Genomic DNA, 144,179 nt, shown 5'->3' with positions numbered 1-144,179 from the left:
AGAATGAGTGTATGCAATGAGACTGTATACTCATAAGATTGAGTATGCAATGGCAGAAAAAGCTATTGCTTTTTGTTGTTGTTTTCACAGAATTCCTATCCTCATATGAATAATCTGAATCTCAGAGAGACCAAGTGGCTTGTCTAAAAACACCTATTCAAGAAGCTGGGATTAGAACTCAGGGCTTTGGAATCGTAGTTCAGTGCTTTTCTCATTCTGCCGTTTACTTCCCACATGTATTTTTGTTTTGTTTTGTTTTTTGGCATGGTCAGATTCCGGGAATCGAACCCAGATCTCCAGCATGGCAGGCAAGAATTCTGCCACTGAGCCACTGTTGCATCACCTGTACTTTTGATAATAGTTACAAAATTGAACCAATTTGGCACTAATATCCTTATTTTACAGGTGAAGAAATGGAGACTTACAAAGTCAAGTGACTTTCCCAGGGTGAAAACTAGTAGATGGATTGGCCAGGATTCAAACCCAGCTGTGTTTCACCTGAAGTCCCCAGGATCTAGTTCCCAAATGTTGTTATGTCCTATAGCACATTTGGTTCGGCACCAGCCATATGCCAGGCTCTGGACTAGGCTCCGAGATACACAGGGACTGATAAGGTATCGCCCCTGTTAGAAAGCCACTAAGCGTCACTGGCTATGATTCAGGACAGGGTAAAATTAACAAACACCTTGAGAAATGACAACAAAGGTGCATTGGGATTGAGACAGTGAAGAGATCAAGCAAAATGTTTTTGTTTGCTTGTTTGTTTTTAAGAGGGAGAAATTGAAAATATTAGTGGATAGTAGACTTTCAAAAATGTTTGCTGATTAGAATGGAATGGTATCTATTCAGAAGGTATATTGCCATAGGCATAGAATGTAAGAAGAACAACACTGTCCTGGAATTTGGGGAGATTGGCTTCTATGTTTGGGAAGCCTCTTGTTTAATCAGAGATAGATAGATAGATAGACAGACAGACAGACAGATAGATGCATAGCTACATAGATACATAGATAGATAGGAAGAATCCCTTACCTCCTCAAACAGAGGATCTTTGACAGTAAAAAACTTTTCTGGTAACCCATCCAATCTAATGTGTCCTATTTGAGGAACTTAATTTATCCATCTAGGATTGTATCCCTTACCTGTAGATGACTATTGGAATCATTAGTTGGTTTTATATTCCCAAAGAGGAAGGGTCAACGTTTCCAAGGCATGCCCCTACATTCTTCCTTTTTGGCATTAGCCAAAAGAAAACAAAACTTGCACAATATTCTCATCATTATTTCTCCTAATAAAGATGGTTGTTACAGTTATATTGCAATAATTGTATTACTCTCTGGTGTACATTTAATGTCATTCATTCACTCATTCCTAAACTATTACTGAACATCTACTATGGAACTTGATTAGGCATTATGGGATATACAGAGCTACATGAGACTCCTTTCCTAAAGAGGCTCAACATATGCAATTGAGATCAAATATGATCTCCCAACTATGAATCAAGGGAGTATGTAGACAGCCTGCAAGTTGGATGATGTGGGTTTGGATCCCAGCTCTGACACTGACTTAGCTGTGCACGCTACTTACCTTCCTCAAGCGCCTTCATTAGACAACAGGGATAATCACTACTTCCTACAGTATTATGAGGATTAAAGGAGATAGGAAACATGTATTAAGCATGCAGTATAGTACCTGGAACATAGTAAGGGTGGAATAAACAATAATCAGAGCTAAAGAATCTACTATTTTATTTCCATGTATTTACCTTTCAAAACTGTCAGTTTCTTTGCTTGTATACTCTGGTCACTCTTGGCTGGGATCCTTTGAGATGTGTAGAGGAGACACCAGGCACAAGGGGATAGTATTCTTAGAGTAGGTGCTTCTTCCAGGCTCCCTGGGGTCTCTTGAGCTGTGAATGCTGAGAACAGTTGAAGCTTTTGTGGGGAGGGATGCTGGAGCTGAGTGTTTGAGTGACAGCAGTGTCTCATATAGTGTATGAGACAACTATATGGGTTCCACACATGGTACTTGAGCCAGTCCTGACCTGGAGAAGCCTCCAGGCACAAGGGCGAATGGGGATCAAATGAGCAAAGACAAGCAGAGGTGCACTAGTCCAGGAAAGATGGCTGCTGACCACAGTCATCCCTCCCTAGAGCCATCGCCTACCTGATCATGATGTCTCTCTTGCTGTACAGAGTGTGAATGCACATCCCCAGCTTTCATTTATTGCAGAGCAGAAGTGAGGACTGCCCAAAATCTAGGCTACTGAAACCCTCACAAGCCCTTAGGTCTCAACCCTTCTTGACAAACCTTAACCCAGAGCAAATGTCAAAGAGCTCTTCTAGAGTTCCATATTCTCTTATACTCCTTCTCCTCTCTTGTTTAGTATTTGAAAAGGTGACTAAGGGAAGAAGAGAAACCTAGAACTCTGGTTACACATAGATTCACCTCTGGTTAGCTGAAGGCTGTCAAACGTGATGTGTTGTGTGTTTGAAGAATTCTTGAGGCATGTTGCCATGGGTGATATATATTAACCCAGGTGCCAGAGCACTCACACAAAGCAGACTGAAATGTATTATTGGTTTGCAGGAGTAGATGAGGCCAGGCAGAAAGATCCTGTCAGGAAATTTCCAGCATGGCAAAGCATTTTGGCTTTACTTTCGTGGCTGTAATCTTTAGTTCACTTTTTCTCTAGACTTCATTTGGTATCCCTTAAACCAAGAGAGACTTTGGGTTTGCTTTTCTCCTTAGCTATTGGCTTACAGTATGTTTCCATCTGAACTGCTTGTTCACATGTGTGTCACTTGTAATTGTACTTGTAGCTGCTTTTGGGTGCTGAGTGGTTGGCTGAGGGCAGAGAAAGTGCTTTATTGAGAGAGTTTCTGACTGTAGGGAGGGGTTTTAGAGAAAAGATAAAAAACTGTGGTAGTAAGGTGCTGTCAGCGCCTGGGATCTGAGCTGCCTGGGTTCTGCTGATTTGCATATGGCTGTATAAATTTGCATATTGAGGTAATGAGGCTCTTCCCTATGGATCCACATCCCACTGTGCAACCCACTGTGATCCCATTCATGCTGCATCTTGGAGCTGACATGACGGGCATTACAGATCTTTAATCCAACCAGTGGGAAACAATTATCATTGATTAGATGAATTACATTTTAGGAGGTAGAGAAACTGACAGAAAGACAGAGTTATATGCTGTTAACTTTCTTCTCACTTGCCCCGTTTTTCTTCCTTTCCTTCTGATTCCAGTCTCTAGAGGAAGAAACAATAAAAACAGGAGCGTTGCTTTACATAAAATCCTTGCTTTATAAAACAAGAAATGCCCCAGTTCCCCCAATGTCGCGCTTTTAAGCTAAGATTTACCTATAGTAGGAAATGCCAAGACCTTCTTTCTTCGTCTGAATAAGTGATAACAGCTAACATATTTTGAGTTTCTACTTTGTGTCTATGCTTAATTTATATTATTTTCACGCAACTCTAATGGGTGGTTACTATTATCAGTCCCATTTCATAGAAGAAAAAACTGAGGCTCAGAGAGCTTCAGTGTCCCAAAGCCACATAGTTAATAAGGTTCAAATTCAGATTTGCTTGTGCTCATAGGTACTATGATGTATTTATCATTCATTCATTCACCTACTCTTTCATTCAACAAATATTTATTGAGCACTTACAGTGTACCAGGCACTGTTCTGGGTGCTGGGGATATAGCAGTGAACAACATAGATGCACCTCTTTGCCTTAACTGTAGGGGCACGGCAGGAACAGAAAATAATAAAATAATTAAGTTAAATGTTTTACATAGTAAGTGCAATGAAGAGAAAGGAAGCAGGGAAGGGAGAAGAAATATTGGGGGCAGAGGTATTGTCATTTTAAATAGAAGGTCAAGTAACCCCTCACCCAGAAGGACATTAGGGAACAGGCCTTGTGGATAGGCAAGGGAAGAGATTCCAGTGAAAAGAAACAGTAAGAAAAATTATAAAAATCATCATTTTCAAATGTTGAAATTCAAAACAGGAAACTTCATTGTGAAAATGGAGAGTAGGAATGGATGCAATTGTATGGTGTTGACAGGAATCCCTCTTACAAAAATCCCAGTATTCCCCCCACCCCCACTGACTTTTCTGGGCCAGAGTTGCTTTGGCACATTGTGCTGTGTTCAACCTTCACCTACACACAGTCTGGACTCAAGTGCAAGGAGCAAAGTTTCCATTACCAAGGAGAGCTGGAGGCTGTGCTTCTGCTGTACTCGGATGGAAAAACAAGCCCTACTTTTTTAAAGAAGGAAAATGTCCACCAAAACAGGAATTATTTTAAGATTTTTTCCCTTGCACTTCTCCAAGGAGGAGAACTGTATCTGAGCTCAGAGCTTCTGAAGTTATCAGTAACTGATCCGTAATCACACCACTGAAAAGTACAACAGAGAGATGAATTTCCAGGTGAGGCTTAAGGAAACAGGGCCAACAATTTCACGGGACAGCTAATGTTTTCTCACAGCATCATCCATTGAATTTGAGTGAAAAGCTCTTTAAGTGAGTTTATCCTCATTTCTTTTCCTATATAAAATGTCCAGGAATGATGAAAGTGAATGCCTTTCACTTCAGGTGGCTTGTGATACAGTCAGAAGATGTAGGTGGGTCATTTAGTAAGTACTGGAAGAATATATGTAGAATATTGTTGAAGGTGATTAAAAAATGGTAATTTAACTTAGTGAATATCTGTATATATGCATAATTAATTGTAGACTTAGTAAGTTTATTGTCTAGGAACATATTTTATATGATCCTTATATGAAAGTGTGCATATTTGCCCGACTCCAATATCATTGTTCTTTCTTTTCTAGAAGATACATATGAACGAACCTTGATTGTTGATGGAGAAAGTGCAACAATTATACTCCTGGACATATGGGAAAATAAGGTATGCAGAGCCCATAGTTCTCTGTGTATTGTTTCAGGCTCGCCTTCCAATAGTTTTTTGATGGACAGGTGACCTTGCCATATAAAGCTGTAGTTCCAGATGAAGTTGGTACATTTTCTTGATTAAAAGCATTTATTTCTGCAAAATGAGGTTGTTTGAAGGAACAGATCATTTACAAATGAGTTCTGAATAACAAGCAATTTGCAGTGATTTGTCCTTAGTTCTCTTTAAACATACAAAAAAGTGTATTTGTTTTAGGAAAAGTGTAAACAAGTACAGGCCATTATTTTAAACTATATAAAACCATCTTATATGAAGTTGAGATTCTCAATCGTAGTCTTCAGCATTTGCTGTTTAAAGATTTGGGGCTTTTGAGCATACGTGCTAGACTTTCTATTTATTGAGAACCCTCCTGGTCTCACAAAAGGATTCTTGGTTTCATCACTCAGGAAGGGCAAAAGAAGGTTTGGGGGAAGTCAGAATAGGCTCATTTTTATCTGTTAAGATAGATAGGGATTTGGAAATATTATTTGGCAGAATAGTTGTGTTATTTATCACCTGAAGCTGTAGGTGAAATTAGCAAGTTAAGTTTTTTTTTGCAGACATACTATACTAGCTACCAGGCTTTATAGCCATCAGAACATCTAGTAAGCATGAAAGATGGATGCATTTGGGGGAGTTTCTTCCTTCTTCCTTTCTCTTACCAGTAAGGGTACTTTAGGGTAAACCTGTTGTTTCTTTTCAAAAGCATGCCTCATCTACCAGGCCAACCTGCGATTTTGAAAAATCTTCTCATTTCTCTAGGGAGAGAATGAATGGCTTCAAGACCACTGCATGCAAGTTGGGGATGCGTATCTAATTGTCTACTCCATCACTGACCGAGCGAGCTTTGAAAAGGCGTCTGAGCTGCGAATCCAGTTGCGCAGAGCCCGCCAGACAGAGGACATTCCTATTATCTTGGTTGGCAACAAAAGTGACTTGGTGCGGTGTCGAGAAGTGTCTGTGTCAGGTAAGAGTGATGCCAATGCCATAGAAACAGTCTCTGGGTCACTTTTCCTTCCCAAAGGTGCTAACCCCTACTCTTTCATGAGGCTGGAACCAGGACTTATTAAAATGCTGCATGGACTGCCACCTTCTCAGTGGGTCATTGCCATGTTGGTTGCAGCTCGGTTGTCCATCTGGTCTACCTACAAGATCTAGTTCCCCCAAATCCAAAGGGTTTCTGGAATTCCATTAGGGGAGAGATCATGCTTCAAGCTCCAGCACCCCCCTCCCCACTGCCCAACCTCTTCTCCTTGTCCTTCTTATTCTCCAGGGAGATCTCAAAAGTTTAGGGTAGTGCAAGTAGCATCTTCATGCAAGAAAGATGAAGATTTCTGATTTAATGGATCTATGAGAAAGTTTCATTGAGAATGAGAATTATACTCTGGCTGCCTTTGGTCTGTGTGGAACTGAGAAAAACTCCACCCCTTTCCTAAAGTCCAGTTAGGACATCAGTCTGAATGGTGCCACATATACTTTTTCATAATTATTTTATGGATAATTTGTGATTTGCTGAATAAACACCCAAATGCTTTTATGGTCCTTGAGATTTTATTGGCCTAGTACAGATTTGGTCCTTGGTAGAATCATAAAAAATAGAGTATTGCATTTCTTGAAACTGCTTAGGAGATAAAAAAAAACCAATAAAGATCTAAATATACACAACTAGTTTGGTAATGCCTTCTTTTTAGGAAATGACTGTGTACAGTAATCATTTTTCCCAAACAAAAACTTGACCACATGGTCTTTCAACAAGATGAAATATTTGGAACTGAGACTGTTGCAGAAAAGCCTATTTGTACAGTTTGCTATAATTCTATCATATATTGGTATAGTCCTCAAATTTTTTCAAAATATCTCATCACACCATCTTATTTTTTAAGAGGGAATATCCAAGTAGTAGAATTCTAATTTAAGTTAAGGAAATTGAGTCAGAAAGTAGAGTTAAGACTACAGGCTTGAAAGTAAAACCTGCCTGGATTCAAATCTGCCCCTTGCAAGCTATGTGAACTTTCTCAAGTTTAAAAGACTTCCCTCAGTCTCTTCCTATATGTTATAGGGATAATAATGTTTTCTCAAGATTGTTTTCAGCATTAAAAAATGTTTTTAAGGTACTTAGCCCAGTTCAAACGAAACTGGTTTTTTTTATTTGTACATAGTAAGTCTGTCATAATTAAGCCTTTGTTTTTCACTATTATAATCCATATCAATATATTTGATATGATTGGATTTCCACAGATCCCTTGGAGAAACTCTTTGCTTCTATTTATGCCCTGGGGGGACATGTGGCCTCCAATATCCATTGCAGATACACAAATCTCTGACTGATTTGACTGTATGACTGACTCAAGACCTGGAGGACGATTTTAAACCAGGAATCATCCAGCTTGGCTGTGTGCTCTGAGGGATCATACTTTGCAGCCCCTCTGACCTTCTTCTCCCCTCCTTTCCTCACCAGAAGGGAGAGCATGTGCTGTGGTGTTCGACTGCAAGTTCATTGAGACCTCCGCGGCTGTGCAGCACAACGTGAAGGAGCTGTTTGAGGGCATCGTGCGGCAGGTGCGCCTTCGGCGGGACAGCAAGGAGAAGAACGAGCGGCGGCAGGCCTACCAGAAAAGGAGGGAGAGCATCCCCAGGAAAGCCAGGCGCTTCTGGGGCAAGATTGTGGCCAAAAACAACAAGAACATGGCCTTCAAGCTCAAGTCCAAATCCTGCCACGACCTTTCTGTGCTCTAGGCGCCCACAGTCACCCAGATGTCCCCCTGGACGTCGCTAAAGGCCATTTGGACCAATAATCTATATTAGATTGGATTTTTAGGTGTTGTTAGTCGTGGCTTCCCCCATTGCAGCTGGGAATTAACGAGTTAGCCTCATTGGCAACATAATGCATGGGAAATGAGCAATGTTTGTAGATCTGTATTTATTCACAGGAAAAGCCTTGCCCTTGCTACTAGAGCAGCCCGGCTCAGTAGAGAACGTCTTGGTGTTCACATGTATTTTACTCTCTCCTTTGGATAGTAGAAAATTGAAGCCTACAAAAGAATGCCTAGAATAAGTTTTCATTATTAAAATTTTGCCCAGTGGTCTGATGTGATTTTGAGGCCAGAGGGTCATAATCAAATACAGGAAAACCATGGAAAGGTTTATTCAAAGGAGAGAGGACTTTCTGTGTTCCTTATGTTCCCTGAAGCTAGAATCATAGAACTGGGCTCATCATGATCATAACTAACATTGGTCCACAAAGCTGTGAAAAGAAATGATGGACCTTGCTGGAAACTAAAACTTAGCCGACAATTTTTGTTTAATACCCATGTTAGGAATCCAGAGGTTAATAGAATTGGGAGCTGATATATTTACAACTTATGGGTTAAAAAATTATCTCACTTATGTGTATTACATTTTTTTTTGTATTTAGGGGAAAGTTATTTTAATCAAATTCTTAGTCAAAGCACTTTTTAATGTTTATTTTTGAAATCATGGAGCCATCACAACCATATTTTAAAAATCTGAATAATGCCAATTTTTAAAATAGAATCAATAGCTTGAATTTTTATAAACTGTGTAACATACTTTCAGTACTTTGGGTTGACCCTTTACATCACAGCTCTGCTCTATTTATTATTATTTTGCAAAATAATAACCATTTTAACATTTGATAAAATATATTTATGAACATATTTCTTAACAGAAGAAGTCCATTTTATTACTATTTTCTATCTTTTTCAGGATATGGAGTTTTTATCTGTATGTCTTATAATAAAAGAAATAAAACATTTTTTTAAAGGCATTCTTAAATGTTATTCCTTCCCCAAAAATATGATTATGATTATTTTTATATAGCTTTTGAGAAAGCACGTTCCAAAGACATGTACCTATTATTTTCTTCTTTTTGTTACCAATAGCCTAGTCATTATCTGTTTTAAAGACTATCCCCTACATCTGATCCTGATACTGTGAGTCACAGTACTGCAAAGCTATTTTTGGCTGATGTATTTGGGAAGTATTAGGGGTCATCTAAATGAATTATAGGAAAAGCCAGATTGATCTCTTATATTGGTCTGGCCAATTCCTAACGGGACTGATGGGCCCAGCTTTGCTCCCTAAAATCTCGTGGTCTTCAGTTTGATGAAAGCATTAGAGGAAATTAGAAAGGATGCAAACTGGTGATCTGCAGCCTGAGAGTGAGCCAGGCACGGCTTTAACCAAATTCTCCTTTCTGACATTAATGCAGTTTGACGTTAATCATGTGGCATCTATCCAACTGCATATGCAACCCTTTTGCTGAGCTTCCCTTCCACATCCTCTCTGCCACTACTCGCCCTGTATTTCACTCTTTTCCTGCAGACACACACTAACAGAGACCATCATGGCAACTTCCATGTTGCCATACAGTTTTTGAAAGTTTTTGCCTCCTCTGTTTTGTTGGCTCCTACCCCGAAGTTGAGATCCAAAGTTCCCATTGTTATGCATTTTGCATTTTCCAGTTCCTCAAGCTGTACAAGGAAGTGTTAGAAGGAAAGATCCAGGTTACATGGACCTGGAACTGCACCTTGGGCTGTGCCATTGAACTTGAATGTGTCCTTGTGTTAAAGTGAACCCTTCGTCATCTTTGTTTTTTCAATCTGTAAAGTGGAATTGATTATAATACCTATCTTATTAAATGGTTGTGAGATTAAAGTCTTATAATCTGCCACACATTAAGAACTCAATAGATGTTATTCTTGTTGCACAACCTCCATTCTGCATAAATTAGCATTAGTTTCATACGCTTGTCTCCCTTTTCAGATGGACACTCCTTCAGAGGAGGGACCACTACTTGTTTTCCTTTTTATTCCTCTACACTTCAGTCCAGTTCCTTGCAGATATTGGGGCTTTCAAATCTGTTTTTCTTGAATTTATAGATCTTCCCAATGGTCACATGAAGTTGACAGGTCATTTTATAACAAACGTCAGAGGGAGAAGTGACTAGTCCAAGTTTGCTCAGAAGCCAAGTGTCTGGGATACGGCTGGAGTCAGAGGTCACTTCTAGTCATCTATATTTTCTAGTATTCAGTACTGTTTCCTATGAACACCTGGCCCCTTTCATCCCTTGTGACACACATACACAGCTCATATACATGTATGGCCCTTCTCAGCACATACACACCCCCGTTCCACACATCCACACACCACACATACCACACCACACACTCCCATGCAGCTCCCCTACATCCTCACCATCCCACACTCCCACACACACACACACACACCCATCACAGCCACTATACACATACCACACCCACCTGGCAAACACCATCCCCCACAGAGCACACATATACCCCACCTCCCCAACCCCACCTCAACCACCCCCTCACACCACATACACACGCGCAAACACTGCACACACCTCTTATCCCCCTCCCACCTTCACCCACACTCCCCACCACACCACTGATAACAACCCCACCCCACACGCCACACACACACACACACATTCTTTGTTCACACTATTCTCCCTTCTTAAGGATTCAACCTTCCTCGTGACTTATTTCAGACATTCACAGGCAAACAGCCCACGGATCCCGAGCAAACCAGGTTGAGAGCATGTGCACCTGTTTACCAGGGTTCCCTCGGTGTCCCCCAGGGCAGGACAGTGAGGTCACATTGCATCCCAAGAAGCTTTTTAATTAAGAGTTACACTCTCAAGTCAGACAGACCTGGGCTTGAATTTGGTTTCATCAGTTAAGTTCCTTAGCCTCTTGCAGCCTCAGTTTTCCCATCTGTAACATGGAGATAATAATACATCTACCACACCGGGGTTGTGGTGAGGGTGATGTGAGACCTACAAAAGTGTAGGTACTATCCCAGGGAGAACTGTGACTACTACTCTATTGCAGCTTTCACACCTTCATTTACTCACGCATTCTTCAAACGTTATTGGGCATCGACACACTGCTGGGTGCTGGGACTATAATGATGACAAAGAAGGTGGCATTGGAGATAGGAAGAAAATGAGGAAATTGTTGGAGGATTATACCTGGGGGAAACATTATCTAATGTTGCCATTAGATAAAATTCAAATGAAGGAAAAAGTGTTATCAAATGATTGGATTAGATATTTGAAAATTGGATTATTTTTTAAATTCCATTTTGGGACGTGGGGGCATTGCAGAGAGGCTGTTTTTTAAACATCCTACATTTTTGCTTAGGAATAAACAAACTATTCAACACAGGGAAAGAGGGAGATGAATTCATTTGGCCAAATTTATGGCACTGCTGTTTGTGTGAGGTGCTGTGGAGAATACGCGGGAGAAGGCAGTTTTACTTAAAGGAATTTAAATGTGGCAGGAAGTGGACAAGGGTGCAAAAAACCTAGAATATGATGTGAGGTAATAAGGGACATCGGAGATGTGGAAAGCATGGCAACTGGAGCTTGGGTGGGCCAAAGACTTCTTGCTTGGCTGGCGCTATCATGGATGTCTTCTTGGAGGAAGTGGCTCTGAGCTTGATCTTGGAGACTACTTGTGGTTTCCGGTTTCCACGGGAGCATTGGTTGCAAGGAAGAAAAGGAAAGGTTGGTCCGTGTAAAGAAGACATGAGCATCTAAGACAGCAAAGAGAGGTAGGGAATTAGAAAAATGGGATGAGCCCAATTTGGGTAGGGAGGGGGCACTCTGGGAGCCAGTTTAGTGAAGTGGTTAAATGCAAGAGACCTCATTTCAAAATGCTTACTTGTTGGTTTATTTAGGATGTTAACCTACCCAAGCCTCTATTTCTTCATCTGAAAAACAAGAACACTAATTTCCATCTCATAGGTCTAACCTGAGGGCTAAAGGTGAGGCGCTTAATCACAGTCGGTCCCAGAGGTGGAAGATAGGTTGGGGGGCAGTCGTAGAGTCCGCTGAGTCCGGGACAAGAAGTTTGGACTTGGTTTAGAAGGCAGTGGGAGCGCCGGGATCTTTTCCAATTGGGGTGGTGACAAAGCCAAAGTGGTGCTTCTTCAGGAAGTTGCCCAGGAGAGCCGGAGCCCGGCAGGAGCCGGAGGCAGGTAGACAGCGGCCCGGGGTAGGAATGGCGAGCGCTCGGGGCACTTACGGACTTCTGCGGTGCCGACCCCTGGCAGGATTAAAGCCTCTGTACTGGGAGCTCTTAAGCAGTGAAACCCGGATTCCCACGGGCGCCACACAGCAGTCCAAAGTCATAGAGGAGTGAAGGAAAGGAAGCAGGGTAGGGGAGACGCTGAGTTAGCCAAGGGCCTGCTTCCACCGTTATACAGGCGGCAAAGATGCGATTTCCGATTTTGTGACTGCGTCGAAACAACCATGAAAAACGTTAACAGACCCTAAACCCGCAATAACTATAGTCGTAACTCGCTGGAAAATGAGATGATAAATATGATACACCTGCTTTTCTTGTATTGGGGCCACGAAAAAAGGTAAATAAACAAAGGCCCTGAGGTGTTTAGCAAAGGAATGCCATTGTCTTCGCAGGTGGCTCTGCCTGTGCTGACGTGTGCACCTGTGTGTTGGGGGAGGGGTGTGTGTGCACCTGTTGTGGAGGTGGCCAGGGAGGGCTCACAGTTAAAGGAAAAGTGGCAGTACTGGCAATTTTAATAACTTCAAATGCAACCAGACCCTCATCTTGTTCTACTTTTCAGTATGTATTTTCCAGAGGTGGGGATGGTGTTGGCAGGTGCTAGGTATTTCAGTGTCTGCCAAGGTCACTGAGCATTCACCAGGTGCACACTTTTTTGGAAACTCAAGACGTGGTAACTTCCCTTTGCCGGGATGGGGGTTGTGACGGTTAGGTTCGGGTGTCAACGTGGCCAGGTGATGGTGCTGGCTTAGCGGCCTGCCCAACGGATGTTGGATTCCTGCATCTCCATGGTTGTATGAGACCCTTTTATAAGTCTCCTATTTATAGATATCACCTGTTGTTTCTGTTTCTCCAGAGAGCCCTAATGCAGTGGTCAAATAAGTCAAAACAAAAGTGTGCCACATCTTCTGTTTTATTGAAGTTTTTAACCACTGGATTTGAAGCAGAGAAACTATATTCTTACTGTCAGGCCTTTAGAAAAATGGAAATATAGCAGGACAGGGTGTGGGGTGGGGGATGGAGGGAGGGGATACTCTTGCTGGCATCACCCAGATGCTCCAAGCCAGTCCTTTGTATTGGAGAAATCTGGCCGCTTTGTGGGAAATTTGAAAGTTTTGGAGGGCACATGGTTGAAGAAATTTGGAGTTTTGGAGGGCACGTGGTTGAAGAGATTTTGAGGTATTTACAAATTTATATACGTATGCATACAAATGTACCTATATATACACATGTATGTTTGTGTACATATGTATATATATTTAAGTCATATTAATGTAATGATAGGGAATAATTCTGTTCAGATGGCAGATATTTTAAGATAAATAGCTGATGGGAGAATTATGGCCCAGCATGTGAATATTGAAGGGAGAGGACCTTATCAGACACAATGGAAGAGTGAGTGTGTGAATATCAGAAAATGGGCAAGGAGCAGTTACAAGGAGTACCACTGAAACAGTTGATCAGCTATTATTTGACTAGAGAATGAAATCAGACACTTGAAAGGAGTAATTTTGGGGGTGGGTGGGTTGGGGGAGTAACATCAGGCTGCAAAAGGCAATGATGTAGGAGTCGAAATCCCATTAAAAATCCAAAGGAAATTGTCCGGTAATACATCAATTTAATTATAAGATGGAGCTGGTGGCCTGCCATGTGTTTTGGCAGTAGCAGTGTGAGGAACTTGGATTATTTGAGACACTGGACAAAAGTAGTTCTGAGCTGTGGTGGAATTAAAAAAAGTGAAACCAGAGTCTTCATGTATCTTTCTGATGGAAATGCTAGGCGCTGAAAGGCAACTCAAGGAGTCAGGCAGGCAGCTGGAATAGTCATCCTATGTATACCCTCATTTAGCTTGAACTGACATGTGTGAATTATCTGAGCCACAGCCAAGAAGATGATATTGATGAGGACGATAGTAGCTAATGATTATTGAACTCCCAAGGCCATATGGCAGTGCATGCAGACCTGTCGCCTATAAAAGATGACTTGAATCCAGAGCTTGAAAAGACCTTTGGCATCAGAACTCCCCTTTGTGTCTTTTATACCCTGTCAAGCCGTGATTTGCTCCATGTGACTTAGAAGCCAAGTTTGACAGACCCCAGGGCTGCCGATGCCCAGTTCGAGGCTTCTCCCACAAGAATACGATGCCATGCACGTGGGGCCACCACCTCTTTCTGCTGCAGAGAGGAGCTCTTTAGCACCTCGCTAAGCCCTTCCTTTTTGGGCCTTCTGCCATACCCCAAACTTTGCTCTTCTAACTTCTCCCATCAAAACATACCTGTTCCCTGCTCAGGCTTCTGCCAGGTGACAGCATTGTGTGAAAGGTTGTTCTTGCTAAGCTTACACCCAGGGGGCACTTGGCTTGGAGTTACAAGCCTCGGGTAGTAGTCTGGGCTTTGCCAACTACTAGCTGAGCTTTAAAATCCTCATGTATAAAATAAGGCAGATGACACCAACCTCACAGAACTTGTAAGATGACAGGAGTAAAAGTGCTTTGTAATTTCTAAAGGATTATTTAAATCTCTAAAAGTTGGCTGGAGTGCTATGCGCAAACATGTATTAGTACATGTTTGCACCCCAGTTGGCTTTAACAATGTTTGTGGGAGAGCATCAGGCATATGCTACTGGCATGTGGAAAAGTGCTTTTGGAGTAATTGGGCCTCTCATTGCCTCCCCCCCACCCCCAGTTCTCCTTCTGGATGGACAGCATATAGACATTCGTCTTCTTTGCTGTCATATTGGACCGGCCTTGATCATTGTCCTTTTGAATGTCTAAAACCAGTTAAAAACGTTAGCGGTCAGGAAAACACCAATACAATCTATTCTTGCAGCAAAGGAAGGGGACTCAATTTGATTTCCTTTGTTCTGTCTTTGAGAGTCTCTATACAAATTGGGCAACGAGAAATGCTGTTTTAGGTGCCAAAGATAAAAATGTTTGACTCATGAAAAAATCAGTTTGATAGCGACCTAGTCCATTCTCCTGCTTTTATGCAGAACGGTGTTCCATCCAACACATAAATAGAACTCTAGGATTTCACAGATGCTTCTGGGTATAATTGCAATATGGTAAAGAAGACTGAAGTGGACACCAAGAATCTACCTCCTTTGTGACTGAGAAAGAGGGTATGGACTGTGCAGCTGCAGCAGAGGGGGGCTGAAAAGATGGGATGCAATGGTGATAAAGAAGGGGGGTTCTGGAGTTGAGTTGCCTGAGTTCGAATCTGGCTCCACTTGTTCCCAGCTGAAAGCAACTTAATTTTTCTAATGCTGCTTTTCATCTGAATGGAGAAACTGAGTAAATGAAAAATTTAAAAGGATCTGCTTCACAGAGTTGTTACAGAGAATAAAAGGGAACATGCACAAAGTGTTTGATGCAGTCTCTAGCACTTAGAAACTTTTACTATGCTTTTAAAATTTTCTCTATTAGAACAAAACCCCGAGAGTCTTTGAAGGTTAGTCCTAGGAGAAATTCTACAAGTAGGGAGGTGCTGTCTAACAAGAGAACAATCTACTCTGTTATTCTTTCCTATCTTCCCCTTGGACAGTCTAAGTTCCATTCTGGTACTGGGAGTGTGTGTGTGTCCAGTAATCCAGTATTTTTTTTTATATAAGTAAGTGGGGAAAGTTTATTGAAGAGAAAGTGAATACATGCTCAAAGGGTGAATGTGGGCATGCTCAAGGGAGAGAGGCCCAGTCATCTACCCTTAATGCACTGGCTGGAGAGTGAACCAACTCCCTTCCCAAAAGAGTTCCCTTTTGTAGCTGACAGAAGTCTGAATTCTTCCAAAAGCTTTTATTACTTTCTGAAGTTGCTAAGTGTTCTAGTTTGCTAGCTGCCTGAATGCAATATACCAGAAACAGAATGGCTTTTAAAAAGGGGAATTTAATAAGTTGCTAGTTTACAGTTATAAGGCCGAGAAAATGTCCCAATTAAAGCAAGTCTATAGAAATGTCCAATCAAAGGCATCCAGGGAAAGATACCTTGGTTCAAGAAGACCGATGAAGCTCAGGGTTTCTCTCTCAAGTGAGAAGGCACATGGTGAACACAGTCAGGGCTTCTCTCTCATCAGGAAGGGCACATGCCGAACACGGCGTCATCTGCTAGCTTTCTCTCCTGGCTTCTGTTTCACGAAGCTCCCCCGGAGGCATTTTCCGTCTTCATCTCCAAAGGTCACTGGCTGGTGGACTCTGCTTCTCGTAGCTATGTTGTTCGGCTCTGCTCTTTCTGAATCTCTTTCTCCAAATGTTTCCTCTTTTATAGGACTCCAGTAAACCAATCAAGACCCACCCAAATGGGTGGAGACACGCCGTCACCTAATCCAGTTTAACAACCACTCGTGACTAAATCACATCATCCAGGGAGACAATCCAATCACAGTTTCAAACATGCAGTATTGAACAGGAATTATTCTACTTTTATGAAATGGGATTTTGATTAAAACATGGCTTTTCTAGGGGGTATACATCCTTTCAAACCAGCACAAAATCCAGCTAAGCAACCTGGATTCTGTATGGAAGCAGAATTAATGTTAGTATCTGTATACAGATATTAATATCTGTGTAGAAACAGATTAGTTTATAATGTCAGAGGTATTTAGTGCCAGCCCCTTGGGGGCCTATTAAGGGACAGAGCTTCTCAAGCCTCTTGCCAGGGCTTCTTGTTTCAAAGCCTCTAATTTTGCCTCCAATAGAGGGTTCCCCTTAATGATCCCCACTCAGAAACTGCCTCCTAGGTATCCTGATATCATGACCCAGAGGAGCAGATGCCTTCTCTGCTCTCTGCAGCTCTAGTGACCCAGGCCTCTTCCTCCCCTAGATGCCTCCCCTAGATGACTGGCCCAATAGGTTTCTTCCGAGCTTTAGGTGAGAGCCTCACCTTCACTACGGGATTTTTATCCTTGAAGATCCAATCACAAGGCCAACATTTCCGAAAGGGTGTTCTTTAGGACACTTGCTCTCTCTGTGGGATTACTGTGAGTTCTGGTGGAAAGGGGGCATCCCATAGTCAAATACATTCAAGGGAAAATGAAGTTAAAGTAAGTGAAATAAGTTTGTTGCATCAACTAGAATTTATTAATTGCAAACAACAGAAACTGATTTGGGCTAAGACAGAAGAGAAAAGGAAATGAGAATGATTCCAGATAATTCATGGAATTAAGGGAAAAGCTGAATAGCTAAACCTCTGGAAGTACAGGATCTGAAAAAGATTCAGGAATTTCAGTAACAGAAACTTATAGACTGTTTCTAGGGGTTCTTTAAAGAAGACACAGTTCCAATAATCTTTTGTGTGTGCATAATTCTGCTCTGGATTCCGCACTTGGCTGGGGTGCCTGGCTGTGAGTGTAGGTGTGTGTTGGTGAATGTGTGTTGGCAGGTGTGTGTGTATGTGTGGGGTGGGGAGGAGTAGTTCTCCAAAAGAAAACTTGAATATTGTTACCAAAGGAAGGGAGAAGGGATGCTGGGCAGACCAAAACAATAGATGTCCACTGCTTGTATTCACTGGAGACATTCTCAGAGTTTTTGATATTACTTTGTTGTCTTGGAAAACAAAGTACACATCATTTCCCATACCTATTCATCCGAAGAACCCTTAGTAGCATCTCACAGGATTAACATTTCACAGAAACATATTTTGGGAAATGCTGCATATGCTGATAAGAACAATACCATAGCATTCATTGGACAAGAATAATGTACTTTCACAATAGCAAGTTCAATTCCAGTTGACTCCTTTCCTCAGCGTGTCCCCAAATCCCTTGCGTTTCCATATTGGTATACACAAAGGGCAAGTATACGCAGCTCATACGTCCAGAGATTGAGTGAAAGTGAATCTGGACTTGCTGTGTAGGGCGCAGTGCCACACGGCCTGTCACTGTTCCCTGGGACCCACAGATCCATCCTGTGCTCAGCGTCGGGGTGTCAGCCTGGCAGGATAAAACACAAACCCCTCGTACATCGGGAGACTGCTGGTACATTTCTTCTCCTATTGTCCTGAGCACAGGTATACAAACATGCACTGGGGGCAGTCTACCTCTGGTGGGCATGCTTGAGGACGTCCGGCTCAAACCCTGGCAGTACCTCTGCCCCTGGCGGGGAGGGGCTAGATTCCTTCCCCGAGGCAGCACGTGAACGCGAGAGAGGGGCGCTGGGCTGAGAACAGATTTTAAAAATGCCTATTATTGAGGCAATGGGTACAAAATTCTCCGCAACATTGTGATACAAGAAACAATACATTTTATTACTGTTGTAAATAAAATTAAGTCTAGCCCAGCTTTGCTCTCATCATGGTTGGTCTTTTTGGTAGACCTCCGCTCCTTTGGATCACTCATGATACCGTGGAACTTACTTAAGGCCTCCAAAGCTGGTCTTTAGTATTTAGGGAATGGTTGCCTCCATCACTGTTCTTTCTGACTCATGTGCCCCAGGTTGGCTGCCCCACGCCCCCGTGTGTTGGGACCGAGATGCTTCTCATCGTGCTCTTCTCACTGACCTCACGATCAGCGTGGGGCTTTCAGTGGGGTTCCCAAAAATCTCTCGGTGTCCTGCCTGCAGGCTTCCCTGCAGCCAACCCCAAGCTGAGTTTCTCTTGCCTCTTAGTGCTGTGGTGGAATCGTGAAACAGACCTCCCGGGCACCGGCTTCCCCAGGCTCTGGGGCTCCAACCCCATTGTAACTGAGTTATTTCTGTTTCTTACCTTCAAGTGTCGAAGCTTCCTTCCCCTCCTCTTCTGGGACTTAGAGATCCAGTTTAGTTCCCTTTGAAGGGCTAAAATGAGGGGTAGTGGATCCCAGGCTAGTGTCTCAAATTTCATAAGACTCCCCTGAAGGTGTTTAGAAGGTCCCAAGTCCTGTCCCTGAGGTTCTGACTCACTAAGTCTTAAGTGAGGCCCACAATGTGGACCCAATGCAGCGGGTCCTCTGGCCACACATTTTTTTAAAATGTTTTTTATTGTAAAATATAACATATATACAAAGCAAAGAAAGAAAAAGCAATAGTTTTTAATCTTTTATTTTTATTGACAAATATTTATTTTTATTGACAAACCAAAACGACAAACAAACCAGAACATTCTTAACATACAAACGTTCCACATATGGTGAACAATAAATGGCTCACAATATCATCACATAGTAGTGGATTCATCACCATGATCATTTTTTAGAACATTTGCGTCACTCCAGAAAAAGAAATAAAAAGAAAAAAGAAAAAACTCATACATACCATATTCCTTACCCCTCCCTCTCAATGACCACTAGTATTTCCATCTACCCAATTTATTTTAACCTTTGTTCCCCCTCTTATTTATTTCTTATCCATATTTTTTCACTCATCTGTTCGTACTATATATAAAAGGAGCATCAGACACAAGGTTTTCACAATCACATAGTCACATTGCGAAAGCTATATCACTATATAATCATCCTCAGGAAACATGGCTACTGGAACACAGCTCTACAATTTCAGACACTTCCCTCTAGCCTCTCTAATACACCATAAACTAAAAAGAGGATAGCTATGTAATGCATAAGAATAACCTCCAGGATAACCTCTCGACTCTGTTTGAACTCTCTTAGCCATTGACACTTTATTTTGTCTCATTTCTCTTTTACCCCTTTCAGTTGAGAAGGTTTTCTCAATCCCTTGATGCTGAGTCCAGGCACATTCTAAGATTTCTGTCCCATGTTGTGAGGGAGGTTTATACCCCTGGGAGTCATGCCCCATGTAGAGAGAGGGAAGGCAGTGAGTTTGCTTGCCATACTGGCTGAGGGAAAGATGCCAAATCTGAGCAACAAAGGAGGTTCTCTGGGGTTGACTCTTAGGCCTAATTTTAAGTAGGCTTAGCCTATCTTTTGCGGGGATAAGTTTCATATGAACAAACCCCAAGATTGAGGGTGTGGCCTTGTGAAAATATCAGAAATTCTCCAAGTGGGGAAATTGAATTTCCCCTTTTCTCGCCACTCTCCCAGGGGGACTTTGCAAATACTTCTTTATACCCTGTTCAAATCACTCTGGGACTTATTGGGGCATCACACTGGACAAACCTACAAAATCTCATGCCCTACTCAAGGTTCCATTTACTTATGGTGTGCCATTAGCCATAAGTTATATTAGGAAATGCACTAGTCAAAATATAAATTTTGTACCAAATAAGGATTTTTTGCTTTAGTCTCACACATAAATTAAAGTTTTAAAATATGAATGACCATCTATTTTCAACACCCTGTAATATTGACATTCCTTTGTTCTTTTTCATGCAAAGCATTTTTAATTTGTACATTTAGTCATTATCATTGTACACTCTAGGCACTCCTAGATTATACCATCTCTATCTTTATCATCTATCTTTCCTTCTGGTTTCATATGTGCCCCCAGGCCTCCTCTCTCTATCATTCTCACATTCAGCTTCATTCAGTGTACTTACATTATTGTGCTACAATCAGGTAGTATTGTGTTATTCATTTCCGAGCTTTTACAATCGGTCCTGTTGCACAATCTGTATCCCTTCCGCTCCACTTACCCCATATCTACTGTATTTCTACCTCCTAATGACCTCTGTTCTTAACTGAAATTCTACAAGTTCATTCATCAATGTTAGTTCATATCAGTGAGACCATACAGTATTTGTCCTTTTGTTTCTCAGCATAATGTCCTCAAGGTCCATCAATGTTGTTACATACTTCATGACTTTATTCTGTCTTGCAGCTGCATAATATTCCATCATATGTATATACCACAGCTTGTTTAGCCACTTGTCTGTTGATGGACATTTGGACTGTTTCCACCTCTTTGCAATTGTACATAATACTGCTATAAATGTTGGTGTGCAAATGTCTGTTTGTGTCCTTGCCCTCATGTCCTCTGACTAGATACCTAGCAATGTATTGCTGGATCATATGGCAATTCTATTCTTAGCTTCCTGAGGAACTGTCAAACTGCCTTCCACAGCAGTTGTACTATTTGACATTACCACCAATGGTAGATAAGTGTACCTTTTTATCCACCCTCTCTGGCACTTGTTGTTTTCTGTTTTATTGATAATGGCCATTCTGGTAGGTGTGAGATAATATCTCACTGTGGTTTTGATTTGCATTTTCTTAATAGCCAGGGAAGTTGAACCTCTTTTCATGTGTGTTTTAGCCATTTGTATGTACTCTTCTGAAAAGTGTCTGTTCATGTCTTCCCATTTAAAAATTGGGTTGTTTGTCTTTTTGTTGTTGAGTTGAACAATCTTTTTATATATTCTGGATACTAGACTCTTATCTGATATGTAATTTTCAAATATTATCTTCCATTGTGTAGGCTGTCTTTTTACTTTCCTGACAAAGTTCTTTAATGCACAAAAGTGTTTAATTTTGAGGGGTTCACATTTTCTTTCTTCAATGCTTGTGCTTTGGGTGTAAGATCTAGGAAACCGCCTCCTATTACAAGTTTTATAAGATATTTTTGTACATTTTTTTTCTGAGAGTTTTATGGTCTTAGCTCTAATGTTTAGGTCTTTGATCCATTTTAGTTAATTTTTGTATAAGATGTGAGGTATGGATCCTCTTTCATTCTTTTGGATATCCAGTTCTCCAAGCATCATTTATTGAAGGGACTGTTCTGTCCCAGGTGAGTTGGTTTGACTGCCTTATCAAAGATCAATCGTCCATAGATGAGAGGGTCTATATCTGAACACTCTATTCGATTCCATTGGTCAATATATCTATCTTTATGCCAGTATCATGCTGTTTTGGCCACTGTAGCTTCGTAATACACCTTAAAGTCAGGTAGTATGAGACCTCCAACTTCATTTTTCTTTCTCAAGATATTTTCAGCTATTTGTGACACCCTGCCCTTCCATATAAATTTGGTTATTGGGAAGCAATAATTTTTTAAAGCACACTTCAACAAGTAGTTACAGAACAGATCCCAGTGTTTGTCATGGGCTACCATTACATCATCTCAGATTTTTCTTTCTAGCTGCTCCAAAACCCTAGAGGCTAGAAGGAATATTAATATAGTGATTCAGCAGTGATTAACTCATTTGTTAAACCCTGTTTTCTTTGTTATACTTCCTCCTTTTCCTTTGATCCTTCTCCCAATCTATGGGGATCTTTAAGCAATGTCTGTATTTACTTTTTCATGTTAAGAAGGGGTGTTGACACTAAAGGATGGGGGGATGTAATTAACTGCTAATCTTGGAGAGGCTGTTTCCTCTGGTTTCAGGATTTATCTGACCTAGGAATTCTCCAGGAGTTATACCTTCCAAGAAAGCAAACTTAGTGTATGAAACTTTATAGAGTCTTAGTTTGAGCCCTAAGTGTTCTTAAGACTTAACAGGAGTGATGTTGGTTGGGGTTTGACAAACCATGGTAATCAGCACTCTGTAACTGAAGCTTGCATAATAGTAGCCTCCAGAATACCTCTTCACTCTATTTCTGGCCACATTTTGATGAGCACTGGTCTAGATCCTGGGACAAACCACCTGGTAACCCTCCTGAGGTAGGAAGAGCTCAGTCTTTGAAAATGCCATAGCTGGCCTCCAAGCTTCCGAAAATGGACAGCATACTTCTAAAGCAGCAACAGCATACAAATAACACGGTTCCATTTTCATACCCTGATTTATTAAATTTGCTATTCCCCCTCCCCTTAGAGCTGTGAAATGCAAACCCAGAGGAGAGAGTCTGGCTATTGTGCCCTGGCAGGTATTGGCACCACCTTGGCTGGAGGCCTGGTCTGCTAACTCTTGAGTGTCTGGCAGGCTGCAGGCTCAGATCATTGGGCATGGAAAGATATGGGGACAGAGCAGGATCTTGTGAACAAGGGAAAGGTTCCTTGTTCCATCACTGATTTGGAAATCTTTTGTGAGTTTAAGAATTTGAATTTGTGCCTTTTTATTTTTTGTGTTGCCAGTACCATTCCTTCCTGCTTCCCCAAATTTCAGGCAGACATCAGTATTTCTACTATTTCATAAATCGTGGTGCAGGAGATATGAATGGATGCTCGCCAGGACTTCAGCTGCTTTCAGCACCCCCTCTAGCTCCAGATAAGGTGGGAACAACTGAGGGGATCTCCCGCTCTTCTCATTCCAAAACTTTGTGCATATTGATAAGGTGATTTGGGGCCCTCTGAAGACAAGTCTTTGGATGGCACAACTGAGGTTTTGCAGGCTTGAAAGCAGCCTTCTAATCCCCTAACCTCAGATGTGCGCCTTACTCTCCAGAGGTCAGGTGTGGGAATTAATGACCTCCACGCCCAGTGCAAGAAGCTGGGGCCGATGGGAGTGGGCAGTAGGCATGCTCCTGGTACACTGGTGATATTTTTAAGGATGTGACCCAGGAGGAAGGACCCTAGAGACTGGGTCCTTCATGAATGTCTGGTCACTTCTCTGCTTAGGGTTTTTTTCCCCTCTGCAAACCAAAGAGAGTTGGACTAAATCAACCATTTCAAAAATAAACATTTACTGATCTTTGATTATGCACCAGACTCTGCTAAAGGGATGTGACATTAAATAAGACATAGTATGTGTGCTTGAGAAGATGAATTCTGAGGTCTTTGACTGCTTCACCATCCTGAGTTTATAAAACAATGCCTAACTAATGGTAGCCCTTGAACAGGCATTGTGTAGTTTCACATGTATTACCAGGGTCAGCTTAGAACTGCGCGGTGAGATGTGTTGTTCTGAGTGCGGTCAAGTGACTTCTCTGATGGCTATTAAACAGCAGAACTGAATTTGAATCCAGCTCTTCTAATTCTCATGTCTGTGCTCTATGCACTAGACCTTGCTGTCTATGACTCTGCCCTTCTCTGCCCACATTTTCCCTCCCAATGAAATAATAACTATCATTTACCAAGTGCTTACTTTGAGTCCCACATCAGGCATTATCACATGGAGCCCTCACAGCAGCCTCACTGGGCACTATTACTATTGTCATTTTGCAGATGAGGAAACTGAAACTCAGAGAGGTTGGGTAGCTTGTCCAGAATTGCACAGCTTGTCAGCAGCATTCAATCCCAGATCTTTCTGGGGCTGCTATGCTAAACTCCTCCCAGAACCATGGAAAGAGGCGACTGGAAGGACAAGGGGTGCTATTTTCTCCTGGAGAGTTGAAAGTTGTGCCTTTGGTAGGGTCCTCCCTGAGGCTCTGCTAGGGGAAGGAGGGAGCCAGGAGACTCCTGGGAGCTCATTGTGAAGAGACCTCAGTCAGGGTTGAAGACCTTCCTTCACAAGGAAACATGATATACTTTTAAAAGTCCCAGGTCCCATCGGCTCAGGGACTCCTAGACAAATGCCAAGCCTGGACCTGAGATGGCCGAGAGGAGGGAGTACCTGACACGCTCCAGAGAGGGTGATGGGAACTGGTCAGGAAGCAGCTTCTAGGTGTTGAGCGCCCCACCCCCCACCCCCGTGCCTGCTATCCTGGGCTCTCCCCTCCTACCCTCAGGCTCCTGAAAAGTCTTTCCTCTTCCTAAAACCTGCTGGGAATGTCCCCTTTACTCACTCGGAGGCTCTGCAAACTAATAGCTGTGACCAGGCTGTGTTCTTGCTCAGAGCTCTGTTTAACCTCGTGCTATTGTGGGGAGGCTAAAAGTAGTGGAGCACACCCCAATACACAGATGGGGAGTGTAGGTTTAAGAGGAATAGAAATATTTGATCTTACCAACTACAGATAGAAGTAGTTGGACCTGCAGCCCCAGCCATAGTTCCTGAGGGACATGGTGTGTGGGAGAGCAGTAGTTCCCACCTGTAGTGTGTTTGCAGACCTCGATTTCATTTACAACAACACCGTGAGGCCAGTCTCTATCCACACATGAGAAGCCTAAAGCTTGGAGAGATTAAATAATTTGTCCAAAGTCACTCAGCTGGAGGGTGACAGAGGCAGGATTTCAACTCAACTCCTTCTGAGACTTGAACCCTCCCAAACCAGGGTTCTTTCAACTATATGTCGCACTGCCCCCTCTCCCAAGTCCCCCCACCCCATACACACACACATTTTGTGACTTTCCAAACTTAAAGTGTTCAAAGTGAGGTTGACAGCTCACTGGATGTGAGTGAAGCCTAGTGGTTCCTTATCCTGGGTAGCTGGTAAGTGGGGTAATTGCCCCCCACCACTTTGGCCCTCCAGGCCCTGGCTTTACGTGATCTTGCAAGCAGCCATGATAAGCTCAGACTCCTTTGCTAGCAAAGAATGTACTTGGGCTGTGTAGAGCTCCGAAGGGACCTTTTAAGGCAGCCGGCAGCCTGGGGGCAGTTACGGGTGGGATCAGCAGGGCAGCACGGAGATGAATCCACAGGCTGTGAGGGGAAAGATCCAAGCCCTGCAGCCCCAGGACCGGTGGCTTTGATGACTGGTGGAATCACCCTCTGGGTGACAGAAGCTGCCAGACGAAGGTCACTGTCTCCAGACAGGATGGGCATGAAGCCTGCGTCTGTGAGTCACCCTTACAGACACTCACAGTCATGCCCCTGAAGCCCAGGGGCCCTGTCAGAGCTGCCTCTGAAGCTGCCGTCCCCTAAAACACATGATTAATCATCATAAACGCTCTCCCCAAATGTGGGCACCAAACTGGGTTTGCAATCAGCACGAGGATAAGGCACTTCACATTCGATTAATTTTTATCTGACCTGTCTAATGTCCTCAGAGGAGGTCCCTGCCCCTGCTGTAAGGATTAAATTCTCTGCCAGAGCTGGAGGGAATCCCAGCTCGGCATCCTTCTAGTCTCCCAAGGACTGAAGTTGTATCTGTGCAAAATGTAGATGACAAAAAATGAGCAGATGGGAGAATAATGAGCTTAATTGTCTCTTTCTTGCCACCTGGAGACCTGGGAAAGTAAAATCAAGTTTGTTCTCTTGGAATTTGAATGAGAAATCTGTTGGTATAGGCTTTCTGCACCCCCCCCCCCCGCCACCTCAAAAAAGCGTACATTTTTAAAGGGGGGACATCCAGCTTACACAGAGGATTTTGAACCTGCATTGGCACAGGGTGGAGGCAGGAATGGGAGCTGTGGGTCGGGCCCCTCTGGGTTTCTGATGATCCTGGTGCCCCTGGCCTTGAACCCGCCCATGGCTTGGCTTTCCCCTCCGGCAAAATGGAGGGTCACTGAAACATGCTGGTGCATACAAGTCTTGCTTTGAGCTTCGGGAGCCAACAAAAGCTCTGGGGAGGAGCGTCACATCCCCGTGGTTCAATTCCATTCCTGCAAGGAGCAAGGAGCTTTAATGGGATCCCAGGCTGGTTGTCAGCTTCTGATTAGAGGGTTGGGTCCCCCCAGGTGAGGGAAGGGCAGGAGGAGTTCTCAGGAACTCGAAAGTGTGGGTTCCTGAGGGAAATACTGTGAAGGGACTGGGGGAAGCCCATGGGATTGCACATTGCAGTGAAAGTCCCAGTGGCTGGTTAGCATGGCAGGATTTGGATTCTTGGGTTTTGGGTTACTTTATTCAGGCTTTAAATAAGGCCAGGGGGCAAGGGAGTATGTACATCCTGAGTGGCCTGGGAGCTGGAGTTCCACCAATAAGTGAAACTGGGTATGCTCAGAGAGCTCAAGCTGGACAGACCTGGTTTCACCACTTACCTCTTGAGTCAACTTGGGAAAACTATCTAACCTCTCTAATCCTTGGGGTTCTCATTTATGAAAGGAGGGTGATAAATCTCTTCCTGTTAGGGTTGATGTGAGGATCAGATGGAATAACAGCACATAGTCAAGGCTCTGCTTCAGGTGTGTTCCTGAGTCCTCCAGCCTGTGACACTGACCTTTCCCGTTCATGTCCTAACAGACCTATCTGAGACAACTACATGTACTGTGTCCAGATCTCCCTACTTCGTGGCTCTCAGAATTCTTGGACGATTTTGTTTTCCTCTAATGACCTGATTTCTTTCCTCTGCCATCCTCTGCATCTTTCCTGCTATGGCTACCCTTGTTTTACTCACTGAACCCCAAAGATAGTTCCCCTTTTCATTTACTGCAAAAGCATCATTAACCAAAGCTTTTGTGTTTACTGAAGAGTTGGGTCTAATGGTGAGTGGTTTAAGGGGAGTTTATAGCGCAGACCAGGCAACGATGTAAACTGAACATTAGATATTACTTTTCTAATGAATCTCAGCTATTCCACTGGCCATGTCACTAGCCATCTCTATCAGTATCTATTACTGTTACCTATTGCTATATAACAAATCACCCCAAACCTTCCTGGTCACAATTCTGTGCACTAACAATTTAGTATCAGCAGAATGATTCTTCTGGTTTCAGCTGGACTCCCATATATGTCTTTAATTAGCTGTGGGTCAGAGCTGCTGAACTTGGCTGAATTTTCTCGCATGTCTGGGATCTTGGCTGGGACACTTAGACGCTGGTCCATGTCGTCTTTCAATTTACAACAGGTCAAGCTGGGCCTGTTCACCTGACAAGTAAATGGAAGTGTGCAAGGTCTCTGGGACTTGGAACTGATGCTCTATCACTTTCACTGCATTCTGTTGGTCAGAGACAGTGACAGGGTTAGCCCAGATTCAAGGGGAGACGAAATAGACTCCATCTTTCTATTTGATGGGAGGGGACTGCAAAGTCACATTGCAAAGGATGTGGATACAGGGAGTTCAGCATTGTTTCCATGTTTTTCAACACCATCTTTTCCCTCAGGATATCACCCAGTGTTCTATTGTTGGTTCTTCATAGTTCCTGTCTAGATATTTTCCCAAATATTCTCTTATTCCTGTTCTAGGGGCACCAGCTTTTCTACCTATTTGAAGAAGATTCTAAATTCTTGTTGCCTTATCATGCAGAACAAATTCTCTCCTTTCCAATTCTGTTCACAGGCCAAGATGGCCCTCAACATGTCCTAAAGGCATTTTCTCACCCTGGCTGGGTATCAGAGCCACTTTCAAAGCTTTTAAAAATTACTGATGCCTGAGCCCCATTCCCAGGTCTGGGGGAAGGTTTTGGATATTGTTTTTGCTTGTTTGTTTGTTTGTTTTTAAAGTTCCCCAGATGGTTCTAATAGTCAGGGTTGAAAACCAAGGGAGTAAACAAAAGCCCCATGTACCTTGGAGAAGAATTTTTCTCCTTCCCTAAAATACAGACATCTAGAAGTCACTTTTTTTTCAATGAGCAGTTTCCATCTTCCTATCACTAAATGCAAGTTATTGTTATTATTGCTAATGTTAGCATTGGCAGGATAGTATTATAAGGTAAGGAAGTGAACTCTGAATTCATACCACACCTCTCTCTGCTCAGTTCCCCATCTGGAAAATGAGGGTAATTAAACTTCCTATTTTATATAGGTTTGCTGTGAAGATTAAATGTCCAAATGATTGTAAAGTACTTAGACACGTAGTAAGTGTTCAACGAATGATGGCTAGTATGTAATTATTGTTTTATTCATTCACCATCCCATAATTTGTGAACTTTACCCTCAGTTCTCATTCGGTTTGCTCCAGCTTCCAAAGCATCTGTGATGGCAATAGATGAAGAGAGCCACTAATGCAATTATACTAGCTGAAGCATACTAAAGTTTGGAAGAATACAGAAGAGAGAAACTTCCTTTGCTTGGGGGAACCCTCACCTCTGCCAATTCCAGATTATAAAGAGCATTAAGAAAATTCTCTGGCAAACTTGGATGTCCCCTTTCTTTTCCAAGTTGTTTTCTTCAGCCCAAACATTCATTTTAATAGAGGCGGCCTCAAACTTGAGCAATTACTTGAGTTGTGCATAATCAGCATACTTAGCTTGGTTGTGATGTTCTGGAGATAATAGATGTGAGTGAGGATGCAAAAATCTGCTGGCAGGAGCCTGGGCCAGGTCTGAGTGCAGCCCAGGGGCAATCAGCATCACAGTGAGACACTGGGGACAAGGATCCCAGGGAATCACAGGGAGCCAGCATCAGTAGGACCCTTTGACATCTAGAATGAAGCACATCCAAAGTCACTTGTGTTGGCAGAGCTCAGACTAGGGGGAGTCAAGTGAATTATGACTGTGGTTGGGTCCCTACTTGTGCCAAGTTTCATCTTAGGACTTTATCTTTGCTAACTTAGTTATATCATGCAACAACTCTAAGAAGTAAGTATTATTGACTGTATTTTGTAGTTGAGGAAATTGAAGTTTATAATATAACAGCAAGGAAGTGAGGAGCCAAGCCACAGCACTAACATTCTTTTAGTCTCCAGTACAGAGCAGCTAGAAGTAAAAACCTAAAATTGTAGAATTATAACCCATTCCAAACTTGAAATCTGTTCTACAACTAATTGCTGTGCTGTGCTTTGAAATTTATTGCTTTCTTGTATATGTGCTATTTTTCATGAAAAAGAAAAAAAGTCGACGGTGATGATAAAAAAAATATTTATTTCTTCTAGCCTCCTATGTTCTGGAGCAACTAGAAGGAAAAATCTGAGATGATGGTATGGTAGCCCATGACACAGTCTGGGATCTGTCCTGTAACTACTTGTTGCAGAGTGTTTTGAAAACTATTGCTTTTTTCTTTCTTTACTTTGTATATATGTTATATTATACAATAAAAAAAGTTAAAAAAAAAAAAACACAAGGACTGCGTAAGTCATTGAAATGACATTTTTTGCAAACTATTTAAAATTTCTATTTGCCTTGGAACAGACTGGTTACCTACCTGCAGATGCTGAGTGAGATTATCTTCATGGCATGATTTTAGAAAGACCTTGAATAAAAACAAATAAATTCCTCCTAAAAACCAAAAAAACAGAAAACCCAAATCTCACATCAGTTTCCTCTCATCTTACATTCATTGATATGTGAAATTAAATTAGGGTCTAGGTTTTAATTTCTGATCAAACAAACAGTTCTACAGGAAGCAAAAGTTAATGTGACCTAAAGGAAGCAGTAGAGTGTAGGGGAGAGAACACTGGATTATAAATCCAGTATGAGATTTAATACTTTAAATAACCTCCTTGGATTAATTGGGCTTGGCCAGCCCAATTAAAACCAAATATTGCGAAAATTGTGGAGGAAAGGCATGGAGACAATCTTATTAAGTGAGAAGGAAATCCTAAACTATAAGATATTTAGGAAGCATAATTTTATTATGGCCTTGATTCTAAGCCAATGTATGGTGATACTATTTTGTGAAATAATTGAGGGAAAATCATAAATCTCAAAAGATGTAATAATGTCTCCTAAGCATAAAAAATTATGCAATTATGATGTTGTGTAGCGGAGTGATTAAGTGTTCAGAGTTGGGAGTCAGATTTCCTGGGTTCACAACCTGGCTGTACTGCTTTACTAGTTATGTTACTTTGTACATGTGTACCTAAATCATCTGGGCTTCCATTTCCTTATCCAGAAAAGAGTGACGATGACAGGACCTACCTCATTGATAGTCTGAATGAATTCATATATTATTATCTCCTTTCCAGTGCAACATCCTCTTTACAGGAATTATCCTAGGGTTATCATCTTATTGCTAGGAATATGTTTTTGAATTAAGGCAACCGCTTTTCTGTGTTTTGATCATTATCTTTGTACTGAACTGTCCAGTTTATAATTTAGTATTTGCACGGAGCTGTTTTGGCTTAGCCTAACTGATCTTGTGTTGCTTTCCAGATCAGTTGTGATTTTCAAGCTTTGGCAAATGTGCAGGAGTAGACTGTTTGCAGCCAGAGGCACTAAGCAGAGGAAGGTGGGTCCTCCTGTGTCACTCTCACCAGTACAGGTAGAAGACAGCTTTTCAGAACCAGCCTGCCCTGAACATCCCAGGGGAGCCACACCCCATAGATAGTGGTGTGATTTTCAATCAGGTCTGCATTCCAGATACTCGTGGCTGTGCCGGGTAGTCAGCCTCTCAGCCACTCCCCACACCCCTGGACCTGCTGTAGCACCGGCCCAGAGCAGGGATAAGAAAGAGGCTGGGAGGCATAGGGAGAAAAAGGTGACAGAACTCTTTCCCAACCCAAATCCTAGCACATACTTTAAAAGCAAACATCACATGTTCTTCTGTTCCAATCACTTTCTTGTGCGTCTCCAATTCACCATTCTGACCCTCTGATTATTCAGCCATAAATAAGGGTGGTCTGAGTGTGGGCCAAGAACATGCTTTTCCAAGGGGAGTCCTGGAGTGAGTCACCCAGCTAGAAATCAAAGAGCAGTCCTGTCATCACTACCTGCCTATCAGCGGCTCTTTGAACTAGCTCTGCCACACACTACAAGCAACCGTTTGTCCAGTCTTGGGGTTGGCAGAGGGAAGAGGTAAGGCAGATGGCCTGTGCAAGAGCTTTTCCAGGGTCTAAGAATCTGTGACAAACGACAACTGTCGAGGGGGTGTGGAGGGGTGGGAAATGTGGGCATGTCTTGTTGACAGAAGCACCCTAAGGTCTCCTTAGAAGGTGGGGGTTCTCTCTCTCAGCCAACGCGACAAGCAAACTCACTGCCCTCTCCCCTCTACGTGGGACATGACTCCCAGGGGTGTGGACCTTCTTGGCAACATGGGACAGAAATCCTAGAATGAGCTAGGACTCAGCATCAAGGGATTGAGGAAACCTCTCAACCAAAAGGGGATGAGAGAAATAAGACAAAATAGAGTGTCAATGGCTGAGAGATTCCAAACAGACTCGAGAGGTTATCCTGGAGGTTATTCTTACGCATTAAATAAATATCACCTTTTTACTTAAGGCGTAACAGAGAGGCTGGAGGGATGTGCCTGAAAATGTAGAGCTGTGTTCCAGTAGCCATGTTTCTTGAGGATGATTGAATAATGATACAGCTGTCACAATGTGACTGTGTGATTGTGAAAACCTTGTGTCTGATGCTCCTTTTATCTACCTTATGGGTAGATGATTAAAACATCTGGATTAAAAATAAATAAATAATAGGGGGCACAAATGTTAAAATAAATTTACTAGACTAAAATGCTAGTGATCAATGAAAGGGAGGGGTAGGGGTATGATATGTATGAATATTTTTTCTATTTTCTTTTTCTGAATTGATGTAAATGTTCTAAGAAATGATCATGATGATGAATATACAACTATCTGATGAAAAAATAGAATGTTCATATTGTATGTGATTGGTTTTATTAATAAAAATTTTTTAAAAAAGAAGATGGGGGTTATGGAAATATGTCCTGCAATCTGCAGGCTTGGATGTGTGTCTATGTGAGTAGCCCTCCCTGCAGCTCCCCAGCCAGGGATGAATTCATGGAACACCATGCGATATTAGCTGCTCGCCGTCAGTTTCTTCTGCTAGAGAAGCTTTCCGACCCTATAAATTTCCTTTAGCACTGGGACAGCAGGAATAGAATTCATAAGGGGTATGGAATTTGAGGACCTGTGTTGAGACTTAGATTCTTCCATCTATCCCCGGGCGGATGCTGGGGTAAGTCACTTAGCTGCAAGGTTTCTTCATCTGTGAAATGCGAAAGTTGCAATATCTTCCTCAGACCTTTAAAACATAGTGTCTTGGATAAATAACATCCACTTTCTGAGCCAATGAATTATTTTCGCATTAATTAAGAAGGAATGAAATCGTAATTTGGAATCCATGCATCATGCTCTCAGAGCTGCTCTCATCTGGCAAGTGGCCCCTTTGGAGGAACCCACAACAGCCTGGTACTTGGATCACCTCCTAGAAGCTTCCTTGCTCACTTTTTTTGAATGAAATTTGCTCAAGTGTGTGTGTGCGTGTGTGTGAGAGAGAGAGAGAGAGAGAGGGAGAGAGGGAGAAACAACCAGAGCTTGGCATTCTCTGCTGCGTCATATAGGCTGAGGAACCTTGCTTAACAGCGTCACACACAGCGCTTTTTCCACACCATCATTACATTTTAAAAATATCCTTTTAGCCTTGTGCCTCTTTTTCATTTGTTTGTTTGTTTGGGATAAATTGAGGGAATAAAGTGGGATACATGCAGTAATTATCAGACTGCACTGTGTTTAAGTGAATCTAATTTAAACCAAGACCAAAGACACAGACTCATTCATCTTTTAAAGACAGAATAAAGGACAATGCAAGACAGTTTCCACTAGTCTCGTTCTATGATAAGTACCTGCTGGGCAAGGATTATGATATAAATAAATATAAGAGAGCAATAGTGACGATAACCGCTGCTAAGGAGCCCTTCTAAAGGGCATGCACAAGGCCCTTTACACATCGTGTTTCCTTAAATATACTCCTTACAAGCACTTTCTGAATTGGGTATTATCCTCATTCTGCAGATGAAGCAAATGATGTTCAAACAAGACAGTGCTTTGCCCAGGTCGACATCACAGGTAGGTGGTGGATCTGGTCAGAATCCAGGTTGATTTTGCTTCAGTGCCCAAGCCCTTTCCTTTTCTTCTCTCCTTCTTATTAAATTTTTTTTTTTTAAGATAATGGCATTATATTAAAGTGAAACCATTTTCTTAAAAAAGAAAAGATGAAGGTGCAAGAGTTAGTTTGAACAGTGATTTGATGAATTCTTGGTAGGGCTCAGACCACTGACCCAATCGGCACCCTGCTTCCATGTCCCAAGCAGCCCCCAGGGAGATTCCTGAAGCCTCCAGGTGGCAGGAGGGAGGAGACAGGAGGCAACATTCCACCATTCAGGAGCAGCCAGGGGCTCTCAGGAAGTAGCTTAGGGGGGCAATGGGTTACGAAGGTGTGTGTTGAAGCTTCCACTTGAGCTGGGATGGGAATTCATACCTAAGGTTAGCTGAACCATGGTGGCACCTGGCACAATGGTCTTATACAGTGATCCTTATGGGAGAGTGGGAAAGAGAAGGGGGCAGGAAGGGAATGAGAATGCAGAAGGTGTGAGTCCATGACCTGCCCCTCTAGCCAGTGCTGGGTTAATTTAGGTTTAAGACAGTGCTCATGCTAAGAATGGAAGTCCCAGGGGTGGGGCCAGCATCATGGGCAAAGAACCTGTGTGGTTATGCTGGGCCCTGTGCTCAGAAGGGCCCTGCATTTGGTATAATGTTCTGCTATCATTGCCTTGAAATTCTGAACTTTTGAACAAGGGGCTCTGCATTTTCATTTTGCACTGGGCCCTGCAAATTGTATAGATGACCCTTCCAACATGAGAATGTGTTGGGGAGAAGGAGGAGGGGACCAGGTAGTTACAACATAGTTGCTGACGACTACTGATGCTTCCTTAGATCACTCAACACTCATGGCTCTGCAAACTGTGATTCACCTAAATTGCAAATCTGATCGCAATACTCTTCAGCTTAAAACTCTTCAAAGTCTTCCTGTCATCCTGACCAAGGTCCACATGTCAGAACACTCCCCGTTGTCCCCGAGCCTGCTTCTTCCCATCTCAGGACCACCAAGTTTGTCTTCCCTTTGTATTGCCTCCTTTCACCACCTGCATCCACACCCACACCCACACCCATCCCTCTCTTCCTTTGCCCAGCTAACTCCCACCCATACTTTAGGTCTCCATTTAAACCATTCTATTTCCAGGAGATTTTCCCAATCCAATATGGGCAGTTTCATCTGCCTGGTACTACAGACACAAGCCTATCCAAAGCCCTTTCCCAAATGGTTCAAACCTGGAAAAAAAAAGTTGGTTTCAGAATTTAAAAAGGAAGTTGAAACATCAAAATTAATATAAGTTTAATTAAATTTCAGTACAATAACATTATTCATGTTCGCCAATTGTTATTTTAGCATTAAATTCATAAAAAATTTTATTACATTGAAAACTAATTTATAGGTTAGATTTTTTGCACGTCTCAAGAATTCTTGAGTTTGTACAATGATTGATGAGAAATTACAGCCCATTGCAAATTAATAAGTTACTTGTAGCCAAAACATTTATAAAACAAAATTTAAAAAAATGTTTCCAATATTTTTGTAGCAATAGCAGGTTTTATAGGTTGTGCAGACCTGAATATAGGAGAGCTCCCTCTACCCCACACTCCTCTACTCAATTATACTTCAGAAAGAGTGAAATTGCCTTACATTTGAGTTTTTGTGAAGAGTTTCATTATTTTTACTGGTTTATGGCCGACAATTCTAATTGCTAGACAGTGTAATGAATATGCCTTATACCGATCACTTTAAAAGAGTAATGCAATGAGTGGAAGTCATGATATCAGTCTACAGGACAAATGAGAAACCAACTGAACTAACATTGTGCAAATGAGTACTTGTATCCAGGGGTAAAATTTCTGGTGACATCATGTACAGCTTCAAAAGTTGCTGCATCTCAAAAGTGACTCTAGAGATGAAGATGCTGATAAGTTTAAGATGCTTGTAAATACTGGGCAAAAATTATTTCATGAAATGTGATATTGGGCAAAAACAATGTCTATATTAATATTTTATATCATAATCTAATTGTAAAACAGACGTTTGACTATTTTATTAAAATCAGCCCCAGAAAACTTTAAAAAACACCTCTTCTCATGAAGGCAGTGGAGGAATGGTCTTACATTGGAGGTAGTCTTATCTTTAGAGAAAGGCCATAAATGACAAAGAGAGTTAAACAACAGGCATTCAGAACACATTCAGTTTAGGACTGCTGAGAGTGTTTGCAGTATTGGTTGAGACCATGGGGGGTCTGAGAATGTTCGTTGTACTGGCTGAGAGTGTTTACAGTATTCATTGAAACCACACTTTGGCTAATGGTCAGCAACCTAGTTGGCCATGTTGACCTCATTGACTGAGGACCTACAATAGCATTCAGAACAGGAGAAAAACATATGTATATTAATAGTATATTGTGATGTACCTACAGTTTTGAATACGAAGATGATAATGAATCAGCAATCAGTAGGCTAGCATTCAAAAATAGAATACTAAATACATATGATGGACGTTTATGCAAGCCAAGAAATGACCTTAGACCCGTGGTCTCCAAGTGGGTTGTGCTGGAAGAAAATATTAATTAGAACTTTTACTCATATTTATTTTTATCTTATCCTTTTTTACTTTTTATACGTATGTATGTCTTATAATGGACAGAATGTATTTATAGAGTAGTATGTATACATATAATCTATAAACAAATTAAAATGCATTTATCCGGAGGCTTGCTTGAAAGAGTATGCAGGGACCACTGTCTTGGACAATTATTGATAAGAAGGATTCCTCTGCAGAAAACACTGATTCCCTCTGGACACTCCAGCCAGCAGTCACAAAACCTCCTATGGGCTCAGGGCAACGTGAGGATACACCATGGAGGCCTCACCAAAGGCACCGAGGAATTCCTGCAGGCCCCAAATTATAAGTACTTAATTTCTCCCTGGAAATGTTATTTGAAAGGGCTTTTTCCAGATCATTTCTACCAGATTCTTTCCAGTTCAGTTTTAAGTTGATCATCTGCAAAGTCTTCAATTGGCGGAGTAAATATGTACGACCGAGGTCACATTTATCTAATTCCAGTAGCTGAATAGGCCAGAGTGGTTGGAGAATGTGTTATTCTGGGAAATCAAGTATCATGGTTGTATAGAGTTCCCATAACCATATGTGGCTGAACAATTTGTCAGATAAATTGAATTCAGTAAGATACATGTATGCCCTGCTCCTTTGGAATTTAATTGGATCTTCGATGAATCACAAACTTCTTTAGGATATATTGGTGCCTCTGGGTCATGTTTACAGTCATCAATTCTCCTCATGATCTATTTAAAAGAGATAGAAGGGGGGCAGTGAGACAGTGGCTCAGTGGCAGAATTCTTGCCTGCCATGCCGGAGACCTAGGTTCGATTCCTAGTGCCTGCCCATGCAAAAAAGAAAAGAAAAGCGATAGAAGGGGATGGGGAAAAGGAGCTGTGTAGTACACTCCCTCCTTACTCATTGCCCACCAGCACCTGCCAGGCTCTCTCTGGACGTTTTTGTCCTAGACTAGTTCTCTAGGTAAACAACTAAGAAATGGATTGTCTTCTGAACTCGCTTGCCTTCTATAACAAGAGCCTGCCCATGAAAAAAAGAAAACCCAGAACCCCCCATCCCATATCTCGGAAGCTGCAGGAAGCTGGGGTCATGGCCTCTGGTTCTCTTATATCTAGATGCACTAGGCTGGAGCCTCTACAATCTTGGGGCTCTTGATGTGCCTATAAGCTTCAATCTTTTAAGACTTCCAACAGAAAACCTCCTCTGCTTGTACCTCTCCAAATGCCAAGGGGAACTCAAGGATGGCCTCTGAACTCCCCCCACCCCCGCGCCCACTCCACTAACCCAGGGATGGGAGATGTGTATGGAATATTGCTCCTCCACTACCCCCAGAGCAGGGTGCAGGTTTTGAGATGTCTAAATATTATACACTTTGGGGGCCCTTCTTAAAAAAATAATACAAAATGAATTATGAAATATTTATTTAAATACTATATATAACTATTTATTTACAATGAAAGAAGAAATCACAGCAAATTATAAATTTGAAAAACGAATACCACAAATATCACAACATCCAGAAAAATAACAGTGTCTTTATTGTCTGACACATTTCTAAATACCTTTTCTTACCTGCAGTTTTGAGCTTCATCCTCTTTGATCACCTCTTTATTTGGCAATGATTTTCTAATATTTTATAGAGAGGATGAAAAGATTATTCAGCTTTCCTCTAGCTTTCTTGCCACATGGGTGGCAGTTTCTCATGTCATTTTATTTGAAACTGCCAAAATTTATCAGCACAACGAGATACCCAATGCATGGACATTCATGTAATGACTTAGCGTAGTAGGAGTATTCCTGGAAGCCATTTCAACTCGTAGTGGAATGACCAGCAGAAACTCAACTATAAAACAGAATTAACTGCAAAGCACATAAATATGTCCCACCAAACTCAGGCTAATTGTGTCTTACTCCTGACTTCCTCCTAGCCAGGTCCCCAAAATGCCCTTGGCCACTACTCAACGAGGTAAAGCCATTGGTAGCCCCACTGCTCTTGGAAAGAGCATAGCATTTTCCAAGCATCATTCAAGTGATCTTGTCATTTCTGGATAGCAGAACCTCTAGAGGCCAGCTTTTCTGTCTAGACAACCTTGTGCTTCAGAGGTTTTGGAAATCTAAGTGTGAGGCTCCACTGTGGTATCAGACTCCTTCCAGGTTCAGAAACAACGCTGAACCCTCACATTCAGCCAGCACACCCATGGAGCATTGGGCTTGGTCCTGCTTGGTCCTTCCCTGTCAGCACAGCCGAGACCATGGAGGGGTAGGGGATTCCTTCCACCATTGAGGTGAATTAACCATCACATCTAAATCAAGGTAGGCACTAAACTTCCAGGTGCTCTGCCAAGCACCAGGGGACCACAGAGAAAATTCCTGACAGCTTTGCCTGCAATCTAGAATGCTTAGTAGCATGAGTAACCTGGTAGTATGGTCAGAATGAAGCAGTGATGCTAGCTAACATTTGCAGAATGCTTCCTTCCACAGGCCAGGCACTATACTATGTGCCTTATATGGATTTTAACATTTCAATCCTGACAACAATCTTGCAAAAGACATACTACTATTAGCCCCATTTTATAGATGAGAGAATCAAGGCACACAGTGCTCCAGTCACTTGTTCAAGGTCACAGAGGTAGAGCGTAGAGGAGCTAGGGTTGAAACGTGAGAAGTGTCTGTACCCCACAAGTTTAACACTGCACTCTGCTGCCTGACCTCTAGGGATCCCTTTCATACAAGGAAAAGAAGCTATAAACTCATACATATGTGGAAAACAAGATAATTATCACATAAGTGGGACAAAGATGAGACTTTAATTTTATTTACTTATAAACCAAGAGACTTCACCTATTTCCAAAAGGGATTTGAAGTGGCTTACAAACAAGTCGTTTACAGACAATAGCGTCTCCTCAAATAGGACAGTCTTTATGGCTCCCTGCCATTGAAGATGTGAGGCCATCTTGAAAAGCTCACTCTCTCTCTCTTCCATCTGGCAAGTTCCTTTTCAGCCTCCAAGGCACAGCTGGGGGCCTCGCACAGGATCCCGTGGGGATGCTTCCTCAGTCTCTTCCCTGCCGGGCGGCCTGTGAAAACAGCAGCCATGCCAGCCGGGTCACCACTGTGGCCACCTCCGGGACAGGGGAGATATTTTAGGCAACTCCCCCAGCCCATAGCACAGGGGGCCTGTCTGACGTAAGCTCACAATATGTATTGGCTGCATGATTGAACTGTTTAAAGCTTTCTGAGAGGAATTTATCACATCTATGCGGGGAATACTGAACAATGTAAGATGCAGTCTCTGCAGTAATTGAAGAGAAGATGCAGAAACTTTCTCTGTAGGCCTTTTTTTTTGTATGTCCATGCTTGCTAAAAGCAAAGGATATAACATTATAAGGTAACGAAGGAAAGACTTTGGCATGGGGATATAAGTGAATGAGGTCCTTCCAGAATGCAGTGTTTTGGCAATTATTTTACTTAAAGGATAGATGTAGAAGGCCCAAGAGTATCTCTAGTCAGATACTAAATGGCTGCAGCAGGCTCTGTGTGAGAGTGTGTGCGTGATGTGAGATTTTTGAGTTTAATTTTCTTTATAGAAAATTTCAAACATAAACAATAGTAGAGAGAAAAATTTAATAATGAACCTCTATGTAACATCGCCCAGATTCAACAATTTTCAGCTCATGCCTATTCTAATTTCCTCTATGTTCCCCCTGTGCCATGCTACCCATCCCTCACAACATCCAGATGGGTTATTTTGAGGCAAATCCCAGATACGAAGCCATATTATTTTCATACATATCTCTAAATGATGAGGACTTTTTATAAAGACTATAACCACATAACCATCACCACACCTAAAGGTTGAAAACACTTACATTTCATCAACCCCAGGGAGAGGTGGCCAAGATGGAGGCTTAGCAAGGTGCACGATTTAGTTTGTCCTCCAGACGAACTGGTTATTATTACTGAATAACCAGGAACAGTACAGAACTGCTCCTGGGGCCATGTCAGTGACCGGACACAGGCATACCCCAGTCTGAACCAGCTGGACTGGCTGCGGGCACCCCCAGAACCATGAGTTCCCCAACCCATGGCGGCCAGTGCCCCTCCCCACAGGCTGCTTCCCAGAGAGGAAAGGAAAGAGACTTTACCAGCAGCAGGGGCTGAGCCCAACCAAATGCCAATTGTGGAACTAATTCACAAATTCTGACTATTAAAAACAGGCCCCAAGCTCAGGTGAACCTCGGCAAAGCCGAGGTTGCTCATTTTTCCCTGGTGCCAAGGGGGCAGGGCTGATGGAAAAAGAAAAAAAAGGAAACAGAGGTTTTTGTGGCTGTGTTTCTACAAAGGCTTGACTGCCCTTGGGTACAGCGACAAGACTTCTCAGGCTCAAACTGCCCCAGGCATAGGCAGGAACAAGCTTGTTTGAGGGCTTATCTGGAGAATGAGCCTTCCCCAGGGGAGGGGTGAAGCCCAACTCAGGTGGAATCCTTCCCTCAAGGAATTCAGACACCAGGGCTAGGGAATTTAAAGCCATTAAAGCCAGCCTACAACCTCTCCTCTGTCTCCACCACGCGACCAGCAGGGAGAGTCTACCAAAGTTAAAGGTACCGCATCACCTTATGCTGGTGGGACCTGCAGGCAGACGAGTGCCACATACTGGGAAGGATAAGAAAAACAGAGCCCAGAGACTTCACAGGAAAGTCTTTCAACCTGCTAGGTCTCGCCCTCAGGGAAAACCAACGCAGTAACTCTTTCCTTCTCATAGGAGGCCAGTTTGGTCTGGGAAAATCCGGCTGGGGTCTATAATACCTAAATAGACCCTCTTAAGGGTGGGGGGGGGGGGGGAAGGCACCATACAGGCAGGGCAAGAAACAAGAAAACAAGAACTGAAAAATTCTCCTTTGTTAAACAAAACCTAAGCTAGAGGTCCAGAAAAAGCTGAGCTGAATGTGAAAGAACAGACAGACAACAGATTCATCCAGCAAGAAAACCCTAGGTAAAAGAAGTGAAAACAATCTCCAGGATAAACTAATTAAGGTAATTTAATGCCTAGATGCCAGCAAAAAATAATGAATCACACTAGGAAAATTGAAGATATGGCCCAGTCAAAAGAACAAACCAACAATTCAAATGAGATACAAGAGTTGAAGCAATTAATTCAGAATGTTCTAAAGACATGGAAAACCACATCAAAAATCAAATCAATGAATTGAGAGAGGATATAAAGAAGGCAAGGAATGAGCAAAAAGAAGAAATTGAAATCTGAAAAAAAAATCACAGAACTTATGGGAATGAAAGGCACAGTAGAAGAGATAAAAAAAAAAACTATGGAAACCTACAATGTTAGATTTCGAGGACAGAAGATAGGATTAGTGAACTGGAGAATGGAACATCTGAAATCCAAAAGGAAAAGAAAATATAGGGAAAAAAATGGAAACATATGAACAGGGACTCAGGGAATTGAAAAACAATATTGAAGCACATGAATATACATGTTGTGGGTGTCCCAGAAGGAGAAGATAAGGGAAAAGGAGGAGAAAAACTAATGAAGGAAATTATCACCGAAAATTTCCCAACTCTTATGAAAGACTTAAAATTACAGATCCAAGAAGTGCAGTGTACCCCAAAGAGAACAGATCAAATAGATGTACTCCAAGACACTTACTAATCAGAATGTCAGAGGTCAAAAAGAAAGAGAGAATCTTGAAAGCAGCAAGAGAAAAACAATCCATCACATACAAGGGAAGCCTAATAAGACTATGCATAGATTTCTCAGCAGAAACCATGAAGGTGAGAAGACAGTGGGATGATATATTTAAATTAATAAAAGAAAAAAACTGCCAACCAAGAATTCTATATCCAGCAAAATTGTCCTTCAAAAATGAGGGGGAAATTAAAGCATTTTCAGACAAAAAAATCACCGAGAGGATTTGTGACAAAGAGATTGGCTCTGCAAGAAATACTAAAGGGAGCAATAGAGACAAATACAAAAAGACAGAAGAGAGAGGTGTGGAGAAGAGTGCAGAAATGAAGACTTTGAGTAAAGGTAAAAGAATGAAAATTAGATATGACATAAAAAATCCAAAAGGCAAAATGGTAGAAGAAAGTACTACCTATATAGTAATAACACTAAATGTTAATAGATTAAACTCCCCAATCAAAAGACATAGACTGGAAGAATGGATTAAAAAACAGGACCCATCTATATGCCGTCTACAGGAAACACATCTTAGACCCAAGGATAAACATAGGTTGAAAGTGAAAGGTTGGGAAAAGATATTTCATGCAAATAACAATCAGAAAAGAGCCTGAGTAGCTATACTAATATCCAACAAATTAGACTTCAAATGTAAAACAGTTAAAAGAGACAAAGAAGGACACTAAGTATTAATAAAAGGAACAATTCAGCAAGAAGACATAACAATCATAAATATTTATGCACTGAGCCAGAATGCTCCAAAATACAGGTGGCAAACACTGAAAATACTGAAAAGAGAAATAGACACATCTACCATAGTAGTTAGAGACTTCAATTCCCTACTCTCATCAATGGACATGACATCTAGACAGAGGATCAATAAAGAAACAGAGAATTTGAATAATACAATAAATGAGCCAGACTTAACAGACATTTATAGAACATTACACCCCACAACAGCAGGATATACCTTTTTCTCAAGTGCTCATGGATCATTCTCAAGGATGGACCATATGCTGGGTCACAAAACAAGTCTCAATAAATTATAAAAGATTGAAATCATACAAAACACTTTCCCAGATCATAAAGGAATGAAGTTGGAAATCAATAATAGGCAGAGTGCCAGAAAATTCACAAATATATGGAGGCTCAACAACACACTCTTAAACAACCAGTAGGTCAAGGAAGAAATTACAAGAGAAATCAGTAAATATCTCAAGGCAAATGAAAATGAAAAACACAACATATCAAAACTTATGGGATGCAGCAAAGGCAGTGCTAAGAGGGAAATTTATTGCCCTAAATGCCCATATCAAAAAAGAAGAAAGGGCAAAAATCAAAGAATTAACTTTCCACTTGGAAGAAGGAGAGAAAGAACAGCAAACTAACCCCAAAGCAAGCAAAAGGAAATAAATAATGAAGATTAGAGCAGAAATAAATGAAATTGAGAACATGAAAACAATTGAGAAAATCAACAAAACCAGAAGCTGGTTCTATGAGAAAATCAATAAGATTGAGGACCCTTAGCAAGATTGACAAAAAGAAGAAGAGAAAGGATGCAAATAAATAAGATCAGAAATGGAAGAGGAGAAATAACCACTGACCCCACAATGATAAAGGAGGTAATGACAGGATACTATGAACAACTTTATGCTAATAAATACAACAATGTAGATGAAATGGACAACTTTCTAGAAAGGCATGAACAACCAACTTTGACTTGAGAAGAAATAGGCGACCTCAACAAACCAATCACAAGTAAAGAAATTGAATTAATCATTAAGAAGCTCCCCCAAAAGAAAAGTCCAGGACCAGATGGCTTCACATGTGAATTCTACCAAACATTCCAGAAAGAATTAGTACCAATCCTGCTCAAACTCTTCAAAAAAATTGAAGAGGAGGGAAAGCTACCTAATTCATTCTCTGAAGCCAACATCACCCTCATATCAAAACCAGACAAAGATATTACAAAAAAAGAAAACTACAGACCAATCTCTCTAATAGATGCAAAAATCCTCAACAAAATTCTAGCAAATCGAATCCAGCAACCCATTAAAAGAATTATACATCATGACCAAGTAGGATTCATCCGAGGTATGCAAGGATGGTTCAACATAAGAAAATCAATTAATGTAATACACCATATCAACAAATCAAAGCAGAAAAACCACATGATCATCTCGATTGATGCAGAAAAGGCATTTGACAAAATTCAACATCCTTTCCTGTTGAAAACACTTCAAAGGATAGGAATAGAAGGAAACTTCCTCAAAATGATAAAGGGAATATATGAAAAACCCACAGCTAATATCGTCCTCAATGGCGAAAAACTGAAACCTTTCCCCTATGATCAGGAACAAGACAAGGATGTCCACTATCACCACTGTTATTCAACATTGTGTTGAAAGTTCTAGCCAGAGCAATTAGACAAGAAAAAGAAATACAAGGCATCAAAATTGGAAAGGAAGAAGTAAAACTCTCACTGTTTGCAGATGATATGATACTAGATGTCAAAAACCCTGAAAAATCCACAGCAAAACTACTAGAGCTAATAAATGAGTACAGCAAAGTGGCAGGTTACAAGATGAACACTCAAAAATCTGTAGTGTTTCTATACACTAGTAATGAACAATCTGAGGGGGAAATCAAGAAAAGAATTCCATTTACAATTGCAGCCCCAAAATAAAATATTTAGGAATAAATTTAACTAAAGAGACAAAAGACCTATACAAAGAAAAGTACAAGAAATTGTTAAAAGAAATCACAGAAGGGCCTGCGCTCTCGGGGAGGGGGGGGACGGGGGGCGGTGTCTCCGCTTCTGCAAGCGGCCGCTGGTGTTCACGAAAGGTCGCGGGATGACTCCGGGGTGCCAGATTGGCTGATGTCAGAAATCAGATGATATTTGCTGTTCGTCAAGAATATGTGGAGCTTGGAGATCAACTCCTCCTGCTTCAGTCAGGAGACGAAGTTGCCATTATCCCACCTATTAGTGGAGGATAGTGCTTTTGAGCCACTTGGGAAAGATACGAATGAAATTGAAGAGAAATCTAAAGATATAATAATGTTCACTGCTGAGAAACTCTCAGTAGATGAAGTCTCACAATTGGTGATTTCTCCACTCTGTGGTGCAGTGTCCCTATTTGTAGGAACTACAAGAAATAATTGTGAAGGGAAAAAAGTCATTAGCTTAGAATATGAAGCATATCTACCAATGGCAGAAAATGAAGTCAGAAAAATTTGTAACGACATCAGGCAGAAATGGCCGGTCAGTCACATAGCACTATTCCATAGACTTGGCTTGGTTCCAGTGACAGAAGCAAGCATAATTATTGTTGTGTCCTCAGCCCACAGGGCTGCATCCCTGGAAGCTGTGAGTTTTGCCATCGACACTTTGAAAGCAAAGGTGCCTATATGGAAAAAGGAAATGTATGAAGAGTCACCATCGTTTTGGAAAAGAAACAAAGAGTGCTTTTGGGCAACCAACAGTTAAATCACTTATTATTTTAGAGTACTGAATTTTAAATTTGGTTAACTTTTATCTGTATTTACATTTCGATTTTTCCTCTTAACAACATAGTAATTTTTACTGAAGGATAAGAAGAAGAGAGAAAAAATGAAAGTAAATAGAAATATAGGACAGGGGCTTACTTATATCGAAACTACTGAGAGGAAGGACTTGAGGGAAGAACTGGGATAGTTTAAATCTCTCCCATGGTAGAGATACCATTGCATGACTGAATTCTAATGGTAACTCCACTCACACTGAGGCCCTGTTCACTGATTTTAACTCCTCAGAGAGCCTTCCTTCTCCTCACACCCACCCAATACATAGCATTATCAGGGATGTATGACAGGAATGTTGGCAAAGCTGGAAGGGATGAAAAATTGTTGTCAGTCTTGACATTATGTATTTTTATAATTTATATACCTTAAAAAATGAACTGAAACTAAATAAACACATGATTTTAAAGTTTAAAAACAATGCTTCCTTTCATGCGGGAGACCCGGGTTCGATTCCTGGACCATGCCCCCCCCAAAAAAACAAAAACAAAAACAATGCTTTCTATTTTTTTTTAATTCAGTCATGATACTTAAAATATAATCTGGGAATTTCTAGCATTTCAGAATATATACTCTTAAATAATATATTTAATTAGTTATTAATTTATATCAGTATAAAATTGTAAAACTAGACTAACAAGGTGGTTTGTGTTTTAATGGTGGATGATGTTTACATTTTTTCTTTTTAGCAGCTTATGAAACATTAGTGAAGTCATTAATAAACAGTTAAGTTTTCAAAAAAAAAAAAAATAGAAATCACAGAAGACCTAAATAGATAGAAGGGCATACCATGTTCATGGATTGGAAAACTAAATATAGTTAAGATGTCAATTCTACCTAAATTGATTTACAGATTCAATGTAACACCAATTAAAATTCCCAAAACTTACTTTTCAGAAATAGAAAAACCAATAACCAAATTTATCTGGAAGGGCAGTGTAACCCGAATAGCTAAAAGTATCCTGAGGAAAAAAAAATGAAGTCAGAAGTCTCATGCTACCTGACTTTAAGGCTTATTATGAAGCTACAGTGATCAAAACAGCATGGTACTGGCATAAAGATAGTTATATTGACCAATGGGATCGAATAGAGTGTTCAGATATAGACCCTCTCATCTATGGATAATTGATCTTTGATAAGGCAGTCAAACCAACTCACCTGGGACAGAACAGTCTCTTCAATAAATGGTGCCTAGAGAACTGGATATCCATATGCAAAAGAATGAAAGAGGACCCATATCTCACATCCTATATAGAAGTTAATTCAAAATATATCAAAGACCTAAATATTAGATCTAAGACCATAACAGTGTTAGAAGGAAATGTAGGGAAATATCTTATAAATCTTATACTTGGAGGTGGTTTTCTAGACCTTACACCCAAAGCACAAACATTGAAGAAAGAAAGAAAGAAATGGGAATGCCTCAAAATTAAACACTTTTGTGCATCAAAGAACTTCATCAAGAAAAAAAAGAAGACAGCCTACACAACAGAAGACAATATTTGGAAACGACATATCGGATAAAGGTCTAGTATCCAGAATTTATAGAGATTGTTCAACTTAACAACAAAAAGACAGCCAACCCAGTTACAAAATGGGCAAAAGACATGAGCAGACACTTCTCAGAAGAGGAAATACAAATTGCCAAAAGGCACATGAAGAGATGCTTTACCTCCCTGGCTATTAGAGAAATGCAAATCAAAACCACAATGAGATATCATCTCACAACTACCAGAATGACCATTATCAATAAAACAGAAAATGACAAGTGCTGGAGAGGATGTGGAGAAAGAGGCACACTTATCTACTGTTGTTGCGAATGTCAAATGGTACAACTGCTGTGGAAGTCAGTTTGGTGGTTCCTCAAAAAGCTAAATATAGAGTTGCCATATGACCTGGCAATACCATTGCTAGGTATCTACTGAGAGGACATGAGGGCAAGGATACAAACAGACATTTGCACAACAATGTTTATAACAGCATTATTTACAATTGCGAAGAGATGGAAACAGCCAAAATGTCCATCAACAGATGAGTGGCTAAACAAACTGTGGAATATACATACAATGGAATATTATGCAGCTGTAAGACGGAAGAAAGTTATGAAGTATGTAACGACAGGGAAGGACCTTAAGGACATTATGCTGAGTGAGATGAGCCAGAAACAAAAGAACAAATACTGTATGGTCTCACTGATATGAACTGACATTTGTGAATAAACTTGGAGAATTTCGTTGGTAACAGAGACCACCTGGAGATAGAAATAGGGTAAGATATTGGGTAATTGGAGCTGAAGGGATACAGATTGTGCAACAGGACTGAATGTAACAACTCAGAAATGGACAGTACAATACTACCTAACTGTAATACAATTATGTTAAAACACTGAATGAAGCTGAATGTGAGAATGATAGAGGGAGGAGGGCTGGGGGCACAAATGAAACCAGAAGGAAAGATAGATGATAAAGATTGAGATGGTATAATCTAGGAATGCCTAGAGTGTATAATGATAGGATTGAATGTACAAATTTTAAAAATGTTTTTCATGAGGAAGAATAAAGGAATGTCATTACTGCAGGGTGCTGAAAATAGATGGCTATTAATATTTTAAAATTTCAACTTATGCATGAGACTAAAGTAAAAAATGTTTATTTGGTACAAAATTTATATTTTGACTAGTGTGTTTCCTAATGTAACTTATGTAGACAGCTTAATTGAACACCATAAGTACATGGAACCTGGAGAAGGACATGAGATTTTGTGGGTTTGTCCAGAGTGATCCCCTGATAAATCTCAGAGTGATTTGAATAGTGAATAAAAAAGTATTTGCAAAGTCCCCTTTGGGGAATGGTGAGAATGGGGGAAAATTCAGCTTTCCCAAATTGAATTCTTGATATTCTCACAAGCAATGTGGACAACCAAAGCTATAGGCTAAGCCCCCAGTCTTGGGGTTTGTTCATATGAAACTTAACCCCACAAAGGATAGGTCAAGCCTACTTAAAATTAGGCCTAAGAGTCACCCCCAAGAGAGCCTTTTTTGTTGCTCACATATGGCCTCTCTCTTCAGCCAACACCACAAGCATACTCACTATCCTCCCCCTGTCTATGTGGGACATGACTCCCAGCGGTGTGGACCTTTCTGGCAATGTGGGACAGAAATCCTAGAATGAGCTGAGACTCAGCATCAAGGGATTGAGAAAACCTTCTCGACCAAAAGGGGGAAAAGCGAAATGAGACAAAGTGTCAATGGCTGAGAGATTCCAAACAGAGTCAAGCTGCTGTCCTGGAGGTTATTCTTATGTATTAAGTAGATATCACCTTGTTATTCAAGATGTAATGGAGAGGCTGGAGGGAACTGCCTGAAAATGTAGAGCTGTGTTCCAGTAGCCATGTTACTTGAAGATGATTGTATAATGATATAGCTTTCATAATGTGACTGTGTGATTGTGAAAACCTTGTGTCTGATGCTCCTTTTATCTACCTTGTCAACAGATGAGTAGAACATATGGAATAAAAATAAATAATAGGGGGAACAAATGTTAAAATAAATTTGAAATGCTAGTGATCAATGAAAGGGAGGGGTAAGGGTTATGGTATGTATAATTTTTTTTCTTTTTTTGCTTTATTTCTTTTTCTGAACAGATGCAAATGTTCCAAGAAATGATTATGATGATGAACATGCAACTATGTGATGATATTGTGAATTACTGATTATATATGTAGAATGGAATGATCAAAATAGAAAAAAATATATTTACATTTTTTTAAAAAAAATTTTAACAGTTGATTTGTTTGAATCAGAGTCCAAATAATGTCCAAACATTGCTCTTCATTGTCCCTGAAGGTTTATTTTAATCTTTAGGTTTTCCTCTTTTTTTTTCCTTTTCAGTTTATATAGAGAAGAAACGGAGTTGTTTGTCCTGTAGAGGTTCTCACATTTGTTTCCTGTAAACTAGTTGTTAGATCCAGGCCCTAGAACTGGAGGCTTGATATGGCTCAGGTCCAGTTTTTTTCAGCAAGAATCCTTCATTGGCAGCACTGCATACGTCTATTGAGAGGTGTGTGGTGACCAGTCATGTCTCTTTTGGTGGTGTAACAACCATTGAAGATCTTTGCCTTGACCCATTTTTTCAGTAGGGGGTTGCAAAATGGCAGCATTATACTTCTTTTTCATTCTTTCTTGATTTGTTGGGTGGAAAACTTCTATAAAGAGAAACTTTGCCCTAAAAACTATTTGGTGATTCTAAGGTATAATTCATACAGGAAGGGCAGTGTAAATCCTTGATTCTTCATTACAAAATAATGTTGGTTCCATCACATCCTCCAAAGGTGATCAGTGAGTTTTGTCACTGAATATAATTTTGATCTTATGGACTTAAACATATTTGATGTGGCCTAATTCATTGCAGTCATTCATCTTATTGGTTCTCAATTTCTCCTTCTCTTTCCAGTGATAGCCTCTTCTTGTTGGCTTCTGAATCCTTTGACATAACCCAAGTAACCTTTGATAACTTCCTTGCTGTCTGGTATGACAAATGTTCTAGGCACATCCTGTACATTTCCTGCCTCAGATCTAGAATCTAGCAATTTATTGAAGGAGGTGTGGTTTCTTTTGTGGACAATGATATTTAAAGATCACAAGCTAGGTTTTAGAACTGCCCATTTTTGCTGAAGAATTGGTCATTGTTTTTAGGCTTTTTCAGTAGACAAAACTAGGAAAAACATTTAAGAGAAAAATATATCATGAATTCAATATAATATTTAAAATTCTGCACTTGAATTTAGTATTTTAGCGTTTTTTATTTATTTTATTTTATTTTATATTTGTATATGTTCTCTGTTCTGCTTAAAATCTTGGTTCCAAGCAATATTAATATAATTACTTATTTGCTTTACTATCTACATAGTAATATTTCAGAATGCCAATACCAATATCATAGCTAAGAAAATGATTTCTGAAAACAGTAATAAGATTTTTTTTATGCTATATGGTGGGGTCACATTTCATTATTTTTACACGAGTATCCTGTTAGTGCAGCATCGTTTGTTGAATTTTGTTTGTTTGTTTTTTGGGGAAGTGCATAGTAAAAGATTTTTTAAAGTTCTTTTGTCCTTACTGCCCCACTAGGGATTTTCAGTCAAATTACTGCCTCGAGGTTACTTGGATTAATTGTTCTCCTTGATTTTACTGTAAACTCAATACACAGTTAGGTTGACTTGTTTCATTTTGCTTTCAGTTTTTAGAAATTGCTTTCCTTTCATTTTGGTTTAAAGTTTTATAGTTATGTATAGTATTTTCCTAGTATTGTTATAAAACTTATTTTCAGAGAAGCTCTAGCTTCTGTTATTGTGATCTCCGCTTTTTTCCCTTCCCCTCTCTTATAGGAATTATTTAAACCTGCTCTATCCTCTATTTTTTAAAGTATACGCAAATATACACATATAGACATTATATATGTGCATATTTTATATCACACAAGTAAAGATATTTGTATCTTCCCCTTCTTAGGTACTTAGATCCTTAGATAAATGGTAGCCCACTGTATCAGAGTTCTCCAGACAAACTGAACCAATGGGATATATGTAATATCCATGCATTTATATAAAGAAATTATGTATATATTTATTTTAAGGAATTGGCACATGTGTTTATGGGGCTGGCAAATCTGAAATCAGTAGGACAGGCTGGTAGGCTGGAAACTCAGGATTTGATGTTTCAGTCTTGAGGCAGAATTTCTTCATCTCTGTGAAACCTTAGTTTTTGCTCCTAAGACCTTCAAGTGATTGATTGAGACATGTCCACGTTGTTTAAAGTCAACTGATTATAAATCTTAACTATATATACAGAATATCTTCATAGTAACACCTAGATTAATGTTTGATTAAATGACTGGACATGATAGTCTGGTCATGTTGACATATATGACCAACAATCACATACACTCCATATACTTTTTTCCTACCTTGCTTCTTTTCACTTAATGGCATATCCTGGAGATTGTTTCATAGCAGTGTATAGAAATCATTCTCATTCCTTTTAACAGCTACAGTCTATTCATTCAGTGGATATACCGTATTATATTCAATTAGAACCCTAGTGATGGACATTTGGTTGTTTCCATGTTTTTTTGTAACATAAATAGTAGCAATGAATAACTTTGTGCATATATCTTTTGAAAACCTCTATACTGCATCTTTGGGATATATTATAGAAAATTTCTAAAACAAAGGATAAATGTAGTCTTGTTAATATTGCTAAATTCCCTTCCATGGGGTTGTGTCATTTTTTGTTCCGACTAGCAATGTATGTGAGTAACTCATACATTTCACCATAGCCTCTTTAATAGCATTTATAGTTTGGATTTTTGTTAAACTGATACAGGAAATATGTATAGTTTTAATTTGTATTTTTCTTATTATTAATGAGATACAGTGTTTTTTTCATAGGTTTAAGGACCATTTTATTTCTTTCCTATGAACTGCTGTTCATATCCTTTGTTCATTTGTGTTTTTGTATTGTCTTTTTTTAATATCATTTTTAGTTGACATTATATTATATATTCACATACAATGTAATCATCTACAGTATACAATCAATGGTTCACAATATCATCATATAGCTGGGCATTTATTATCACAACGGATGTTTTTTCTTTTTTTGTGAAAAATAACATATATACAAAAAAGCAAGAAATTTCAGAGCATATCGCAACAATTAGTTGTAGAACAGATTTCAGAGTTTGGTATGGGTTGCAATTCCACAACTTTAGGTTTTTACTTCTAGCTAGCTGCTCTAAGATACTGGAGACTAAAAGAAATATTAATATAATGATTCAGCCAGCATACTCATTTGTTAAACCCTACCTTCTCTGCATAACTCCACCATCACCTTTGATCTTTCTCCCACTCTTTAGAGGTATTTGGGCTACGCCCGTTCTAACTTTTTCATATTGGAAGGGGCTGACAATAATACAGGATGGGGGATGGAACTAGTTGATGTTCTGGAGAGACTGGCCCCTCTGCATTTCAGAATTTATCTGGTCCAGGGATGTATTAGGTCTTTTTGTTCCTATTTTTAGAAGCTCTTTTTTTTTTTTTTTTTTTTTTTTTTTTTTAAAGGAAAGACAGAGAGAAGGAAGGAAGGAAGGAAGAAAGGGAAACATTTTTAAACATTTTCTTGTTTTATTGTATTCTGTTTCTCCGTTTTTGTTACATGGGCTGGGGCCGGGAATCGAACCGAGGTCCTCCGGCATAGCAGGCAAGCACTTTGCCCGCTGAGCCACCGCGGCCCGCCCTTTAGAAGCTCTTTTATATAAAGATTTTAACCTTTTTTGTTATATGTTGATATGTTTTTATCCAGTTTATAATTTCTTTTTACTTTGCTCTTGATATTCATTTCCATGCACATTTAAAAACAAATGTAATGTTATTAAAGTCTTTTCATTGTTGTGTCTAGAATTTGAGTTACAGTTAGGAAAGTAAATTTTCCCATTCCTAGTAATAGAGGAATTCACCTATGCTTTCTTCTAGTACATGTATGACTGCTTTTCCTTAAATAAGACTTAAATCTGAATTATTTGAAATTTATTCTTGTGTGTGTTGTGAGGAATGGATCTTTTTTCGTATCCATTAATGTTCTTGACCCATACTGTGTATCAGCAGCCTGGCAAAGACTCAGCTACTTGGTTAGAGACAAAGACTCAGAGACTAGAAGACAATTGCACTGAGTTGCTGATGGAATTGAGTAGCCATAGATAAAATCTTCTCAACCCATGAACTTCTGTGGTTAAGAGAACAAAAGTTCCCCAAAATAGTCTACTACAAGAATGCCAAAACTAAAGTCATTGCTTTGTTCAAGGTCTCCAATGTTCAAGTAAACAATGTTAAACCAGTCTTATTTACTCAGAGCCTACTATTCCCTCAGAGTCATCTTTATACAAATCCATCTAGACTTCTCTGCATCTCAGAAGCTTCCTGGAGTCACTAAGATTCTCCTGAGGTAGGGGAAGGCCACTGGTGATAGCTTCCCTTAACATTTTCCAGGCTTAAATCATGTCAATCATGCTCTATGGAGAGGAACTCTAGGATCACAAGAAAAAGTTTCTCTTCTAGAAGTCTAGCTAATAAGTGAAGAGGGAATGATAGCAAAGGTTGAAATAAGACTTGAAAGATATGAGCTGTTATTGCTGAAGCTGGGTGATGGTGCAGGGAGTTTTTTAGATTATTCTCTCTATTTTTGTTTATATTTGAAAGTTTCTATTAAAAAAAGTTAACATGAGAAAATTCAAACTACCCGTACATTCTGGCTGAGGCATTTGGAATCTGATCAAAGATATTCCTCTGGGCCTTTTATGTCTATCCTTGAATCAAATTAATCACAAGAAAGCTATATGCTGGATGGACCTCATTAACTTACATCCCTGTGGAACAGTCTTTACTAAGTTACCTTACAATGTTATATCCTTTGCTTTTATCAAAGGTAGACATAAAAAAAATAGCCTTATAGAGAATGTTCCTGCCACTTTTACATAATTACTTATATTATTAGGTCTACACTCTAGAATAAGAGGCTTGATCTGACTGAGGTACAAGTTTTTCAGCGAGAACCCTTCCTAAGTAGTATTGCATGTTTCTATTAGAAGGCATGCAGTGCTCGGTTCTTCCTCTTTTTTGTGATGTAGCAGCCTTTGATGATCTTTGCGTAAATCCATTATTTCATTGTAAAATGCTAATATTTTAGTTATATCATTCCCTCTTCACTTATTAGCTAGACTTCTAGAAGAGAAACTTTTTCTTGTGATCCTAGAGTTCCTCTCCATAGAGCATGATTGACATGATTTAAGCCTGGAAAATGTTAAGGGAAGCTATCACCAGTGGCCTTCCCCTACCTCAGGAGAATCTTAGTGACTCCAGGAAGCTTCTGAGATGCAGAGAAGTCTAGATGGATTTGTATGAAGATGACTCTGAGGGAATAGTAGGCTCTGAGTAAATAAGACTGGTTTAACATTGTTTACTTGAACATTGGAGACCTTGAACAAAGCAATGACTTTAGTTTTGGCATAAAGTTTCAAGAGTATTTTTTAGGGTATTGTAAAAGAATTGGTGGTAAACCAAAGCCACCTTTGCTTGGTGGCAATAAAGCATGGCAAGTCCAAGAGATGAGAGTTAAGGGTAGGGCCATGGTGCCCAGGATAGAAGCTGTGTCCCTGTAGATGAGGAGCCACTGTTGCATAATGGAAGCGGTCTTGAGTTAGCACATCTGAGTTCAAATCCTGCCTCCACCACCTACCATCTATATACCTTGAGCAGGATATTTGACTTCTCTGAGCCTCAGTTCCTTCAACTGTAAAATGGTTTTAGAGATTGTGACCTACCTTTCAGAGTGGTGTACATTAGGGATAACGATTTAAGCCAAGTGCTTTGCCCAGTGTCTGGAATAGAACAGGCATGAACTAAATAGAAGTCATCGGATAACTCTTTAACTTCCAGAGTAAATATTTAAGCAAGAATTGGAACTCATCTTTAAATCTAGCACATGAGCACTTCTGGTGACAAAATACCTCCTGGGCCCTTTCCTATCTTCTGGAGCAATCAGATAGTCTACATTTGAAAAGTGTGCAAGGTTTCTGCTGTAAAGAGTTCTAGTGTATTAGTTTGCAAGCTGCCAGAACACCATGTACCAGAACTGGAACAGCTTTTATGAAAGGGGAATTTAATAAGTTACAAGTTTACAGTTCTGAGGAAGTAAAAGTATCCAAATTAAGGTACCAATAAGAGGTTACCTTCACTCAAGAAAGGCCGGTGGGTCTAGAACACCTCTATCAGCTGGGAAGTCACGTGGCTGGCATCTGCTGATTCCTCATTCCTGGGCTCCGCTGCTTTCAGCCTCTGTTCCTGTGGGGGTTCCTCACTTTGTTTCTCTGGGACTGGCTTTCATCTCTTGGCTTCCTTTGGCTCTCTCTAGGTTCTGGCTTGCTTAACAACTCACGGTGATGTCTGCTGGGCTACAAGCATCTCCAAACATCCATGTCTCTGTTCTCCACATGTCCGCATCTCTGGCAGCTCTGCTGTGAAGTTTCTGTCAGCTCTGAGGCTTCTGTCATTTCTATAGGTTCTGCTCTCAAATTCCTATTGGCTCTGTCATTTCTGTCACAAATGTTTCACAAAATGTTTCCCTTTTTAAAGAATCTAGTAATCAAATAAAGACCTACCTGGAATGGGTGGAGTCGCATCTCCATCTAATCAAAAATTAATACCCACAGCTGGGCATGGCACATCTCCATAGAGATAATCTAATTTAAAAATTCCAACCTACATTATTTAATCAGGATTAAAAGAAATGACTGTCTCCACAAGATTGGATCAGGATTAAAACATGGCTTTTCTGGGGTACATAATGTTTTCAAACTGGCACAGGTAGGCTTTATGAAATATGAAGTAGCTGTAGAGCTCTAAAGCCAGGGGAGCTACCTGGTCAGCTACCAAAGAAATTGGACTTCCTGCCATGCTTCCAGAAACCATTCAGTAAGAAATGATATGCCCAAATCATATTCCTTATGATGTCCATAGCTCATCTCAAGGTCTCTCACTGATGTTTACTGTTTTTAGTTTTTAATTAGAAAGTTGTACAAATTTGAACTCAACTTTCCATGACTCCCCTTGTATTAGGTTTGATGAATTGACAACAACAGGTGTTTTTTTATGACACCAGGTTTTAATTTTAGATTTCAGCTTTTGTAATACCAAAAGATAGGGCAATCAGCCTCTGCTGAATAGGCTCGAGACGGATAAGCCTAGCTGCTGTGGGTTCCTGATCTGAGTATGGTGGGCTGAGGATGGGGAAATACTCTTAAGATTGGTGGAGTACAGCTGAAAAGCTCTTTAGAAAATAATTTACAAAAAAATGTTGGAATCTCCTTGTCTTACCTTTAATATATACTTAAATAACTTGGTACCATTTTAAGACAAATATGGATCACACTCCTTAACAAAGACTCCAAATCCATCTTAGTTATTTTACCCCCTTGATTGGCCATTGCAGTTATGACCACTGCAAATGGAATAGGGGGTGTGATATTGAGAATTTAGTCTAAGTTTTCTATATCGACATTGGTTTTGAATACATAGGTCAAATATAGTAAGTGGTAGAGTTGGGTATAAATATCAATATGCCAGGCTCCAAAGTCAGTGTTCTTAAACACTATAGGCAAAAAAAAAATACCAGATTAATATCAGGGAGCTAGATAAAGATGGCGAGAAGTAAGTTTTCATTGTCTGTGTCAGGGTTAGGAAATGTGCCATTTACACTGAAACCTGTGGGATTGGCTTCCTGGTAATTCTCCCTACATTCCTTTGTTTCATGACCAAAAAAAGCAAAGGATCAAAGAGCCTGTATTCCATATATATATATATATATAAGAACATTCATTTTCCAAAGTCTATCATCCTCATCGATCAATGTTAAATTCCAGAACAAGGTCAGCAAGTCAGAATCATTGTATTGGGAGCCATAGCCTACCCTAGTCCCATAGAAGGTTTTCAATCACTGAGGGGAGGGTACACTTTGGAACGCCCACTAAGTCAGGGATAATTCAGTTATTGCTGTGGGTGGGGTGCTCCTGGAGTAATATATAACTCTTTAAACAATATCGGTTGGGTAGGCCTGGCTTGTCTGGGCTGAACTACAGCTAATCACTTCCTTATTGGCTGTGGTAGAGTGTGAACGGAGTGTGAACTAGCTGAAAGAGCAGACTGGATATCAATCAGATGATGCCATTGCTCTGTGACAAAGGGGATTAGGAAGAAATTCAAGATGATACCAGCTAGAGAAGTGATTTAGCTAGAAAACTGTCTATGGGATGAAGTGGCTGGTGTTCCCAGTTAATGGCAAGGCTACCTGGGTGGGGAGGATTCCCAGTGCCCTACCTCTCAAAAAAGATTGAATGGGAGGCATAGCTGGTGAGAACGTTTTAGGGTGTATTGATTGATAGTTTGTATTGATTACATTTGTATTGACTGATATTTTTGTATTGATATTTTGGCTGTAGACCTGTGAGTTTTATCTTCTTTGTTCCTCAGTGTCCTTATTTCTAAACTACTTATAACAATTACTTCACAGGGTTGATGTGAAGATTAAATGAGATAATACATGTAGACCAATTAGATAAGCAACAAGCAAAGATTATATATTAAATCAGTGGTTCTCAATCTAGGCTTCACATTGGAACCAGGGAACCTTTATAAAACCTCTGCTGTCCAATTCCACTGAAGACCAATCAGATAAAAATCCCTATGATTCTATGCTGCCAGGATTGAGAAACCACCATACTAAAATTTTATTACCTAGAAAATTATTTTAGGGCATAGAGAAGTCAATATGCTTAGAATACTCTTGATGGATTTTGGTTAACTTTTAGTCAGATCCAGTGTGGTTAAGTACTCTAGGCTTTCTTTTGTTTAAAATGGTAATTTAGAAAAGGCATGGCCATCTCTGTAAATCCTGTTGGGCATAATCCCCTTTGCTTCTCATTTTAGGGAGCAGAATTGGGGAGATTAGGGACTAAGAAAATCCCTCTGAAATCCTGTCTTGTTGGAAAGCTGCTCAATTTAATCAGGTTTAAACCGAGGGCAGGTGAGGTGAGTGGGATTCAAGCAATTTAATTAGAAGCCTCTGATGGGTCTTCTAAACAATCGTATTAGAGTGGAGATCTAGAGGTGCCCGATCATTCATTGGGGAACCATAGGAACTCCTTCTGGGCAGAGCCTCCACTCCTTCCCTTCTCTCTCTGCACTGCCAGCAGCTCCCGTGTGCTGGCAGAGGGTGGGGAATTAAGTGGGTTGCAGGCGGGAGATTTCAGTTCCTGCATTTCCTGATATAGCAACTGGAAAATTCCAGTTTTAAGATAACAGGGATTTCCCAGCAATTCTCTTGGGTTCTTACTGGCACTAGACTTAATGTTATCCTGAGAAGGGAAGACCAAAGCAGGGAAAGTTTGGCCTCCTAGCCTCCTGAGTTATTTAGATTTAGTCATGTAGGAAGAAAATACTCTTCCCGTTTGCACAGGCAGTGAGGTCGATGGGTTTACCCGGGGTTTAAACTGGATGAGCCGACATGCTGTGAGAGAGACTGAAGGGCCATTGTGGTCCTGCTGTCATTTTGTTCCTTCTTTGCTTGGGGCACAGAATTGTCATGTACCGAAAGGTTCTTATTTGCATGTTAAGAAATAGAACATAAAGGAGATTAAAAAAAAAAGTGAAAGAAGTAAAAATAATAAATTTCAAGGGAAATAAAGTGATTTAAAATGCTTCCAAACATATATGATAATAAGACACATTATCTGACTTGAACTGACTGGAATGAAATGACTGAAAATGATTAGCCCATGTCTTATTTATAATAGGGCGAGATTGGTTGCAGGGACTATTTCTTTTATCTATTTTTGGTAACAGCTTTATTGAGATATAATTCACATACCATGCAATTTGCCCACTTAAAGTGCACAATCGGTGGTTTTTAATATATTCTCAGACTTGTGCAATCATCACCACAGTCAGTTTTAGAAATTTTTCATCATCCCCAAAAGGAAACCTGTACCTTCTAGCTATCTCCCTGGATGCCCCCCCGACCTCACCCCACCCCAGCAACTCCAATGCCTGGAAATCATGAAACTACTTCGTGTCTGCATGATTTGCCTATCTGGGACATTCTATATAAAGGGGAATCATATAGCATTTGACGCTTCGTATCTGACTTCTTTCACTTAGCACAATGTTTTCATCCATATTGTGGCATGCCCAGTATTTCATTCCTTTTTATGGCTAAATAATATTCCTCTGGATGCATATACCATAGTTTGCTGATCCATTCATCAGCTGATGGACACTTGGGTTGTTCTCACCTTTTGACTATGACGAACGATGGTGCCTTGAACGTTCATGTCCAAATTCTGGCATGGGCATGTGTTTTCATCTCGCTCAGATGTATACCTGGGAATGAATTTGTTGGCACAAGTGAAAACTATATGTTTAATTTTTGAGGAACTGCCAGACTATTTTCCAAAGTGGTTGCATCATTTTACATTCTCAACAGCAACGTATGAAGGTTTTGGTTTCTCTACATGCTCGACAACACCTGTGATGATCTGTCCTTTCAATTACAGCCATCCTCGCGGGTGTGACGTAGTAGTATCTCATTGCGGTTTTTGATTTGCAGTTCTGTGATGACCAGTGACTAATTATGTTGCGATAGTTCTCAGAAAACCAACAAGATTACTGTAATTTCCTGGAATTTCCCCAGGTCAGATAAAAAGTTCAACTGATGCAAGAAAACGTCTGAGGGAAGATGAACACGTGTGTCGGCTAAATCCAGCCTGCATGTACAAAATCAAGCCAACTACTTCTCGTTATCTGGGACATTACTGCAGAAATGATTTCTGTATTTAATGGAGATCATCTTTTTTCCCACTGCATAGTATTCATTTCTGCAGTAATGAAAACTATGCAGTGGGAAAAAAAGATGATCTCCATTAAATACAGAAAGGCCTTGCTAAAGAACAGTTACTGGCAGAGGAAGCGTAAGGTTCCCTAGGCTGGTGTTTTACACAGAAACCTGATCACCTGCATCAGAAGCCCAGGGTGCTTGAAAAGCGTTAATACCTGGGACACACCTGAGACCCACTGAACCAGCATCTTAAGGTGTAAGCCCCAGTTTTAATAACTCTCTAGGTTTAGAAAGCTCTAGAGGGCATTTGTCCAATGTACAGCTGGCAATATAGACACTCAGAAAAACATTCCATTTGCAGGAGTCTCCAGCTGTTTCACGACATGGGTAATCAGAACAGATCAAGGGGCTCATCTGCTGGGCAGTTGCCTGGAGCAGCCATCTGTAGACGGAGTTAAAATATTCCTGGAATAAACAACTGCAAACTGTGTCTACTTCTGTCAAAGGAGATAGCTGGAATTTTTTAAAAATTTGTTTTAATAAGTTTCAAATTTTCTTTGTTGGATATTTTTAGGAAAAGCACATGGCAGCCATTAAGATTTTGAAGCAGCATTATGTATGGTTTAAAGTTTCTTACTTGGAACTAGTGATTTATTTTGTTATCTAATTTTTAAACTCTTCAATGATTTCCCAAAGTGTTCTGGTTTGGAAAATTGCCACATACACACGCACACACAAACTAAAAAAAAAAACGGAAAGAACCCAGAGACAGATGTAAGAGCTATGTAGAAGTGGAGCTGTTTGGCTTAAATTCATCAGAAAATGGACACTTCTGGTAGTGGGTAGGAGAGATTCTAATTCAGTCTAAATTATTTACCTCCTTTCACTAAATAAATGTGGAACACAAATGTAAAATATTGGTTTGTGGAGGTGCAAAATCATTCACTTATCTGTGTTCCCATCAGTCTGGGTTGAGCCTGCAGGTAATCCTCGCTATTTGGAATTATTGAATGAAATAATTGAACGGAGTTCAATTCTAAAAAGTATTTACTGAGCGCCTGTGAAAGAATACATTTTTGCCTTCATTAAGTTAACAGTAGGATAGATATTAAATAAGTAATTATAGACATTCGTATGTACTTTTGTTAGGTGAGCATTACATGTCATGGTAAAATGTTCCTAAAATACATGACATGTAATATATAAATAATATACATAAAAATGTAAGTACATGAAAAATGGAAAAGTTAATATTTATAGATTCCAAGTGCTTTGAGTTTTAAAGAATAAAATATTTGAAATAAAATATATATGTATAATTTTTGCATAGGCAGTCACCAGGAATCGGGCCCAGTCTCCTCCGGCATGACAGGTGAGAATTCTGCCTGCTGAGCCACCGTGGCCCACCAAGAATATAATATATTTTGAATTTAAGAAAATGCCAACTTTTCATAAAGTTTTTATCTGGAAGGCTAACCCAGACTTTATTTCCTGTTGGCTATCATATATTAATAATTACTTATATATTTTCTAAGGTTAATATTGGAGATATGGTTAAGAAATTTTTATAGATACATGTGCTGAAATGTTTTCAATATCATGAGGCTGTTAGTCAGAAGCATTTACCCAAACCCTTTTAAATATTTACTTGTTTCCATCATTTATAGCTACTTTTCTCTGAAAAAGGAATCCAGTAATAAATACCAATATTATTATCTTTACTGTCCCTATTATTCTTTCAGGTTCAGTATTAAACTATTGAATTAGAAATGTCACATTTTTGCATGAAAATGGATTCCTAAATGCAGTCTCGTTCAGCTTGAAACACATGGCAGAACATCATGCATACTCTTAGTATTTGCATTTAATCTGGAAGAGGACATAAATGATAAAACACACAACTCAGAACCAGATTAGCCTGTTATCTTGGAAAATGCAGGAAAAGCCTCTATAATTCAGAAAGTGATCATCTATTAATTTATCTGGTGTTGGTTTTGGCTTTTGTAAAGTTTAATTAGCCTGCATCTCCAACTTGGAAGCGAGAGGCTAGAAATGGCATAAAATGTACAAGGGGTAGGGCTTTATCTGGGACTCGACAAAAGTTTCACACACTAAGAGTACTTTCCAGAAATCCTATGACTTCCAGATGGATTCCTAGGCCAGATAAGTTCTGAAACTTGAAGGGCCAGCCTCTCCAACAGCATCAACTAGTTCCACCCCTCCATCCCATATTATTGACAGCCCTTTCCAACAACAAAAAAAAACTGTTAGAATGGGCAGAGCCCAAATACCCTGAAAGAGTGGGAGGAGGGTCAAAGGAAAAGGAAGCGATATAACAGAGAAGATAGGGTTTAACAAATGAGTATGATTGCTGAATCGTTATATTGATACTTATTTCAGTCTCCAGTGTTCTGGAGCAGCTAGAAGGAAAAACCTAAAGCTGTGGAACTGTAGCCCATACCAAGCTCTGTAACTGCATGTTACAATGTACTTTGAAATTTATTGCTTTTTTTGTATATATGTTATAGCCACCAATAAAAAAAATGTTAAGAAAAATGTACAGGGAACCCCAATTTAGGATCTTGGCTCTTTCTCACCATCTCCCAAGAAGAATGGGCTCACATACAGGGATTTCATCCTATGGAATTTTTATTACTTACATGTAGCTGACAGGTAAATATCTGGGTATTTCCTGCATTGGGGTGAACAGGTTGATTTGAAGTCAGACCGAAGTCCTAATTCCGTAGTTCCAGCCTGTGTAGCTTGGGCAAGAGGTTAAACCGGCTATGCCTCCATTTTCTTAGCTATAAACTGGAATCAATCCTATAAACATATTTTAAAGATGAAATGAGAAAACATTTTTAATTGATATGCCAACGTGCTGTGGACATAGTTATATAAAGTTACTGAAAAACAACGACTAGAAATAATACATATATGCATTTCCTTTTTGACCTTACAGGTTTTTTGTTTTTTGTTTTTTTTGGTGTGGGCAGGCTCCAGGAATTGAACCTGGGTTTCTAGCATGGCAGGCAAGAATTCTGCCACTGAGCCACCATTGCACTGTCTGACTTTATATTTTCATTATATATGTAACAAAAGCATTTGTTACATATTTAATGAAAAAGTTTTCAAAGAAAAAGCAAATTCCTTTCAAAGCAATGCTGCGAAATACTTGCCATTGATTCCAGCAAGTGAAACAGTGAGGAAGCTATTTGATTTTGTATGGAAACGTCATTTTATTCAGCTAATGGAAGGGCAGGTGTGTAAGAATTTGAGGAGGACTGGGCCTTACTGATCTCAGTTGGCTGTGAGACAAACGAAAAGGGATCCTTCCCGGACCTGCTGGTCTACTGAGAATGCATACCACTGGCTTGTGATTAGACGGTTTCACTTCCAGGGTTCCCATTGGTTTAGAGCATTCAAGACAGCTTCCCACAGGACGTGGGATGGAGGGGCCTCACCCACAGAGGGCTGCACTTTCATGCTTCTGCTGTGCTAGATGTGCAGCCAGAGGTCAGATGGAAAATAGCCCAGCTCCTCAGAAGCCCAGATGTGAACATTGGAAGGTTGACAGAACAGAGCAAAGCATGACACGTTTGATAAAAAATTGACACTGGTTCTCATCTTCAATGTGGCTTGCCAAAGTGTCTGAAATGTGGGAATCAGGCTCCAGTGTCTCAAAATTAAGAAATCTGAGGATATTAGGTTTTATTTTTTAATCAGAAACTTCATTTTGAATGAAAGACGAACAAATACACTTGGTTTTCAGCCAAATTCAATCTTGGAATTATTTGGTTTGCCTTTTGGGGAGAGGTTACTATTGGTCGTTTCATGCAAATTTTGAAGGAGGCCCTTGAACTTCAGAAGTAGGTGCAGCCAGGTTGTGCCTCTGAGTCATTTTACAATGTCTCTCCTCGTTATCAATGCACTGCGTCATTGCTCAGACTTGGTGCTCTGTGCCCTGTCTTTTGTATTTGAAATGGAATCTACACAAATATTTGTCAATTGTGTCTTCTGTGCAGATACTATGTGAAATGTTGGGGCTGCAAAATATGAATAGAGCTCTATCTTTGATGTCATAGAACTCACAGTGTAGAGATCTTTGAATACACAGAAATTTTTCCGATTTAACTTTCCCTTGTCCTCTAGTTTACTTCCCTACATCAAAAAATTAAAAAAGAAACGTGTTTTGCGATGTATTAGATATGAATTAATTTCTTTTGATAGAGACGCATTTCTTCCTTGGGAGTGAATGTAATGATACCTTTTATGGCTTCTGATGGTTACTGAAAATCAATAAAAATGCCCTTGGTTAATGTTTGACAGAAGGTGGAGGGAGAGGCCCGGGAAGCAGAGCAGGGCAGTGAGACTGAGCCCTACAAGACACCCAGCAAAAGGCTCAGCAACCGAATGAAAAAAAATAACTTTGAACAACTATTTTATTTACTTACAGGAAGGTAAGACTTGACATGTCTTAATTGTGTCGATAATACTTTTCTTCAACAATGGGAAAATATATGGTGGAATGGGGGGTTGCTTAAGAAGTTGCCGGAGAAGTTTTTCTTTGAAGAGTACTATGTTAAATTGCTGGGAAGGGCAGTTTATTCCTGGTGTGGTAAGTTGTGCACACAGGGCGCAATTTATTTCTTGCAGTTTGACTTCATTAGTCCGTATTTGATGAGTGGCTTCAGTTGAATGAAGTGTGGTAATAGGTTTAAAGGAAAGATTGATTTCTCTGATGTTTAAACAAATATTAGATCCATTCTTTGCAATTAATATTTTAAAGTGCCTAGCCTTAAGATGCTCTGAGGTTCCAGCTAGTTGAGATCTAATTTTCAGAAAGTATGTCATCTCCCAAATGTGGTCTTCAAAAACTGGGAATTCTATCTACTTCTCAGAAAACAAGAATCAATTTAGGATTCTTGGGACTTAAAAAGTGCTGTCTGAGATACAAACAAGAAAGGGGAAGTGCATAGGAGGAAAGAACCCTTTTTAAAAAATACTAGAATAAGAATTGAAAGCAGAGTCAGACCTCCATTCACTTTGCCTTCCTTTCTAAGGAAAAGAAGAGGCTTGATGTGTGTGTTGGTTGCACCAGGTACTTCTTTTGTCCTTGGTAGATGTTCCATTTGCTAATGCGTGGTCATCTTTAGATAAGTCATGGACAGCTTCATTGGTGTCTTTAAAGATCTGGTCTCTTTAAACTAGATCTTTGCCCCCATCTTGGTTTTTTCTTTATTACTGGTGACTTTCTGGGGAAAATTGCCTTCTGTGATGGGGGATACAGGACAGGAGATTGGAAGGGCAGTGCAGTCTCTGATATTTTCCTTTCTTTATTTCTTCTAAAAAAATTATATAGCAAGTGAGGTATAGTTTGAAAGAAGAAGAAAGCACATATTTAGATGACAGGAAAATGATGACAGTCAGCTCTCACCAGGAAACATGAGTCCTTTACTGAGGGAGGGTGTGTACTGGAGAGAAGCTTTGGGTTGGGCAGATGGAGTAGGTCAGTTTCATCATTTACCACTGGGTGGACACTAAGCAGATTGCTTAAACTCTTCACTTCTTAATTTTCTCATCTATTAGACAATGATACTTGTCTAACAAGGTAGTTGTAAGAAGTAAGTTAGATAAGCACATAAAGAAGGTAGTACATTGCTTGGTGCAGTGCAGACACTCAACGTTAGATCTCTTTCTCCATGAGAAAATTCAGGAGGTTGACTCAGGTCAAACTAGGAAGTTTTGTTTCATTCTCTAGAAAATGACAACAACATAGTAATGTCATAATAATTACATCTATTGTGCAGAAAACCAACTAATTTTATGGTAAGAAAGTAGAATTCAGCACTGTAAAATGAGAATGATAAAACTATTGGGCTTTGTCTTTCATATAAGAAGCATTGGAAATCCTCTCTAATGTTTCACAGTCAAGTTTTCGTGTTGGGTGTGAGCATGGCATCCTTTGAAACTCTAAAGTAACCACTGAGAGAAGTCATCGTTATTCAAGGGAAAGGTTGTATTTCTGGTACTTCCTCCCTTCTCTTACAAAAGTTGAATTATATGCTGGCACCAGCAGACTCTTGTTCTGTTGCCAAAAACACTTTTGGAAAAAGAGAATACATCCTCACTTTTCTTCTGTGCTGAGAAAAGACTCTGAAAAGGAAAAGCAGGGATGGCCATGCTTCTTTCTCCAAAAGTTCACAAATAAATGCTTGTACCAGTGCAGTTTTACAGGGGCAGAAATTTATAGATTTATTCATCTGCATTAGTTCAGACATCACTGGTGTTGGATTTGGAATGGGGTTGGTTGTTCTTTATCCTGCTCACTGATTATTTTAACAAGGAAAGAAATACTGAATTTTACTAGGAAATATCTTTCTACCTATTTGTTACTTATGAGAACAAACAGGAATACTTACTTAAGTAGAAGAAATATTATTTTGACAAAAACAGATATTCATCCAGCAGTTGAGATATTAATTATATTTAAGTTGATTGTTCAATAAAGTAACAAATTTAGCTATATTTGGTTGTTGTGTATGTGGCTCAAAGAAAACTTGAGGGTGGGCCACGGTGGCTCAGTAGGTAAGAGTGCTTGCCTGCCATGCCCAAGGACCCGGGTTCGATTCCCGGTGTCTGCCCATGTATAAAAAAAAAAAAAAAGAAAGAAAACTTGATTTCTCTTACAATATTCTGTAAGTCTGACATATTGGGGTGTCTCATCCACGAAATTGTGAATCAATAATCTCTTACCATATTTTAATTTTTAAAAATCATTAGGACTTGTACTTCTCAAGTAAGGGACAATAAGAAATTAAAATAATAGATTTGTCCTCTTTGAGAATGTTTAAAATAACGATGAAGACATCTTCCTTATTGGAGGTCATCCAGCCTAGAGGTCCCGCTTTCTGCACTTAGACCAATGCCATTCCTTGGCCTCTCTAGTTGAGTTCGCTGCCCCAGAGGATGAGAACAGGACTCGCTTTATGGGATTGTTATGATGGTTCCATGAAATAGCATGTCCATGGTGCTTTACCTAGTCAGCATTCAGCAGATGTTAGCTATTTTTCTAAAAAGTTTCAATTATTAGAAACTAGCTCATGAGTCAGATTTTTTAGTGGCACAGTACCTTCAATCAAGACTAAATTAAATCCATTGTCCCCTTACACTCCTACCCATCCCAGTTGTCGGTTAGGATTTAGTTACAGGGTTCAGAAGGGTGACCTGCCATACTTGAGCATGATGGCAAAATTTCTAAGGATTCTTAGAATCCTTGCCTGAGGGTCATTTTATAAGTAAAGTAGTATTGCAGCATTTTTTTTTTCTTTTAATCCTTAAGTGTCTAAATCCTATGCTATGTGATCTGAGTTAGACTTACCTCATTCTGGTTTTCTAGGGCTGGAATACATTATTTCATTATCTTGGCAGACTACACATCCATGCATGGCAAAAGAATGAAGAATTATTGTATGATACGTGAAGAAACTTGTTGCAAAAATATTTAAGCCACTTTTAAGAGAATTCGTGATTCCCATGTTCCTCTTTAGGACTGGGAAGACTTTTGTAATATTGTTCTGCTAGATATGGAAGAAGAAATGTCTTTTCCCAGCTTCCCTCCTGGGATTCCCATACTGTAAACCTGCACACCTCAGGGAATTCAGGGCTGAAGTCCTCACTGCTTATCTGCTTAAGACATCAGGGAAGCACTGAAACAGGGTAACTGCCTGTTGTCCCCATGCTGATAGCTTCCCTTGACCCCTTGGTGCTACTTGTCCGTTCAGGGCTGACAGGTCCTACAGAAGTGGAGGGGGCACTTCTCCCCAGCTAACCCTTTCTTTGCTCACTCTGGGGGTGTGCTGGGTGGAACAAAAGCCAACAAGAAATGACTATAAGCAAATTTCTCAAAATATTCTTTAGAACTTATTTTTTCCCATAAGAATAAGTATGCTAATAATTTGTATTTAAATCAATATACACAGTTGAAACATTGCAAGTACCCCAAAGGAGCCATCTTTCTACCATGAGCCCATCCATTCTACCATGAGCCTATTAATAAAAGAAATAATCACCCCCAATTTTGCATATGTGTAAATCCATATTTTCATTTGCTGGGTTTAGTGAGCGAAAACAGAAGTGTTTACAGTGTGTGTGTGTGTGCACCTTTGGCCCCCACCCCCCCATCCACTTTTCCCTGCCTTGTTCCCTTCCTCTCAAAACTAAAATCAAAATTTCCAATCTTGCCTATTCCTCTCCTCAATGGAGTAAACAGTTTGAAGTGTGAGGCAGCAGCCTTAATTTTATGCCTGCCTATTTGTTTTAGCTTATTAATGGCCACTTTTATTGGGTCCCTAATTTGTCAAGAGTGCAAATTAATTAGATTCTCTTGTGATTTTCTAAACCTTAAGTGATATCATTGGTGCCAGCGATTTTTGAGCTAGACAAAAAAGACGACGTGGTTTATCTGAACCTTACTAAAGGAACAGTAGTGTGAATCAGCTTTTAATCTGATCCTTGTTTGTATCAGGCCTTCTTTACAATTATGGTAGAGTTAGCAATGTACAATGCATACGAAAATATACAGTATCCAAGATATTAGGTGCAATTTGGGTGTGCTGGTTTTATGATTTCTAGTCATATCCTTTCCTGCCCAAAGCACCTATGTTATTATTTTTTTAATGCAATTTTCTTTGGGGTTTGGGGTACATGGGCCAAGAATCAAACCCGGGTCTCCTGCATGGCAGGCAAGCATTCTACTACTGAACCACTGTGCACTCCCTTTTAATGCAGTTTTATTGAGATATATTCACATACCATATAATATCCAGAGTGTACAATCAGTGGTTCACAGTACCATCATATAGTTGTGCATTCATCACCACAATCAATTTTTGAACATTTTCATTACTCAAACAAACATAACAATAAGAATAAAAATAAAAAAGAATACCTAGAACATCCCGTATCGCTTATCCTGCCCTCTGTTATTTATTTATTGTTTTTATTTTCTTACTCATCTGTCCATATACTAGATAAAGGGAGTGTCTGTCACAAGATGTTCACAATCACACAGTCCCACTGTAGAAGCTCTATTGTTACACAATCATCTTTAAGAATCAAGGCTTGTGGATTACAGTTCAACAGTTTCAGGTATTTTCCTCTAGCTATTCTAATACACTAAAACTAAATAGGGATATCTATATAGTTCTTAAGAATAACCTTCAGAATGACTTATTGACTTTATTTGAAATCTTTCAGGCACTGAAACGTTATTTTGCTTAATTTCTCTTCCCCTTTTGGTCAAGAAGGCTTTCTCAAAACCATGATGCCAGGTCCAGACTCATCCTTGGGAGTCATGTCCCACATTTTCTAGGGAGTTTTACATCCCTGGGAGTCCTGACCCACGTGGGTAAGAGGGCAATGAGTTTCCCTGAAGAGTTGGCTTAGAGAGAGAGGCCATATATGAGCAATAAAAGAGATTCTCTTGGAGTGCCTCTTACGTTTAATTATAAGTAGGCTTAGCTTCTCCTTTGTAGGAGTAAGGCAAGCCCCGAGATTGAGGACTTGGCCTAGTAAATTGGTAGTTCCTAATGCTTGTGTAACATCAGGAATTCTCCAGGTGGGAAAGTTTAATATATCCACATTTCCCCCTTGTCTCTCAGGGGACTTTGCAATTTTTTTTTTTTTTTTTTTTAATTTTCTGACCAGGTTACTTTGGGATGTATCAGGACATCACATTAACCTGTATAAACCAATAAGATCTCACTCCCTATTCAAGATTTCATGTAATTATGGTAAGAGAACAACACCTATGTTATTATTATTTTTTGAATTATCTATGGTGGGGGTCACATTTTATTCTATTTCCGTGAGCCTATTCCATTATTTGTGGCACCATTTGTTGATTGAATTTTTTTTTTTTTTTTTTGGTGAGGGGAAGTCCTTGGGCCAGGGAATCGAACCTGGATCTCCCACATGGCAGCTGAGAATTCTACCGCTGAACTACCCTGGCACCCCCAATGTCTATGTTATTTTAAAACTGATTTTGTAGTTTGCTTCTGGGCCTACTTGGTTGTTTGGAGATGAAGTTTTCATCTTAGCACTGAGTGAATTATTTTGTACTTAATTCAAAGACCTAAATGCATTTTTTTTCCCAAAAAGGATAAGAAATGATGGACTTAAGATTTGCCCATCCTTCATTTTAAAAGGGGGGGAAATAAAGGTTTGTATGTCGAGTTACTTGCAGGTTTGGAGACATGGGACCCAGGGATTCCTGTCCTTATTCAGACAAATGGAGAAATGACAAGAATGTCTAAAAATCTCTTAAAGAATCTTGGAGACATGGGAGCCCAGCAGGAGAATCAATCAACCTTTGAGGTGGCCCATGGGGTGCCTTGGGTATTGCCTGTAAAATTACAGAATAAAGTTCCATCCGGGCCCACCTCTGTTGTGGGTTGGCAGCTCTTTACACAGTCAAAATCAGATTTCACTGGCTTGATTAAAAGATGGGAAGCTGAAGGTCAGAGGGGAAATGAAAGGGACAGAAGAGATAAGACAGAAATATATGCACTGAAGGCATTAAACCTAGGCTGACACATCCTTTTCCTCTGGGAAATGAGGGTCATTTTAGCCTCTGGAGAAAGAACAGATACAGAATGAAAACACTTTTTTTAAATTTTTGCAAGGTTGTAAAATTGATTAAGTGATACTTGTGTTTTACTAGCTCATGTTATGGGTTAAGAGAAACTTTTAAGAAATTAGCCAAGCATTGTGACCTTGGGGAAGTCTCTTCACCTTTTTTTTTTTAATCTTTAGGATATAGGTTATAATAATAGTATCTATTTCCTAGGTTCTTACAAGAAATCAATTAGGTAATTCATATAAAGGTCTCAGCACCATGAATGGCAAAATTATGTTTTCAGTATGTGTTAGCTGCCTTTGTGTGGTTGTCCTGGCTGGACACAGGTTCAGAGATGGCGGGATCTCAGTGTTTTCTGGGCTGCGGTGAATGAAACGAGGGCGTCCCATCTAGACAGCAAGGACTTTGCAGCCTGGTCTCCATGGTCAAGGGGAGTGGCACTGGTGATGTCCACTGGGTGAGGTTCAACCCCCGTTTTTGGGACTGAGGTTTCCTTTCAAGTCACCCTCCCCCGCCTTTTTTTTTTCATAACCTTTGACCTGTGATCTAAGGATATATTTGGCTTCTCAGATGGTCACCATGGACACTGTTTGAATTTAGTCCTTGCACCTGAGGGAAATCCTGATAAATAGCAGAAATACCAAGCAGATGGCTGGCTCTACTATTGAGGTTGTTCAGATAAAACATCCCCGGATTGTCTGGAAATCTATGCTAATTCTTTTCCAAATATTTGTGAGGAACTGGATGATATGATTTCCTCGGGTTTCATTATGATCAGACATGATGCTTGTTAATGGAATTGTGTTCATATAAAGGGGAAATATGACCAAGACCAAAAGCCTGCTGGCGGGCCGGGCGTGGTATGGTTTGCCTTGACTCATTCAGATGAAGGCTTTTCCTTGCTGCTTCATGTGGCTGTGGGAGATGTGTCTTTGGAGGCAGTTCATTGAATGTTCTTATTAACAGGGCTGCAGAAAGCTGGGGATTGTGAAAGGAAATGTCCCAAAGGTTTGTGTTTAAAGTTCATATAAGAAAACTTGAGCAATGTGAATTTTTTATTTGACAAAGATTTTTTCGAAATGTTAACTCATTGAATGCCATAACTCTCATGGGTAGATACCATTATCCCTGCTTTACAGATGAGCAAAGTGCAGTCCTGGTCTCACAGCGAATAAAAGTAGCAGGCAGGATTCAAACCGCACAGTCTAATTTCACGGTCACTCCTAAGAACAGCATAGCATGTGAAATTTGTTCTCAAATAAACTGTGGAATTCTAGGCATAGGAGTGGAAGGAATCATTTCTGTTTCTGCAAGGGGTAAGACTAAAGATAAATGACAAAATAAAGGATAAGTGTATTTCTGTTTCTACTTTTTAGATTCCATTAAAACACCCCAGACGGTGACCTGCATCTGACTAAAAATAAATAAGGTATTTATTCTTTGCTTTTCTTTCATTCAGTTTATCTTTTTCTGGGAGATTAAAAATGCTAAAAAGAAACCAGTTCAAGAAGAGATGATATATTTCACCAGTTCTTAACTTACTTACAGAGCAGACCTGTGGGACACCCAGGTTCAATCATGCTGGAGATTCGGGGTTGATTCCCAGATTATGCATCAAAATAAAAAAAAAATTAAATTAAAAAAAAACCCAGCACTATTTACAGAGCAGAAATCTGTTAGAGAAGCAACCCTTTTGGTCAATAATGAAAATTCATTTCTTTGCATCAAAGTAAATCTTTAACTTCAAATTAATTTTCTTTAACATTCCATATTTATTCTGAAAGCTCTTATAGATGAGACCAAGTAATATTATGTCAATGTCAGACAATCGCAAATGTTTTAGAATTTAACAAATATCTAAGAAGGCTTCATATATGCAAAGCATAGTATGAAGAGATATGACAATAAAAAATAAGAACTTAAAAATAAGGTCTATGCCCTGGAGGATTTTATTTTCTAGTGGAAGGAGAGTCACAGCTAGGCAAATAGATGTTAAAAAGATAAAATGTGGGGCAGGAACATGTCATTCAAATGTACCTAGAGAGGTACAGCGGGCTTTGAGAGGAAGATATTTCTGGCTGGAAGTCAGGAAAGACTTTATGGAGGAGTGGGATTTATATCCTAGCCCCATGAGGGCAGAGCCCTTGCCCCTGATTTTGGTATCTCAGTGCTTAGCACTGTGTCTGGCATACCTCAGAAACTTAATTCAATGCTTTTAAAGAAATGAATAAGTCTGAGCTAGAAGATAGGATATGAATAGTAAAAGTGGAGGGGAGGAGGGACAATCTCAGTCCAACTAAATTAAGCAAATATTGATTGTCCATTTACTCGGGCTAGGCCTTGTGCCAGGTGGGGAGACCATAAACCTGTAGTAGGAAAGCTCAAAGTCTGTCTGGGCACAGCAGCATTATGGGGTGTGGGAAGGGAACGGGAGATAAGGTGGAAGAGTAGGTTGGGAACAGGATTTGAAAGATCTTGAATGCTGAGGAGTTTGAGGAAAAAGATCCTCAAATGGGTCATTATTGTCTGTATTTTTCCTTCTGTTTGGTGAATATCGGTTGATAACTGTTCATGTGCATGTTGCTAATATTAAAAAAAAAAAAACTAGCTAGACTTAAGAACACCAATTTAGTCATTTGTCTGCATTTCCTCTTGCAAAATACTCTACCTGGGATTGTTACCACTTTCTATGTGTTTCCATACTCGTTGACATTTATATTTCAATTGAAGGATGTAAAAATTCCAAACTGAATAAGCAGTTACGGCAGTAGAAAAATTTCATTTTTTGTGCTTAACATAAAATGGTGTTTGGATGCATCAACCAAATTAATTCTGTTGCAAAAGCTAGTTTTTAAATATTCAAGAAATGTATACATCTAAGGGTCCTGAAGCCTTCTACTCTTAGTGATTCTTTAAAATAGCTGTGGAACCTTTGGGGCAAGTTGCTTAATTTGTATATGATGTATAAAATATATATACATAAATGTGTAAAAATGTTTATCATTTTTATTACAGCTATGTTTATGTCTACATCTACATCTGTATCCATATAGATATTGCACTATGTAAGATATATTAGGAAGAGTAAAAAGAGATTTTTGGCTATGTTACCTAATGGCTGTGTGTCTTAGGCGTATTGCTTAACTTTGATGCTTAACTTTGAACCTCAATTTCCTCATCCGTAGAAAGGGACTAATATGCCTAACTAATCTTGTTTATGAGAAAAATCATAAGAGCATACCTTTATTAGTGAGCAACTGCTATGGATTTTCTGGTTGTGGAAACTGAGACACAGAGAGATTAAGGGGTACATGACCACAGAGCTAGTAAAAAGCAGAGTGGGATTCCAATTCAGGTTGTGTGGCTCAGAGCTCACGCTCAGCCCATGCCGTGTCTGGTTTCAAAGGTACCTCTGCAGATCTAGCACATAAGTGATGCTTAATAAAGGCTTATCTCTTTCTTTATCTCCCAGGGCATTTGTGAGTTTAAAACAAGATAGCACTTTTACCTTTCTAAAGTTTAAATGTAAGCTATCCGAATGAAAGGCACTTAAAAATTTCAGGGTCTAAATCTTTGGAATGTTTAAAATTTTAATAACCATTTACATGCTGATTATATTATTGATATATGTTCAATGTAGGAAAACTTAAAAAATAAAGAAAAACATGAAGAAGAAAACTAAGGTCACTGACATGATTGGAATTATAATGAAATGAATGCATTTTTCATTCCCCTGATTTTTTTCCTTCTTGTGGTCCAATATTATGATAATGGTACCCCTGCTTTACAGGCCACGTGAAAAATTTATCTCAGACCTTAAAATCAGTTAGTCACCATGTATCTCGGGTGGAAGTTATGCTTTCTGGGAAAAGTGAAGCTACAAGGAGGAAAGGGGAGAAAAAGTAGTGAACAGAAGAGTAAAAGGCAGAGTTTGAGTTCTTGTTTGGTTCCTTCTGGAATAATAAGAACTTTTTTTTTCTTGAGTATATTACGTAGGGGGATGACAATGTTTAGAAGACCAAAGAGGCAAATGGTGAGGTTTTTCAATGAAAGATTGTGAAAATTCTTGGGTTCTTTCCCATGTATTTGTTTTGTGAGTCAAAAACACTAACATTTTAGTATCTAGTTATGCTGGCATGTATCAAAACATATCTTACCCAGCTGTTTTAATGGGTTTGTTAATGCTGTTGGAATGCAATATACTAGAAACGGAACAGCTTTTATCAAGGGAATTTTTTTTTCTCCCATGGACAGGCACTGGGAATAAAAAATTTGTTAGGTTGCAAGTTTAAAGTTGTAAGGCTATAAAAATGTCCAAGCTAAGGCATCCAGTGAAAGATACCTTGACTCAAGAAAGGATGATGTCTGTCACATGGAAGGCATGAGGCTGGTATCTGCTGGTCCTTGTTCCTGCTACCATTGAGTCCAGCTTCTGATGCCAGTGGTTTCCTCTCTGAGTGTCTCTGGGCCTTCACTTAGCTCCCTTAGGACACAACTCTGGGTTCTGGCTTGCTTAGCATCTCATGGGAAGGCACATGGTAATGTCTGCTGGACTCTGTCTGTGTCTAGGCATCTGCTCTCTCTGTGGGCACCCCAAGCATCTCCAAACATCCATGTCTCTGTCAGCTCTGAAGCAACTGTTCTCTAAGTGTCTGCATCTGAGATTTTTCCAAAATGTTTTCCCTTTTAAAGGACTCTAGTAAACTAATCAAGACCCACCTTGAATGGGTGGAGTTACATCTCCATGGAAACAACCAATAAAATTTTCCCACCTTAACACTGTCTGGCCCCACAAGATTAGATCAGGGTTAAAACATGGCTTTTCCAGCACATCATCCATAAAAGAGTGAAATGATTTATTGTCTGTCTCTTAAATCCCTTAAATGAAGAGAACTGTATCTAGGTGAAGTATTTAAAGAAATGGAATTGCTATTTGAGGATGTTGACTTGTGTGTCACTGTGGATGAGATATTTTGAAGCTTCTGAAAGACTGGCATGTTCCATACAGAAGAGAGGCTGGACTTTCCTGTAATCCTGGATTCATAACTGGAAATTGTACTATTTTCCTTTCTTGTAGGAAGTATGTGATTTCAACAAACTGATAACTAATCACTTTATTTCTGGTTTATTCACAGGAGTTTGAATAAAGAAAAACACGATGCCCCAAGCCTATCTTCACTCCCTGTTTTTCCTTACACTTTATTTGGTAAGAGAAGAGGATGATCCTCTCTTTTTTACTGTAATATTTTCTGCCATCCTACTATACCATACCAGGGAAACAAAAGTTATCATTAATTTTTAAAAAAAGCCCATAAAAATTAAATCAGTGAACAGGAAGGACAAATAGTTTGATGGTTTGCCCTGATGTAGTGTTTTAGATTAAATGCTACAATTCAGCCAGAACTAGGAACGGTACTTTCTACTCAGTTCTTAAAAGCCACTTAATGGGCAAGATTTAAAACAAATCTAGTTTTTCAAGTCTGGATCTTCACTTATAGCTCAGGGAATCTGGAAAGAAAAGTAGACTGACACGTGTTTGTCTATGTCCCTTAAGGCTGACAATTAAAAAAAAAAATTTGACCATAAAAAGTTATCACTGAAGCATTAAAAAAAGCATCTTATTATTTTTCAACCCTGCTTTGCTGTGTACTTTTCTTTCCATGTATGGTTTGATTTTTTGATTTGGAGTTTTCTGGTTGGCTCCATCTTTAGCTTTTTATTGAGTTGGCACCATCAGCTGACAGGCTGGAGGAAATCTGGAGAGACCCAGAGCTCAACGTTGGGTAGATAGTAGGATGTCAACCCCATTTTTTTACTCACAAGGCTCTGAGGCCCATAAAAGTTATAGAGTTGGCAAAAAAAACTGTGGTATTGTGAAGCAAGACTGGAGAAGCATCTTCTTTCGTTTTAGAAAGAAGCTGCTAGATCCTCCCATCTCAAATCTTGCTTCTTTCTTCTAAGAACCAAAAATATTAACACTGATGTCAAGTCCTAGGAGTGCTCCTAGAGTGTACCCAGTTCAGAATATGTGCTGAGTGGAGTAGAACCAAACTTGAAAAACAGCTAGAGCCTTCCTCTTAGTGGTGAAAGTCTGCAGTTCAAACCTTAGAAGCAGTGTGGGTCCTCAAAGACCAAAGGGTCAGAGCTCTCCTCTTCAACCCTCTCAGATGTCCTTTGTGATCTACATTATCACAGGGTGGTGGTGAAGTAAGACTTGGGTTCAAGCTGGCACTGCCACTTACCACTGATAGGAACTTGGGTGAGTTAACTTAAATTTTGAACCTCAGTTTTCTGCCCTTTGAAATGGAGCTAATAACAGTACTTACCTCATGAGCTGTTGTGGCAGTTAAATGAGATAATACATTTATAAAGCTCTTCATAAATGGCCCAGTCTAACTACTTGGTAAATGTTAGGTATTACTACAGCATTTTAAACACTTAATATCTACATTCACATAGATCCTGACCTCATGAGGAAGGGACTATATTTCAGACATCTTTGCAGCCTCAGCACCAGCAAAGTGCTGGGAATGAGTTAGATATTAAATACATGATTATGGACATATATACAGAAACAGCAATTAGATCTGAGACAGAGAGAAGATTCTATCATAATATTTTGACATTAGTGGGCTCATTTGTTTCTCATTTAAGAAGGGGACATTAATTTTTCTTCCAGAATGAAAGGTGAAAATAAGTTTTCCTTCTCCCTACTTTCACCTCCAGTGGGGTTTCTACCTAGGATAAGAAACCCATTGCCTGCAGCAAGTGCCTTGGCCAGGAGCTGAGCCCCAAGCCGAGCTATCTATGGGTAAAGATCAGGGAGGTTGCTAGCTGTATGGTGGGACTTCAGATGCATCACTATGGAGCCAATTCTCTCTTCTGCCTCTAACTACCCCTACTCCCAAATCCACTCCCCTGAAGACTGGATGTATATTTAGAGCTTATTACCTTCAGCATAAGGTTTTATTCAGCTGCAGTAATTTTAAATGATTGACAGTCATTTATTCCATAGGGTAGTGGCTTTCTTATTCTTTCCTGGGAGCTGGTTTTCATACAGGGGCTGGAAACAGAGCACGAATAGTTTGCATGGACACTGGAGAGAGCACAAGTGGGCAAATAAGGGAACAATCCAGGGGATGCAAAAGTTGCTGAATAGGGAGGCAGGGGAAGCCAAGGAGAAACCACCGACTTCAGAGCTTTGCCTGGGACTTCACAAGGACAAGGAGGAAGAAGTGCTTGGTGTAAATACTACATAATCAAGGCAAACAGCTCTTGCTGGAAGTATAGTGAGGGCTGCTATCAGACAGGCAGACCTGGCAATTGTCTAGTCCTCTGCTGACCTGCAGGCAGTGTAGGGATGTGCTCAAGAGGTGGGGCTTCGAGGCCCAACTGACCTGGCGCCAGTGCCACTGTCGCACTATCTGTGAGGACTTGGCCTCTGCTTGGGTCTTCTCCAGAGATAGTTTCCTGATGGTACTGTTGTGAGGATCAGAAGAAATGAGGTATGTGCAGGGTCTAGTCCCTGTAGCTGCAACAAGGAGACGCTTATACATGTCAGTTCCATTCTCTTCCCTTCCTTTTGCCACTTGTGTGAAGAGATGGTTGTATTTTATCCAACTCTTGCATAAACCCATTCTCTTGTCCTTTTGCAAGTTTCCTCCAAAAATTCTTCCTAGTCTGGCAGTATGTCTTGATGACTCAGAGTATACACGTGCATTTTGAAATCTTTATAGCTCATGTAGTCATGTTAATAGGCAGGAAGAGAGATTTGTTGCCCTGATATGAGAATTCAACTTTGTACCCTGCAACTGAGACACAGTGCTCCAGTCATCTTCTTTTCCCAATGGGTGAGCTGGCTTGACTGTATAGGGGAAAGGCAGGCTTGTTCATGAGGTTTGCCTGACTACTGTAGTTTTTCTCTGGATGCCATCACTGGTGTGACAAACCTAAAGGCTGATGCAGTGGGAAGTTGACCAAGGCAGTTTGCTGTTAAGCAGTAATCCTACAGAAAGCACTGCCTTCCTTTTGAGTTATCCATAGAACACCCGGATATCTGCCCCCTGTTCTGATGCCATGCCTTCCTGAAGAGCTAATGGAGCTGGAGAGGATGTGGAAAAGTTAGCAGAAGGGAGGTAGAGGTGTCAGGGGATGACACACTTAGAAATAAGGAGAAAGGCTCAAAGTCTATAAAATTATCATACCAGTTAAGAATATTTTTTGTTACAAGTAACAGAAAGTCTGACTTAGAGCATCTTAAATAAATAGGGATTTGTTTCTTTCAAATAGCAGGAAGCCTGAAGTGGGTAATTCTGAGCAGGTTGAGCAGCTCTGTGATGTTATCAGAGACTTGGGCTCCTTCTAGCTCTTTTTCTCCACCACCTATTAAACTGGTTTATCCCCTTGTCGTTTCATGATGGCTGCCCAGCTCCAGACATGAGATCCATTGTCAGAGCAAGGAAAATGGGAGAAAAGGGACGGGCAGTGTCAGCCAAATGTATTCTTTTTTCATTAGGAAAGCAAAAGATTGACCAGCACACCCCAACAGAACTCCCCTTCTATTTCATGAAGCAGAACGGGGTCACTTGGCCACCCCTCTAGCTGCATGAGAGCTCAGGAAAAAGATGGCTTGGCTTCCTGGCCTCTGTGGATTGGAGCAGGAAGGGAGAAGGGGTTAGTGATGGCTTGGGAAAACCAATCCATAGGGCTGTGACAGCTCTCAGAGCGGGGGGAAGACCTAATCTCACAGCCCTCAAACTTTGGGAATCCTTTGAAACTTTATAGAGGTAGTGTTTAAAGTTTATTGAAAATGTGTATTATTAATTAATATGATGTCATTATAGAAAATCTACAAATAAGTAAAAAAAAAAAAGTTAAAAATTTCTGTGATCCCATCAGCCAGAGAAAACCAACATTAATATCTCGTTGTATAACCTTCATGATTTTCTTTACTATGAGTGTATATACAGAGTTGATGTGCAGCCAATTGTGAGATTTAAAGCTGGTATTCATTCTTATTAGTTGGGCATCCATTAAGTGTGTTGAATATGACCAGTGAATATGTAAATATATACTGTATAAATACACAAAACTTGACTAATAGTATATATAATATTTGAATTCAACAATACATTAATAATATGGAAAGGCTGCTTTGAAACTAATGAAAAAGAAATACCTTTCATAATACCTTATTTATTAATGCAACTTATTGAGATATATTCACATACCATAAAACCATCTGGAATATACAATCTATGGCTCACAGTGTATGATACCTTATTTTATGCCACAAATATAATATATTGGGTATCTTGCATGTGCCAGATATTTTCTGTAAACTGGAAACAGGAAAGATTAAACCCTAATGCTCACAGTGGAATATAATGACAAAAGGCAAGTTAAAAAATTAAAATAAATACAAATTGTAATTAATGCTGTGAGGGAAACTAATAAAGCCCGGAGGGAGAGAATATTTAGATAGAGGGATCAGGGAACAAATTTCTGATGAGGTGATGTGAGCTGAGAATAAACTGGTATTGTCTGAAGAGTAGGGAAAACATGCCAAGGAGAGGGAGTGGCGAGTGCGAAGTCCTTTGACAGGGAACTCCTTGGTGGGGTGTGGAGACGTGAGGGATGGTAAGAGGGGGTGCGGTGGGGGAGAGAAAATGAAGGTTTAATGCAGCAGGTGGTAGTTATCAAATGACCCCAAAAGGCAGCCACAGGCACACAGTCTAAATAGAGTCCAAAATATTCCTGATAAGCAGAAAGACAATCTCTCTAATATTGCATAAATAATGGAAATCTAATAATGCTTTTGAGTTTAGGGTCTTTGGATTTTAGAGACTTTTTGGGACTGATGGTTGAGGTAAACATTTTGAGCCTTTTTTTTTTTTTCCAAATGGGTATAGATAGAATGTTAGAATAGTAAGCTTTTCTTCAAATTGCAGTTCAATTTCAGATTCAGATTTGACATAAATCAGCCAAATTTACCATGTAACAATGTGCTGCTGCACTGAAGTACATCTATGTATTCTTCATTGTTGTTTTCCCTATAAATTCCATTGTCCTTGAGGCGACTGTGAACTCCCAAGCACTGGGGACCTGCCATTAATTTCCACTGTAAAATAACAGAGAAGAGGAAGGTGTTTTAAGAAGGTGGCATAAGACCCTGCGAAGTCAGAAGGCTCATGCATGGCTTTGGGGGAAGAGCTCTGACTTTAGCTCCCGGGGTGGCCCTGCCCGGCAACCACATAAGCGTTTTACTGAGTGGGAAGAGCTTAAACCTTGCTGAACCTCTTTTGTACATGGAGATGCTAATACTCTCCCCCAGGGCTGTTGCTCAGAGGATTAAAAGAGAAAAGCCATGCAAACCTGGTAGCAAAGCCCATGACTGAGCCTCCGCAAACGTGAGGCCTGTGTCTACCCATGTTGACCAGATTGTGAATTATTTTGAGCCAGGGTAGAATCCTATGTTTCATATACTGGTCCTGGAAGCCCTAGTAAAATCAGCAAGTGGCACCCAACCACTCATAATAGGTGGTGATGCTCATTTTCTCTCTTTCCTTTCCCTTTTAACAGATAACTGGAAATGGCCAGGACGGGAAGTTTAGTGGGCCCCTGAAAGCCATGACGTTCTTTGTTTTTGAAGGCCAAGAAGAGAAACAAATTATATTCCAGGTACTGGCTACCCTTGAACACTGCTGTCTTCTTTTGCCCTGCTCTCTCAGTGGACTTTTACTCCCTTATCTGATGTAGAACAGGAAATAAGAGGCATGACAAATCCTGTTATCAAGAATGAGTTCAGAAGGTAAGTTCAGGGAGAGATGGGACATCCGGGCTCAGGACTGCCTCGGTTGTCTTCTGGGAGGGGAGGAGGGTTCTCATTCCCCCAGCAGGGAGCTTGTTGCTGGGGGCCGTGCCTTCCCCATAGGGTGAAGGGGGAACGGTCCTCTGGAGATGGGAACAGCTGCCTGACCGCCTGGCTGTCTGTCCAGAGTGCTCCCTGTCTGGAGCATTTGAAGATGCAGACTCTCGGGAGTTGGTGCTGGAATGGCCTCTCTGGCTGACCAAGCTGCCACTTCAGACCCAAGCCTGCTGGTTGCCCACAGCATGCTGGGGGGCAGTCATCTGGCTTGGTGACATCACTTGAGAAGCACCAGGATTGAGGGGTGACCTGCATGTGGGGTGAGGGACTTCTGCTATAAAGGTCACTGAAATAATCCCAGAAAAGCAACAGAGAGGGAGAAAAACCTATTACACACACACCAAAACTGCTCGCAGGGGTGTCCCTGCTCCTGAGCGCTTGGAGGCTGCTTTGCTCAGCTGCTACACTGCCTCCGGAGGGGGATGCCTTCCTGGAACTGCCCAGTGCTTGTTCTGCTGGATGGTTTCTGACCACAGAGGAGAGGCTGAAAGCTCTCTTATTGCCCTTTCTCTCATTTGGAACCCGGATTAATGCAAAGGGGTCCCAGAGTGTGAGCCAGCAGCGTGCCCATGGGTCTCTCTGTCCAACCCAGCAGAAGGAGCTGGGGGCTTCGGGAGAGTGGTGTGTGTGTGTATGTGTGTGTGTGTGTGTGTGTGTGTGTGTGTGTGTGCATGAGAGAGGGAGATGGTACCTTACAGTATTGGGCGTCAGTGGAGCAGGATGTCCAGGAACCTATCATTCTCCTGTTGCTTATGTCTTCAGTTTATTTTCCCTTTAAAAAAAAATAAGTTAAAAAAAAAAAAGGACATGTAATAAAACACATATATAACTACCATGCAGAAAGAAAATGTTTAGTCATTTTTGCTTCTCATTTTTCAATTATAAAAGAGATAAAATATTACAAGGAAAAATGTGAGCCTTTTTCTTTTTGCCCCCTTAGTCCTCCCACTTCCTCTTCCCCCAGAGGTCACCTCTTTTGTGGATTTGTATTATTTCCTTTAGGCCATTTTTTCCCCAGCCCAGGTGTGTGTTTTGTCCCTAAATCTCCTCATCCAACCTTCTGCTCCTGCCTCCTCCCTCTGCTAAGACAAAGGGGAAAGGGCCAGGGAGGGGATGAGAGGAAGATTTATTGTAATAAAAGTTAATGGAAAAGCTAATGAATACATTTTAGGCTTATTGAGTTTGATGTTATCTGTGGGGCATTGGATGTCTAGGAGACAGTGACCACATGGAGGGGGCAGGCAAGTGATGAATGGAGCTATCTGGGGATATGAAAACAACAGCAAAAGGACAGGTATGAAAAAAAAAAACCCTGCCAATAATGAAATTAAAAGTCTTCAGCATATGGCATATTTGTCTTCAACATATGGGACAACAGGGAGTATTGGGGACTGTGGCAATCTGAAGAGCACATCAAAAGGGCACAGGCCCAATTCAGTTCCAGACAGTTTTCACAGGTCAGAATTTGGGTACAATGTTGCTAGGTACTATGATTTTTCAAGAAAAGCCAGAAATCTTGATGTTTGTAAAATTTCCTGATTTTAAAATATTGACACAGTTTAAGAAAAAAAAAATCATAAAAGCGAAACAAAACACATCTGTGGTCCTGATGGTGTGCCGTCTCTGTGACCTCTGTGTGAGGAAACTTGTAGGCAGAATAGAATAGGGGTTCGGAGAGGATTGGTTCTTTTTCTAGTTACTGCATTTAGGACTATACATAGAAGCATTCCCCAATTTATAAGCTTTTCAACTTAGAATCATTGCAGAACTAGAAACTGCTTGATAAGGACTGTTCCTGAGCCTTCAAGGATCCCAGCTAATAAGAATCATTCCCTGGGCTGCTTCATTTCTTTTCTTCTTTTTTTTCCCCATCAGCCACACCACAAGGTGCATTCCTTCTTGGTGGGAAATGATAGACCAGTTGTGGCTGAATGTTTATCTGTGCAGGTGTATGTAAAGGAGGGCAGTGAGCAGGAGATGGAGGGGATTTCCTTCCTAGATTCATAGAATCTTAGTGCTAGAAAGGACCTTAGAGACTTTTGGTACCAACCTCTTATTTAACACAAGGGGAAACTGAGGCTTAATGAGACTAACAGCAGAGCTGAATCTAAAACAAATGTCTCCCAACTTCTGAAGCCAATACCTCATCTCACCATGTCTTTTTATGTAGAGTTGATGTAGTGAACCAGTTTGGCAAGATGTGCTTTGAGTTCTTTACTGCAGTGGTGGGGAGGAAATGTACAGATCCTCTCATCCTGGCACCACTTGAGATACCCTTGCCTGGAGTTAGGGAGGCACAAAGAAGGCTTGTTAGCCCATGACACTGATCTTTGGCTTACTAACATATCCTCCAACTAACTGAACTAAGGAGCCGTGTGGACTTCTTTCACTGACAGATATTCAACCAGATCCAACTCACTATGCTTTAGGATTTCTGGACAGTAAACAGTATGATACAAATCTGAGACAGGCTTTTTTCTTTATCCATTTTTTGAAATTGAGTTATAATTCACCTACCATAAAATTTACCTTTTAAAAAAGTACAGTTCTAAATATGGTAAAGGTTTTTAGTATCTTCACAAAGTTGCACAGCTATCTCCGCTATCTAATTCTAGAATATTTTCATTAAACCCAAAAGAAATCCCATCCCCATTAGCAGTCACTCTCCATTCCCCTCCTCCCACCCCAGCTCCTGGCAACCGCTAATCTACTTGCTGCCTCTATGGATTTGCCTAGACTAGATATTTCATGCAAATGGAATCATACAATATGTGCCTTTTGTGTCTTGCTTCTTTCATTTAGCGTAGTGATTTCAAGATTCAGCTGTTTTGTAGCATGTATCAGTATTTCATTCTTTTTAATGGCTGAATTAATTTTCCACTGTATAGATATACCACATTTTGTCTATCCATTCGTCAATTGGTAAACATTTAGGTTGATTTCACTCTTTGGTTATTATGAATAACGCTGCTATGAACATTTGTGTACAAGTTTTTGTGTGGACATATGTTTTAATTTCTCTTGGGTATATGCCTAGGAGTGAAATTGCTGGGTCATATGGTAACTCTATCTTTACCTCTTTAAGGAACTGCCAAATTATTTTCCACAGCGACTTCACCACTTTACATTCTCACCAGCAAGGTACAAGGGTTCCAATGTCTCCAGATCCTCACTAACCCTTGAGATTAACTGTCTTTTGGATTATAACCAACTAGTGGGTGTGAAGTGATATCTCTGTGCACTTAATTTGCATCTCCCTAATGATTTTCATATGTGTATTGACTATTTGTATATTTTCTTTGGTAAATGTCTATTCAAATCATTTGCCATTTTTAGCTGTGTTGTCTTTTTATTATTGAGTTGTAAATTTTCTTTAGATATTCTGAATACAAGTCTTATCAGATACGTGATTTCAAATATGTTCTCCCATTCTGTGGGTTGTCTTTTCATTTTCTTAATAGGGTCTTTGATGCACAAAGTTTTCAGTTTTGATGAAGTCCCATTGATCTATTTTCTTTTGTTGCTTGTGTTTTTTATGTCATATCTAAGAACCCCTGCCTAATCCAAGGTCATCAAGATGTATTCCTATGTTTTCTTCTAAGAGCATTACAGTTAGTTCTAGCTCTTTTATCTATCTTGCTTATGCTATGAGATAGAAGTCTGTGATAAGGGTCCAAATACATTCTTTTGATGCAGGTTTGCAGTTGGCTCCATACCATTGTTGAAAAGACTATTTTTTCCCATTGAATTGTCTTGACACCCTTGTCAAAAATTAATTGACCATAAATGTAAGAATTTATTCCTGGAATCTCAGTTTGACTCCATTGTCTTAAGACTCTATCTGTATGCAACTGTTGTTTTCATTATTGTAGCTTTGTGTTAAGTTTTGAAATCAAGAGTGTGAGTTCCTGAACTTTATCCCTTTCTCAAGATTTTTTTTGGTTATTCGATGCTCATTTCTATATGTATTTTATGATTAGCTTGTCAATTCTGCAAAAAACAAACAAACAAACAAAAAAGCATCTGGAATTTGAAGGGATTGTATTGAAACAATAGGCCAATTTGGGGAGCCTTCCCATCTTAACAATATTAAATTTTCTAATCCATGAGCATGGAACATCTTTCCATTTTTTTAGGTCTTCTCTAATTTATTTTAATGGTGTTTGTAGTTTTCAGTGTACAAGTCTTGTACTTCTTTGGTTAAATTTATTCTTAAGTATTTTTTTATTGTATGCTGTGTGGTGGGGTCATATTTCATTCTTTTTCCATGTGAGTATCCCATTATTGCAGCACCATTTGTTGAATTTTTGCTTATTTTTGTTTGTTTGTTCTTGTGAAGTGCATAGGCAGGGAATCAAACCTGGGTCTACCACATGGCAGGCGAGAATTCTGCCACTCAACTACCCTTGCACCCTATTCCTAAGTATTTTATTCTTTTTGATGCTATTGTAAATAGAATTGTTTTCCTAATTTTATTTTTGTATTATTCATTGTTAATATATGAAAATAAAATTGTATCCTACAACCTTACTGAACTCATTATTAACTCTAATTGTATTTTGTGTTCCCCTAGGATATTCTGTTTTTAAGATCATGCCAGCTTTCTGGTTGGGAAGCCTTTGATTTCTTTTTCTTGCCTAATTGTCCCAGATCAAACCTCTAGTATAATGTTGAGTAGAAGAGGCAAGAACAGACTTCCTTGTCTTATTCCCGATCTTAGATTAAACTTCAGTCTTTCACCATTAAGTAGCATGTTATCTGTTGGTTTTTCATAGATGCCCTTTTTCAGTCTGAGGAATTTCCCTTCTATTCCTAGTTTGTTGAGTGTTTTATCATGAAAGGATTTTTTATTTCTCAAATGCTTCTTCTATCTTTTTCCATATCATATTGAGATGATATGTGTTTTTGTCCTTTGTTCTATTAATATGGTGAATTAAATTAATTGATTTTCATATGTTGAACCAACCTGGCATTCTGCAATCAATCCCACTTGGTGATGGTGTTTAATCCTTTTTATGTTGCTGGATTGAGTTTGCTGGTATTTTAAAAGGATTTTTTGTATCTAAATTCACAAGGGACATGTTCTGTAGTTTTCTTTTTTTATGATGTCTTTGTCTGGCTTTGGTATCAAGGTAATACTGGTCTCAAAGAATGAGTTGGGGAATGTCTTATCCTTTTCCAGTTTTTAGAAAAGTTTGAGAAGGATTCATATTCATTCTTCTTTGAACATTTTGTAGAATTCATCAGTGACGCCATCTGGTCCTGGGTTCTACTTTGTGGGAATTTTTTGTTTGTTTACCAACTTAATCTCTTTACTTGTTATAGGTCTATTTCTTCTTGAGTCAGTTTTGTGTCTTTCTAGGAATTTGTCCATTTGCTCTATGTTATCTAATTTGTTGGCTTACAGTTATTCATAGTTTTGCCTTTAATCCTTTTTATTTATGTAAGGTTGGTGGTAATATCACCTCTTTCATTCCCAACCATAGTAATTTGAGTAATTTTTTTTCTTGGTTAGTGTAATTGGAGGTTTTCAGTTTTTATTCGACTTTTAGTTTCTTTGATTTTCTCTTTTGCTTTTCTGTTTCATTTATTTCACACTCATCTTTACTGTTTCGTTATTTCTCCTAACTTTGGGCTTAGTTTATTCTTCTTTTTTCTAATATTCTATGATAGAAGATCAAGTTATTAATTTGAGATTTTTCTTCTTTTTGAAATCTTGGCACTTATAAGTTTCCCTCTAAGTACTAACATAGCTGCATCCCATAAATTTGGTATGTGCTTTCATTTTCATTAATCTTAAAGTGTTTGTGCTGTTTTGAAGCTATTATATGCCCCAGAAAAGCCATGTTTTAATCTGATCCGATCTTGTGGGGGCAGCCATTTCTTTTAATCCTGATCCAATACTGCAGGACAGAAACTTTTGATTCAGTTTTCTCCATGGAGATAGCCATGCCCAATTTTGTGTGTGACTTTTTGATTAGATGGAGTTGTGACTCTGCCTAGTCAACATTGCTCTTCATTAATTTATTGTAATTCTTTAAAAACAGAAACATTTTTAAGAAACCTCAAAGCAGATCCAGGACTTGGAGAACAGTTGCTTCAAGCTGACAGCCGATGTAGGCATTTGGAGATTGAGATAGAAATAACCTGGGTGCTAAGCAAGGACTCACAGAAATAGCCAGAATCTTAAGAGAAGAAAGCTCTGATTCCAGTGGATGCTAAGCTGAGAGATGAAACCCAAAGTTTTGCACCGGAGCAGCTAACTGAATGCCCACAAATGCTTACAGAGGAAATCACTGGCATAAGTAGCTGGAAGTAGTGAAATGGGGAACAAGCACTAGCAGATACCAGCCACATGCCTTCTCAGATTACCCTTCCTTGAGCCAAGGTATCTTTCTCTGGACGCCTTAGTTAGGATATATTTATAGGCATAAAACTATAAACTTGCAACTTCTTAAATTTCCTTTTTAAAAGCATTCCATTTCTGGTATATTGCTTTCCAGCAGCTTAACAAACTAATGCAGTATTTTATAATTTCCCTTTTTATTTCTTCTTTGACTCCTAAAATTTGTTATTGTAGATGGTACTTTCTAATTTTCACATACTTTTGAAATTTCCCAAATTTCTTTGTTATTGAATTCTAATTCTATCCCACTGTGTTCAGAGAACAAACGTGCATGATTTCAATCATTTATTGACATCATTTATTAACATCAACTCATGGCCAATAGCATTTATTAACATCAAACTCATGGCCAATAATAGTGTAAACAGTGAAATCACTAACAAAAAGCACAAAAGTGGGGGAAAACGTGACTCTAAATTTACCATGAAAAGGATCCTTTTTTATAGCATGAGAACTGAAACAAGAAGGCAAAGAATTGCCTTCTTTGACTGTGGCTAGGAGCATGTCAGGCAATTCAAATTTTTTGCTGCTCTGTGCATGTCTGCCAATGACTGTAAAAGCATCACAAGTATTGATTTTGGAATTACAAATAAATTTTAGTAAGTAGCTGGAGAATTAGCAAATATGGGAACCATGCATAATGAGGATCGACTATATACAAATAATTGTTAACGTTTCTTCATGAATTGACCCTTTTATCATTATGGAATGTCCTTTTTTGTCTCTAATTAATTATTTTTTTATTTTTTTAAATACCAAAAAACACATAACAAACACAAACATTCCTATTTTGATCATTCTGTTCTACATATATAGTCAGTAATTCATAATATCATCATAGTTGCATATTCATCATCATGATCATTTCTTGGAACATTTGCATCTATTCAGAAAAAAAAATAAAATGAAAACAGAAAAAAATTTATACATACCATACCCCTTACCCCTCCCTTTCACTGATCACTAGCATTTCAAACTAAATTTATTTCAACATTTGTTCCCCCTATTATTTATGCTTATTCCATATATTCTACTCATCTATTGACAAGGTAGATAAAAGGAGCATCAGACACAAGGCTTTCACAATCACGCAGTCACATTGTGAAAGCTATATCATTATTCAATCATCATCAAGAAACATGGCTATTGGAACACAGCTCTACACTTTCAGGCAGTTCCCTCCGGCCTCTCCATTACATCTTGAATAACAAGGTGATGTCTATTCAATGCGTAAGAATAACCTCCAGAATAACTTCTGGACTCTAGAATCTCTCAGCCATTGATACTTTGTCTCATTTCACTCTTCCCCCTTTTGGTCGAGAAGGTTTTCTCAATCCCTTGATGCTGAGTCTCAGCTCATTCTAGGGTTTTTCTCAATCCCTTGATGCTGAGTCTCAGCTCATCTAATAACTAATTTTGCCTGTAAATATATTTTGTCTGATATTGGTGTAGTTTAATTTCACCTTCATTTTTAAAGGATAGTTTTGTTGGATATAGAATTATTTTTCTTTTAGCACTTTCAGTATGATCTCACAGTGCTTTCTGCCCTCCAAGGTTTCTGATAACAAATTGGCTATTAATGTTATAATAATCCCCTACATGTGATGGCTTGCTTCTTTCTTGCTGGTTTCAAGATTCTCCCTTTGTCGTTATCTTTTGCATATTTAATTAAGATGTGTGTAAGTTTGAAACTCTTTGAGTTTATCCTTCTTAGAAATCATTGAGCTTCTTGAATATATAGATTAATGTCTTTCATCAAATTTGGGAAGTTTTAACTATTTTTTCCACAAATATTCTTTCTCCTCATGATACTCTCCAGCCCTTAGTGAGAATGTCATTATGCATATGTTGCATTTATTTTTATTATTATTAATGAGGTTGAATCATATGTATATTTGCCTAGTTTGGTGTGAACTGCCTATTCTTGCGATCTTAGAAGTGCTATAGTTTTCCAATAAACAATCGCTGATATTTTCTTCACTTTTGAAAAAGTAATTGAGACTATCGTGTAATATCTTTTCAAGTTGAATCTACTTTTAAATTGTTTTACTTAAATTAAAATGTCTCTTTGTCTTTGTCACACTGTTTAGAAGTATTAAATGACATCTTTTCATCCTAGCAATAAAACTGCCCTTTTCAATGTTTCTTAGAAGCTGGTATTGCCATTGCTTTCTGTTATTTCCAGAAAATTTCATCCAACCCCAGCTACAAAGTTAAAGCATCAATTAACTTTTGTGAATGTATTGATTTATAGTATGTGTATTATATCTTGAGGAAAATGTATTTTGAAAGTTAAATAGTTAATTTGAAAGCAAACCTTTAGATGTATCACTAAAAGCAGAGGATTTCTTTGTACAAATAGAAACTTTACTTCTAATCAGTGACTTACTGCAAATTCTACTTATTTTGTTTTTACTTATGGCTTAATCCATTTTTTTGTTTTTTTTCCCAGTTTAAGGCCAATCCTCCTGCTGTAAATTTCACACTAACTGGGGAGACAGATGGCATCTTTCAGATACAACCAGAGGGATTACTGTATCACACTAAACCCCTGGACAGGGAAACAAGAGCTGTTCACAAACTCCAGGTATGTTGAGACCAAACAAAGGGGTTTAACTCCAACCTCTCTGAGCACCCCTTTGCCTCAGAAGTGTCATTGGCACCTCCATCCCTTGCATGGTGTTCTAGTTTGCTAGCTGCCGGAATGCAACACACCAGAGATAGATTGGCTTTTAATAAAAGGGGATTTATTTTGTTGATTCTTCTGAGGAAAGACAGCTAACTTTCCACGGAGGTTCTTTCTTACGTGGGAAGGCACAGGATAGTCTCTGCTGGCCTTCTTTCCAGGCCTCTGGGTTCTAACAACGTACCCCAGGGTGATTTCTTTCTTCATCTCCAAGGGCCTAGGCTGAGCTGCGAGTGCTGAGACGAGGTATGCTGAGCTGCTTGGGCTGTGCGACATTGAGCTCTCTCATTTAAGCACCAGCCAATTAAGGCAAATGTCATTCATTGCAGCACCTAGCTGACTGCAGATATAATCAGCAACAGATGAGGTTCACATACCATTGGCTCATGTCTGCAGCACCAGAACTAGGCATGTGCACCTGGCCAAGTTGACCACTGAATCTAACTACCACACATGGGATCCTGTTACAGCTCTCCCAGCATTGATGGCCTGCTTGCAAGCCCCAGATGTCCATTTTGACCAACTACAGAGGGGTAGGGCAAAGGTACCCCTTCCTTAGCTTTTTTGACCAAAGCAATCCAGTTTCCATTGCCAAGCTCTCCAATAGAATTATTCATCTAAGTATGCCAATGCTCAGATAACTGCATCAAAACCAGGCCAGTGCTTCTCTGATACTTTGCTTGTGGCTGTTGCAGGAACTCTGGACCCACAAAGAAGGTAGCATTGGGCTCTCTTGGGCCTTAGAAGAGGTGGAAGACACTGATGATCAGAGGCTTTCTGTAGGGAGCCATTCATTCTCTTTCCCCCTTAGAATTTCCATGGTTCAGTATCTGAGCCCCCTAAAATGATAGCGAGCCAACTGTGAGAGGAAGAGCATACCAAAAGCTTCCTTTCTGGCAACTTCTGTTATTAGCTCTGCAGGCTGATCAACATAACGGCTCTCTAAGAGGACATGGTACTTTCCATAGCCTCCCATTTCACTACATCAAACCATTCAGAACAGAAGAACGATCTGTGACAGGCATATACTCTGTTGCCAGAAATGTGCAGTTATAGACAGCTAGGTTTCACTGTTAGGGCTCCTATTTTGGACTTTTGTGGGGTATCTTTCTCCCCTACAGTCACCAGGCCATTGGTTCTTTGAGCTGTACTTTCCTTAAGTGATATGAAGTCCAGTCTCAACAGGAGGCTTTCCCTTTCCTTTCAACATCAGGTTGCAGCCCTAGATGCTCGCGGAACTATAGTGGAAGGCCCTGTCCCCATCACCATAGAAGTGAAGGACATCAACGACAACCGGCCCACATTTCTGCAGGCAAAGTATGAAGGCTCAGTAAGGCAGAATTCTCGCCCAGGTAATATGCAGGAACTTAGAAATGTTTAAAGAGGGATGAAGGGTATCAAAAGGGATATATGTGTGAGGCGAACAGCTGTAGAGCTTACTATCTTCTTTAAACTTCATAGTAATCTTCTGGGAGTTATTTTATTATCCTCCATGGCCCTGAGGCAGAAGTTTCTCAACCTTGGCACCATTGACATCTTGGACCTGATAATACTTGTTTCGTCAGGGGCTGTCCTATGCATTGTACGATGTCTAGCAGCATTCTTGACTTCTACCCATCAGATGCCAGCAGGAACCTCCCCCTTCCCCACCAAGCTGTGACAACAAAAATGATCCCAGACATTTTCCCAAGGAGACAGAATCACCCCCATTTGAGCACTAGTGCTAAAGAGTAGAACTAGGACTGATGGGAAAAGAAAGGGTAAGCTTACTATTCCATATCCTCCCAGGAATTTACATTCTAATGATTCTTTCTCTCTTTTCATATCCAACTCCAGCTGTGGCTCGTCCCCTATGCTGCATTGGCTTCCTCTTTCATTTCCACAAAAGCCCCTCACCAAACTATAAATGTGTATAGCAGGCTTTATTGGAGAGCATCACATCATAGCAATGCTCAAAATATAAATGAATATTAGACTTCTGAGTTCTCAGAAAGACTCTTGTAGTCTTTGTCAATTTCCGTGGTATAAATACTCCCACCATGGTCTCTCTTGAGCTACCAATGGGATTACTTATCAGCTCACAAAATTTCTGAACACTTAATAATTGGCTCTCATGCGCTAGCTCTAGTACCTCCCTAGTTATATCTATCAATATTTACTATTTTGGAATTTGAAACTGGGAAATTTCAAAAATATGTTATTAATTCCTTTAAAATAACAATAAACGTATTTTTCTCAAAAAAATAACCAAGATTTTCCAAACCAAAAGGAATTTAGTGAGAAGAATGCTGTTTTAATTTGTGCATAGCTCCTTAATAGAGATTTAACAGAAAACAATTAGAGCCTCATGTCTGTTTCTGCATTCCTTCTGTTGCCATTTTGGTTGAAGTATATAAAGAAAAGTCAGCCTCACACAGATACTTAGTTAGAAAAGGGAGGAGTATTTTGATAATATATGCAGATAACCATGGATATTCTTTGATGCTATACCAAAACTTGACAATTAGTGATTTCTTAAAGGTTAGTTGCAAGGTAGAATCTGAAACCATAACAATGACATTTTTAAATGCTCCTTTATACTAAAATCCATTGGATTACCTTGTACTTAGAATGGATTTTTTATGTATATATGACTTTTGACTTCATAGGCTCTTTAAAACAGTCTCAGGGACCCCCACGTGCCCTGGACTATACTCTGAGAAACTCTGTTCTAAGGTAAGGGAGCAGAATAAAGAATTATTTCTCCACCAACATGAATTATACCGTCTTCCTCTCTTCTATCTCTACCCTTTAGGAGGAAAAAGTTGGTTTGGGTTTTAATTATCTTTTTTTTTCTTCTGGGTGCGTTTTGTTATACAGGGAAGCCCTTCATGTATGTCAATGCTACAGATCTGGATGACCCAGCCACTCCCAATGGCCAACTCCTTTATGAAATCACCATCCAGCTTCCCCTGATCGACAATGCCATGTATTTTCAGATCAACAACAAAACAGGGGCAATTTCTCTCACCCCAAAAGGTAAGTTAAGAGCTGCCCTCAAGGGATTGTCTGAGTCAGATAAAAGACCTAGTTTTGGGTCTTCTTCACAGACATTTCCTTTTCTCTTCTCTTTTACTTCCCATAGGATCTCGGGAATTGGATCCTGTTAAGAATCCTTTTTACAATCTGATGGTCTCAGTGAAGGATATGGGAGGCCAGAGTGACAATTCCTTTAGTGACACCACATCTGTGGATATTATAGTGAAGGAGAATATTTGGAAAACACCAGAGCCTGTGAAAATTGTAGAAAACTCAACTGACCTTCACCCCATCAAAATCACTCAGGTAGTTCTGAAGAAACACCTACAGTCTACTAGATAAATGCCCCCGTTTTCTAAAGACCCACCCTCATGGTCTTCACTGACACATTTATTGGGGACATTTTTGCAGAGCAAAATTATAAAGCAAACTAAATAGACAAAGTCTCTGGCCCCACAGTCTCTGGAGTTTACCATCACAGGCAGAAAACTTGGATTCAGATGTATATTTGAGCTTTAAAAGAGAATTTCACTGACCTTAACCTTAAAATCAATACCACTGATGTTGTCTGGGTTTTTTTTGTCTGCAATATGGGATATTATTACCATAAAGTCGGTTGTATCTGGTTCATCCATCAAGTGTATGACTTGAATATTGGGTTGCAAAGGTTTTTGAAAGGCTGCTTCTTATTTTGTGGGCAAGTCTTACTCCATAGACTCATCTTACAGAGGGTGAGAGCCAGAGACAGGACTGGCCAAGAGTAAAAAACTCAAATTAGGTCACCTTTATCTGTAGAGCCCATTACCTCCACTCCATCTCCTATGTGCCTTTCCCCTCCATTCAAGTGCCACTCCCCCTCCCCAACCCACCTTCCATTGCTGGTGCTCTCATCCAGGGCCCCCCTCCTACTTAGCTCCTGGAAATCCACTCTGAGCATTACACAGGCCTGTTCACCTGCAAAGTGAACCTTTCTATGTTCCCTTCCACCAACACTCCAATTAGAGGTCCCAGAGGAAAGAGCTCTAATAAATGGTATCTAGCAACAACTCATGTGTTATTACTGGTAATTACCTAATAGGAAGGAGTAATCTGCAATGATTTCTTTTTTCTGGAAGACTAGGAGGTTCTTTGACATGATAGCTGAGAGTTAGTAAGAGAGCACTGAATTTAGAGATGGAAGAACAAAACCACATCCCTTATTTGCTTTAATGACTGATCATGAACAAGTCATTTAGCTGCTATGAGCCTCAATTTCTCATCAATAAAATTGGGCTAATACCATCTCTTGGGAAAATACCCGCAGTAGTGTTTGTGAAGGTGGGTAAAAGGTATTACTATTATGAGACAATCCCAAGTCTGTAGTTCTAATATTTTTTTTATATGACATTATTATTAACCGGCCCTGGAATGGCCCATTCCATCATACCTATTTTGTAACCTTTAGAAGGACTTCTATTTATTGAATGTTGAATTAATGGTCTTCGCTTTTAGGAGGGAAAAAAGAGGATGAAAACAAAATGTGTTCTGCTTTACTAGTTAAGAAAGCATGTCTGGGTTCACTACCATAAGTATTTCAGATGTGGGGCCTTTTACTAAAGTCCTCTTATTTTTATTTAAGTCATCCCTGTGGGATTTGTAGTGAACTCTATAAAGAATGTATATCCTTGTTTACCAAAGAGAAGAAATTCTGGGGTGCCACACCAAAATCTAGACTTGGGAAAGGTGCTTTGATGGTTATAGACCTGACAAGAAGAGTGGAGGTTGGCATCCCAGAAGAGGAGAAAAACTCAGACTGGAGTTCTGGGGCACAAGGGGGCACTTGCTTTAGAACCAAGAACTTAAACTTCGGTATGGTCAAAGAGTGATGCTTGAATAGCTAGCAGAGAACAGTGTAAGTTCCTTGATATCCTTCCCAGGATGATCTGAGGGGATAAGTTTGGTGTGGAAATTTCAGCTAGTTGTGTGACCTCGGTCAAGTCAACTTTCTGTGTCCTATTTCCTCATTTATAAAATGGGGATAATAACAATCCCTACCCTTGTAGGGTTGTTTGTAGATAAAATGTGACCCTACATAAAAGTATTTAGAAATGTGTCCGGCACGTGGTAACCCCTCAATCCATGTTATTATTAGTGTTGGTTTATCAGAGAGGCCAGGCTGCTATGGTTGCAGGGAGATGAGTCTTGCTATTGTGTTTATTTATTTTTTGCCAGACTGTTTACAAAACAACTCTGGGAGATGGCAACTATCTTAGCCCTGAGTCTTTAAGACTAAATATTTAGGGGAGGAATGTGCCTTATTTATCTAACATTTGTCTTCCTTAAATAATAGCATGCCGAGCAGTTTGAAGCGTCTCTTATTCCCCTTACTCATCTTCACTGGTTTAGAAGCTTTAGAAGTCGTCATAGATCATGGCTTAGTTCCTCAGATAATTTGTGCCAGCTACAAAGCGCATTTTGTTTCTTACATTGGCATTTCACTGATATGAAGCCTACACAGCCAAATTTCCAGAAAAACAGCCCACAGACCCTTTAGAGGGTTCACATAGCATTGCTTTAGTGAAGAAAAATTCCCTGGTGTGCTTTACTTTGAGCAATATGACTTGGTAAAAAAAAAGGGGGGGGGGTGCTCTTTTAGGTTAAAAATTAAAAATGTAGTTCACTTGCTATAAGAAATTGCAGGCATACAAACAGGGAAATTTCTAAGAAAAACCCCCAAAATTACAATTTCCTTTCCAGTTCTCTTAGTCCAGCTATATCTTTCCTCACCATTCACTTTGGGCCTTGTAGGTGCGGTGGAATGAGCCAGGTGCACAATATTCCTTAGTCGAAAAGGAGAAGCTGTCAAGATTCCCATTTTCAATTGACCAGAAAGGAGATATTTATGTGACTCAGCCACTGGACCGAGAAGAAAAGGATTCAGTGAGTGAAATGGGAAAAGTTACATGGATGACTAAACAAAGTGCTTTGCCAGTCTATAGATGAGATTAAAATGGATTTTTATTTATTCCTACAAAGCATAGGCTAAGCCTACTTAAAATTAGGCCTAAGAGTCACCCCCATAGAACCACTTTTGTTGTTCAGATGTGGCCTCTCTCTCTAAGCCAACTCAGCAGGTGAACTCACTGCCTCCCCACCCTACGTGGGACATGACTCCCAAGGGCATAAATCTCCCTGGCAATTTGGGACAAAAATTCCAGGATGAGCCAGGACCCAACATCAAGGGATTGTGAAAGCCTTCTTGACCAAAAGGGGAAAAGAGAAATGAGACAAAATTAAGTTTCAGTGGCTGAGAGATTTCAAACAGAGCTGAGAGGTTATCCTGGAGGTTATTCCTATGCATTATATAGATGTCTTTTTTTAGTTCATGGTGTAGTGGAGTGGCTAGAGGGAAGTACCTGAAATTGTTGAGCTATGTTCCAGTAGCTTTGATTCTTGAAGACAATTGTATAAAGATATAACTCTTACGATGTGACTGTGTGATTGTGAAAATCTTGTGTCTGTTGCTCCTTTTATCCAGGGTATGGACAGATGAGTAAAAAAAAAAAATGTGGATAAAGAAATAATTTAAAAATAGGGGGAGCAAAGAGTAAAATAAATTGGATAGATGAAAATACTAGTGATTTCTACTGTTTCATACTAGTGAAAACAGTGAGAGGGAGGAATAAGAAGTATGGTATGTGTGAGTTTTTTCTTTTTATTTCTTTTTCTGGAGTGCTGCAAATGTTCTAAAAATTATCATGGTGATGAATATAAACTATGTGATGATACTGTGAGCCATTGATTGTACACCAGGTATGGAATGTATGTGTGTGATGATTTACCAATAAAAATATTTTTAAAATGGATTTTTAAAAAAAAATCTGTGTTCTGACCCCAGCACCTTATTGGTTCTTAAAAGATGTGTTAACTTATCCACAAATCCGACCCATTTCACTTTTTTCCCATTTCCCAATTCTGAGTGGATAATAAGGGTGTAAATGAAATAGAAAGAAAACAGCTATATTCTCTGCTTTTTAAAAATGATGGGAATCACATCTAATGCTGACCTTCCTGTTATAGTATGTTTTTTATGCAGTTGCAAAGGATGAGCATGGAAAAGCACTTGCATCCCCACTGGAAATTCATGTTACAGTTATAGACATTAACGATAATCCACCTACATGTCCACCTAAGGAGACCATATTTGAGGTCCAGGAGAACGAAAAAATAGGTAAGAAACAAGAGCAGTTGAATGATGTGCTAACTTCCTTCCCTGTATTAACTCCATAATCCCTTCTCTGCTCTGTCTAGTACAGGGTGGGCAGGTGGACCTGACCAGGGATCACTGGTCCCTGTCTAGCACAGCACAAGAGTTGAATGCACACTGGGAGTCACACAGGTGCAATGTTGTGTCTCTAACAATCTGGGTAGTGTTCTTCTTAAGTTGGAGTTTTTATAACTACCGCCACCACTGCTACCTCTTTGGCCATATAACTGCTGCTGCTATTAGGGTCACCACTATTACTGCTACTGCCGCCACCCTCACCACTACCCCAGCTCCAAACCACCTATATCAGTACTCAGTATATTTGTATATATAATATATATGTAATATATTTATATTATAATATATATAATGTGAGTATATTATTTAAGTATATATGTATGTTTTATTATTTTAAATGTTTTTTATTGTACAATATAGTATATGTACAAAGCAAAGAAAGAGAAAAGCAATCATTTTCAAAGCACACTACAACAAGTAGTTGCAGAACAGATCCTAGAGTTTGTCATGGGCTATCATTCCACCATCTCAGATTTTTCCTTCTAGCTGCTCCCCAAAACTGGAGGCTAGGAGAAATATTAATATAGTGATTTAGCAGACATACTCCTTTATTAAATCCCATTTTCTCTGTTATACCTCCTCCTTCTCCTTCGATCCTCTGTATGACTCTTTGGACAATGCCTATTCTGACTATTTTCATGTTAAGAAGGGGTGTCCACACTGAAGGATAAGGGAATATAATTAGTTGATAATCTTGGAGAGACTGGTCCCTCTGAGTTCAGGACCTATCTGACCTAGGAACCCTCTGGAAATTACATGTTCCAGGAAGGCAAACCTAGTGCATGAAACCTTTACAGTGTCTCAGTTTGAGCCCTAGGTGTTCTTTAGAGTCAACAGGAGTAATATGGATTGGGGTTTAGCAAGCCATGGCAATTAGCACGATCTAACTGAAGTTCGCATAAAAGCAGTCTCCGGAATAGCCTCTTGACTCCATTTGATCTCTCTTGGCCACTGTTGCCTTATTTTATTAAACATCTTTTCCCCCTCTTGGTCTAAAAGGTGTTGACAATCCCATGGTGCCAGGGCCAAACTCATCTCCAGGAGTCACATCCCACATTGTCAGGGAGATTTTCACCCATGAATGGCTTGTACCACATAGCAGGGAGGGCAACGATTTTCCTTACAGAGGAGGGCTTAAAGAGAGAGAGGTCACACAAAGAGGCTCCCTGGAAGCAACTCTTAGCCTCATTCTGGGTAGTCTCAGCTTCTCCCCTACAGAAATGAGTCTCATAAGGGCAAGCATTAAAATCCAGGGCTTGGCTTATTTTCTTTGGAGTCCCCAATGGTTGAGAAGGCTACCCAAGGTTTCCTAGATGGGAGAGTTTAATGGTTCCATATATATATATTTCCCCCGCTTCAGTCCCTCAAGTGACTCTACCAATGCTTTTCAATTATCAGCCCACCATAGTCTGAGATGTATCTGCTATTATATTAAGCTATACAGAATTACAAGGTCTTATTCCAATTCTGGACTCTCAGGAATTTAGGTTTTTTTAATGAGCTATTGAGAGAGGTTGACTTAGAGTATGTGTTACAGAAAATTTAGGTTCTAAACATAATAAACCTCTCTGCCTTTGATCTCATACGGTAGGTGAAGGTCTAGAATACATACACTGTCATCTTTTACCCTGCATTCTAATTTAACTTAAACCCAGCCAGATTGGCTTTGTTTTAAACTCTAATTGAAACCTGATTTCTTTTTTGGTTACTTTAAGTAATACTTGCTTCATTGACTTCCGTGCACTTACTATGCTAACTTTCAGCACCGCAGCACTTCATTTCTGAGTCTTTAGTGTCACAGAGTTACTCAAAGTTCCAGGGAAATACCAACATATATATATATATATAGCTCAGTGTCTCAGAATCCAGAAATACATCTATAATTTCAGACCAAATATAACTGCTATAAGGACCCACAATCTAGGCTCCCATTTTCTTATAAGTATTTTGTGAGAGAGACCTTAGCACATTTGTTCTTTTGTTTCTGACTTATTTTGCACAGAATATTCTCCCAAGATTTATCCAGTTCATTATGTACCTCTTAACATCCTTCCTTCCTTTTTGTAGCTATGCCATATTCCATCATATAAATATATCACTGCTTGCCCTTGTGCTACACAGTCATTGTAGCCTTCAGCTCCTTCCGTCTATTGGGCATCATGCCTAATGTCCAAAATAAGCCAACCATGTCTCAGAGTATCTTCGCTTGGTTGTATGATCAGCAGTACTCTCATTTTTAGACAATTTTCATTGGTCCATCATGACAAAGTACCAGCAAATACAATGTCACCAACTATCAAACCAAAACTACCCCATCACTCGTCCCCGCCCCCCCCACAATAAGTTGTCCCTGGTAGTGCTGTGGTGCTGTTGCTGTCTTCCTGTTAACTATTGGCCATAGCATCTATTTTTAGATCTCCCCATATCCGTCTACTATTGACTCTTTGTCCACTATCAAACCATTGAGATAGTTCGTGTGAGAACTTACTTATAATTGTAGATTTAATCTGTGGGATACATAATACTAAGCATCCCCTTTCAATCATATTCACCCTCAATATGGCAATATTATTTATAACCCCTAATTAGTTCCTTCTATCTGTTTCCTTGCATTTAGATTCAACCTCTTAGGACACCTTTCCTCTGTCTCTAGCTGTTACGTACCTCTAGGTCTGCTGTAGTCTACAGTGTAACCTCTGCAATTATCTTTACCAGAGTTATAATAATGAAATTGTACAGTATCTGGCCTTTTGTGCCAGACTTATTTTACTCAGCATTATGTCCTCAAGGTTCATCCACGTTGTCATATGCTTCAGGACCTCATTTAGTCTTCTGCATAATATTCCATCATGTGTATATACCACATTTTGTTTATCCGCTCTTCTATTGATGAGCACTTGGATTGTTTCTGACTTCTGGCAATTGTGCATAGTGCCATTGTGGACATCAGTGTGTAAATGTCTGTTCACATTACTGCCTTCAGCTCTTCTGGGTATATACCAAGTATCAGTATTGCCAGGCCATAGGGCAACTCAATATTTAGTTTTCTGAGAAATTGCCAAACTTGTCTTCCACAGCAACTATGTGTATATATTTTAGAAGAAATAAATAGAGATAAAATTAACAGAGATAAAATCATTCTCAAATTTGGAAAAAATTCAAATAAACATATATACCCAATGTTAGATACCCTGCAATAAGTTAGCAATACAAATGTAAGTTAGAAGTTGAGTTTTGACCCTTGATCAAGATTGAAAGCTGATAATAATTCAGAATGCTAGTAAATGAAGTTCAAGTTTCATTTTTTATTGTCCTTTTGGTCTTGACTTGCTGTGTTTTCTTTTTTAATTTCTTTTTTGGCATGGGCAGGCACTGGGAATTGAACCCGGGTCTCTGGCATGGCAGGCAAGAACTCTGCCTGCTGAGCCATCGTGGCCTGCCCACTGTGTTTTCTTTTGATATATCTCATGACAGCCTTAGTTTGAACAGAGACAACTACTATGAGAACACTGTTATAGCTGAAAGTTTTATGACTTCTCTGAATTTGGGACAACCCTGTTTATATCCCCTTGGTGTTGATACCTTTGGCTGAGCAGGCTGGGGTTTCTTGAAATGTTTTGGTCTCCTGTTCTCTGTATTTTAGAAGCTCATAAACTCTGTAGCCCCTGATAACCACCATTTCTAGGACTTTGCGTCCCTTATGGGCAGATCCTTCTCTGCCTTTCGGGCCTCCTCACCATTTTCTTTTGCTCTCTCTGCTTTCCGTACTTTTGACACAGTGGGTACCAGCTTGGTGGGTGCTGTGCCTGCAGCTTGCTCCCTCAATCCTCATTTCTTTCTTCCTGCTTCTTTTCTTCTTCCTAGGCTTCAGCAGCCATCCCTAGGCTGCCCATTATCACTGTTTTCTGCTCAGGTCCTCTCTGTTTCACTTATCCAGACTCTTGCCACAATGGGAAGAGTTCAAATGAAATCTTGAAGGAAGAATCTTCTAACAATGGAATTAATAGTCAAGAAACACTTGTGCCACCACTCTGTTGGGCAATCGGGATGGTCTGTGTGTGATGCTAAATGAAGACAGAAGATATTTTTTTTTTGCATGGGCAGGCACCGGGAATCAAACCTGTGTCTCCAGCATGGCAGGCAAGAACACTGCTACTGAGCTACTGTGGCCCACCTGAGGCAGAAAATCTTTGATTTTCTTTATGCATAACATTTAGTGTATAGGTTACCTATTGCTGCAAAACAAGTAGTCCCAAAATTTAGCAGCTTGAAACAACAAACACTTATTATCTCATAGTTTCTACACATCAGGAACTTGGGCATGGCTTAGTTGGGTACCCCTGATTCAGAGTGAAGGTGAGGGCTCTGAGAGAAAGAACAAGAGAAGGTAAGCAAGATAAAAGGTACAACCTTTCTGTATCCTCATCTTTAAAGTGATTTCTCATCACTTTTGCCATATGCTGTTCATTAGAAGCAAGTCGCTAGGCTCCCATAATGGTAAGGAAGCCCTTACCCAAAAGCGTGGCCATCCGAGAAGGGAATCATTGGGAACCACTGTAGAGGCTGCCTGTCTCATCTGGAAAGAAGACAGTATTAGTTTTCTGAGTTGTGCAGTAGTCATTGTTGGTGTTATAGATTGTTCATCATGCCCTGCCCTGCCCCAGCCCATGAAACACATCTGTGTGTGTCCACTCCTTCATAGACAAGGCTTGGGTATGCCCATCCTCCCTCCTCCCACCAAGCAAACAAACAAATAAAATACCTCTTAATTTCATATAAACCAGTGAATGCAGAGCATGTAGTTGAACACTATAAATGAGGTGTACTCAAGTTTTAGCTCCACATAAAGCTCTATGTAAAGAAATCCACTTCACTGAGCAAAGTGATCTGGAACCAATTAGAACATACGCAGACCTGGGTGGAGCACTGAATCATAGCCACTGACTTCCTCTCGCACTCCCTGGCTTGAGAAGCAGAGGCAAATAAAATATCTCGGACTATAGACGATAGCTTGCCAGAGAGGAGCACTGTTCTTTGCCCTGTTATCTTTGGGGTGGAGTCAGTCTCTGCAGTCATTCCACAAAGTTCCGTAGAAGCAAGCTAGGATTGGTTTCTGTTTGTTTAGCCACACCATGTGCCGTGGAATAAAACAAAGTAAATCTAAGACCTCAATCTGCTATCCAAAGTTGCTGATAGTATTTTCTAGGAACTTGCTTATCCAGTGAATTCATTTTTAATAGATTCAGTCGACCCTGTGATGGACAGATTTTCTCCTTTCCTTCTTCACAGGTAGCAATATCGGGACTTTTATTGCCCATGACCTGGATCAAGAAAACACTGCCAACAGTGTTTTAGAGTACAGAATTGTGGAGCAAATCCCCAAACTTCCTACAGATGGACTCTTCCTGGTCCAAACCATCACGGGAGTGTTCCAGTTAGCTCAGCAGTCCTTGAGGAAGCAAGATACTCCTCAGTACAATATAACGGTAGAGGTGTCCAACAGAGGCGAGTATTCCACTTTGTCCTTCTGGTTATGGATTGTTAGGCTGTTTTGATTCCTAAGTACATCACAGAATGGTGCCATTGAAGAGTTCTTTGCTGCTTCTGTAAAACACACATGCCACATAGAAGCAGTACTGGTTCATCACAAAGGCCAGGGTTGCAGCACAGGCACCACTGGGTCATTGGTCTGGGTCCACCCAGATGCAGATGCCCTTGGTGACCTGCCTCAGTGCTTGGGTGTGTAGGTCAGGGTGGCAGGCAGCTGGGGACTCCACTGTCCACATGAATCACTTGTCAGTAGCAAAACTGCAGCTATGGCTGTCATCTCACTCACCGTGATTCTTTTTTGCCGAGTTCTGATTTTAAGGTGTGATTTTCAGTGAAAGTTTGTGATATATAATGTGATTTTGATTTTCAGATTTCAAGACCCTCTGTCCTGTGCAAATCCATGTTATTGATATCAATGATCAGATCCCCATCTTTGAAAAATCAGATGTGAGTAGTGGTCACCATCTCGTCTTTCCTCACACTATTCACATTACTTGACCCTGACTTATTATTTGATAAAGATACAGACAGCAGTTAGGAAAAATGTCATGCTTAACAGGTAGCCTTGGTAAATGTCCAGGTGACAAACCCAGATGCTACCTTCAACAGAAATCTTTAGGGAGCAACAGTAGTCACTGTTTTAGTTTCTGGAAATGTCTGTTTATAAACTCCAGCCAGTGACTCATTTATCCAAGGACTGCTTAAAAGCTACAACTGCAATCTTTGACAAACTGAAAGGATTTGAATAGCCGCTTACCGTTTGTCATTATGGAGTATTCGGATAATAAATACACTACTGGTAGGTCTCAAGTAAGCATTTTTAGTCAATAATTTAATATTTTGGATATTGGTGATTTAAACCCATTTGCCAATAATTGGGTAAGAGAGAAGAAAAAAATTATCTCTGGTTTAAGCCGGAGAAAAATGTGTTCAAGACATTTGAAAGAATGGGGAGACTTGGACAGAAAGAGCATGAGAAAAAGATCAATTTAGAACATCAGGAAAAAAGACAAATTACTGTTTACTTATGGTTGATGTGGACTTCAGACTTGGTGTGGTTTTATCACTGCTGCCCTTAAAAGGAACGTCTCTATTTTGAAGTAGAGAGAAACGCATTTAACTAGATTGTTATGTCATGTTTGAAGTCAGTTATGAAGCAGCCCAGAGCCCTGTGATAATGTTCATAAATCAAAATAGGGACAAGGCCATGACAAAAAGGGAATTGATTGATGAGGGGCTTTGGGGTGGTAAGAGATGGGACTGAAGGCAACTTGTACAACATACAAAGCAAACATGGAATAAAGAATCCATTTCTCCTAAGCCTCCGTTTTCTTGGGCATTTTCTTCTTTCTTGTGTTGTGATTTTCCTACATTACATCTAGAAGTCATTTCTTAGAATAACAGTAAAAATTCTGGTTTGGACTAAGAGGGTCCCTATGGCTCAGAGAAGCAAATCTGGACAAATCTGGGCTATAGGGATAGTGGAGCCTGCTTCTGTCATTACCACTGTCCTCTCCTGGATCCTACCTGTCATTGTCGTTAAGGTCATGCAGCCAAGAGAGAGGAGCGAGGTGATTTCCAGGGCAGAGTGGGAGACAGCACAGGTCAGGGACAAACAGCACAGGCTTTAGAGTCACCAACATGGGTTTGATCCCCGATTCTGTGATGCACTAGCTAAGTGACCCTGGCTGGGTTTAACATCTCCAACCTGTTTGCTTCTGTGTCAAACAGCTACTCCAGAGAGTGGGTTTCTTTTTGTTTTGTTTGTTTTTCGCTCATCTTTATTGAACACATTCAAGGCCTTCTCCTGTGTTCTCTCTTTAAATCCACATAGCAAACATAAATAGGTTCTCATGTTATTATTTCCATTAGATGGTGAAATGGAGGCTTAAAGAAGTGACATAACTTGCTTCAAGTTCCCCAACTAATAAATGACTTAGGATTCAGAGCCATCTGTGTCTAAGTTTCAATCTTTGAACCATTCCACCTCTAGTGACCAAAGATTAAGTAAAATAATTTATATAAAGGGCTTGCCATTTTTTAGATATTCTTTATTTCTATCATTACTTCTACAATAATAATTGTAGTTATTAAAAATTGATGTGGGAGGAGAATAATCTGTTCTAGAACCCTAACAGTAACTCTCTGAGATGTCAGTTTTCTTATTGTAATGGACATCAGTCCATGAGTATGACTGATGTTAAAATCAACTGCAATATATTGGTCAATAGAAAAAAACATGCTTGATAAATATTAATGCAAGCTATGACTTCTGTCCATTCTGAAACCAAAGAGACAAGTTTGTCCTTTGGCAATTGTGCTTGATGACAATAGACATTCTTATTGTTTCCTTCCACTATTTTCTCCTTAGTATGGAAACCTGACTATCCCTGAAGACACCAAGGTTGGGTCCATCATCTTAACCATCCAGGCCACTGATGCTGATGAGCCATTTACTGGGAGTTCTAAAATCCTATACAGTATTATACAGGGAGACGATGAGGGGCGACTGATGATTGACACAGATCCCCAAACCAATGCTGGATACGTCAAGGTTAAAAAGGTAAATAGCCCACTTCATGGAATTCATCTTTTTTGTGCATTAATTTACTTATGATTATGTGAGGACCTATAATCAGAGGTGATGTATTCATGGTGACTTTTCATGTGTTGCAATGAACTCCTGGAGCATTCTTGGTCACACCTTTCCTCCTGAAAGGTAGAAAGCCGAGATTCCAGTCCTGGGCCTATTATTAATTGGACAACTAACCTTTGAAGGAGAGGAAGAACTGACACATAAAATACAAGATGATTTTTAATATATGAATATCCCATGCAAAATCTGGAACATATATATATATACTAAAAAAATTGTTTCCTGCTTATCTGAAATTCACATTTAATTGGTTGTTCTGTATTTTTATTTGCTAAATCTGGCAACCTTGAGGAGATCATTTAACCTTTCAGGGTGTCACTCCCCCTTTGCAAATGTGGGGAATTGGGCTTGATGAGCTCTATGCACCCTTTTGTCTGAAGGGTTCCTTTATTCAAAGACTTCATTCTAATGGTTCTAAAACAAAATCTTCCATAGACTCCTCTTGAATAGTAAGTAGCTGGAGGATTGATGGATCTCCTTTTAAGGTTTAGAGACAAATTCACTCTTTTAGTCTTGCCCCCATACTTTTGGAAGCACTATAAGGACTGAGTAGTCGGTAGGCAAAGTCTTAATTACCATCTTCCTGCTTCTTTATATGTATCTCCCCAGTTCCTTAATCTATTACTGTCCACCATCATGTATACCTGAATTTTGATGCTTTTTTCCATGGCTGACTCATCTGTGTTTCAGAGCATGTGGTAAGTTTACCAGATGACTCCTTAAGAAGCACCTGATCTCATGCAATAATAATTGGAAGACTTTCCATAGGGCCAGACACTCGATCTTGGGTTTTCCCCTTTTGAAACTTACTCCTGCAAAGGATAAGCTAAGCCTACTTATGATCATACCTAAGACACCTCTTGAGAACCTCTCTCTTTTAGCTAACTCTGCAGGTGAGCTCACTGCCCTCCCCTTATGTGGGACATGACTGCCAGGACTGTAAATCTCCCTGACAATGTGGTACATGACTCCAGAGGATGAGCCTGACCCTGGCATTCTGGGAGTGAGAAAGCCTTCTTGACCAACAACGGAAAGAGTAATGAAGCAAAATTAAGTTTCAGTGACTGAGAGGTTTTATATAGAGTCAAGAAGTCATTCTGGAGTTTATTCTTATGCAGTATATAGATATCCCCTTTCAATTTTTCTGTATTGGAGTAGCTAGAGGAAAATATCTGAAATGTTGAACTATAATCTGAAGGCCTTGATTCTTGAAGATGATTGAATAACTAAAGAGCTTGAGAGCCTATGCAGCCAGAGACCTTTGGAAATGAAGAAGGAAAGTGCCACCGGGGGAGCTGCATGAAACAGGAAAAGAGCTTTTAAGGTGTGACCATGTGATTGTGAAAACTTTGTGACTGAAACTCCCTTTATCCAGTGTATGCACAGATGAGTAAGAAAAAAACAGAAGATAAAAATAAATAAATAATAGAGGATATGGGGGAAAAGAAAGACTTTTCATAGGGAGAGACTGAAATCTCCTTCAAAAAAAGGAATCAAAATTACTATAATAGAGGATTAGTGGATATTAAAAATGAGGACAAAATAATATAATTCCAGAGAGAAGGGATAGAGGTAAAGTGAGAAAAGTGCTAGTGCTGAAGCAAGTTCTGGGGCAGACTCTTGGAATTCTGATCCCATTCATATGATATACTCTACCTCAGAGCAAGGGCCTCACTGGATTTCAGTAGCAAAGGGAGCCTGGTCTGTTCCCACTGGGGGTTAGCGTGTGGACCAGTTCAAACTTGTAGCATTCTGTTTAAGTCTAGTTGGAAAATATTCGCCTTGGCTCACGGCTGTCTATATGGAGAGAAAGGTGCTCAGAAGGGAAGGCTGCAAGACAGGGCAGCTGACAGAGTTCACTGTGAGTGGCCCAAGAAGCATAATGGCAGAGCATGACCGTTTTGAAGGGGACTGGTGAGAAGCAGCTTCTCCCCATCCTCCCCCAGGACCAGGGCTCTCTAGGGGTCTAAGGGAAGACAGAGGCCCGACTATCCCAGTATAAATGATGCCTCAAATGTTAACATTTATTTCATGGTAGTTTGTTGTGATCTGACCTAAGCTAATTTGCCCATTTGTGGCTAATGAGCTCTCATGGGGAGACGTTGGCAGCTCCAACGATAAGCAGTAGGTGAGACCAATAGGTGTTCCCCCCGCACAGCCTTGACTCCAGGAGGTATGTTTCGACTGAGCAGGCCTCAGACCTGACTCTTTTTCAGATTCTTGTTTTGTATATGCTCGTTTTCCAAGCATCTAGAATATTACCTGGCAAACAGTAGAGGTTCCATAAATGTTGTTTGACTCAATGAATACTTGAATTCTGTCCCACATACAGTTATTAACAAGTAGGTGTGAAAACAGTCCTCCAACTGGGCTGCAGGCTGCTGGCTCAGCCAGAGCATGTACACTTGTTCGTGCAGTGGCTTAGAAAAAGATATTTTTAGCCAAACTGTGTATCTTGAACACCACTCAGATCACCATGAAAAGCTACTTTTGAGATCATTTTGCTAACTGACAAATTCTCTAATGCAGATTAAGATGGTGCTAACTGGAGGCATGTAGTAGCTGACTAGGGGCTTTCAAAAGCTAAGCAATAGCCAACCCTGCATTGTAGATTCTTGAAGAGTGTTTACCAAATGTCAGCTAACTGCCTCTGGAATGTAGAATAAAGCTATGACAGATATATGTGTTTGTACTGTTTTTACTGAAGTGTTTCAAAGTAAATTACAGACTAAGCTGTTGTCTCGTGTGCGACTTAGACTTCTTTCTAAGGCCCTGCCAGCTGAACCATCAAACGACTATCATTGCTTCAGAGCCACTGTGTTAATCAGTATATTTAAGGCTTTAAATTAAGTTTCTTAATCACACTTCTACCAGCATCTGTTCATCCAAATTGCAGATTTTCTAATCTCAGGTTAAATTCACTGAGGACGTCATATCCCACCACTGTAATCCATTTCCCTTCACAGAGTACTTGTGCACGTGCTGCCCTCTGCTTTGCCCAATGACTTTAAGGGAGGCACAGCAGAAATAAGCCCTGTTGGTCAGGTGAGGATTCTGGCCCCAGAAAGGGTGTTAGGTCCCCTGGCGAGGTAATGGCAGAGCTGGGGACTTGAACCCAGGCCTTCTGACTCCTTTCAGGAAATTATTTCTGCTGAGGCCTAGCATTGCCACTTACTGGTTCTGGGATCTTGAACAAATGATGTCACCGCTGAGACCTTAGTTTTCCAATGTGTAAACACAGGTGAAATGGTAGTACCTTCCTTATAAGGATGTGGGGGATTAAATGAAAATCCACCTGCAGCTCCGAACATGTCATTTAGCAAGTAGTAAATTCAATATATGTCAAGCATTATCATAATTCTGATTAACTAGATGAAGGGCTAGAAATCAGGCTTTCTGTCTCTGGGACCAGTGTGCTTTCCCCTTTTGCCTTAGGCAGGGTTTCCTAATTCAAAAGTCCCAGCACATACCTGGTACTGCTGACTCATGCATCTCTAGGGAAGAAGCCTGGAAATCTGTAATTTTAACGGTGCCCCCAAGTGATGCTCAGGATTAAGCAAGTTTCAGAGATGCTGCCCTGCTCTGTATTTAGTGCTGCCCCAAGCTCTGGCCAGTGGCATGGCAGGTCTCCATACCCCTGGGAGTGATGGACAGTCAGAGCAGGAAGGTTATTTCCCTTAGCCCTGCCCTGCTCACAAATTACTGTCCTGGGACCCTCTTTCCTCCCACCACTGGACTCAGGGTTCAAGGTTGGTTCTTGTTTTTAATTAGAAAAAAATTTCTTGTCACATCCCCAGTATGACTGGTCCTTTTGAATTCTCAGTTCATGACCTATTTTCATCCAGCCTGTGTGTCATCTGGAAAACTAACGTGGATATTTTTTTCTCATCACCAGTCATCGGTGAAAGTGCTAAATATCCTTGTATCTCAGCGCCTTTCCAAGTACTTTATCTCTCCCTCCAGGCTGAATCTAAATCAGTAGATTTACCCTTTCAAGCAGTTGTGTGCAGAAGAGGAACTGAAGTGTAAATGTGTTTTTTTCAGCTTAATTGATGAATAAGTCATGCCTGACAGAACCTGAGAACTGTGATGGGTCTCCTGACTTGGCTTTGCAGGGACATCCCCACATCCTGGAGGACTAGGCTGGAATTTTGATTAGGCTCTGCTGATCATCATCTATTAATTTAGCATCATCCATTTCTAATATTTTTTCCCCGGAAGATTTGTTCTGGTGTTTTTCCAGGTTAAGTGGACAGACAGATCAATTGCAGACAGCTCTTTTTTTCATTTTTTCTTCCATTCACTGTGCTTAAGAAGCACCAGCATACTCTTCTAACTGGTCTCCCTGCCTGGGCTGAAGCTCCTCCAAACCATCCTCTATGGCTTTAACAGCCATAGATAACAGCAGCTGAGGAGTTATCTTTCTAAAACACAAATCTAACCTTATCAGTGTGGTACTTAACACCTTTCTCTGTGCATCAAGGATGAAGTCCTTAGCTTGACATGCTACTGACTTTCTGCTGTCTCTTGATTGCCTTACATGTTCTGTTCTGGTAACAGAGGCTGCTTTTCATTTCCAGATATACCATCTCATTTTTTCACCCTATGTCTTACTCCTGCTGTTCCTGCTGCCTACAATGCCCTTCCCTCTCCATCAACTCCAGGAGGTCTAGACTCTGGTTAGGACAGAGATGCGGGTTTTAGTTCTCATTTTGAACTAATTCTCATAAGACCTGACCACCTTCCCTTGTTAAGGAGGCTGAGATAGAGCTGAAGATAGCCGAAATTAAGAAATGATCGTCACCAGCCCCCTCACCCCTGAGGTTGTAGGGGCCATGACCAGGGGATGAGAAAGCCAGGGAGGGCACTTAGGAGATCTTTGGTGGTGAGGATGGGATGTGCTTGAGCCTGGGTGTGGCTGGACCAGCAAGGAGCTGAGGTAGACCTTTGTCTACCTCGTAGGCTTGTTGGAGGCACTTTTTTCTTCCTGTTCAATTTGCTGATCTTCCAGGTTTTTATCTCAGTTTTACACCTCTGTCATCATGGTCTGAGATAGGGAGTGTATCCCTGGGAGTCCGAAGTCCAGCTCAGGCCCCTGTCCCCAGGTGAGGCGTGCTGTCTGACCAGGTGGTCATCTCAGGGCATGCCAGGGGTGTTTAACTCTATGGCCAACCTCGCCTTCAACATCTTAGATGGTGTACAAAGATGACTTTATGTTATATATCGTGTATACATTTAAAATGTCAATAGCGCCTTATTTTCTATCTCAAATGAACTCAAATCCTCTCTCTTCTACATGAACAATCTAGGGGAAGCCACTCATGGACTAGAGATTGGGTTGTGATGTGTGTGTGTTTCTGTGTACATTAAGGAGAGGGGTTTCTGGTGAGTGGAGATTTTCTCCAAAAACTCCTCTCAACCATAGCTCTCAAGAACCAAGCCATTCTCAACTCTGGGTACCGTGTGTCAGGGAATGGGACACAAAGATGAATGTAATGCAATTCTTTCTCCTAATTAGTGAAGATCTAAAATAGGTAACCAAACAATACAAAGAAAAGGGTTTGGAACTGCAAGGTTAGAGAGGATGTACAGCTTGTCCATTTGGGGATAGAAGGTGGGAATCAGAAAAGTTGATTCAGAGAGGACAGCATTGAATTGAGCTTTGATGGAAGGGGGAATGTCTTTAGATGGTGGGAAGGGCAGGACAAACCAAAGCTATCACATATTGATATTCCTCTTCATGGATAGAAGTTATCATTTCTGTGTATGAGATGAGGAACTGACATGAACTAGAGTTAAAGGACTGACTGGGCTCATTAAAGAGTCCTGGGTCCTCCAGGCCTGGAAGAGTGAATAAAATAGTTTGGTTTCCATGATCCATAATCAACTGTTTGGGCTTAGCTTTAATTCCTTAATCCTTTTTGGGGTCCTTAGTCCCTTTGAGAATCTGACAAAAGCTACATACCCTCTTCCTAGAAAAAATTTACATATGTACATATGTACTATACTGTGTTTATAGTATCATCCCTACCCCCAAATTCATGTCCACTGCAAAGCTCAGAATGTCACCTGATTCGCCAATAGGGTCTTTGCAGCTGTAATGAGGTTAAATGAGGTCATACTGGATTAGGGTCAGCCCTAAATCTGATGACTGGTGTCCTTATAAGGCCATGTGAAGGCAGAGGCAGGGACTGGAGTGATGCAGGTAGAAGCCAAGGGAAACCAAAGGTTGTCTGCAACTACCAGAAGCTGGAGAGAGACAGGGGGTTGTTTCTACCGGACAGCCTCCAGAAGGAATCAGCCCTGCTCACACCTTTATTTCAGACCTCTAGTCTCCAGACCTGTGAGGAAATACATTCCTGTTGATTTAAGCCACGACGTCTCTGGTGATTTGTTATGATAACCCTAGAAAAGGAATGTATACACAAACACACAATATTTCAATTTCAGTTCCTAGGGGTTCACAGACCCCCTGAAATCCTTTTATCCCAGGTAAGAAGCCGTACTTTAGGGGCTATTCCACTATTTCACCTTAAAAGACATGTAAAGCCAATTGCCTAGATGATATTAAATTCCTTTCCATGCTAGTCTATTAGGTGTTTTTTTAAATAGCTATGCTTGAAATTGTTCAGAGTTGGGCATGTAGTGCATTCGGAGGCAACTCTTTCCATCTTGAATAGCCTTAATTCTTGCTCACACTAAACGAAAGTTGGTTTCTTGATTTCCATTCCCTGCTCCATCTGGCATGGCCTGGAACAAGAGCTGGTCATTTATCTTTTGATCATCTCTACTTTCCTCTTCCCCTTTCTATGAATTCAGAAGTCATTTATTTTGGGGTCTGGGTCCCAAAGTCTCTGGGAAATCAGTCTCCATACAATGTGGAAATCTCTATTTAAACATTTCCCAGACCGTCTTCTGAGAACTGTTTTAAGAAAATCTCTATCAGGAGTATGTGTATGGGTGTGCCAGGAAAAAAAGTGTCTTAAAGCTACACTGCTGAATTAAAGCCTCCAGGAAAGCAGAGGCCCTATCTCTGTTGTTCCCTTCCATACCTGTATGTTATTCCCAGCATCTCAGTAAGTGCATGACATATAATAAGAGCTCAGTACATTTCTGCTGCATGATTAAAGGAAGTGTCCCACTGCCAAAAAAGTTTTGAGGAATGCTACATCATCCTATTTCTTCTTCTCAGAGAGTCATGAAGCATATTAGCATATTAAAATCTCTGATAAATCCTGCAGTAAAGATTATTTTTTTCATGACTGAGAAGCAGTTTTTTCTGACACTAGGTTGAGAACTGCTGTCTTCTTTGAGAGCCTTTTAAGGAACACAGGAAATAAATCTTTAAAGATTACTTACCATCCAAAAATTAATTTCCACTGTTTTTCCCTCTGTACAGCCTCTTGATTTTGAAATGTCAGATGTTTACAACATTGTGTTCAAAGCAGAAAATCCTGAGCCTCTGGTGTTTGGTGTAGAGCACAACGCAAGCTCTTTTGCCACGTTCAGGCTAATTTTGACAAATGTGAATGAAGCACCCATATTTTCCCAAGAAATATACCAAGCAAAAGTCCATGAAGATGCACCTATGGGCACTAAACTGATGAATGTGACTGCCAAAGATCCAGAAGGCCTGGAAATAAGGTAAAGGAGTACAGTGCTGAGCAAGCCCAGCTCCAGACTGTGACCAAGGCTTGTGGGGCGGAGAGGGGGCCAGACGGGGCAGGGAAGCTGGCCTGACTCTGAGGCTCTCTCCAGTGGAGCAGCCAGCAATCTGGAGCACAGTGGTGAATTTGCCCATTTTTCCATCAGGTGACAGTACCCCGGGGGACATCCCAAGGGTGAGAGGTAGTTCACCAATGAGAATCCAGGCTCAGGCAGGTGGGAAGGAAAATCAGGTTTCCGTTCCAGCCCACTCACAGTCGGTCGAGCTGAGAGCTGGTGAATTCCGGACGCCAGTTCACCCTCCAGGGACTGGGCTGGCCAGAGCCAGGCCCTGTGTCTGAATCAGTCATGGGGACTGGGGTTTGAGGAAAGATTCCAGCCTCTAAGGTGGACTAAAGATCTACACTGAGAGAATGAGGCAAAAGTTCAACTGAACAAACTAGGCTACCTGATAGAGTTAAGGTAACTCTAGGACGCATGGGTGCCCCAGCTCTTCAGAGAGCAGATCTGGAACAGCAGGACTCACTGTAGACCCCACCCCAGGAGAGGCTAATGCTCAGGATGCTGCCCTCCGAGGTGGTGTAAGCGTGAGCCTGCTGGGGGGAGTGAGGGCAGCAGGAATCCAGCCAGGAGGGCATAGATGGCTGCCCTGTTCTTCTGGAGAAGGTTATTTATTGGATTTATTCAATAAATATTGAGCCACTGGGCTTACTTTGGGGGACGTAATGGAAAGCAAGACAAATATTTCCTTCTCCCTCAACAGAACATACAGTCTAGTAGTGGCAAAGATGAATATGGGGGCAATTACAATTCAGCACTAGCGGACATGACAGGGCTGTGAGAGCCACAGAGTGGGCTCCTAACTGGGCTTTGAGGAGTCAAGGAAGCCTTCATGGAAGCACTAATATCTAATTCAAGACTCAGATGATCCAGAGGAGTTAGGCTATATGAATATGTGGAGGGAGAGGAAGGGGTGAAGGATGCTTTAGGAAACATACATGCAAAGGTCAGAGTAGAAGGAGCATAGCAAGTTCTGGGAACATTCAGAGGGAAGGAAGGCAGGCCAAGACATGAAGAGCCCAAGGCCTGTGGAAGGAAAATAGTTGGGTTCTAGTGATAGGCCCACTATTAACTCAAAGGACAATTATGTACAAGTCACTGGACTTGCTGTGCCTGTTTGCTCCTTTATTAACAATTACAAAATGTGTATATCTTTCCATCTTAGCAATTCTTGATTATTTTTCAACATCAAGCAGAGTCTTGAGCTGTGATTTGGTTGTAATTTAGGTACTTGGGATGAGTTCTAGGAGAATTTTCTTACTGTCTGTCAAAGAGTAAGCTTCCCACCTACTGATTTACTCTCTAACTCTTTCTCTAATTCCATGAAGATTAACACGAGAGAGGAAAGAACAGTGGGGACTATACTACATCTTGTAAATACTATACTATATACCACAGTCACAAATTATAATGTAAGGCAAATGTTTAAACTTTTACAGCCATCTGTTGTTTAAGAAATGCCTCTACCTACCTCATGAGAGTGCTATGAAAATCATTCATCAAGGCTAGTAAATAAAATTTGAGTTTATGAGTGGGGTAAACAAAGATGGAATTTGATATGAGATGCAAGACAATTCCTTCTAGTGGATCAAGGAAAAGATATACTATATCTACCACCATGTTGAGGTCAGGAAGATGAGGAAGAGCCAGCAAAGAAGAACTAAGAAAGGTGTCCCATAAGATGCAGTCTTGGAAGGCAAATGAAGAAAGTGTCGCAGGAATGAGTAGTTATCAATAGTTTACATGTTATTTATAGATTAATTAAGAATTAAGGATGAAGGCACGTACACAAAAGTATTAGGGGGTAATAGAGGCTAGGCCAGAAATGTATTCTCAAATAATTGAAAAAAAATATTCTTTGTATTGTACTTGCAACTTTTCTATATATTTGAGAGTATATAAAAATCAAAAGTTGGGGGTGGGTAAGGATTAATGATGACTCCAGTGTTTTGGGTTTGAGCAATTTAATTCTCTTTCTCTCAGCCCCATCAATACCCATTGAGTCCTAATCCAATACATTGGCAAATAGTATAGACTCTTTCGTTGAAATATATCCAGAATCCAACTGCTTCTCACCACTTCTGTGGTGGTCCCAGCCAGCATCTCTCTCCTGGGTCTTTTTTTTGCCCCCCTCTCTCCCCTCCTGACCAACCTTAATCTGTTTGCTATACTGCAGTCAGTGTGTTCTTTTTAAAAAAGCAAATCAGACCATATGACTCCTATCTCAAAATTCCCCAAAGGTTTCCCATCTCACTCAGGATCAGTGCAGAGCACAGAGAATTTCCTGTTCATCACTCTACACACAGCCTAATTCAGGGCTTGGCATATGGAGTAAACTAAAAAAAAATTAAAAAGAGCAATTAATTTGCATATCATAACTTTTAAATATCCTCTTATTTCTAAATATATAGTTTATTTCCAGTAATTTATTTTTATAGAAAATGTTTTTAACATATGTGTGCCTGTAATTCTTTTTTAGCTTCTTTTAAATTGGTTTTATTTAGGAAAAATTTCCTGGAGTGAAATTATTCGGTTTCAGGATATGGACATCCTTATAGCTATGATTTATTGCTTTCCAAAGGGCCGTACCAACTGTTTTCTTTTCCTGTGGTTCTAGTTTTTTTTCTCTCAAGTTCACCTTTCACGCAGCTACCACTGAGTCCACACAGCTACCATTGAGTTCCACTGAAACTGCCTGGGCCACTGTTTTGGTTTGTTGAAACTGCCAGAATGCAAAATACCAGAAATGGAATGACTCTTAAAAAGGGAATTTATTAACTTACAAGTTTACAGTTTGAAGACCTTAAAAATGTCCAAACTATGGCATGCAGATAAAGATACCTTGACTCAAGAAAGGGCTGGGTGACATTGGGGATTCTCTGTCACCTGGGAAGGCATGTGGCAGTGTCTGCTAGCTTTCTCTTCTGGCTTTCCATTTCAAAATGGCTTCCCTGGGGACCTTTTCCTCCTGTACCCCCAAATATCTCTCTCTGTATGTCAGCTCTCAAGCTTTTTCCAAACTGGTTCCCTCTTAAAAGACTCCAGTAAGCAACCCCACCTTGAATGGGTAAAGACACATCTCCATGGAAACCACCTAATCTAAAATGCCCCACCCACAATTGGGTGGGTCACATCTGCATGGAAATAATCAAAAAGATCTCCACCCAACAATATTGAATGAGAATTAAAGAACATGGCTTTTTTGGGGTACACAGCAGTTTCAAACTGGGACAGTTACTTCCTGCTTTAACACCATTTGATGGCTACCCATTGACCTCCATGATCTGACTCTTTCCAATCTCTCTGGCCTCATCTTTTGCCATCCACGGTTGTCCATTCATATCCCAACATTGCTGAAATATCTGACTTCCCCACACTCATCAAGCTTTTTTTTTTTTTTTGCCTTTATGACTTAGCTCATGTAATCCCCTCTGCTCAAAGTACCTTTTGGTCTCGCTTCTTCTAGCCGTGGTTGGTACCTACTCCTTCAGAAAGATTCTCTGATTTTCATAAATTGGGATTCCAACCCCTGTAAAGTTCTCTGGGATTCCACAGTGCTCTGTGCATTCCCCTCCCATTGTATTTGCCCCATTATATTGGAATTATCTTCTTTGTGTTTTTCTCCTCCACTGCCCTGGAGCCCCTTGTTGTAATCTCTTGCCTTAGCCTGCTGCTATTTGCTAAACCTTCAATAGACATTAAATGAGAGAATTCACTGTGCCACCTGCAGTCTATGTGCATCACCCATTTCATACAATAGCTCCAGCATTGGGTACTCAAGTGTTCTTGTTTGTTTGTGTTGGAGGGGGCAATTTGCTAAAAGCTTTTTTAAAATAACTCCTGTTTGCTTTAATTTGAATTCAGTGATCACCAGAAAAGTTTAACTTTTTTCCAGGGCTTGTGACTATTCCTTTTTTAATAAAATAAGCACAAATTACCATTTTGGAAGGATGAACAAATCCTCCTCTGAAAACAGACAACATGCAAATAAAGCATTAAAAATTTTAGATAATGATCCTTTAAATACATTATAAATAATATGCAAATGATAATGCTGATATAATAGTATAATGTCGTATGAATCGTATTCACATTTTCATGCAGAGTAATGCAGCTTTCTTTTGCTTTTTCACTTTATGAAGTTATTCACTAAAAGGTGACGTGAAAAATTGGCTTAGAATTGACCCTACAACTGGCGAGATCTTCAGTGCGGCTCCACTGGACAGGGAAGCTGAAAATCTGTATCGGGTCCAAGTGGTGGCTACTGAAATAGGTGAGAAAAAACAAAAGTACCATGGATTACCAGGGGCCATATAAATAGAAATGGGAGGAAGGGTAGACAGGAAACCTCATTAGGCTAAAATGCCAAAAAATCACTACTTTAAAGTGGAAGGATGAGAAGGATGCAAAAGTGAAGGGAAGTCCTCATGCCTTCTTGGTTTTATTAATGATGACAGCAACCTGTGCCCCTGAGAGGGGCTTTTGGAGGGGAACAGCCCTATCTGGAAGCTGGCTAGGATTCTAGGATGCTGCTCACTCTTGTAGTTTCCTGTAGAGGCTACAGCTTCTTCTAGGAAGGTTCCTGTGTCCTGAGCTAAATTACTCCTGTTTCTCTCAAAATGGTTGTGACATTTCTCCTGGAAGTCAGAAAAAACACCGCCTTCTGACCCCTAGACCATTATTTGCTCCTTCAGTCTTCAATTGCACCTCCTCAGGTCTCATCATTTTTGAAAGAGAAAATGTTTTAATGCAGTGTCCTTGAACTTTGATGTGTGTCAGAATTACCTGAGGGGCTTGTTAAATTTATTGATATGAGGAATCCACCCTGGAGATTGTGATTCATTAGGTCTTGGGTGGGCCTGGGTACCTGTGTTTTGGTGGAGTGGAGTGAAATTTTGGGAAGAATATTGTATTAGATAAGCCAAGGAAAGATGCTTGAGCCATTCCTGTATAATCCCTGCATCCCATTTAATTCAGGTGTGGTGATATAGATCGCCTACTGGTTCCAAACATGGAATCCCAGGGAATGTTTAACATTAAAATAAAAATAATGTCACGGAGATAGTATTCTTACCAGTGATAAAACTGGAAATTAAAACATTGAGTTTCTTTGCATTTTATGGAATTATGTCAAATTAGAGTAGACATTCTGTTGATCTTATACTGATAAGAGGCTCTAATGAGCTAGTAAATACGTGCTTGGCTTACAAAAAAAAAGGAAAAGTGAATGAATTATTACTAAATAAATAAAGTTTTAAACAAAAATGAAATTTTCAAAATGTAAGGCCTAGGATTAGGAGTTGGAATGGGGAACAGAAAAGGGAATCATAGAAACAGACCCTGTATGCGAAAAGATTAAGAAACAACAAAAGTTTGCAGTCAAGTTAAACCAAAGAGGGCAGAAATGCAGAACTCTCTGCTAAATTTGGAACTGCTGTGTGCGAGCCAGTGGGCCTTGCCGAGGAGGCAGCCTTGTCTCCCTCACGTACTTCAAGTCAAGCACATTCCACTTTCGTGTTGTATACATCTAACTCTTGATTTAAAAGCGCCCAATTAATCAGCAGGGAGCTTCTGGCAGAGACTTTGCATCGTGCACTCCCCTACAGCACACTGAGGGGATCCACACTTCACTTTGGGTGCATGTGTAAGGGCTGCTCACGTTTTAGAAATTCCATGAATCAAAACCGGGGTCCGGAACCCTGCGCCACTTACAGTTGGAATAGCACAAATCGATGACATGACAACAAGAACACGGTGGTGTTTTCCTTCCATTAGTTTAGTCAGAGATGTAGAAGACAGTTGAAGAGAAAAGTGAGAAAGCGGGGTTTACCCGAATAGAAAGATGTCAGAATTTGTAGAAACAATATCTGTGGTTGATGTCAGGGAGAAAATGATGCCAGCTGAAGTCTGCCTTTCACTCACCACCGTGTTCTCAGAATTTAGTGTATTTACTTCTCACACAGCACCTTGAGGCAAGTACTGTGAATGGCCATATTTTAAAGGTGAGGAAACTGAGGCACTGGGAAGTTAAGCAACTTGCCCAAGATCACACAGCTTCCTCCCTTCAGGCTCCACAATCTTAGTTCATCACTACAGCATAATAAATACCGTTTGCATAGCTCTTGATTGTTTTCTAGGAACATTCCCCTACATGTTGGACCCTCACAAAACCAGGTAGTAGAAGAAATGAGGCTTTAAAACTTGACCAACATGTCTAAAGCAGTGTTGAGGAGCCATTGAGGGTGTGGGCCCTAGTTATCTCCTGGATTGGAAGTCTCTCTACCACTTACTAGCTGTGTGTCCTTGGGCAAGTCACACAACTTCTCTGAACCTCAATCTTCTCAGCTGTAAATGGTACATCAGAGTTGTTTTGAAGTAATGCATGTAAAATATTAGCACAGCATTTGGCACAGAGATCTTAGTTATTATTATTATCATTAAGGCTTTTTAGCCAGTAAGAAAACTAATTTTCTTGATTCCAAAAGCATATTTTCTTTCTAAACTCCCTCAGGAAATGTAACAGCTTGAAATAAATATATATATATTTTTAAAGAAAGGGAAATATCCTTTCTGATCAAGAGGAAAACGAGAGAGCTGATCCCATGTTTCAGTCATTCAATTCCTTAGGTGGATCCTCCTTGAGCTCCGTGGCAGAGGCCCACCTGACCCTCCTGGATGTGAATGACAACCCCCCACGGCTAGCCAAGGAGTACACAGGCTTGTTCTTCTGCCATCCTCCCCAAGCACCTGGGAGTCTTCTATTCGAAGCCACTGATGACGATCAGCATTCATTTCGGGGTCCACAGTTTACATTTTCCCTTGGCGACGAAAGATTCCAAAACGACTGGGAAGTTTCCAAAATCAATGGTGAGCTGTGAAAAGTGCATGGAGAGAAACACTGATGGATGATGAAATGAGGTTTCAGATGCTTTGGTGGGCTCACTCAGAGCTCCCTTCTGTGCTCCAGGTAGAAAGTTGATGCTGTTGGATAATTGCACCGGGAAGTTCTCCAGAAGGGAGAATGCCCAGGGTTTTGCAGGGAAGAAAGATTGTTACCAAACCCTCCCCCTCAGTGCAAATGACAGTTGGACAGTCTGAATTGGATTTGCAAAATTTTCAATGACAGCTGGGAAACAGATTTCATGATGATTTTTAAATAGCTTTATTGAAATACAATTGGCATTGTAGTAACCATACATATTTAAAATGTATAATTTTTATAAGATTTGCTATGTGTATATACTGCTGAAGATGTCACCACAATTATGATAAGGAGCATTTACATCATCTCCAAAATTTTTTCATGTCCTCATATAATCCCTCCATCCCCCCCATCATCTCCTGTCCCAAGGCAACCACTAACTCCTTTCTGTATTGTAAATCAGTTTGCACATTCAAGAATTTTAGCTAAATGAAATAATATAGTGTGTATTCTTTTCTTGCTTAGCTTCTTCCTCTTAGCACAATTATTTTGAGATTTATCTAGGTTGCTACATGTATCAATAAACTCCTTTTATTAAAAAAAACTTTTTATTTTGAAATATTTAAAAACTTACTGGACAGTTATAAAAATAAATCCCATACAGAGAACTCCAACATATCCCTCCCCACCTGCCCAGAGACCCAGATCAATCCATTTTAACATTTTGCTACATTTGCTGTAGCATCGCTTCTTTTTTCTCTCTCTCTTTCTCCCTCCCCAATCCATTTTATGAAAACTTGAGTGTAGGTTTTATATGCATCATGCTCCTTGAACACTTCATGCTGCCATGTACACTTCCAGAGGATAAGAAGATTCACTCATGTAACCACCTTAAGTATAGTTATCAAGTTCAAGAAATTTAACATTGACATAAAGCTTACAGTCTATATTCCAATTTTTTTATATGCCCCGTTCATGTCCCTTTGAAACTTTTCTCTTCCCTTGCTAGATCCCATCCAGGATAAGGCAGTGCATGTAATTGTCATTGTCTCTTTAGCTGCTCTTTCTTCTTTTTTTAATTGTGTGAACATAAATCCAATATAAGTACCCATCTCAACTACTCCCAAGCATACCAGCTCACAATACTGTAGTACCTTCCATTACAAAAACTTTCCCATCTCCTCAAACAAAAGCCCTACACTCATTATGCATTAACTCCCCATTTCCTGTGCTCCCAGCCCCGGCATCCTTACTCTAATTTCTGGCCATGAGCTTGCATAATCTCCGATATTTTCTTTGTAGTTACCATGCATATATTGTGCTCTTGATGGTGTCCCACAGGTTCCTCAGGCTCTGTTCCTCTTTCTTCTTTCTTCCTTCTTTTTGCTCCTCACACTGATTTCAATTGTCCTATCTTCAAGTGCTCTCATTCTTTCTTCTGCCAACTCCACTCTGCCGTTGAACCCTTCTAGGGAATTTTTAATTTCTTTTACTATGGTGTTCGGCTCTGTTTAGTTTCTTTTTCATGATTTATTTTTCTCTGTTGATGCTTTCTTTGTATTCATCTGGTTTTCCATAATTTCCTTTAGTTCTTTGTCCACATTTTCTTTTAGCTTTTTGAGTATATTTAGGGCCATTTTGAAAGTTTTTGGTATGTCCTAGGTCCGATCCTCCTCGTCAATAGTTTCTAATCCTTAAATCTCCTGTGCCTGGGCCATTACTTCCTACTTCTTTTTATGTTTTGGAATCTTTTATTGAAATCTAGACATTTCGATATTTTAATATATCACTGGAATTTAGACTCTGAGGTGTCTGTTCTTTAAGCTTGTATCCAGCTAGTGTTATGACAGAGCTTTCCTTAAATGCCAGAAGCTAACAAAAAGAAAAGAAAAAAGAAAACACATTTCCCAGGCTTTGCAAATTGACCTATGAAGTGCACTACTTCAAACAATGAATCTAAGACTAACTTTTCCAAACTACCAAGACAAAACACTTTTATATAATCTACCAAATGCTCCCTGAATTAAGAAGCTTTCATCTCTGGCTGGTGGGAACAGGAACTATTCCTGAACTTTTGTGAGTACCAAGCATTGTTCTATCTAATTCTTTTAAGTGGTTCTTTCCAGGACTTTAGATAATTCCCTCATATACATACGCTGATCTGTACTCAGCTGAAGATTTACGGGGGACCCATTACAGAGCTCCATGGCTCAATCTCTATGTGGATTTCTCTTCTCTCTGGGGCTCTGCTCTGCAGACTTTAGCTGCCTTGACCTCTCCTTATTACAGCTCTATCTCTTCAAATCAGGAAAATGACTGAGCCCTGCCTGAATTCCCCCTTTTTTGTACCGAGATCTGGATATTCTCTCTAGGCAGTAGGCAAAAACAATTGTAGGGCTTACCTCATTTGTTTATATTCTCTGGGGATCACTGTCCTTCATTGTCTTATGTACAATGTCTTTAAAACCATGGTTTCATTTATTTTATCTGTTCTTTTAGTTGTTTCATGGAGGATGGTAAATCTGATCCCTGTTACTTAAGCTTGTCTAGGAGTGGAAGTTTGAGCCATAATTATTTTTTAGCATGAAAATATCTCCCCAAATCATAGAAAATTTCTGTGTACATATATAAATAAGGGAGGCTGTAAGAAAAGTGAGTTTCAGTAAGCCCAAGATGGGCTTTAGAAATTTGAACTTGTGTTATTTTACACTTTTTAACATTTTCTCTAAAAGTAAGAAAGAAGGAAAGTTCCCTGAAAATCAGGTAAAATATCATGCATCCCCTTGTTTCAGGACTTGAAGTAGCTTTGAGACTTACAGATATTATGACTTACCAAATGTTACATAGTTAATGAATGGCAGATCTGAAACTCAGGATCATGCCTACAGATATCTGTCCCAGGTACTGTCTAGTCACCAAGGTATAAATTTAATGTCCTATTGAAATACTAGTGGTCAGTGGAAGGGAGGGTAAGGATATGACATGTATGAGGTTTTTCTTTTTTCTTTCTTTTGCTGGAGAGATGCAAATGCTCAAAAAAAAAATGATCATGGTGATGAATACACAACTGTGTGATGATATTGTGAGCCATTGATTGTAACCATGACAAGAATGTCTGTATGTCAAGAATGTCTGTATGTTTGTTCGTTGTTTATAGTAAAAGTATTTTTTTTAATTTTAATATCCTATGTCTACAAACAAATCATAAATTGAGAACTTAAGGGATTCTTTAGGCCTTTTTTTTTCTTACATTAAGGTACATGTACAGTAATGATATTTTGGATGCTCTAACTTCCAAGTCAATCTTAGAATATGATGCCAAAATGAATTCTATTTCTGGTGTTGCAAGGGTCTGAAGTCGTATTTTCATGCCATTCATTTTCTTCCTGTCCTGACAGGTACTCATGCAAGACTCTCCACCAAGCACACGGGCTTTGAAGAGAAAGTTTATAACATCACTATCCTCATCAGTGATGGGGGTCGGCCACCCTTGGAAGGGTCTGTCTATTTACCAGGTCAGTATTTAGCTCCAGGGAATTTAGGATAATGTCTGTCACCGTGGGTGGTTTGAGGGAATTCTTGTCTTTGATGTGGGATTCTCCAATTTTTCACTTGAAAAATTGTCCTACCAAATGCTGTTATGCTTTCCAGTTACTTTCTGCAAATGTGTGGAAGGACGCTGTTTCCGGCCAGCAGGTCACCAGCCTGGGATGCCCACAGTGGGCATGGCTGTTGGAATACTCTTGGGTACTTTATCAGTCATTGGTGAGTATTTGAATCTCAAAGTCAAAAATTCCTGTCTTGACTGAGAAGCATGCACTCACCATGGGGCCTCTCTTCCATGGGCTGATCTAGAAGCTACTCAAATGGTAACCTAGGCAATAGTCAAGGAGAGAAGTCAACAGTAAACCATATCTAACCTCCTTGCTTAGGAGATAATGCTTTAGTATCCATCATCTCCTTATGGGTGAGTTTGGAAAATATAACATAAGAGGTTTTAAAGCACAAATTATTTCATGCCTAGTTAGCAAGCTTTTGAGATGGAGTATGAAATCCAGTAACCATGCCCCTGCTCTGTGCCAACGTGGCCATACAGTGATGGCCTAGTTTGCTATTGTTGGAAAAAGGAGATGTTAGCCTTCCAGTGGAGAGGCTAACATGCCTGAAATGTTGCAGAGCTTTTCTTTTTATATTTTCACTTTTATTACCCTAGAATAATGCCATTATATCACAGCCCTGATTCTACTTTGGGCCCTGGCTTATCTCACTTTTGGTGAAGAACTGTGTCTGTGATAGTAATTACCCTCTTTCAATTGTTGTCTTCACCACAAGCTAAAGATCAGAAGTAGACAGTCATCAGTTCATGTGCGCCCAGTTGAAGGGTTTAGGAATAAACGGGGAACTAGAAGTGTTTACACAGATTCATGTCCTCTCTCTTTTAAAAGAAGGTCTGGGATTATTCTAAAAGTTCTTAATTGTTCTCTCTGTCCTGTCTTTTCTCCTACAATCTACCTCGTAACTACCTTTGTCATTTTGGACTCTAATTCACGGGTCTAAAGAAAGAGATCTCATTTCTCATTTCCTTTTAGGCTTTAGTCTGAACTCCGCATTATGACACGACAGGACCTTTATGCCATGGCCCCTCCCATCCTAACCTGTGCGTGGTGACCATCATTTCCCCCTAGGAACTACCTTTCATACTAATTGGGCTGATCGTTTGACATCTTACTCACTACCAAGCTCCCTCTACCTTTATATTTAAAAAAAAAAAAAAAAACCCATTAGCCTTTCTACCTTGAATTTTTGAGTTTATGCCCCAAATAGCATTTTTCTAACACAACCATTTAATCCCATAAAATTACCATAAATTAAGGATTGGAAGAGTTGGGACTATAGAGGGAAGTAGTAGATCTTACAGTTGCACATCCTCATTCTTTTTAAAATAGGGTTAGGAGGATTATGAGAATCTTAAGGGGTGTCTGAGCATCCAGTCTTTCCTGCCAAGATTCTTCCTATAAACTTAACAGCTCCCTTCTTCTTATTGCTGCCATGTACAATTAACTTTGTAAGAGTTCAGAGATAGGAAAAACCCAAAAATGAGTAGTTGACTCCAGGTCCCTCAAAACATTGGCTGAAGTCATGAGGAAGACACCAGTGAAAATGTGACACTTGGTGTGCACCCAGAGAAAGTAGGCTTTAAGTAAGTGAACAGGTCAGAGAACAGTTTTGTGGTTGTTCTGATTTGACTTTTACTTCTAGGGAAGGGGAAGAGGCACGCGAATCAATATTTATTGAGTGATTGCAAAATTCAGGAACTCTGCCAAATACCTGTCTGTTTCTCTTGTTTAGTCCTCAGAGTAGTGCAGGACATTATCAAGGATTTATTAGCTTGAGATAGACACCTGGTGGCAGCCACTGGGTTAGGGATGATTTGGAGCTTGATATATACTTACTGACTACAGGAAAACTAACTTGTCCAAAAAAGCCAATGTCTAGAGGTCCTTATTCACCAGGACAACGAAACTCTCTTGAACCACAAACAAAAATGAAAGTATATGAGTCACTTTTTCCCACCACGATACTCTTTTATAAATTAATGTGACAGTACATTGTAACATTCCATCTATTTGACCATGGGTTTTCTCTTTTAGGTATAACTTTAGCAGTTGTGTTTATTCGTATAAAGAAGAATAAAGGCAAAGCTAATGTTGAGAATGCTCAGGCATCTGAAGTCCATCCTCTGAGAAACTGAATTTGAAAAGAATGTTGAGTTTATGTACCAAGCGGCATTTCAATTACACAACCATTTAATCCCATAGTTTTACTTTCTGTCCAACATGTGTATTCTATGTTTTATGGATGCTCCCTCTTGCCCTCTAATATTTTACTAAGATATTACATGTGCTATAGACATTAGAAATATTTTCCATTTTCCCATGACACATTTCCCCTCTGCAAAAGCATTAACTACTTAGCCCAGAACAAAATATGTGTGCTTTTTTTACCATTAGGGAAAGATAGGTAATTAAATATTCTGTACATTTTTTTCTTCATTGAGAATATTTGTTTGTCAATTATCTACCATAGAACTTCCTGGATTTCATTTATGCTTTTCCCAGTTCCATCCTGTGCCTCTCTCATCCATTTCTCCCTTGGTATTTCATTGATTTTAAACATTTGTCAGAAGAAAAGAACAAGGTGAGTCCTCAGGGAAAAAAATAAAATAGCAGCCTTGTCCCTTGGTTTGAGCAAAAACTCTTCTATGTTGTTAACTGCCTTCCTTAACCCAATGTGATTGATTATGTTGCTCTTCAGTTGAGTTTTTTTTTTTTTTTTTAACTTGGATATGGCACAGACCCACAGAAGGTATTCAAACTCAGCTGCTATGTTTCCTCAAAAGCCCAGTTCATAAACCCTGGTGCAGGAAATAAACAGCTGACCAGGTTTACTCACTACCTACCAGGCTTACAAGCTGTGCATGTCAAGAAGGTTTGGTTACTGAATATTTAATATGTGGAGAAAAATAAGGAAGCATGAAAGAAGAAATGATAAAATACAGAATAAAGGCTGGTTGTGGTTGTTTTTGTTTCTCTGATCTCTTTGGCTCTAATTCCTGGCTATTTTTATTTGTTGAGGGAAGGACTGGATAATGACAGTTACCTATTATTTATCAAAATTGCATCCTTTGTAAATTAGCCAAAGAAGAGGAGTCTAAATGAAATAAAAATTCATCACTGACATGACTATGGATTGAGGAGTTCAAAGTAGAAACACTAAGGATTTTCAAATTTTTAATAAAAGAAACTTGGAGATTTGGAAGCATTTCTAAGCCTACAGCTATTGTCTAGCTCCTAATTTGAACCTTGGAAGCATTCAATACAATCTCTCGATTTTCAACCATGAGAAAAAATTCACACCTGAAAAGGTACTCCTATAGTGACTGTTGAAGCATGTCATGAGGGTTTGTGATTTCTATAAATAATCTTCTTTATGGGATTCTAAAATATGTTTTAAGGGCAAATAGTCAAACAAAAGAAAGTACCAAAACTTTAGTTTCAAGAACCTGTCTTGTTTTCTTGTATAATATTATATTGTGCTTTGGACTAGTCTACTTGTTTAGTTTGCTAAAGCTGATGAAATAGAATATACCAGAAATGGGTTGGCTTTTATAATGGGGATTTATTAGCTAATAAGTTTACAGTTCTGAGGCCATGAAAATGTTCAAATCAAACCATCAACAGTGTGATACCTTCTCTGCAAAGACCAGCTACCAGCGAGCCTCAACTCCTCTGTCACATGACCAGGCACGTGACGATGTCTGCGGTCTCTCCCAGGATTCATTGCTTCCAGCTTCTAGCTTTCGTGGCTTCCTCGCTGAGCTTGTTTGTGTGTCCTTGTCTCTCAGCTGCTCTGGTTTTTCTCTTTTAGTTTCTTTGTGTGCTTTTCTGCATTCCGTTCCTTTAGCATCTCTCTTTTTCCTGTGTCTTTTATTCTCTTAAAAAGGACCCCAGTAAGAGGATTAAGACCCATCCTGAATGAGGTGGTCACATCTTAACTTAAGATCCTATTCACCAAAAGATCCTACTTAAAATGGGTCCACACCCACAGGAATGGATTAACTGTAAGATCATGATCTTTTTGTAGGATGCATACAATTGCAAACCATCACAATGTCTTTTGACATGGGGCTTGCTGGAAACCTCCTAATGGGTAAAGCTCTCTCCCGTCTTACCTCACATTAGATGACAAACAATAAAAATAAATAAACAGGAACATACCCCAAAAAGTAAGAAGTGTAGTTACATACCAAATACTGGCATTTATAATTACCCCAAAGGTTATCTTTATGGCAGGTCTCTATTTCTTTATGCTGCTTTGAACCACAACTATTGTCCTTTCCTTTCAGTCTGAAGAACTCCTTTTAGCATTGCTTGTAGCACCAGTCTAGTGGCAATGAACTCCCTCAGCTTTTGTTTATCTGAGAATGTCTTAATCTCTCCCTCATTTTTGAAAGACAGTCTTGCCAGATATAAAATTCTGGGTTGGTAGTTGTTTGCCTTCAGCACTTCAAATATTTCAACCCACTGAACTCTTGAGTCTTTGGTTTCTGATGAGAAATCGGCACTCAATCTAGTTGGGGCTCCCTTGTGTGTAATGCGTTGCTTTTCTTTTGCAGTCTTCAGGGCTCCCACCTTGTCCTTTGTATTTGAGAGTGCAATCAGTATATGATGGGATATATTGTGCTCCATGTTTATCCTGTTTGATATTCTCTGAGCTTCTTGGATGTGCATATTCATGTCTTTAAGTCTGGGAAGTTCTCTATTATTTCTTTGACTCTTCCTGCCCTTTTCTCTCTTTCTTCTCCTTCTAGGACTCTGATAATGCATATATTGGTATGCTTGATGGTGTCCCATGGTTGTCTTAGGCTATTTTTGCTTTTAATATTTCTTCTTTCTTTCTGCTCCTCAGCCTGAGTCATTTTAAATGTTTTGTCTCTAGGGTCACTGATTCTTTCTTCTGCCAGCTACAATCTGCTGTTGAAACCTTTCTGGGCATTTTTCATTTCAGTTATTGTGGTCTTGAACCACAGTCGTTCTTTTTTGGTTCCTTTTTAAAATTTCTGTATCTTTACTTAGATTCTCATGTTGTTTGTTCTAGTTTGCTAGCTGCCAGAATCCAATATACCAGTAACCAAATGGCTTTTTAAAAGGGGAATTTAATAAGTTGCTAGTTTACAGTTCTAAGGCCAAGAAAATGTCCCAATTAAAACAAATCTATAGAAATGTCCAATCAAAGGTATCCAGGGAAAGATACCGTGGTTCAAGGAGGCCGATGAAGTTCAGGGTTTCTCTCTCAAGTGAGAAGGCACATGGTGAACACAGTCACAGTTTCTCTTGGCTGGAAGGGTACATGGCCAACATGGCATCATCTGCTAGCTTTCTCTCCTGGCTTCTTGCTTCATAAAGCTCACTGGGAGGCATTATCCTTCTTCAACAGAGCTGGTGGACTCTCTGTTTCTGAAGACTATGTTATTCTTCTCTGCTCTCTCTGAATCTCTCTCATTCTCCAAAATGTTTCCTCTTTCATAAGATTCCAGTAAACTAATCAAGACCCGCCCAAATGGGTGGAGACATGTCTAATCCAGTTTAACAACCACTCTTGATTGAGTCACATCTCCAGGGAGATGATCTAATTACAGTTTTAAATATACAGTACTGAATAAGGATTAGAAGAAATGGCTGCCTTTACAAAATAGGGTTAGGATTAAAACATGGCACCTAATGATTTAGGGTGCATAAATCATTTCAAACTAGAACATTGTTCATTCATTGCTTGCCTGATATCCTTTAGTTCTTTCTCTGTATTTCCTTCATCTCTTTGAACATTTTTAAGATCATTTTTTAAAAGGCATTTTTTAATGTGTCTGCATTCTCATCTTCTTTATTGATGTTTTCTATATTTTTATCCTCTTCTTTTGCATGGGCCATCATTTCCTACTTCTTTGTTTATCCTGTACTCTTTTGTTGCATGCTGTACATTTTAAGATTTTAAAATGTTAACTCTGAGATTTACTCCCTGTGATGTCTATTTCTTGGTTTTGTAACTAGCTGGTGATAAGAGAGATGGTCTTGAGCTTCAGCCTTCCTGACAGGAAGGTCTTCCCGAGGAGAATGCAGTGCATGGGGTTTTCCTGGTCTTTCTGAGCCTAACTTGTCCTGAACTTCTGCTTTTTAGTTGTTTTGGAGTTACCCTACTTATAGGAGTTTGGTTGTCCCCTCTGTTTCCCAGGAGACAGACCTTTCTTTCCCAGGTATTTGATACCAGACTGTCCACCCCATACTTTTTATACTCCTTTTATTGTCTCACACTGGTTTTGCCTGGGGCGGGGGGTGGGGGCAAATTCTGGGAGGAGAATCATCCCTGAGAGGACTTCCCCAAGTCAGTCTTTCCCACCCAAAACAGGGACAGGAACAAGGAAGAGGCACAGACTGGCTCCAAAGTGCCCTGTGGAGGGGATCAGGAAGGGTGCCAAAAGTTTCTCAGAAGGCTTCCCAAAGCTGAGCTTTCCTGGCCTGCCCAGCAAATGCAGTCCTTCTGCTAACTGTCCCTTGCAGCCCTGAGGAGGCACTGCATCTTTTAATCTCCACTGCCTCCACCCTGTCTGGATAGGGAGGGTTGAAACAATGGCTGCCATCATGTCTGTCTGGGAAGGGTTGAAACAATAGCTGCCCTCAGAGCTGGGACCCAGAGATCTGAATTCACTCATCAAAAGATGTTGTCAGTGATAGATGGTGCTCTCCCCTGTTCTTGGGGAGGCAGATTTATATATCCCTTTCTGCACCAGCAGCTACCCATGGACTATATACCCAAAGAAAGTGAAAACGGGGTCTCAAACAGATACTTCTACACCAATAATCAGAGCAGCACTAGTCACCATAGCCAAAAGATGGAAACAACCCAAATTGTCATCAGTGGGTGAGTGGATAAACAAAATGTGGTATATCCATACAATGGAATACTATTCAGATATAAAAAGGAATGAATTTCTGATGTTACAACACTGATGATGCTTGAAAACATCACGCTAAGTGAAATAAGCCAGTCAAAAGGACAAATATTGTTTGATCCTTCTTACATGAAATATTAAGAATAAGAACACTGACAGTGACAGAAAGTAAATTAGAGGTTATCAGGGGTTGAGAAGAAGGGGAATGGGGAGTTGTTTCTGTTTAGGGTGATGAAAAAGTTATAGCAATGGAAGGTGGTAAGTATAGCGTAACATTGTAAAAGTAATCAGTGCCACCGAATTGCACACTTATAAAGGTTAAAATGGAAATCTTATGATCTCTCTCTCTCTCTCTCTCTATATATATATATATGTATATATAGAGAGAGATACATATATCTATTATATATATATATATATTAGCAAATTTCAAAAACTAAAAAAAAAAAAAAGCTATGAGACCTAGAGGGTTTGCTGGTGAGGAGAGGAAGGTAGAGTTTCTCGTAATCACCTGTGTGGACAGTTTCAGGAAATTCTGGGAAGCAGTAAATCAAGAGTGAAGCTCTCAGGGTGTTGGTCCATGATGTAGATAACCCACAGCCAGGAAGCTGAGATGACTTTGGAAGTATCGAATCTAAGAAGGAAACAATTTGCTGCTATAATCTGTACAATGCTGTATACACCATGGGGTATCTTTTTAATCTTGGACCCATAAAAGTTACCTAAAATGATACAATATCTTATAATATCAATCTTTTAAAACAGACTTTTATAAAATAAAGAAGGAAAAAGAGAAAATAGCATACCAACCCGGACATTATCTCAGTGAGGAGATTATCTCAATGGTAATGCTATTTGTGATCTCACTTGCATTTGTATGCATCACACACATTGTGTAAACTTAAAATGTATGTGAATCACATGTGAACATAGTACACACAATGTATTTACAATGCATGTGCATCCCCCAAACACCCATATACACTCACGCTGCTCACAAATTTCTCCTCGTGAAAGCCTGTCTTGTTCCCCAAGAAGTGTGGTCAGGTGTTGGATCAACTGCTTAGTGGAGGGGCTCTCAATGGATGCAAGTTAGAAACACTTGGAGCTTTTAAAAAATATTCTAGGGGTGCAAGGGTAGTTCAGTGGTAGAATTCTCACCTGCCATGTGGGAGACCTGGGTTCGATTCCCAGCCATGCACTTCCCCCCAAAAAACAAGCAAACAGATAAACAACCAAAAACCAAACAAACAAAAATTCAACAAATACTGCTGCAATAAAAGGGTACTCACGTGGAAAAATAAAGAAATATGGCCCCCCACCATACAGTATGGCAAAAAATATATATATTCCAGAGTCCCACCCCTAATTGAATTAGCATCTTTGGGGAAGGGGACTGTGCTGCTTTGAAACTGTTGTGTACCCCAGAAAAACCACATTCTTTACCAGTCGTTCAATATTGCTGGGTTAGATATTTTTTATTAAATTGTTTCCATGGAGCTGTGACCCACCCAATTGTGGGTAATCGATTGTGGGTTGAACCCTGTGATTACCTCCCTGGAAATGTGGGACAGAAATCCTAGAATAAGCTGGGACTCGGCATCAAGGGATTGAGAAAATCTTCTTGACTAAAAGGGGGAAGAGAGAAATGAGACAAGACGAAGTGTCAGTGGCTGAGAGATTCCAAACAGAGTCAAGAAGTTATCCTGGAGTTACTCTTATGCATTATATAAATATCCAGTTTTTAGTTTATGGTGTACTGGAGTGGCTGAAGGGAAGTGCCTGAAACTGTAGAGTTGTGCTTCAGTAGCCATGTTTCTGGAAGATGATTGTATAATGATACACACAATGTGACTGTGTAGTTGTGGAAACCTTGAGTCTGATACTCCTTTTATCTGTGGTATGGACAGATGAGAAAAAAATATGGATAAAAAAATAAATAATGGGGGGAAAATTCAAACCCACAATTGGGTGAGTCAGATCTCTGTGGAGACAATCCAGTCAAGTTTCCAACCCACATTATTGAATAGGGATTAAAAGAAACAGTTGCTCCTACAAGACTGATTAGGATTAAAACATGGCTTTTCTAGGGTACCTAAATCCTTTCAAACCAGCATACGTACCAAACATTGAAATTTTTAAAATAACTACTTGTTAAAACACACTTGCAAATTTATTGCTTTTTGGGTATATATCTTATATTTCACAATAAAAATTTTTTAAAAAAAGAAGCCAGATGAGAAAGCTAGCAGATGTTGCCATGTGTCTTCCCAGCTCACAAAGTTGTTCCAGACAGCATGAGCCTTTCTTGAGTGAAGATAACTTCTATTGGTGCCTTAATTTGGACATTTTCATGGCTTTAGGACTGTAAACTTGCAACTTAAATTCCCTTTTAAAAGCCATTCCATTTCTGGTATATTACATTCCAGCAGCTTTAACAAACCAAAACAGGATCCCAGCTGTAGTATTTTTTTTAAATCTCCCCAGGTGATGACAATGTGCAAACACAGTTGAGAGACCTTATTCCAGAAGTGTCCCTTCAGGGCCAAATTAGGTCCAGATCAGTATTATGGAATAGGATTCCTTTTAGGGCCTAAATCAGGATCCTTCCTTGGAGCAACTTCAGCTCTTCAATCCCCTCATCTTTCTGGGCATCAGTGCTACCCAGATTGTCTCCCAGACTGAGATCAGTGTAGACTATGACCCAAAGATCAGGGCAAGGTTGTAGGCACCTGCTGTTGGGAGAGTCACCCCTGGGCCTGCAGAGATGCTCCAACCATCTAAGTGAGAGCAGGTGGTCCAGACCCACCACTCTACCACCACATAGGACACTAAAGCCCCAACTATGGAGCCAACAATGGAGCCAAGAAGAAGCAGTAGTGCAGCCCCCTTAGAGCTGAACAGAGCTGAACAATGAGCAGCAGTGCCTCACTTTTCACCATAAATATCTCTCAAAAAGTGACCTTAAACATACACATTTGTGTAAAGTGATCCTCTTGTGCATGTGTTTGGAAAGTTGGCTATTTAAAGGAATATTATTGGCAAAGTTTTTTTTAAGTTTCTTCATAATACAATTAATTGCCATTTTATTGATTTTCCATGTCTGTATTTTTACATATTAACATGATGCAAATTCCATTCAACATTTTGAAACAATTTCCTGAGTATCTGCTTTGTGTTAGTCATTTGTAAGCCATGTGGGCTCTTAAGACAGGGGGATTGTCTCCTAAAATAGGAGGGAATTCTGAAGGGTAAGAGCTCCCCTGAAATCCAGCTCTGATAAAGCTGATGGCTAAAACTCAAGTTATCTCAGCTTCCACGTGCTATTTGGTCTCCAAATATCATTGGTTTCCTTGGACAAAAACCAAGATGTCTCTGTTCTCTTGTGTTCTTTGTGCTGGGAAACCTGGGTAGTTAGACATGAAAGGCGGATGAAGAAGGGGTGAGTATGAGGCAAGTGCTCATCTGATCGAGGGAAAGCATTTTCATTTTTTCCATTGCAACAGTTGGGGTGATATGTGAGTCCTGAATTTGAAAGCCTACTTTTAGAAGAGGAGGCGGGTATGCACATGGGAGGAGGGAGTAAAAATAGCACTTTTACCCAGCATTTTTAGTTACTCTTTTGACTTAAGTACAGAGCTGGGAGGAAACATTATATTCTTGGTAACAAAAGAATAAAGTGAGCCTCTTTGGCTCTCCAAAGTCAGACATCATCTTGGTTTATGGTAAACACAAAGAACCAGGAAAAGGGTCTTGAAGTGGCCAGATGAGTAGTGGACAGGAAACAGGTCCTGACTGAGGGTAATCTGCTGAGTTGCTGCCTTCTACAGTGGGAGCTCAGACAGGTTTTCTGGGGCCTATGGAAGAGAGGGCACAGATTCCCCTGCATAAGCAATTACCTCTTGGCCCCAGGATCCTGTGGCCTGGTACATACTCCTGAAAGTCCTGGTGGAGTTTGTGCCAAATGTTGACTGGGATAAGGTTTCCACTGGGTTAAATTCTTCTTTTGGGCTGGCTCTACATCTCTCAGCTTAGCTTCTCCTCTGACAGTACCACACTTGTCCAGCAAGAAACTTGGAAAGTTTTGCTTTAGGCCGAGGAAGCACTAGTGTGTTCTCTGATAGGCTCACTAATAGTTCAGTTTGGATCTTCCAAGAAACAGAGACCAAGACATAATTAGACACGCAAGAGATTTATGGAGGGTCTACGTGGGACATGACTCCCGGGGTGTAAATCTCCCTGGAAACATGGGACAGGACTCCTAGGGATGAGCCTGGCCCTGACATCGTGGGATTGAGAAAGTCTTCTTGACCAAAAGGGGGAAAAGAAATTTAACAAAATAGAGTTTCAGTGGCTGAGAGATTTCAAATAGAGTTGAGAGGTCATTCTGGAGGTTATTCTTATGCAGTACACAGGTATCCCTATTTAGTTTTTAGTTATTGGAGTAGGTAGAGGAAATATCTGAAACTATTTAACTATAATCCAATAACCTTGATTCTTGAAGATGATTGTATAACTATATAGCTTTTAAGTTGTGACCATGTGATTGTGAAATTTGTGACTGATGCTACTTTCATCCAGAGTGTGGACAGATGACTAAGAAAATAAAGGCAAAAATAAATAGATAATAGGGGTGTGGGCAGAGGGGATGGATTGTTTTGGGTGTTGTTTTTTTACTTTTATTTTTTATTTTATTCTTTTTTTTATTTTGGGGGGAGTAAGAAAATGTTCAAAAATTGATTGTGATGATTGCACAGTATATGATGATACTGTGAACCACTAATTGCACGCTTTGGATGGGTACATGGTATGTGAAAATGAACTATATATTAATAGTAATAGAATTGCATCAAAAAAAGAGATTTATAGAGGGAAAGCCGGTGGGAGACAAAGGGGAGGGAGCAGGAATAGATAGGGAGTTACTCAGGACTTGATGGGAGTTTGACAGCTGTTAAAGAAGAGAGGAAAGGAAGGGGGATTGATAAGAAGAGTCTGAGGCCACAGGGCAGTTCTGACAAAGTCTAGTCCTGGCTGATGCAAAGAGAAGTCCCAGAGCAAAGATTGCCCATTGGGCAGGAATCACATGGTTCTAGGACCTCTGCTGCTGGGTAACAGGCTGGGAGGGAATCTAGAAGGTGTGGCAGGGGGAGGCTGTCAGTCAGTTAGCTCCCCCCAGTAGGATCCTCTTGAAGAAAGATCTGAGCATGAGCTCCTAAAGCTGTCATAATTAACTTGCTGCTCTTTTATTTATTTATCGTATTAGTATTGCGTTTTACTAGACCAGATTCTGAGCTGGTCACCGGGAACACAGATTACAGTAGCAAATACTTACACAGCATTTACAATGTGCTGGGTGCAGGTTTAAGTACTTTACCATATATTACATCATTGATCCTTACAACACTGCATGAAGTATTAGTGTGTCTATTATTCATACGAAGAACTGAGATACAGAAAGATTATGTAACTTGCTTAAAGTCCCATATCAAATTAATTACCCCAGTAGTCTTACTCTAAAGTCCATTGTTAGTAACCACCTTATTTAATCTCATCTAAGATCCCATCAATTGTAAAATGGATTGTTATTTTCTAGACCACTAAGAAAAGGGCACTATCAATTAATCTCAGCATGCCATTATTAGTAAGCTGCATCTTCAATTTCAGAGGTGTTAAAATGAATAAATGTGAGTTTTAGAATCCATACTTATTACACAAAGGCACTGTCCTTGCTTTCAAGGACTTACAATTGAGTAGGGAAGACAGACCTAAACAATTGTCATGCAATGTGGTAAGTATCAAGTATCACGGAAATGATGCACTCAAATCCTACAAATAACTGCAGAGGCCGAGAGGGGGTGTTTTAGTTTGCTAGGCTGCTGAAAGCAATAGTCCATGAAATGGGTTGGTTTTAAACAATGAGAATTTATTAACTACAGTTGAGGCTGTGAGAATGTCCAGATCAAGGCATCATCAAGGCAGTATTTTCTTCCTGAAGACCGGCTGCCAGCAATCCTTGTTCCTCTGTTACATGGCAAGGCACATGGTGGTGTCTGCTGGGCTCTCCCTTCTCTTGTGGGTTTTGTAGCTTTCAGCTCCTTGCTTCCTTTGCTTCCTCTCTCTTTGTCTGACTTACATTCTCTTATAAAGGACACCAGTAAAAAGATTAAGATCCACCCTGGGCCAGGCCTTAACTGAAGTAACCTCATCAAAAGGTCCTATTTACAATGGGTTCACACTCACTGGAATGGATTAGCTTTAAGAACATGATATTTTCTGGGTATCTACAGTTCCAAATCACCACAGCAGGGAATCATCACTTCAGCCTGGGGTCATCTGGGAACTCTTCCCAGAGGAAATAGCATTGGGCTAATCCTTAGGGTTTCTCTAAATATTCAAGGGAAAGGTGAAATTGGGGAAATTTTAAATTTCTAAGGGACTATGAATGCTAATGCTAACAGTGATCATAAGGATAGCTAACAATTTCTCATAATTTACTGAGTGATCACCATGAGCCAGGCACTGTGTTAAGGGCTTTTTGTACATCATCCCATTTACTTCTCATAGAAACTCTATGAGAATGTACTCTTATTAGAGCCTGAGGCTCACAAAGTTAACTGACTTACCCAGTGACATACCACTAGTGGTTGATGGAGCTTGGATAAATATCTCCAGCAGCCTGGCTCCAAAGTCTCAGATCCCAACCAATGAGCTCGTCTGCTTCTTGGAGTGTCAGGAGGAGACGTGCTATCCCAAATCATCCTCATCCCCTGAGATCTCCATCTCTTAGTGGAAGCCTGAGTGAGGGCTGCAATCATCAAACACAAGGACTGAAGAGAGGCATTGGGAGAACTCAGGGAAAGGATGCCTGATGTGCAGAGAGCTTCTGGAAGTGTGTTGGTGCAGGATCGGGACCTCCCAGTCATTCCAGCTGTCGAGTATTTGCTGAATGTCTACTCTGAGCAAAGGTCTATCCTAGGCACTGAGGGAACTACTGAAGGAAGTCCTGGGCCTGGCACCAAATGTTCAATGAGTGAATGTCTTTGTTCCTGGGGCTGCCACAACAAATGACCACAAACTGGACAACTTAAAACAATAGGAATTTATTTTCTGATAGTTCTGGAGGTTGGAAATCTGAAAACGAGGTGTCTGGGAGCTCTAGGACAGAGTGCTTTCTTGCCTCTTCCTGGCTTCTGGTGGTTGCTGGCAATCCTTAGTGTCCCACTTAATCTCTACCTCTGTCGTGACATGGACCTCTTCTCCCTTCTTGTGTATGTGATCCTACATCTACATTTCCCTCTTCTTTTTATTTTTTATTGATACATATTATATACTCACATACCATGTTATCATCCAAAGTATACAATCAGTGGTCCACAATATTATTATATAGCTGTGCAGCTATCATTACAATTTACTATTTTGTGTGAAAAAAAACATATATACAAAAAATAAATAATTTCAAAGCACATTGCAACAATTTGTTGAAGAATGGATTTCAGAGTTTGGTGTGGGTTACAATTCCACAATTTTAGGTTTTTACTTCTAGCTTCTCCAAGACACTGGAGACTAAAAGAAATATTAATATAATGATTCAGCACTCACAGTTGCTTGTTAAACCCTATCTTCTCTGCATAATTCCACCATCACCTTTGATCTTTCTATCCCACTTTTCAGGGGTGTTTGGGCTATGCCCATTCTAACTTTTTCATGCTGAATTTCATTCTCTTATAAGAACTCCTGTCATATTGGATTTGGGCCCACCTTAATCCAGTTTGACCTCATCTTAACAAATCACATTTTCAAAGACCCTTTTTCCAAATAAGACCACATCTATGGGCTACATATCCTTTGGTGGAGGAGGGGGGGTGAGGGAGATAATCTGACCTCTCTCCCTCTTTCTCTGACCTCATCTCTTGTCTCCTACCCCTTCCTCACCAAGCTTTAGTAGCACTGGCCACCTGCCACTTCCTTCCACTTCTGATTCTCTCTGCATCCCTCTGCATGGAATGTTCTTCCACCCTCAACCCCTTTTGCATGACTGTTTTTTTCTCATCCTATAGGTCTCAGTGTAAAGAATGCCTCATCAGAGATGCTCTCCTGCTATTTTTCTCATAGTACCTTGTCAGTTGCCTTCCAGTGCTTTTTCTAATGTGTCATTCGTTTGCATCATTATGTGCAGGCACCTTGTTCACTGTTGTATCCCAGCACTGAGCATGGGGGCTCCCATCTCGTAGGTGCTCTCTATTTGAATGAACAAATAGCTTAGCTTAAAATTTAATTAGAGAGTCAAGTTGTTCATCTGTGACATAGAAGATGATTAAGTGCTGAACTACTCAAAGAATGGAGAGATTGGTGTATGCCAAAATCATCAAGGCAATTTAAGGGAACAATTCAGGAGAGAGAGGAAAATCCAGCTGAGGGAGAATTATGGTAGTTGGCAGTGACGCACAAAGTAGTTTTATATTTCCTGCAGATGTGAAGCACCTTCATTTTTGGCCTCAGAAGTCACCCTAGCTTTCCTTCCTTTCTGGGCTCCACCTTGTTCCTACTGGAACGTGAGGCTAAAGCCATAGTGGCCAGTTGTCTGGTCTTTTCTCCCAAGTGCCTTCAGGGCTCCCTTGGTGGTAAGACTGAACTCACATGCTACACAGCCTGCGAATGGGGGTGTCTGGGCAGAAACTATTCTGGAGGCCATCCTCACTTACTCTGCACGGACCAAGTGTCTCTCCATGGAAAGAAAGGCTCTTGAGATGGCCATATTTCAGAGTCCCATCAGGGCTTTTAGAAATGGAAAAAAGCCTCATCCCAACTCCTGTGGCTTCGGTCAGCTGCTCCTGTTTTCCCACACACAGATATTTAATAGAGCACATCACTTGCTTGACTCACTGAATTATGTCCTTACACAACTTTGAATAGTTTCTTGTGCCATGTGCACAGAGGGCTTCATAGAATTTCATGCATTTCCATACCATATGTTTTGAAGACAAATAAAGGACAAGGCTTATTAACATTTTTTATGTATCCTGACTAATGTTCAATGGGAATTTATTTAGCTTACTTGCCTAACAAGATAAGAACCAGAGGTAAATCGTTAGACATCTCTCTATAAAAGATCAAATCCTATTTTTGTTATTTACTCATGTTTTGCTTCCCCACCTCACCGCCATCAAGCACATCCTCTGGGCTCCTTGAGGACAGGAGACTATGCCTGTAATTCTGCTGCCAGCAAAGAATCTTCAATGGAACAGTTGCTTGGTATATACTGAATTAAACAGAAGAATTCCTAGGCCTTCTAGGAGTTCAGTTCCCTATTCTTTTTAGCAGTACATGTTGCTTCAATTCACCTGAGCCCCAAGTTGTTACAAGTTAACCATGCAAACCAAAATCTGAGTCCTTCTTGACAAGGAATATTAAAGAGCAGAGATCAGGTTTTAGCCTTAACTTATTTGTGACTTAATTTGGGAAGCCCAAGATAAGATGTGATCGACCAAGAACAAAGAATTAACTAAAAATAACTTTCTGTTATAATGAAACAACAATGTAAATTTCTGAGCAAAACCTTGGCTTCAAATTTCAACCCTTTAAGAAGCTCTGGCTATTTCAGAGTCTGAAAGGAATATTAATCGTCACATTTTGGCCAAGGACAACACTGTGTGACTGAACTAAGAATGAAGTCATTTGGGTATGTGTTTTCTGGAAGCCTGCCCCAATCTTCCCCTTAACATATGCCCAGTTCTTTAACACAGCTGAACATTAGTAATCCTCATAACCTCTTTATAAAGCCATGTCTGAAATATAAAGGAAACATGGAAAAATGCTTGGAGTTAGGGAAAGGAGAGAGAAAAGTAAGAGAGAAAGCATTTGTTAAGGGCATGTGAGCCTTCACCTGAGAGTGCATGCTGAAGTCTCCTCTGTGAACGACAGCCTTATTCAAAGAATAATCTCAATGGTTGACATGATATTTGCTCCCTGAATTAGGAAACAATAAATTTAGCTAAGGATCATTTCTTCCAATGTATATTCACTTAATCACAAATCACTTTTATTACTTTTTATCCCCATGAAGTAGAAAGAAACTAGTGGTAACAACCACCACAACCTTTTTTCCTATCATTTCCTTTCCATTAACCTTCTTTCTCAGCAGACCCCCATCAGACCTTCAGATAGAATGTTGGATGCTCCCAAACTCGAGGCTCAAGAACTCTTCCACCAAAGTGATTAGTAAGTAAATGCTTATGGTAATATTTGCCTACCTTGGACCATTCTTGTCTCTGTTATTTTACCCAGTTCACAGGATCACAACCTGATCCTAAAGTTAGCTGGAAAAGATTTTAAGAAAATGAAAGGTATGGAAACCCTTCTCTGTGAGGCCAGATCCGAGGACCCACAAAGAGATTTGGTAAAGGCTTCCCCACAGCTGGGAATAATCCATCAGAGAGTGCTGCAGAATTTATAAACCACGTTAAGAGTTTTGGTGCCCTGGAAAAGCTCTGAAATGTTCCTATCATTAAATTACCCAACTCAAATCACTTTCAGATGAGCAAATAGAGGCAAAATATGAGCAACTTTTAAAAACTGCATCATGTGTTCCAAAAGCAAAATGGAAAACAGTAAAGCGGAATGGTCTGTTCTTATCCCACCTACTTATGGAACTGGTTTCCAATTCAGTCTGAGGAGAGCAGAGTCTAAAGATTGCCAAGATGTCTTATGGCTGAACCAATAGCATAAATAAAGAAATATGGGCTACTGATTCAAATGAGTTTAGTCCTTAAATGTTTCTGCCAATTATAGCAATAAATGTCAGGCACCTAATACAGGATAGACACTCAGTAAGCATTTGTTTCATTGATATATGAATAAATGACATCTGATGAAGAGAATAAGGTGAAGAATGAAGTACTTTAAAAACTCTACGCTTAAGGTTTGGCAGAGTAAAGCGGCCCTATGGAAGAGAATAAAAAAGTGTTAAAGAAAGAAAAAGTAGGACACAAACTTGCAGACCATAGTGTTGACAAAAGCTAAGAAAGAAAAGTACGAGAGAGTGAATGGTTTGCAAGATCTAGCAGAGAGATCTAGGAAAGAGGACTGATAAGCAGCAAGTGGATTTAACAGCAAAGTAGGAATCTGGGTGGCAACAATTGCAATCTGTATCAAGACTGATTCAGCAGGCAGCCTTGAAGACTGCCTCCCCTCCCAGCACTTGTGCCCCTGGGTAATCCCCACATGAGTGTGGGCTAGATTTAGTGACTTAATTCTAGTGAATAGAATCTGGGAAAAGTGATGGGATGTTATTTGAGATACTTGGTTACAAAAAAATGGTAGCTTCCATCTTGACCCACCTTCTCTCACTCTCTTCCTTGCTCATTTGCTTCCTCTGGGGAAGCCAGTTGCCATGTTCTGAGCTGACCTATGGAAAGGCCTACGGGGCAAGGAAATGGTGCTTTGGGGACACATCTAGCAAGGACCTGAGGCCTGCCACAGCCAGGTGTATCTAAATACATCCCTGTAATCATTCTCTTGTTAGGAATATGCACTAATAGACATGGGTTCCTTTCATTTATCTTAAGATGACTTGCTTTGTTACTGCTGAAGAGCACGTTGTAGCCATTCTCTCGCTAATAACAATGCTCTGTGGTCCTTTGGACTTAAGATTAGGTACAGAAGACATCCTTCTCTAAAAGTAATGGGAAGATGGGTGTCTTCTCACACAGTTTATTCTTTAGCCTCCTAATTCATGGCTGTACCCATTGCTTAAAGGTCTGTTTAGAAAATTCCAATCAATTTGGTTACCTATTGGCAAAATCGGCAACTAAAGGCCAAAACAAAATACTCCTGAAATTATGGTCTTTTAAAATGGGATTTGTTTTTAAACTTACTTTCTCTTTTAAAAGGAGACACCTGAAAAAAAATAGACTTAACACAACCATTTGGATATGATTATTGTGATCTAAGGAATATTTTGACACAGCAGTTTTGATCCCAGTGTTTTGATGATTCCTCAAAATGAAAAATTGTTGTTTCTTTTTTTTAATTACCAGATGATGTGCCCAACATATTTCTGGCTCTTCCTTTCTCCCTTATCCTCCACTGTCCTAGACCCCACACTGGTGTCAGTTTCTGGGTGGGACTTGATGATGGGTTCAAATTTAGGAATAGGGTAAAGATGCCAATTTTGCAGTATTACAGAGTGATTTCTTTAAATGAAAAATTTTATTTGGAATATTTTTTGGCACATCATGATAATCCAGTTATCAATATGGTCATTCCAAAATGTCAAGTACTTGGAAGCATACTACGTTTGCTAATATTGCTTTGCTTTGGGGACTCCATAGAATCCCTCACTCAAAATGAGCATTCTCCACTAACATAAATCCACACAAACATGTCTTCCAGCTTTGAATGTACATGGATAGCTGTAAAATCTATGTGCCATCCAATAGGCTCCCCAGGATGCATTATAATATAGTGGTTAGGAGTGTAGGGACTACTCTTAGAATACTATGTATTAGCTGTATGACTCAGGGCAAAAAAATATTTAATACCTGTGAACCTCAACTTTTTCCTCTGTAACATGGATCTGATAATAGTATATATGTAGATTAAATGAAATAATATGAATGAGGTCCTTAGCAGATTTCCCGATACAATATATTATGTAAGTACTGTTATATTATTAGTACTGTCAAATGGTTATTTAAATTAGATCTAGGAAGATGATTCTATTAATAACATCATAATGTTGATAAGCTGTAAGAACAACCTCAAATCATCATTGATTCCCAAAACATGACTACATATCAAAAATCACGTGGAAAAATTTGTTCTTCTTGTGATGATGGAGTAAAGTCATCTGGACTTAACTTCCTCTGTAAATAACTAGAAAACTGGACAAAATATATGACATCACTGTTTGCAGACATAGGACTACAGACAGTGCATGACTGTGATCCTTGAGAGTGCCACAAACTCTTGGACCTTCGAATCGCAAAAACAAGTTTATCTAGTGCCAACATGCAAAGGAGGGACAGTCACAGGATCCATAGGGCAAAATTGGAAGGAAAACCTGCAGGGCAAACACCGTTGGATTTCAAAGTCTGAAAGTCATTTATCCTTCAGCTTCAGAAAGTGGCAGCCCCCCCCCCCCCCCCCCCGCCTTTCCAAGGGCCTATGCAGTGGCCCACCTCTTTCCAAATCAACCTCGGGGAACACTGAGGAGACCACCTTTTTCTCAGCTCCACTCTCTCCAGGCATCGGGGCCACACCTGGCCTCTCTGCC

At 40.0% G+C, this 144,179-nt stretch overlaps 2 protein-coding genes and 1 pseudogene across 5 annotated transcripts in view; all 3 read left to right on the top strand.

The window, feature by feature from the left end:
• Positions 1 to 8,749, top strand: part of GEM (GTP binding protein overexpressed in skeletal muscle) — an 11,826-nt gene extending 3,077 nt beyond the window's left edge. For both annotated transcript variants that reach the window (XM_077167216.1, XM_077167215.1), the window contains exons 3-5: positions 4,848 to 4,924; positions 5,729 to 5,933; positions 7,425 to 8,749. In XM_077167216.1, coding sequence (XP_077023331.1) covers positions 4,848 to 4,924; positions 5,729 to 5,933; positions 7,425 to 7,702 — 560 coding nt within the window. In that variant the 3' untranslated portion in view covers positions 7,703 to 8,749. The remainder of the gene's footprint in view (positions 1 to 4,847; positions 4,925 to 5,728; positions 5,934 to 7,424) is intronic.
• A 35,613-nt stretch (positions 8,750 to 44,362) lies between these two features.
• Positions 44,363 to 45,178, top strand: LOC143686383 (molybdopterin synthase catalytic subunit pseudogene; annotated as a pseudogene).
• Positions 45,179 to 63,887: 18,709 nt separating this feature from the next.
• On the top strand, positions 63,888 to 130,115 carry CDH17 (cadherin 17). 3 transcript variants are annotated; one of them, XM_077167213.1, is made up of 20 exons: positions 63,893 to 64,003; positions 69,252 to 69,337; positions 71,559 to 71,611; positions 75,318 to 75,388; positions 80,764 to 80,862; positions 89,968 to 90,102; positions 91,415 to 91,553; positions 93,061 to 93,219; positions 93,326 to 93,525; positions 96,007 to 96,138; positions 97,279 to 97,429; positions 102,833 to 103,048; positions 103,464 to 103,540; positions 105,465 to 105,656; positions 113,149 to 113,393; positions 117,617 to 117,747; positions 120,102 to 120,341; positions 123,795 to 123,911; positions 124,048 to 124,161; positions 126,048 to 130,110. In XM_077167213.1, exons 4-20 carry the CDS (start codon positions 75,341 to 75,343, stop codon positions 126,146 to 126,148), a joined length of 2,496 nt encoding a protein of 831 aa, XP_077023328.1. In that variant the 5' UTR covers positions 63,893 to 64,003; positions 69,252 to 69,337; positions 71,559 to 71,611; positions 75,318 to 75,340; the 3' UTR covers positions 126,149 to 130,110. The 3 variants fall into 3 exon arrangements, with proteins under 3 accessions (XP_077023327.1, XP_077023328.1, XP_077023329.1); XM_077167212.1 differs by lacking the exon at positions 69,252 to 69,337 and having other exon boundaries at positions 63,888 to 64,003; XM_077167214.1 differs by lacking the exons at positions 63,893 to 64,003; positions 69,252 to 69,337; positions 71,559 to 71,611; ... (3 more) ...; positions 91,415 to 91,553; positions 93,326 to 93,525 and having other exon boundaries at positions 93,064 to 93,219; positions 126,048 to 130,115.
• The last annotated feature ends 14,064 nt before the right edge of the window (positions 130,116 to 144,179 follow it).

The sequence above is a fragment of the Tamandua tetradactyla genome, chromosome 6 (genome assembly GCF_023851605.1).
Source record: "Tamandua tetradactyla isolate mTamTet1 chromosome 6, mTamTet1.pri, whole genome shotgun sequence".
NCBI classification, from domain to species: Eukaryota; Metazoa; Chordata; class Mammalia; order Pilosa; family Myrmecophagidae; genus Tamandua; species Tamandua tetradactyla.
This window is presented reverse-complemented; position numbering and strand designations above follow the sequence as displayed.

Coding starts and splice junctions, on each gene's coding strand:
- CDH17 (XM_077167212.1), top strand. CDS start 75,341: ATGCCCCAAGCCTATCTTCACTCCCTGTTTTTCCTTACACTTTATTTG. Junction 75,389..80,763: donor TTTTCCTTACACTTTATTTG/GTAAGAGAAGAG, acceptor CCCTTTTAACAG/ATAACTGGAAATGGCCAGGA. Junction 91,554..93,060: donor AAGGCAGAATTCTCGCCCAG/GTAATATGCAGG, acceptor TTTGTTATACAG/GGAAGCCCTTCATGTATGTC.